Source organism: Thamnophis sirtalis, unplaced genomic scaffold (genome assembly GCF_051295495.1).
Source record: "Thamnophis sirtalis isolate CommonGarterSnake01/CBP01778 unplaced genomic scaffold, rThaSir2_p1.2 scaffold_7, whole genome shotgun sequence".
Taxonomy (NCBI): Eukaryota; Metazoa; Chordata; class Lepidosauria; order Squamata; family Natricidae; genus Thamnophis; species Thamnophis sirtalis.
In genome coordinates, this window is record NW_028261387.1 from 44,302,493 (window position 1) to 44,419,992 (window position 117,500).

At 40.7% G+C, this 117,500-nt stretch overlaps 3 protein-coding genes across 7 annotated transcripts; 1 reads left to right on the plus strand and 2 right to left on the minus strand.

Moving 5' to 3' along the window:
• Positions 1-34,354: 34,354 nt before the first annotated feature.
• AMIGO1 (adhesion molecule with Ig like domain 1) lies at positions 34,355-42,027 on the plus strand. Its single transcript, XM_014075997.2, has one exon. The coding sequence runs from the start codon at positions 35,599-35,601 to the stop codon at positions 37,243-37,245; it is 1,647 nt and encodes a 548-aa protein (XP_013931472.2). The 5' UTR covers positions 34,355-35,598; the 3' UTR covers positions 37,246-42,027.
• A 24,390-nt stretch (positions 42,028-66,417) lies between these two features.
• ATXN7L2 (ataxin 7 like 2) lies at positions 66,418-108,257 on the minus strand. 3 transcript variants are annotated; one of them, XM_087719871.1, is made up of 11 exons: positions 108,074-108,257; positions 103,276-103,344; positions 100,315-100,419; positions 97,947-98,151; positions 95,750-96,048; positions 94,185-94,267; positions 90,980-91,230; positions 90,680-90,872; positions 89,068-89,189; positions 86,669-87,533; positions 66,418-66,659 (listed from the first exon to the last, which is right to left on the minus strand). In XM_087719871.1, exons 1-11 carry the CDS (start codon positions 108,255-108,257, stop codon positions 66,528-66,530), a joined length of 2,508 nt encoding a protein of 835 aa, XP_087575997.1. In that variant the 3' UTR covers positions 66,418-66,527. The 3 variants fall into 3 exon arrangements, 2 of the variants coding, with proteins under 2 accessions (XP_087575997.1, XP_013931470.2); XM_014075995.2 differs by lacking the exon at positions 66,418-66,659 and adding an exon at positions 82,632-82,770; XR_015697293.1 differs by lacking the exon at positions 66,418-66,659 and adding an exon at positions 88,658-88,793 and having other exon boundaries at positions 87,398-87,533; positions 108,074-108,236.
• On the minus strand, positions 66,994-78,489 carry CYB561D1 (cytochrome b561 family member D1). Of its 3 annotated transcripts, XM_087719872.1 has the most exons (4): positions 78,312-78,489; positions 74,687-74,755; positions 70,349-70,386; positions 66,994-68,065 (listed from the first exon to the last, which is right to left on the minus strand). In XM_087719872.1, exons 1-4 carry the CDS (start codon positions 78,433-78,435, stop codon positions 67,565-67,567), a joined length of 732 nt encoding a protein of 243 aa, XP_087575998.1. In that variant the 5' UTR covers positions 78,436-78,489; the 3' UTR covers positions 66,994-67,564. The 3 variants fall into 3 exon arrangements, with proteins under 3 accessions (XP_087575998.1, XP_013931471.2, XP_087575999.1); XM_014075996.2 differs by lacking the exon at positions 74,687-74,755 and having other exon boundaries at positions 78,312-78,487; XM_087719873.1 differs by lacking the exons at positions 74,687-74,755; positions 78,312-78,489 and adding an exon at positions 77,737-77,760.
• Positions 108,258-117,500: the final 9,243 nt, after the last annotated feature.

The following is a 117,500-nucleotide window of genomic DNA, read 5'->3' on the forward strand; positions in this document are numbered from 1 at the left end:
CATCCACTACCAAAACAATGGTCTGTCCCATATTCAAAATCTCTCATTGCCCTTCACTCAGAAGAGCTGATTAAGAACCAAAACCAAAATTTTTGTTTATATTATTACTTACAATTTAAGAAAATAATATGCATATCCAAGTATGTAAAGAAATGCCATAACATAAAGCAAATGATATAGGAAAAATTTTACATATGTATAGAGAATTATGGAGGTAAGCTTGAAGAAAATAGAGAGCAGCCATTAAGAAAGCATAAACTTAACCAGGGAAGCCAGGAAGATATAAGACAGAAACTCAAGATTGCCCCATCTCTTGACACCCTTAAGTATAAATGGGAGGAATAGAGAAATGCTGTCAGATTTTCAGGGTTCTGTTATTATAACTTACACCGATAAAGTAGAGTTTCAGTATTTCTTCTGCCGTCTGTTTTCTAACTTGATCTGCCTTGAAGATCTGACATCAAGCCTTAGTAACATCACCACATATAACTTAAACATATTAATATATCTTGATGTTGTTGGCAATTCTTCTGTATACATGTATCTCACCATAGAAAGCATTTTTCTATTTTTTTCAACTCTTTTTCAGTATACTAATAGTGAAAAATCTGTTTCCCTCCTATAAAACTGTAAATAAAGGAGTAAAAAAGCCATGGCTGCTTTGCATATGGGCAAGGCAATCAGGTGGAATGATATCAGACTGATCCACAAGATTAAAAAGGTTTGTCTGGAAGAGAGAAGAAAACAAATACAAAATTAACAGTTGTGTGATATTTTGATTAGAATGCCATACATGAATGCAAGCTTTCAAGTGCTGCAGAATTCTTCATTAGTTTAGCTGGTGCAAAAAAGGAGGGTGATGGATAGAAAATCCCTCCAAATTAGCTCAGAATTATGACTGAGATCATTTTCAAGGTGGAATGTGCAGACTGGATGCATTATGATAAATTATGAATGCTGACATTTTAACTAGTGACCATGACCCCTTTAACTTTGTTTCTGATTATACCATCCCAGATTTCTCATTTAAATATCAGAACCTAAAGTATCGGAATGGCTTACTTATATACTGATGAAACATGAATATATGAAAATGGAGTAGATTTTCCCTCCTCACTGTATTTTCCGTCTTGGAAAAATTGGATGAATAGGAAAAGACAAATCTATCTAAAGACAAGGGCCAAATCTGTTCAAAATTGGTTACAATTGAATTTAAAATTTCAGTAATTCTATTTGGCAGGCTACTTTCTGCAGCTCACAGATAAAATCCACTATTTAAGCTAATATTGATAATCTTCCTATTCTTCCAGAATCCAAAGTTACATATGAGATCTGCAGACAGGCTTGGGTTAAGAGTTGATCTTTTCTTCTCTTGGGCTTCTTGGGAAATTATTTTGTGTGATGAACTTACAATATCCCATTATGACATTGAGCCCTGAAGAAGCAATCTGCATTTTGCTAAGTATGTCACCTAGCTGCAGTCTCTTACAATGCCCTAGCAACATCTTGTTTCTGCTATGTCCTTTTGACTTCATCTCTTTCCAGTTGAAGAGCAATATATCCTTATGTCAAATCCTAGCTGGGCCAGGATTAAAAGTAGCATGCTGTATTCTCTCTTATTCAGAGACCAGCTCAATGTCTATAAAATCTGCTAGGCTTTGTCATCAATTACCTTGGAAGGCAGATAAATAATTACAGTGATTTGAAACAAAGGCAATAGAACCAGAACAGAATCAGCACACCTAAAGCTTGTACAGTTTTTATGTCAGTCAGAAATGGATCAGGACTACGACTCAGAAGAAGAGAAAAGTCCATAGAAAGCACAAGATGATATTAGTTTTGGTATGGTTTATACTTTAGCACAATGTATAGACTAACTATAGTTTGTTTAAGAAACTACAATTAAAACCCATAAGTTTATGGGGGTTGGTTTGTTTTGGTTGTTGTTGTTTTATCTTGACTTCTGGCAACAGTCTGAACTAATCCCTGCAATTTTCTTGGCAGCATTTCAAGAGTGGCTTGTCTTTGCTTCATTCTAAGGCTGAGAGTATCACCAGGGGTGGTGTTCAGCAGGTTTTGATCAGTTCTGGAGAACCGGTAGCGGAAATTTTGAGTAATTCGGAGAACCGGTAAATACCACTTCTAATTGGCCCTGCCCCCATCTATTCTCTGCCTCCCGAGTCCCAGCTGATCAGGAGGGAATGGAGATTTTACAGTATCCTTCCCCTGCCACACCCATCAAGCCACGCCCACCAAGCCATATCACACCCACCAATCGCACCACTGACTATCACCCAGCTAGTTATGGCTTTAAGGCAGGATTCGAACCTACAAACTTCTGGTTTCTAGCCTAGTATCTTTAATCACTACACAAACTGACTCTTGGCCATGTTTTAGGGATAGTCACACAGGTATTCCTCAACTTATGACCACAATTGGGACCAGAAAATTCATTCTTAAGTGCTGCAATGAAGCATCACTTGACCCGCACACAATTTTACCAACTTTTGGCACTACCAATAAGCAAATCACAATGGCAGTTAAACAAGACATCACATGATCATGATTTGTGATCTTCCCTGCTGGCTTCCTCATTGACTTTGCTTGTTGGAAGCCAGTTGAGAAGGTCACAAATGGGGATCATTTGACCCTAAGGTGCTGCAACTATTGTAAATGCGAGCTGATTGCTGAGCACCTGGATCATTAATAATGCGACCACAGAGAAACTGCAGTGATTGTAAGTGCAGGTTACTGGTCCTTAGTAACTTTTTTTCAATGCCATCATAACTTTGACTAGTTGTTAAATGGTCATAATTCAAAGACTACCTGTATTTATTTATCATGCGAAGTATTTAAATTCTTTTCTTTGTTACATGTTGCACGTTAAATATTTTTTAATGACATTAAAAATATTTTTAGTATTTTTTGAGTATGAACAGCCATGACTGTGGATCGTCTAACTGCACAACCAGCCATAAAACACATCAGAAGCAGCTTTGCTCCTGAAATGTTTTGCCCTGTTTTATTTTTCTGAAGAAGAGAAGCACACACTGCCCTTTCCTCTCTGTTTCTCTCTTGTTTTGATCCCACAATCATGGCTGATCCTCAGCACGCCTGCCAGCATCAGTCTGTGCCATGAGCAGTCTCTTGCTGCATGCCAGGGCTGCAATTTGCTGGAGCAGCTGGTGTTTGATTAACACTCAGCAGAGCCAAAGAGACTTAGCTGGCAGTGCTATGGTGGAAAAGCAACCCCCCTCCTCAACCAGCTATTCCTCCCCACCTGCCCCCTCCTGCCTACCACTGCCTCTCTTCAGCTACTGTTGAAGCCCTGGAGCCAGTCTCTCTCAGCTACGGAACTGCTTAGCAAAGGCTAAAGATTCCCCATTTCTCCAGTGCTCTATCTGTGCACAGCCAAATACCATGAGACAACCAATGAACAAACATCTATCTCTTCATTTTAAACATTGCGACAAGCAAATATGAATTACATGAAGCCAGCATTATCATTAGAACCACAAGAGTGTTTCAGTATACAGTTCTACAGTTCTAAAATCATAAAAGATTTTTTCCCTTAGTCACTGTGCAACCAACACGAACAAAAAGAAAATAATGAGAAAATCAGAACAAGGGATGTACAAGGGAGCCAACCTATGAAGCTCTTGCATTTAAATTACTTTGGGAGCTATAATTTCTCTCCCCCCCTCCCTGTGTGTGTGTGTGTGTGTGTGTGTGTGTGTGTGTGTGTGTGTGTGTAATTTGACTGAATTTCAAAAACAAAAAAGAATCAAAGATAAGCAAAAAAAAGGAAAGTCAGGAGGAAAGTACGATAAAAATGCAAAAAATAAAAAATAGAGAATGACTTTTTTGATAGAGATATAGATTTTAAAAATCAGATTTCTATAATCTAATATTATCATCAAATCAAAACTTTGTTTCCTTCAGTTTCTCACAAGAAAGACAAGAGTGGTTATCAAGTAAAAATAAAATTGGTCATAATCTTTTCTTTGATCAAAGCTGTCAATTTCACCACCTCCACCAATTCTACCAGCTTCACCATCTATTCTTCCATGGCAGATAGTTGTAAGTTCAGCTACCTTTTCCATATAGAACTCTCACCATTTTTTCACCTACAAAGCAAAATTATATAAAATCTTTCAATCTGTTCATTAATTCCAAAAGTGAAATCTTTGATTTCAGTTGTATATTCACTTTTAAAATCTTCTGAATCGAGCACATATTTCTAGCTTTCTTACCTGTGTAGCACAGATGAAAAGATGTAGCATCAGCTTGATTACATTGATCCAGGATTTGAAATTCAATTATATATTTTTGATAATATATCTAGTGTCAAATAATAGTGATATGTTATTTTATAAAAAGTTTGCCTTAAGATTATAATTTAGAATAAATTTCAACCTTTTATTTCACATATTCTCCCATTGATTCAACTGTATTTAATATCCATTTTGCCCATTTTATCACAGCATCTTTAACTTGCTCAGTCTGTTTCCATTTTCAATAAAGATTTGTACATCTTAGCAATAATATGATCAATAGTGCACAATTTTATATCAAATTCAGTCTTATCATTTCCAAAGTCGTAATTCTTCTTATAATATTTAAATATTTCCATTAGCAGACATATATATGACATATATAATGACATATATAGCCTTCCAATTCCAGATCTTATCTTGGAATCCTAGTGGACAACAATTTAAATATGAGCCAGCAGTGTGCAGCAGCTGCCAAAAAAGCCAACACAGTTCTAGGCTGCATTAACAGAGGGATAGAATCAAGATCATGTGAAGTGTTAATACCACTTTATAATGCCTTGGAATTCTGCATTCAGTTTTGGTTGCTATGATGTAGAAAAGATGTGGAGACTCTAGAAAGAGCGCAGAGAAGAGCAACAAAGATGATTAGGGGACTGGAGGCTAAAACATATGAAGAACGGTTGCAGGAACTGGGTATGTCTAGTTTAATGAAAAGAAGGACTAGGGGAGATATGATAGCAGTGTTCCAATATCTCAGGGATTGCCACAAAGAAGAGGGAGTCAAGCTATTCTCCAAAGTACCTAAGGGTAGAAGAAGAAGCAATGGGTGGAAACTAATCAAGGAGAGAAGCAACTTAGAACTAAGGAGAAATTTCCTGACAGTTAGAACAATTAATCACTGGAACAACTTGCCTCCAGAAGTTGTGAATGCCCCAACACTGAAAGACTTTAAGAAGATGTTGGATAACCAATTGTCTGAAATGGTATAGGGTTTCCTGCCTAGGCAGGGGGTTGGAGACCTCCAAGGTCCCTTCCAACTCTGTTATTCTATACTATTCTATTTTTGTTTTTAACTTAAATTCAGTGAAATAGTCAGTGCATCAGAATAAATTAACCATTTTTGTTTATTCTCTTTTAAAACATAGTTTTTTGGGTGACAACTATAAAAGGATTTTAGGATACAGCCTTGCCTTAAACTTATTCAAAAATTTTCAATATGGCACATATAATGATTTTTAAACTCTACATTAGCCCTACTCAACTGCACCTCAAATAACCACACCAGCCAAATTTTGAATCCTTCCAAATCCAATGAAATTCTATTTCCAAAAGGCCCCACTCTTTCATCCAATAACAAGCTGGGAAATACAATTTCAAATCTGGTAGTTCTGTAACTTAGTATGTTATATGAGTGCGTCCAACTATGATTTATTCAATTAATCATGGTTAAGTAAACTCTGATTTAGTATGATGTGTGAGCAAGTTTTTAAGTGGATCTGAAAAAATGAACTGTAGGATGTTTCTTGAAAAACTGGACTGAATCCTGAATCGGCTGAATACACATATTGCTTTATTTTTGTTTAAGAATAGTTTGTTAAGTACATCATTATACTTCACACATTGTGCTATGCCAGTTTTTTCAAACTTGCCAACTTTAAGATATGTGGATTTAAACTCTCATAATTCCCCAGCCAGAATGCAAGTAGATGAATAGGTACCATATATAAACATGTGTGAAGGTTACAGTGTTTTGTGTTTTGCCATACGGTAGCAATGTGAATGCTCGTGCACTTGTGCGCACCACCTCCGCACATAAGCAGGACCATCCACGCATGCGCAGAGAATCAAAAGCGGATATGGTGCCATCTGGCCAGGTGGGCAGAACCTGCTACCAAGCGTACCTGCAAAGATAAGTGAACAGCAGGTGGGGGGAAATCCGCTGAGCCATGTGATTTAGATTAGCTAGAAAACAGGAAATCCTACTTTCTAGCTATATAAATCGCACGTCACAGCAGATCATCAGAAATACCAGTTCGCTAGAACCGGTAGCATTTTTTTTACTACTGGTTCAGGTGAACCGGTCGAAACTGGTAGCATTTCACCCCTGCTTCCATCTAAAGCTATTCCTTAATCTGGATCCCCAATAGAGAATGCATGCTTCAGGAAAGATCAAAATTACTCCATAAAATTCTTTGTTCTTATTTCTTCCAGACTTCTTTACAGCCAGTGTTGGGCTACTGTCCTATCTAACAGGCTCTGTCTGCATCTTTTCTTTCATCATTTCAACATTTTTGTCTGAAAAGGCAATTAAACTATCAGGGAGACTGAACCGTCCATTTTGTATCTTCCAGGAGGGAATGATGAAATATGAAGTCATAGCCATCCTTCTGAAATACTATGAAGATTATTGTTGCAAGCCAGAAATTATCTGTCATCAATTCTCAATAGAATGCTGGAAATGCAATTGCTTAGGGCAGAAACTGCATATATTTTCTGAAAGTCTTCTTATTGTAAAATAAACGACAAACTAAAGTTCCCAACACATCCTCCATTAATTTCTATGTTGAAATTGAATATCCTCCTCTCAATAGAGAGGGAGGAATGTGACATCATCTATCTCCAGTCTACAACACAGTCCTTTCACCAGTTCCAAGAAGGCTCCACACCCATTTGCACTACTCAGTTGAGTCCCCTTTGGGGAAAAGGGCGGCATATAAATGTAATAAATCAATCAAATCAATCAACATAGATAAACCTCCAGGTAATATCAACAACTCTCTAAAAGAATGCAAATAACCAGCTGTCTGCAAGGAGTATAAATCCACTCATTCCCCACCATCCAGTCAGAACTGAGGAAGCTTCTTGGATAAGAAGCAAAAGGTCTTCAAAGAAAAACCAGGAAGTCTGGTTGCTTCTTGAAAAAGCACCTTTGGGATAGCCAAGTTATGCAGCCTTGTGACCATATAGCCACTAGAGGTCGGTAATGCATCTCAATCACAGAATCTGATTGTTTTTCTGTTTACTTCAAATGCAATCCTTTATTTTAAAAGCAAAGTTTGAGTTTTGATGAAATGCAGCTGGTGAATTACCTAGAAATAGCTATAGTTTGAATCAAGAAGTCACCAAAATGAATGATATTGGAATCAACTAGATGGGATTCAGGAACACCATGATTTATTTTCACATCTACTGGATTTGTTGGTTGACAAATCAGTGCCTGTATGAAACCAGCCATTGTGCACTCTAGTAATCTATCTCCCTATATTAGCATATTCATAAAGGTTTTAGGATATTTATTTGTAAGTTTCATATCTGTTACAGTTTATCTGGGAGCTGGTCTGGTCTTTACTAAACTACCAAGAAAAATGGTAGGCAGAGCTTCCAAAAATTTTGACTTTTTAAATATTTTATTGGATTGGGGGTTAAGGCACTCATTTCAATTGCTACAACTCCCAACCACTTTTGGAATGCAACCCTCAACATTCCATATAAATCCAATATTGGTCTGGAAACCAGAGAAACTGCACATTCATAACAAGAGTCAACTCACCTGTTCTTTTCTTATGAAGGAAGAAGAGAATAACTTACAGTGCCAAAAGGGCATCCTGAATATAGAAACATTAGGTTATATTTTCTCTTTCTTCTAATCTCTAAGTAATTGTATTATATTCTGTTCCTTCCAGAAAAAAGATACAACAATAAATGATAAGAGAGAAGCAGAATCCTGGTGCTATACAGTGGAAGTCCCTATTTGCTGCCTGAGGAGTTACTCTTGCTAGAACTTCCACCACCACCCCACCCCCATTATGTTCCACTGGACAGAGTTGCACAGCCACCAACAGAACTGGTGCACGATCTGGGGCTCCTCCTGGATTCATATCTCCTACTAAAACAGTAGGTGGTAGCCATGGCCAGGATAGCCATTGGTTAGCTTAGAAAGGTCCTCCAGTTGTGCCCTTTCCTGGATGAGAAGCCAATGAAGACAGTGACATTTGCCTTTATTATCTCTGCTAAATTACTATAATTTGCTTTGCATGGCGTTGCCCTTGAAGATGAGTCAGAAGCTGCAGCTGGTACTGAAGGTAGCTACTGCCTGTTGACCCACATTTAATGGAATATTACCTATTCGCCAGTTCTACATTGGTTATCAATGGGTTCCAGATCTAAATCAAGTGCCATAATGACCTATGCTGTTGCTAAGAGGCTGTTTCTTTCAAACCAAAACTACCTGCCCCATAAGTTCTAACAGAGGTTGTTTTGGGTGTCCATCCTGCAAGAATGAAGAGGTTTGGAACTCAGAATATAAGCTTCTCAAGAGTAGTCACCTCTCTCTGAATAGCATGCATCTTGAAGTCATGTTATCCCTATTCTTTTGACATTTTGGAAACTGGAGAAGACGGTTTTCAGAGGGGAGGGTTTCAATCAGATAAAAAAATATTTTTATCTTATGTACTTTAATGTATATTTTTAACTTTTTCAAAACCATCTAGAGTTCTAGGTGAGCTAGAGAAAGCATAGACATATCAACCATATATAAATAAAAAAGGGATTCGTTTCTATTTAAAAGCATGTTTCCATAAGCATGCTCTCTCAACATCAGCAGTATGGGGAGAGATTAAATCTACTGGCAGCTCTCTATGTCACCAAGAGGACCTGGAGCTCTACAGAATGAATTGTGATGCAGGCTTCCTTCTTCATCTTTTTGGGTGACAGTTTCTGCTGAGTCTCGAGGCTTTTAGTTTTGGCTATTTAATCATCAATGTTGTATTCTGAGTTGCTTATAAACAGTAGGCAAATTTACTCCAGATACTGAATGATACCTACAGCAATATCGATGGGAAGAGAAGAATGACAATAATTTGGTTCCTTGATGTATTTAGCCTTTCAATACATTGAATATTAATTTTTAAAAGTCTCAAAGAAGGTGCAGAATTATGTGCAGCCGAGTGATTTCGTACCACATCACAAATCAAGATGAGGGGAGGCATGTATATCATTTTTGGGAGCTGATGTGTAAGAACCTGTGAAGAATTCAGTGCACGTCGCAAAATCTACACTGCCATGTGGATAGTTTCATCTATATTTTTACATTTTACATCAATGACACAGCACATAATCTAAGAAAAATGCTTAGCTTGTACAGTGTGTGAGCAACTTAAAAAAATACATTTTATGAAGTTAGAAAATCCTTATTAGATCTTGTATTACTTAATCCCTGTGGACAAGGAACCATGTGGAGTGATGATGATACAGCATCACAGATAAAACACATTCTGCTCATTCTGTTCTTTCAAGCAGAAGCCACAATGGGGCTGGCTCTGTTATCAAAATCTTGGTTTCAAGAACCCAAAATCTTATAGAAGTAACTACTAGCTTATTACTTCTGAGTTTTCCTCAAGATTTTCCTCTTTACTCCAGGTATTACACTAACTGACTTTCATAACAGCTTTCAAATTCAGATGCTCAGCAGGATGGAAATATTCCACAGAGCAAATATTGCTGTATGTGGCTGCATTGAGGATTCTGCCTGGCTGCTGATGGTGCTAATTGGTAAAGGTCATATTGGGAACACTCCAGCAGTGGGTTCCTACCGGTTTGGACCGGTTCGGCCAAACTGGTAGTAGCTTGATGGCCTGGATCACTGGAAACAGCAGTGACCCAGGCCTGCCATACCCCTGAATCAGTTCTCTTGTTTTTTTGCTTCTGCGCACGCGCAGATCAATTTTAGTTGTGCTGCGTATATGCACACAGTCCGCGGCACACCCCTGAGCTAACCAGCAGTAGTCTCTGCTGAAACCCACCCCTGGAACACTCTCTTTTGACAGTGGACCAAGGAAATTAAGGGTAACAGTGGAAGGATTGAATTTACATACTCTTGTTATAAAGTGGTTTCAGAGGCTTCCAAAATGGGATTTTTTTCAGCTCTAAGTTCAATTAGCAGGATAACAAGAGGAAGAGAAAGTGTTACAACCTAACAGCAGAGCCCAAACTTGCAGATATTTACACTGAATACACAATTAATTAGATCTTTCCTGGAATCTAATTTGCTTTCGCAACAAATTTCTTCATGGTTGAGATAATGGAGAGGGAAAGATGGAAGAGAGATCTATGTAGAAAAATATTTTATGCTGGTTGTAAAATTTTGTAAAATATTTTAGATTTTCTGTAAAGAGATAGTTTCAAAAAGTCTATCAGTTATAAACTAACGAAATAAAGCTTTTCATTAACACAAATGTTTTCATTGTACTGTTTAAATGTCTAGGTATTTTTTTATATTGTGTTGTTACTCGTGCATTGCATTTTGTGATCAATAGAGAAAGAATGGTAAACAATTGTTAAAAATAACAGAACTAAAGAAGGAGGAGGAAAGAAAAAAAGAAGCAAATTTAAATGTCAGTATTTTAAAAAAAATTGCTAAAGTTATACCTGATTATAGTTCTAGGAGTCGTGGAACCTAAACTTGAATATATTTCAGCTGATTGAGTATGGACTTTGCTGTTTTGTCACAAATGAATATAATTAGGATGAAATCTATACTGCAGAAATGGCCATGCAATCCATATTTCATTCGAATAGGTAGAAATGAAAATGGACACTGTGCAAATGGGAAGCCTCAAGATGTTTAAATTCAACCTGTCTTTTCTTTGGATGCTTCTGAAAATTAGGGTGGGTGTAGAGGTCAGTTACTAGAGAAAAATGTAGATGCACTTGAATAGCCATAGTATAATCAGCTACATTCTAGTTGTAAAGGGCAAAATATGGCTTATGCTGTTATTTTTTACCAGTGCTACGTAATATTTGGATAGTATACAATCCCATAACTTTCCTTTGGAGCTCTTTTGCATTCTTTTGTTTAGGAGCCCACTGATTACTGTAATTGTGCATGCAAATAAAAGATATTTTGTCTCATTTATCTCCAAACATTTTGGTTTTTTAAGTGGGCATTTTGAGGAGGGAGCGAGAGAAGGAAGCAAATCTCCTTGGAGTCAGACTTCACTACTGGGGACTTATGAAAAATGTGGCTTCTTGCCAATATTATGAAAATGCTTTTCCATATGTTCTTCCAGGATGTCTTTCTGTATCAGTCAAAACTGAACTTCTGTTACCCAATGACCCAGAAAAAATAGTCACTAAAAGAATAAAGGTGTGATACCTTGTTATTGAATGGATTTTGTGTGTGTGATTGTGTATGTGTATATTTGCCTATCTGCCTGTGACTTAGAATCATTGTGGGAATCATTGGAAATCCGTGGATTATTCCCTTCAGTTTTCTTGACAAGATCTATTGCTATTGCCTTAGCAATGAGCTGTGTGCAATGTTGTTTCATTTTAATATATGCTGATTAGTGTACATTCAAAGTGACAATAAAGTTATTCTAAGTCTATTCTAAGTCTCCTTCCTAGAGCTGAAAATGTGTGACTAATCCAAAATCACCTATGGCTTTGTGTCTAAGGTGGTACTAAAATTTACAATCTCCTGGTTTCTACCCAATGTTTTAGTTTGGCCAGTTTGTGGCTCTCTAAAATTGACTGAGTCATAACAATTCTGTAAAGGCATGATTTGGCTAATATGAAGGTAAAAACCTAGCATGCTAAGCCTTAATATAGTTTCTGGCTTAGTGCAGCCTCTATTTCAGCCACTTTGTTTTGTATGCCACTGCATAATTTGCCGTTACAACCAGAGTGTTTTAACAAGTCATCATTAATATTACAGCATTTCAAAATGCATGGATCCTGCCTACATAAGCTTCCGTAGACAGGGAAGAATGGATGAGATAGCTGGATTATTATTATTATTTAGTTCAGATAAGTGGTTAGCAAACCAGAATATCCAGGGAACAAAAATGCAAACTATAATGGGAAAGATGCACCTTTCAAGTTAAGGAAAGATGGTTGGAAGATGACTCTTCTTCCCAATTTAGCAACTCTAAAATGCATGGACTTCAACTCCCAGAATTCCCCAGCCAGCTCTGAAATTCACATATTGTAGAATTGCTAAGATTGAGAAAGACAGCTTTATGCAGTTTCTGACTACAAGCAGAAGGAAGAATAGACAGGTTTTTTTCATTTTTTTTAAATGGAATGACTGCATTATATCCTTGAGAAGGCAGCCAAATATTTATGACAGAGAAAACACTTTAAGGTAATGTTTCCCAACCTGGGCAGTTTCAAATTTAAGCTGTGGTAGTGATGGTTGTTTTTTTTTAAATTGAAATTCCAGAATGTTCTGGAAGAGATGTGTCTGCTCCTTCTCCAAAGCGTGTCTCGGTGGGGTCCAGCTCATATCTCCTGAGCCTGACAACCATGGCAAGGCCAGCAGATCAATTGCTGTCAAAGCTCTGATAAATACCCCAGAGCTGCTGCTGCCTCTCGCGGCTTCTGCAAACACACTGGAAATGGAAATGGACGGAACGAGCTTCCACGGGGAAGGCGGGGCGGGGGTCCAAGGCGGGTAAACCAGCCTGGGCTCTGCATTCTCAGCTGCCTATTTCCACCCCAAGCAGAGCTCTCCCCTTCACGCCAAATTTCACCCTCCTGGCGCTCCTCTCCCCCCCCCCCCCAGTCCGTTAGTCCCCGTCAGTCGCGGGGGAGGGAGAGAAATCGCAGAGAAGAGAAAGCGGCTCTTAGCCTCCCGCCCCGCCTCGGCCGCTCCGCGCAGCTGCCGGGAAATCCGTGTCAGAGGAGACCGTGCCGTCCTTCCCACAGCGGGGAGGCACTCACGGAGCTGTGAGGAAAGCTGTCAAAGAGAGGCGGGGGGGGGGGGGAAGCACGGCAGCCAGGCTCAGCGGAGGGGAGGGCGCTCGTTCTCTGCAGCTGCCGAGTCTCCAACCACCAATTACGCCCCGTCACTCCGGTCTCAGAAATGAATAAATAAATAAATAAATTGGTGCAAAGAACAAGGTTCAACGAGGCGGGACGCGGTGGGGGTGGGGAGCGGGTGGGAGGAGGTTTGGGGGAAAGCTGTCAAGATAGCCAAAAGGGGGAAGGCGATGTGAGCTGAGAGTTCCTGGTGTCGTTTTTCAAAGAGGCACCAGCGGGAAAGGTCACAATTACTGGGGGAAGGACTGAGGCAAAGGCAATCCTTTTCCAAGATTCGCCTCAGGAGAGGCATAAAAGTGGTCCCTTCCTCACTGGTGGGACCAAAACACTGGAACATTTTGGGGGGGGGAGGTTTTAAGGGCAAAACGGGTGGCTTGTTTTGTACCCACTAAAGCCTCATTTAAATCTAAGGACACATCCACATATTTTGTTTGCCCAGTGAAAAAGTACCCCCACTCAGGGACTGAAGGGTGATTGCAATCCATCCCCACCTATGTCCATCTTTCAGGGCATGGATCTTCAAACGTGGCAGCTTTAAGACTTGTGCACTTCAACTCCCAGAATTCCCCAGCCCATATTTTGTATTGGTTTTATACATTTTCTGTCTATTACATTTCTATATTGCCTGACTTCCAACTTTGGCCAACCTACACATAAATGCATTTAAAACAGGAAAAAAGAATACAATGAGAGACAAAATGGAAGAATACAAGATGGCATGGATGATAAAACCCAGATATGTCAAAAGACAAAATGCACATAATTGAAAGGCAGCTTAATCATGCTCATCAAGACCTGCGTGAACAGCCCATTCTTTAATCCCTCTTCACCACAAGCAAGAAGGGGCCCCTCTAGATCTTGGGAGAACCTCATTCCAAGAGGGAAGGATTGCCACAGAGAAGGTAAGGTCCCAATAGATGATATTGTTTAATTGAAGTAATCCAGAGCACTCCAACCCTCCTAGGTCAAATTGGTCAGACAGATAATATGAAAGATTCCCAGTCCTTCAAGTAACCAGGCCCTATGCCATGGTCAGTTTTATCAATAATGACTAGCACTCGGAATCATACTCAGAAACAAATAGGAGACCGGTGCAGCTCATAAAAGAGTAGCATTACATGGGCATACTGAGACTGGCCCATCACTGCCTGCTGCTGCATTATGGAACAGTTGAACTTCAAGAGAAGCCCCATGTAGAGTACATTATAGAGGTACCCTGAGATAACCAGAGTGTGACCTCTCAATCTAGAATCTCCTAAATTACAGTTAGGGAAGAGAAGCAAGTGAAAGCACCTAAATATCCAATTATCAATCCTTACAGCTTTGCCCCACTATTGTGGGGCAAAGTTTTAGGAACAATATGAAATCCAGAGGTTCCCTAGATAGTAATCACTTTTGTGAAAGCAGTTTCAGGAATGTTTAGAAGCACTCAAGGCTCTAGTATTTTCCCACTTTGTCAGCTAGACAGCAGCAATTAATATTACTTTCTTTGAAGAGCATTTGATAGAAGGCCTCAATTGCTCTCTCACATCTTGTCTTTTTAGGTTGCCCTCATTTCCTTGATCTCTATCTCACTTTCAGCATCTTCACTTCTTTGCTAAAAGAATAAAGCTTTGTAGTGAGCGTTCCTTGAAAAACAAAAAAATGTGCCCTTTTTATCAACACTGTTTTACCCAGCAGGATACTGGAGCAACTGACAGGCAACCAAATAAGGATGCAGTACTGCCATGGCAACCGACTTCATAGAAGAGTGGTGTCACAAAATTGTTGCTTGAGATGGGATTGAAAGCCAATTAAAAAAAGTGGGGCTGAGGCACAGACTGTTTTATTAAGGTATAGTAAACTATTAAATCATTTGTGTTGAATTTATATTTATCAACAAAGAAATAAAGGAATACTAGTACAGATCTATTTCAAGCTATTTAGCTCTCATCAGCTAGCCATACCCTTCTGGGGTACTTGCATATTAGATAGCAGTGACGTGCGGTGAGGATTATGGTTGGTGAGGCAAGAGTGCGGCAGCAGCAAGAAGCAACGTCCCTGCCACTGTGTCTGACAGGCCAGGCATCTCGCGTTTATAGCGGACATAAATGTGAGATGCCTGTCGGACACAGCGGCGAGAAGGTCCCTGCCACTGCCGCGCTCCGCCGCCTTGCCCCCCACCTCCTCCGCCCCGCTGTGTCCGACAGGCCAGGCGTCTCACGTTTATGGCAGACATAAACCCAAGACACCTGGTCTGTCAGACACAGCGGCGAGAACATCCCTGCCACTGCCGCGCTCCGCCGCCTTGCCCCCCGCCTCCTCCGACCCCCCCTGCTGTGTCCAACAGGCCAGGCGTCTCGTGTTTATGGTGGACATAAACACGAGATGCCTGGCCTGTCAGACACAGCGGGGAGAACGTCCCTGCCACTGCCGTGCTCAGCCACCTCACCCCCCCGCCTCCTCTGCCCCATTGTGTCTGACAGGCCAGGCATCTCACGTTTATGGCGGACATAAATGCGAGATGCCTGGCCTGTCAGACACAGCGGGGAGAACGTCCCTGCCACTGCCGTGCTCAGCCACCTCACCCCCCCGCCTCCTCCGCCCCATTGTGTCCGACAGGCCAGGCATCTCACATTTATGGCGGACATAAACGTGAGATGCCTGGTCTGTCAGACACAGCGAGGATAACGTCCCTGCCACTGCCATGCTCAGCCGCCTCGCCCCCTGCCTCCTCCGACCTCACCGCTGTGAAGAAAGAAACACACGCACACACACACACACACACACACAAATTCCTCACAATAAAAAATTACAAATTAAATTACAATAATTTTGAATCCCCCCCCCCTTCGTCCAATCCACATACCTTTTCCAGCTGTGGATTTCAACTCTCCTCTTGTCCGCCCGCCATGATGAAAATGTAAAAAATTAAATAAAAAGGCAACTTAGGCACGATTTGCTGCTGCCTGATCAGGAGGCAGAGAACCACGTGCCTCCTTTGCATAAGGAATTTTTCGCCTTTTAACCCTTGCTTAACTCTGAGCAAGGGTTAAAAGGCGAAAAATTCCTTATGCAAAGGAGGCCAGTAGTTCTCTCGCCTCCCCCTGCAGTTAGCATTAAGCAGACTCAGAGTCATCCACTGTGACTCTGGAGACTGGCAGCAACTACCTTAGTCTTTTTCCTTTTAATTATTCTTTTCTTTTCCTCATGACACTGATGAGGCCCCACCTCCCCTGCCTCCCCTGACTGCACGTCCCTGTTAGGTAGGTGTATTAACCTCTAAGCCATAAGCTCTCCTCACTTTGTTGGCTATATCAGGAGAGAGAATTATGGCTTAGACTCAGAGGTTAATACACCTACCTAATATAAAGATTTCCCCGATAGACCAGTTTCACCAGAAAAAACACCCATTAAGTGATTTGTTTAAAAAAGCATTTTTCTTTATGTTCTGCACAGGGAGCTTATCAAATTATATTCCCCCAAAACAAGTAACAGATGATGAGGTCATCCCAGCCCTGGCATAGCTACTGAACCTATTACTTGAAAACAAGGCAAATAAACAATCTCATATAAACTGCATTGCTGCAAGAAGTTCCAATGCTCTTCTAGTGGGATCATATGGAGGAACAACCACAAAAACAATCCTCTTGAGACAGAAATTCTGAGGTAGGTATAAGATGGAATAGGCTGATTTGAGCCTACAATAAAATGTTCTATGAAGGACTTTCTCTGATCTGGCATCGTAATATACATTAGGTGATAACAAATTCAAGTTCATCTTTATTATAACCAAAAGGTAATCATATTAACAAATGAGATTAAGACACTCCTGTTAATTAAAGTATCTTCTATGAGAAGTCAACTTGTTCCATCAGTTGTTAAGAATTTGGACAGATTGAACCCAACACATCTTTATGTGACAGTACAGGGTTGGAGGTGACTGCTCTGACCCAGGCCCCATTCTGCTCTGACCCAGGATTGGAGTTAAAAAGCAGGGGGGGGGGGAGGTCGAGGGGCATTGTTCCCTATAGTTTTTCTCTTCCATAATTTATTTTATTTATGCAAACAAACATTTGTCAAGCTTGCGGATACCTCCCTCGTGTTTCTCAGTAGTCTGATTTTGTCTACATAATTACAATATTCAAATTAGTATTGCAATTATGTCCAGCAACTTAAAACATGCATAGATATATATGGGACATTCCTTTCTTTTGTAGGAAAATTGCAATCTACCCTGCTGTTTCAAGAGTGAACTGGGAATGGTGAACAGCTTATACAACTAATAGAATTCGATACAGTTCAAATGGCATGTAAGTCTTAGAAATAAATCAGTAATGCTTCAATATGTTTTATGTTCCTTCTGTTTCCTTGGCCCTGAAAGCTGCAGCCAGGGTGGCTCTGATTTTTCAACCTCAGGACAGCTGTAGGATGTGTCTACTGGGCACAAGGAGCTATTGTTCAACATAAAAAGGAGAAATGGAAAACAAAAGATAGAAGTGAGATGCACAGACACAACTGACAGACATAAAGAAAATCTAATCAGAGCAGAAAGACAATAAGTAACAAGAGGTGAATACAGGTAGTCCTTGACTAACAACAGTTCATTTAATGACTGTTCAAAATTACAGTGGCACTGAAAAATATGGTTTATGACCGTTTTTAGAGTTACGACCTTTGCAGCATCCCCAGGGTCATGTAATCAAAATTCAGATGCTTGGAAACTGGTTCAACGTTGCTGTGTCATGTGAGGGTCATGTGATCATCTTTTGCAATCTTCTGACAATCAAAGTCATTTCATTGGGGAAGCCAATGGGTTACTAATTTGTCAACTGCAGTGATTCACTTAACAATTGTGGCAAGAAAGATCGTAAAACAGGGCAAAACTCACTTAACAAATGTTTCACTTAATGACAAAAATTTTGGGCTCAATTGTAGTCATAAGACAAGGACTACCTGTAACTGCTGGGTAGCATCAGGACACTGCCAATGGAAAAAGGAGCAGAATGAGCGGTAACAAAAATGAAATGTATAATGAAAGCAGTGGAAACAAGGATAAAAAACAGATGGATAATATCTTGGTTCATAACTAAGCTGAATCTGATACACCCAACTACACAACAAAGCTTCCTGGATATAAAAAACTGCCTTAGCAGGATATGATTGATAATGAAAAAGCAACTGTGCCTATATCTACAATTCCTCTGATCTGCAACATTTTCTCACATTGTGTATTTTCCCTTTTTGTTTTAAAATTAATGCTAGGACACATATTAACCCGCACTTACAACTAGAGTAGGTAATGTTTAAAGTGGAAAAATGTACAGGGGGAGTAAAAGACGCCCTTCTTTGTACATCTCTACTTTATCGTTTATGTCCTCTCAAAGCAATCCATAAAATGTATCAAGAGACTCAGATTTTCTCTTGGATCTTAAAAATGATGCAAGCATTGCATTTTTTTGTTTGTCATCAATTACAATGAACATCACCACATACTATACAGGACACTTATTTTTTTGTCAGAAAGGAATGGATTCCAGAGTCAGAAGATACCATAACTGAAACCAGCCTTTTCTCAATATCTCCCAGAACTGTTGCATTACAACAGTAATAAGCGATTTGGATCCCTAATATCATAGACAGCTTTCTTTTGTGAGAGAGAGGGTGGGTGGGGGTGGACTGGACTGGACTGGACTGGACTGGACTGGACTGGACTAGAATAGAATAGAATAGAATAGAATAGAATAGAATAGAATAGAATAGAATAGAATAGAATAGAATAGAATAGAATAGAATAGAATAGAATAGTGAAATTGGAAGGTCCAAAAAAGAAGAAAAAAGATTGTCACAAACCAAATCAAAATCTGGGTAACTTTTAATGCTTTTGGTTCTGTTCTTATCCACTGCTTGCTCAAAACTGCTTAGCTCTGCCTCTGCCCACTGCCAGCGTCCCACACCTCCCCATGATGATCTCCAAAGGAAGTAGCCCTTCAAACAAAAATATCTGCCTAATACCCAACCTATATAATTGATAGCCAGAAAAAAGCAGATTTTTAAAAGAAAAAGTCATCAGAAGGATAAGGGATACACAGATGGTGCTCTGTGAGAGATGCTTTCAACACATTTATGGAAACTAATAACAGAGTAGTTTTACCTGGTTGGGGAAGAAGACTGACTTAAACAGTTTTGTCTGCCTTCCTTTAGGCATCTTTTTCTTTTATTTCTTGAATGCTTCATGCAGCCATATACACTATATTGCCAAAACTATTCTCTCACAACTGCTTCTGACTATGTGGATGGGTGAGCGAATACTTTTGGCAATATAGTGTATTTCCAAAATTCAATATGTGGTTATATAATCCTTTGGCTTCACACATTCCAGACACTACGTAATTAAAACACATGTAGAGCCAAAGGGGAAGCAACTTGTTAGAATGCTGAAAACTACACATGTGGGAATGTTTTCTAAAATGACAGGCAAGATGCACATCATTTCCACCTATGGTATTTACCCACCATGCCTATAAAAAGATGCCTCTTCTGTATAAGGATGCAGAGTATGAAGAGACCGACTAGGAGGCAGCAGGAGCAATCAAAACCACATCTCTACTCTGTCCTTGAGACTTTAGCATAGCCTTCTGCATAAACTGATTCCTCTAGATGCCTTGATTTGCGACTCTCATAACATGCAACCTGGGAATGGGCTTGTTAACTGAAGCCTATAGAAACTGTGGTCCAACATAGTTGGAGAGAACCAGGTTACAGAAATTGCTTTAGCATGTCAAAATTATAGTGCACCCATCTTTAGAGATGCACAGCACTCTGTGTAGTATCCCAGCTCTGTGGCAGATCTTTCTCCAGCTGAGTGGTGATCAGGGAGATAATTATCTCACTGTTGTTTATTTTGTGCTCTAATCAGAAGCCTGCTGATAATATAACAGGATGAACAACACACCAAGTTAGAATCCCAAGAGATTTCTTTGGTACCCAAACAGTTTAGAAAGCAAAAAATAAAATAAAAAATAAGGAGCTGGAACCCTAACCTAACCCTGACCCTAATTTACTTGGACTTCAGTAAGGCATTTGATAAGGTAGACCATAACCTACTACTAGATAAAGTAGAAAAATGTGGATTAGACAGCATCACCACCAGATGGATTCGTAACTGGCTGACCAACTGCACTCAATGTGTAGTCCTCAATGGAACTGCATCTACATGGTGGGAAGTATGCAGTGGAGTATCCCAAGGCTCTGTTTTAGGCCCAGTATTCTTCAACATCTTCATCAATGATTTGGATAAGGGAATAAATGGGGAACTCATCAAATTTGCAAATGACAACCAGCTGGCAGGAATAGCCAACACTCCAGAAGATAGGCTTAAGATACAGAAGGATCTTGACAAACTTGAACAGTGGGCACTATCTAATAAAATGAAATTCAGTGGTGAAAAGAGTAAGGTTCTATATTTAGGCAAGAAAAACGAAATGCACAGGTACAGTATAGGTGGTACCTTGCTCAATAGTAGTAACTGTGAGAGGGATCTTGGAATCCTAGTGGACAACTATTTAAATATGAACCAGCAGTGTGCAGCAGCTTCCAGAAAAGCCAAAACAGTTCTAGGCTGCATAAACAGAGGGATAGAATCAAGATCACATGAAGTGTTAATACTACTTTATAATGCCTTGGTAAGGTCACACTTGGAATACTGCATTCAGTTTTGGTTGCCACGATGTAAAAAAGATATGGAGACTCTAGAAAGAGTGCAGAGAAGAGCAACAAAGATGATTAGGGCAGTGTTTTTCAACCACTGTGCCGCGGCACACTAGTGTGCCGTGACATAGTGTAAGGTGTGCCGTGGGAAAAACACCTGCCGGGTGTTTTTGCCTCGGGACGTGTCCCGAAAGTTGCTTTCGGGACACAGGGATGCCTCTATTAAGTCCCTGCGGCCCCGCGTTTACTTTAAAAACGCGGGGACCGCCGGGAGGTAGCGCACGCAGGGACGTCACTGACGTCCCATGCGTGCGCCCATAGCAACAATCGCGGAGGATTCAAGAGAATTACTTTATATATAGTCAATATAGGCACAGAGTTAAAATTTTTTAACATTTTCTAATGGTGGTGTGCCTCGTGATTTTTTTCATGAAAAAAGTGTGCCTTTGCACAAAAAAGGTTGAAAAACACTGGATTAGGGGACTGGAGACTAAAGCATATGAAGAACGGTTGCAGGAACTGGGTATGTCTAGTTTAATGAAAAGAAGGACTAGAGAAGACGTGATAGCAGTGTTCCAATATCTCAGGAATTGCCACAAAGAAGAAGGAGTCAAACTATTCTCCAAGGCACCTGAGGGTAGAAGAAGAAGCAATGGGTGGAAACTAATCAAGGAGAGAAGCAACTTAGAACTGAGGAGAAATTTCCTGGCAGTTAGAACAATTAATCACTGGAACAACTTGCCTCCAGAAGTTGTGAATGCCCCAACACTGGAAGTCTTTAAGAAGATGTTGGATAGCCATTTGTCTGAACGGTATAGGGTTTCCTGCCTAGGCAGGGGGTTGGACTAGAAGACCTCCAATGTCTCTTCCAACTCTGCTATTGTATTATTGTATTATTGAACTGAATCCCAAAACTGGTGAAGATGATAGATAAATCAGGCTTTGAAGCTCATATGACAGACCAGCCCTAAGCTTCCCAAATGACACCCCCATACACTACATTCATCCTCAGAGATGAATTTAGTCAATATAGATTAATGGCTTCATTCATCTCAGTTTGTTCTGCTTCACTGGAAGCAAATTGTCTCATTCAGGCAAGCTTTAAGGGCGGGGATGACACATTGAATCGTAGAAAGGATGACCTTGAGAGAGGAGGAGAGGTGGGAGAATGAGAAAGAATGGGAGATTTTAGATAAAAAGAAAAGGGAAATAGAAATAAGCATGCCCAGAAAATTAGAGATCTGAATGAAAGGAAAAGAAATCAAAATGGTGAAGGCAAGCAAAATGCATTGGGTGGGGGGAGACACAATCCAGTTGGAGAAGAGACAGGGAATAATGAAAAAGAAAAGAGGAAATTATTTGAAAAGATGAAAACAACAATAAGGAGAATGAATACAAAAGGAGTCGGAAGAAATCTGGGATAAGAACTGAAGACCAAAATAACAAAAAGAGGAAAGTATTTGCAGGAGAGAAAAGATGATGAGTCTTCAGAGATTAGATCAAAACTTCTCCATACAGGAAGTGTTTAAACAGAAGCATTTCTCAAATCCAAAAATCATTATCATCTCCCTACATCCCATGCATACCCACAAATATAACTTCATTGGGTTCACCTCTGGAAAAAGGCCTTATTGAGGTTTTATGTGCCCCCTGCCTTAATAGGATATTCTGCCTAACAGCTTTGACTGAATCCATTTGAAACACTATATACACAAATTACATTTTGCTGAGATTCTTATGAATTTTCTCAAATTCAAGAACTCCATAAGGACTTGCACATCTCAAGTCATTGACCAGATTCCATAGAATAAATGTAAATATAAATGTAAATGTGTATATATATACAAATCCTTATGAAGTATGTGTGTGTATATATGTATGTGTGTGTGTGTGTTTTCGTAGATTTTCACGGGTACAGGTATGTAGATCTTGGCATATTCGGGTCTTTTCCCATGTAAGATTGAGAGTATCTTGGCGAGGTTTCGAAATGCCACAGTGGTTATGAACACTTCTGACTACCAAACCAAATTAACCAACCTACTCCAAGACTCCACATACAAACCCGTAAGCATGAACGCCACCACCTACCTGGAAAAGACCACTAGATCCAAAATAAAAGCCTCCCCCATCAGCGAAGAGATCCAGCAAAGAATCATTCCCAGAGAGAAATCATCCAGATGCCCTAAACTCTATGGTCTCCCCAAGATACACAAAGAAGGAATTCCACTTAGACCCATAGTCAGCTCCATAGGCTCACCTCTACAAAATCTAGCCAAATTTCTTGCCAAACAACTACAGCCCTATGCAGATTCCATCACCTCACATGTAAAAAACTCTTTCCAGTTCATAGAGATCATAAAGAAACAAAACCTACAGCCCAGTGACCTACTCGTGAGCTTTGATGTCGTATCCCTCTTCACCCAAGTGAAAATCAAAGAAGCCTTGACAGCTATCCAAAACAAATATAAACCCCCCCCCCAAACACATCCTTGATCTGACCAACCACTGCCTATCCAACACATACTTTATTTATAATGGACACAAATACAAACAGATAGAAGGAGCACCCATGGGATCACCCCTCTCATCTATCATTGCCAACCTCTACATGGAAAACTTTGAAGCCCAAGCTCTAGAAAAATCTGATCACAAACCCAAACTCTGGCTCAGATATGTAGACAACACTTTCATAATCTGGCCACATGGGAAAGAACAACTGGACAACTCCTTACACACCTCAACAGCCTACACCCCAAAATACAGTTCACCATGGAAACAGAAGTAAACAACCAACTTCCCTTCCTGGATGTCTTAGTCTACCGGAAATCTAATGGCTCCCTAGGACACACCATCTACCAGAAGAAAACACACACTAACCGTTGACTGCACACACTTTCCCACCATCTGGGCATCCCAGATCTACTCCGTAGCCAAGGCACACATCTCCAGAACAAAACGCTTAGCTGATGAACAACACCTAAAAACCGAACTACACACTCTCACTAACGTACTGACATCCAATGGATTCCAAAGAAATAAGATTACCAACCTAATCCAAAAAGAAACCCCCACTAAAATCCAGGACAGAGAACAAGAAAACGGAAAAGCCCTCCTCCCATACATAAAAGGCACCACAGACAGAATCAGCAAAATCCTCCACAAACACAACATCAAGACAGCATTCTGCAAAACCGAAAAATATCCACCATCCTAAGAAACCCCAAAGACAAAATTGAGTTAGAAAATCAAGGAGTATATGAAATCCCATGCACCACCTGCCCCACCACATACATCGGACAAACCAACAGAAGAATAAGTGCACGCATTGAAGAACACAAGAACGCAATCAGAAAAGAGGAACCAACTTCTTCCCTGGTCCAACACCTTAAAGCCACAGGACATAAAATTGACTTTAAAAAGACCAGAACTATTGCCAAAGCTGAACATTTTAACAACAGAATAATCAGAGAAGCCATCGAGATAGAAAAATGCCCACACAGCATGAACAAACGAGATGATACCTCCCGCCTACCAGCCATTTGGAAACCCGCCCTTATTGACAAATGAGTCCCTAACATGAGGAATGACACCAGACCCACACTCACAAGAGCCACACAGGATGTCACCACCACACATCCACGCAGAAAGCAGACTAAAACCCACACTGATGATGAGGCACGACCAAGGACCAGAAGCCAGACCGCAATTGCGCCATTAGCCACTTTAAACCCCTCCAATCCTTACATGAAACACAAACCCCCAACCAATCAGAATACACCTCCACCCAATCAGAACACAGCCAAGCTCCCACCCAATCAGCTCAACCCCCCACTGGCAGTTAAAAGGAAGAAACAGCCAAGATCTCACATTGCTCCTGGAAGCACGAAGCCGAGCAAACAAGCCTGAAGATGACAAATGAGACTTCGTTGAAATGTCGCCAAGACACTTCCAATTTTACGCGGAAGAAAACCCGAATAACCAAAGGCCTACATACTAACACCTGCAAAAACCTCAGAATATATATATATATATATATATATATATATATATATATATATATATATATATATATATATATATATATATATATATATATATATATATATATATTATAAATAAATAAATTTAGAATTCACTTTTATTTATGCTGGCTGGGGAAATCTGGTCCACACAACTTAAAGTTACCAAAGTTGAAAAACAAAGTTGTTTTTTAATCAATTTAGATTTTTCCACTTGAAAAAAAGAGGGATTCTAACTTGCTAATGTGATATTAAAAACATTAGTCAACAGTGGCAACAACAACTGTCAAAACATTTGTTCAACCAATATCTCCTCAAGCTTTAAGGGGTAAAGCAATCTTGACTTGAGATACTGGGAATTATATCACTGTGTCTCTATATGTGACTGAACAAGATATCAACATGCACTGGGAACATATTTTTCCTGTCAAGTCCTTATCACATGATCTTCAACTTACTTTCTGCTCATGTGTGAAACAAGCTTAAAATCCCTTTTTGATAAGTTAGTTTCCAGCCCCACTCCTTGTTTTAACACAATGCATGGATAATCTGAAGACTGTAACATTTATTAGGCTTTGCCATCCATTACTTTGCTAGGAATTCAGAAAACTGGTTAAAGGCTTGCAAAGAAACACAAGAGAGACAAGAAAGGGATTGACAATGGAGACAATTTATTTCATGCTTGGCATAGATTTCCACCAATTCAAAAATTAGTGAAGAGCCCACCAGTGTGGAAAGGTGAGAGATATATGACTCAGCCCACCAACAAATATTCTTAGCTTCTCAGCTAAAGGTTTGTTTCAAAATATTCATTTCAATTTTCCCTGTTGCTTATTTGTCAAATATATCTGCCTTTCCATATGTTGGATTCTAACTCCCATTCTCACCAGTAGGTTGGCTGTTCTAGCTCAGTGTATCTGAATAATATCAAGTTGGAGAAAGCTAGCCTAATATTATCCTCCTTCTAATGTCATATTTACAGCTAAAAATAGGGGAAAGAGTCAAGGATAAAAGTTACATATAAGGGAAGCAGAAAAAGAGAGAGAAGAGCAAAGCGGCAAAAGAAAAACGCTACTGGTATTTAGCAGCAAAAGCACTTAGGGAAATCAATCCCTCAGCAGATTGGCAGCTAATGAAAAAATTCACATGAATCCTCAAAACTTTGCTCTTTATTATCCTCAAATTTCTCCCTTTTCTTTTTCTCCCAGCATCTTAGTTTGCATGGGTCATTCATAGTTGCATGTTAATTTCATATACTTTTGGTCAGAGAAATAGTACTTCTGCTGTGAAAGCTCATAGCGAACTAGCATGATTTAGTTACACACACTGCTCACTCCCTTGGTCTATACAATGTTGCTGGGACCATTATAGCATTAAAAACTGAGTAATGTTAAACATAGTTCTTCTGATTGCAAGAAAACTTCTAAAAATCTCATCCCCATCACTTTATAAACAAAAAATGCCCTTGATTTGATACCCAGTCTACGCATTCAATTAAGCAATCTGAGTTTTTTTGGTCCTGTTCATTTCAAAATGCAAATTATTTTCCTGGATATTCCTCATATTTTTAAAAAATCTCAAGCACAAAGATGACTGGAACTTCAGGGGAAAAGCTAATTAGAATCCTCTTAACATGCTATTTTAGCAGGGACAATGTGTTTAACATGCTGTCATAGGATTATAATTGTGAGAAAGTATCTGAAATTCCTACCTATGATTTCTTGAAATAAATATAGATAGTCCTCAACTTACAACCACAATTGAGCTGAAAAGTTAGCTTGTTAAGTGAAACATTTGTTAAGTGAATTTTGCCCCATTTTACTACCTTTCTTGCCACAGCTGTTAAGTGAATCACTGCAGTTAAGTTAATAACATGATTGTTAAGTGAATCTAACTTCCCCATTGACTTTGCTTGTCAGAAGGTCACAAAACGGGATCATGTGACCCCGGGACATAGCAACAGTCATAAATATGAACCGCTTGCGAAGCACCTGAATTTTGATCACAGGATCATGGGAAGGCTGCAAAGGTCATAAGTTTGAAAAACAGTCATAAGTCACATTTTTCAGTGCCGTTGTAACTTGTAACGTTGTAACAATCATTAAAAACACTGTTGTAAGTTGAGGACTACCTGTAGATGGCATTTGTTTTGAGAGCCAGCTCAAGCTGCCTCAGGATTTCTAAATTCATATTTCAGATGTACATAATGCTTTCCTCTTTTCTTTGTTACTTATTCTGGAAACATCACATTTTCTCCTGTACCACCTCCAGCCTGTGCTTTTGCCAGGACTTTCCTTTGGGCATTTCCCAAAAGATTATATTTATCTGTTGTTCTACAGTGTCTCATTAAGATTATGGTTCAATTTTCTGCCTGTAACTTTATCTTGTTGTTATTTAATAGTACCTCATTAATTTTTAATCTGTGGCTTTCAAACTGGCTTAGGAAAACATCAACAGCTAAAAAGAAAATCGGATCAAACATATCACAGCAGACCTAAAGCTCCATTCAATACAGGCAGACGATTCTCTTCTTGGCCAAATTAAATTATTCACCAACAGCACCTTTATTTTATGTGGATGGAGTTTTAGTTTTTTATTGCTTGTCCACTCCAGTCTTTAGTTTAGCATGTCAACATCTCATCTGTATTAGAAGAAAAGAATAGCTGTATCAGCAAAATGGTTACACCTCATGCCAAATGGGCTTAAGACCTAAACCAGTATACTAAAGGTTACAGGGTTTTGGGAATGACAACTACATTCAATCTTGAAAGTAGGAACTTGTGAACATATTCACAAATACCGGTATATGGAAGCAGCATACAAAAAAATAAATTTAAATCCATTTAAATCCATTAAATGACTCTTCAGTAAAACTGGTTTAATACAAGGAATATATTTAATCCCCTTGCATTTAATAAATCATCCTTTCTGTCACATTACAGTTTATAACTCATTGGTAATCTTCAACAGCAATAACATTTAAACCTCCAGTTGTTGATCTCCAATGTATATGTTAAATGTGTGGGCAAAAGAATGTCCTGAAGAATGCCACATACAGTGTAAATGTAATGGGCATTTAGGTGAATCAGCGCACAATTGAATAAAAATAAAACAATTTCATCAATAATTTCTACTAGGGACAGTTAAAAATTGGGTAATTTCACTGAATTCAAACAAACTGTTTCCTTCTTTCATAGGACAGTATCTGATCAAGATTTTGTTTTATGGAATGCTGGACATCAGAGCAAAAAGTCCAGTGAATTCATGTCAAGTGAATGTGTGATTCATCACGCAGAACTCATTTCTTCCATTTACTCAACTGATTATGAATACAGAGTTTCCGAGAAACATTTTGGGCTTTCCAATTATAATTCTCAAAAGATAGCAAACTTGCATAGGACAGGAGGACTTACCCGTTATTCTTAATGGGACTCAGTTTTCATCCCTCCACTGTAATGTAGCCTCTTTAACCATCCTTCCACTGGGTATTTGTTTCACTTAAGAATATTTCATGATCTCCATCAGGAGTTGAGGTCAATTTAAGGATGTCTTTATGTTTCATGCACAGCAGTGCCAGTAAATAGCACTTGCAAACACACACAGAGTTATCCATCCAGTAGGTTAATCTAGCCCTTGCTCAGCAGAGCTCCCCAACCTCCCCCCCCCAATCTGCCATACATTTAACTGTACAGGCGATTTTGATTTTTCAGACATTTGACTGTGAACATCTGCAAGGAAAGCAGAGATTAAAGGATTTTGTAGAGAGAACAGTCTTTGCCTCCTTGATAATAATACTTTGGAGATCACTGGGTGATTAAAATAATCACCATCTAGCATGAACCCACAATACTAAAATAACAATTTAATATCTATATTTTAAGAACCCAGAAGACAACAGTTCTTAATCTTGCATATTGTTCAATTTCCCCAGAGAGAACCTTAGATCAAATTGTGCTTAGAAATTTGGAGAAAGGATCACAAAGAAGCCTGATTCATTCTCCTGTTTAAAAATGAATTTCTATAGACACTAAAGCAATACTTAGTTTCACAATGCTCATTGAGGAAATTGTAAATCCTCAGCAGAATGTCCCAGGAGGAACTGTTATATTTATTATGCATTAGTCAGGATCATGACATCAAACACTGTACTAAAAATGGCAATGAGATGAGTTTTCTAAAAGGCTTGAAAGGAAAAAAACTGGAAGCAGGAAAACCTAAGAAATGTTTTTACTTTTACAGTATCTGGGATTCTCTCTGCCATGCTGATGCCTCCTCCTTATTTCTCACTGGAATTCTATGGCTAGAATTTTAATGGTATGCTTTATATGGATTTTTTTTTTGGTAGGAAGATGATGAAACATCAAGCAAGCTACACAGCAGGTAAATCTCCATCACAATTATATTTTTGATAAATGAAAAAAAACAGATACACAAAATAGATCTTGACAAAGGAAGGATTGGACATGGTCAGAGTAAATGATAAATTAGATATGAGAAACATTGGGCAGAATACAAAGCTTCCTTCTATCCAATGTCTCTAAGGTCCCTTCCAGCTGTGCTCATACAAATTCAAGCTGTATTCTGCATCCCTATAGAATGCCAGGATGCTTGAAACTTTTTTTTTTTGCAATCTGAACTTATTAACTTCAAGTTCAACTGCAGAATGGATCATTTTCTATTAGAAGAAGCTTATCTCTTTCTGCTTCCCATTTCCTCAGGGTTCATTTCCTGAAAGTCAAAGTGAAATTGTGCCTTGCCCTCCACCCCTACTTTGCTGCTCCTCTACACAGTGGCCAGATTTGTTTTTACTGCTTTTTTCCTTTGACACAAAATAAACATAATGGGGCAGGAGTGAGAGGTTAGCTAGAGCACCAAATTTGATAGTCTCCTGTAGGCCAGCTGGAAGGACAGCCAGTATGTTCAGGAAAATAATTCAACAGCATGGAATTGACTCTTGTAGGATGGTATTGTAATATTTTTGATTGAGTATAATTTTGGAGGTTTTGGAGAGATGAAAATTGGAACTGTGTGGCATTGCCTCGACAATCAATGAAAAGGAAGAATGAGGCCTAATACCATTAACTTTGCTTAGTGAAGTCTTGAATAAACACATGATTTAACTACAACAAGGTGACTCTGCATATGAACTGGAACTTAGTAAAATAGGATACACATTTGCAATCTATCTCTATAAATAATTAGATTTTAGTTCGTGGACAGTGTCCATTAGAATGAGCTATACCTATATCTAAATCCTTAATTGCCTCCACTATATACCCAAAGTGGATGATAGTTTTCCATCGAATAATAAAATAAGCACATTAATTAACAGGTTGAATCCAATAAATTACAAGGTAGTGACAATATTTAAAGAACTCTGGGGACTGCATCCAAGGGCAGCCTATGGCCCTGGGACTTAATTTGTGCACTTGTGGTATGGATGGTTAGTGATAGCAAACAGCTGTTTGCTAATACAGTGTTATTCACATGACTGGAGAACATAAGCAAAATAATTTGCTTCCTGTTCCAAGGATCTGACTATAGGAAATATGATGCAACAAATAGGGAATGGAAAGCCCAAGAGGGCAATTAATGGCTATGAGCCACCTCATATAAACCTTGAATGGGGTTCGAGGTAAGCCTTCATCTCACCAATGCAAACTTACAGGTGAATTAAAAAATGGAAAATCCAGTTTTAGCATCATTTGTGAAATACTATATATCCTCAATCCTTCTCTGTATCTAACCTGCATGCAAATCTTTTTTCCAACATAGTAAAGCCAAAAAGCTCTGTTTGGCTGAGTGACCTGTTCTAAAACAGCCTTTTTCATAACCCATTTCTCCTGTGTTGACTGAGAATTGTGAGAATCAAAATCCAAATCTACTGAAGGGAACCAAGCTGATGAATATTGACCTAGAAGTAGTTGATCAATAGTCTTGTTTCACAGAGTTTTATTCCTCCCTGAAAAGCAAACTGCTTTTGAACCCTGCCTCGCTCCCGAAAGGCAAAAGACTAGTGATAATGAAGAACATCTTTCAGGATCTTCAGCTTGAACCTAAACTAGCGAAAACCTATATGACACCAGTCCAGCTTTCCTCAATCCCCTCCAGAAGACCTGGGATTACAATTCCCAAAATGCAGAATCTTCAGCTAAGTCAAATAAGATTCCTGAACAATATGTAGGAATGGAAACAGCAGAACCTCAATTACTTCAAAATGCAGTGGCTGAAAATCTGATGGGATATGTAGGTGGGAGCATATTATCTGTATGCCACATCAGCTATATAATTTGCTTTTCAGTTGTATTACATCTCATTTCAGGATGTTAAGTTTGGCATTTGTGAGCTTAAAACAGTATAGCATCAGAACATAGGAGTCATATTTCCCTACATGAACTTGCCAGAACAATTCTAAATCAGGATCCCCATTTTCTAGAGTCATCTAACCAGCATTGCGCTGAAAGAACAGTAATGGGAAACTTTTTATCCACTTTTCATGATGGCTGGATGATGATAAAAGACACCAAGAGAAAAGATTAGTAGGGAAGCCCCCTACTAATGAACCATCTGCTTCATAGTACTTTGCTATTGTAAGTACAATAGATATGAAGCATCCTCCATGAATTCCATCAGATGGATGTACTTCCTGAGGCAGATAACATGATTTCATCACTAGTGATTTTATAATACCTGTCATTATTAACCATCACTGTGGCAATATAAAGCACATTGCCATTATAGTTGGTGGCGCAGTGGTTAGAATGCTACTTCTGCTGACTGCTAGCTGACTGCAGTTCAGTTCTCACTAGCTCAAGGTTGACTCAGCCTTCCATTCTTCCAAGGTGAGTAAAATGAGGACCCAGATTGTTGGGGGGCAATATGCTGACTCTGTAAACTGCTTAGAGGGCTATAAAGCACTGTGAAGCAATATATGGCAAGTCTAAGTGCTATTGTTATTGCTATAGTATCATCTTGGCAGCAGGTTAACAGAAGACTTAACTGCATTAAATTTGGATCATTTTGGATACGATAGCAACAAATGATACTATCTGTTCTTTGCCATTTCCCCAAGACATTGGCTTTATCTCATACCCAGCTCATGACTCAGAGAGCTTATGCCATCCTTAATCGTACCAATGTTTTTCCTCCTTAAGTCAACAGCATCCAAGGGCAGTTGCAAGATGTGTACAATTTGTTACACTTTGCTACTTCTTGCTCTTGGAGCAGAACACTGCTTCCTCGGCATTTTAGAGTGGGGTACATAAACCCCTTTCATCTGGGTCCTGGGCTGCTTGCTGGTTACAATTCTGCTGTTGTCTCCCTAACATGCTAGTTACGGTAGTGCCATGCTGGTGAGAGAAATCCAAAATGCAGTGTGAGAAGTCAGAAGTCTGATCTTTTATCCTTTGTTTAGTTTTATTCAACACAGGTTTTGATAGAATGGTTTTTTTTTGGAAAAGGGATACAGGAAGGATCCTAGAAATTATATAGAGAGCTGTTTGAGTGGGTTATATAGCACTAGCAATAGCACTTAGACTTATATACTGCTTCATAATGCTTTACAGCCCTCCCTAAGTGGTTTACAGAGTCAGCATATTTTCCCCCCAACAATCTGGGTCCTCATTTTACCAACCTCGGAAGGATGGAAGGCTGAGTTGACCTGGTAAGATTTGATCTGCCAAACTGCTGGCAGCCGGTGATCAGCAGAAGTAGCCTGCAGTACTGCACTCTACCCACTGTCCCACCACAGCTCATGCCATAATTTCACAGTTATGGCCACCATTTTGACTTTTTTGACTATGGCCCTTGGACACTGTAGTATGAGTGTATGAAGTGCTGCAACCAGGCATGTTCTTTTCCAAGATAGTTTTCCCAGCTGTTGATACATAAAGAGGAGGAGAGCAGTGACAACGGAATCCACCAATTGCTTCCCTTATCGTACTCCAAAAGTCAGCACCATCGAAGTGGTGAGTCAAAACTGAAACAGTATTGGAAAGAAAGGAGTCAGAAAGGAGCAGGTAGAGCTTTAGGTCATCTTAAGATGAACACAGAACAACTCAGCAGTGGGGAAACGCAGTAGCTAAAGGTGGGGGAAGGTTGGGTAGATTCTACTGTTTCATTTTGTATTGCCCATTTTTTTAAATGTTCAGATAGAAAGATGAGTAAAAATCCTCAGGATATACTGTACCAGATGAAACAACCATAATTCCCACCCTAGAAACCATACAACTATTCATCATTTTAGCCATCATCTATCCACAGCAGGATGAAAGCCTCTTCTGCATCTTTCCAACCCATACGGTCCTGAGCTTTCTTTGGCCAATTGGCCCCGCAATACTTGCTAATGTCGTGGATTCATCTTGTTTTAGGTCTCTTTCATCTTGTTTTAGGTCTCTTTTTATCAAGTGGGATCCATTCTATGAATGCCTTGCTCCACTTGCCATCAGTTCTTCTTGCTATGTGACCATCCCATTTCCATTTCAATTCTTTTACTATCTTGATGATATCGTATACTTTTGTTTGTTCTTTAATCCGTGCCCAGCTCTTTCTATCTTGCCTTGTAATGCTGAGCATATATTTTTCCAATATATTTTCCACTCTTAGCTTTTGTATCGATTGTGAGGTTAGTGTCCATGTTTCACATATGTTAGAGCAGGTAGTGCACAACTGATCAAAAACTTTTCTCTTCCGGCATAGGGAGAGGTCACTCTTGAAAATTAGCTTGCCAAATACCTGCCAACCACGTTTAACATGCCCGTTCAATTTCCTTCATTGTATCACCTTCCGTTGAGATCCGTTTGGCCAAGGTATATATAGTGGTCTACATAGAAGATATATGTAGTTGTCTACAAATACTACATAGTCATTAAGTCTATGTATTTATGCAATCGAAGCTTGATATTTGGCAGTTCAAATCCCACCAGACTCAAGGTTGACTCAGCCTTCCATCCTTCCGAGGTGGGTAAAATGAGGACCCAAAATTGTTGGGGACCATATGCTGACTCTGTAAAACCACTTAAGAGAGAGCTGTAAAGCACTGTAAAGCTGTAAAGTCTAAGCTGCTATTGCTATTTCAACTCTCGGCTAAGGGCAAGATTTTAAATGGCTTCATACTCCTGAAGTGGAGCAAAAGTTAGAATTAATGTTATTAGAGGTCAAACAGATCCCAAGCATCTTTTGAATGGCGTCACCTGTCCGACCGTTTAGATCCATCCTTTCGTTTTTCTCGATTCACCTCCACCTCCCGAGTTTCCCACCCGGAGTTTTTCCCGAGTAAGAGCGCTACTTGGGAGGAACTGCTGGGAAGCACCAAGGACTTTCCATTTCCCTCCCCAGCGACTCAGCGAGATCTGCCGATCGCAAGGAGACCGGGAAAGGACTAGTTAAAGACTTGCCTCCCTTCATTGGCTCGAGAGCGCCCATCGAACTCTACGAAACCCGAACGTTCTCGGAGACAGCGGCTGTTGACTGGTCGGCCCGCCCGCCCGTCCCGCCCTTAAGCCCCCGCCTCACCAATATCATTTTTTATCAAAACAACAACAAGAGACAATTGGCGCGAATGCAGCCAGGCTCTTTTTTCCCCCCGAAGGAGGCTCTTCCTGGCAGAGCAAGCCAGCCGAAGACCGCCCGCGGACCCGCTCCCTTCGGCCCTGACGAGAACACCCTTCAGAACGGAGGTCGGGACTTGGCGCCACTTGCCGGCTTCTAGCAGGGAGGAGAAGGGAGGGTCCAAGAACGCAGCCAGGGAGCCGTTTCGGCAGCCTTTCCCCCCCCGATTCCACCGGGAAGCCACCCTTTCGGACCGGAGTCCCTGGGCTGCAGTTTGGAGTAGCTTCCAGGTGCCAAAGTGCCGGCGGTGCGTCTGTGCGAGTGTGTGTGTGTGTGTGTATTGGGGCTCGCTCTCTAGGACTGTTGTGGCCATCCTCCTCCTCCTCCCTTGACAGGCTGTGGGTGGGTGTGAGCGTGAGCGTGCTAGGAGCTAGTGTGCAAGACCATCGCACTCCCAGGACGCGCGCACATGCGCGCGCAGCCCTCCTGCCCGCCTTTCCTGCTTCCAGTCAACCAGCCTGGATTAACCTTTCCGGCTCCCGCCGTGTCTTTGCTCTGCTGACCGCTCCGCAACCTCCGGAAGCCTGTTCTGCGCTGTCGAGCGTCTGTCTCCCCACCAGCCATCCCTCCAAAGCCCCGCCAGCCCTCTGGCCGCGCGGGAGACCACTCGGCAGCCTCCCGCTCTCATCCTCGCCGGAGAGAACTGGCAGCGGCTCCGGACTCCTCCTTCAGAATCCGGAGCTGCCCCCTTCGGCTTCCTCGGCAGCCCGGCCCGCTTCTTCCTTTCCGCGACGGCAGGAGGCCGCATGAGGAGCCAGCGCTGCGGGAACCGACCCGCCGGGATGGGCTGAGCGGCGGAAGGAGAGGAGCCTCGTTCGCCGGTGAGTGAATGAGCGGTTGGCGCTACCGCTTGGGGGACTATTGGTGCAATGCAACACCGCGTGGCAGGCTGCAGGGCTTGGCCGAGCACAGGCTGAGGAGGGGAGGAGCGGACGTCAAAGCGGTGAGCCGGGCTTGACTTGTCCATGAGAGGCACCTTTTCCCCAGCGGGGCTGGAGGAAGCGGGCGACGACGGCTTGGTCTTCGCCGTTCTCCGGATCGCACTTGGCAGCAGGTGGATCCTGCCGGTCCTGCTCGGGTGATGAGCACAGCGGGTCCTCTGCCTCGTTCCCGCCCTCGGCTTAGTGTTGCGGCAAACCCCGGACTTTGCCAGCGCCGGTCCCAGTGCCCTCGTTGCTACCTCCATGGTTCCTGCCCCTCCATCTTCTCTTCTCCAGAAACGGGACCCTGACTCTGCTTCCCTGCGTCTTACAATGTGGTTTCAGGATGCTCCGGTGTCCCGTCAATGTCTTGCTCTGAGCTTTAAAGCATCTTGGCTGCTGGTGCTATTGAGTTTGGGCACTGGACGGCAAGGGGGGTTGGCGCTGAATTGCCCCAAGAGCTGTGTCTGTGCCAGCAACATCATCAGCTGCTCCAAAGCGGACCTGAAAGTCTTCCCTCATCACCTTCCTCATTACTCCGTTGTCCTGGACTTTAGCCACAATCAGCTGACCCACCTGCGAGCAGAGTGGACTCCTTTCGAGCTCTCTCATCTCCATTCCTTGTTCCTCAGCCACAATGGCCTTTACTTCATCTCCACCGAGGCCTTCAGCAATGTCCCCCACCTGAAATACTTGGACCTCTCCTCCAACGCCATTGATACACTAGGAGAGAACATCTTCAGTAAACTGATTGAACTGGAGGTGCTTCTCCTATTTAGCAACAAGATCACCAAGATTGACCGCACAGCTTTTGATGATATGGCCAACCTCCAGAAACTGTACCTTAGCCATAATGAGATCTCCCGCTTTCCCTTGGAGCTGGTAAAAAATGGAGAGGCCAAGCTTCCTGAACTGGCACTGCTGGACCTTTCTTCCAACAAGATCAAGAACCTGCATGTGGATGAGGTCAAGGAGATCCCAGCCTGGATGAAGAACGGCCTCTATGTTCACAGCAATCCTCTCAGCTGCCAATGTGACCTTTACAACCTCTTCACCCACTGGCAGAAACGGCAACTAAGCTCCGCTGTGGACTTTGAGGAAGAGCTCCAATGCTTGGATCAGACCAAGAATAAAAACATCACGATTTCCAGCTTGTATGATCCAGAGGGCATGAACTGCAGTACCTTCAAGGAGGAAGTCCTAGAGTTCCACCGTGGGGACAAGGCAACCATCAATTGTGATACCAGGCAACGAGGAGTGACAGTTAAGGAATGGGTGACACCCCGATATGAGCATGTTCAACAGGAGGATGATAATGACACCATTACTCTGCTGCCAAATGGAAGCCTTCTGATAAGTAATATCAGCACAGATGATATGGGTCTGTATACCTGTTATGCAGTAAGCCAGGTGTTCAATGAGACCCTTTATGTACAAGTCATAGTCCATAACTATACCCTTCACGGAGCCCCAGACATGTTTAATACAGCCTACACCACACTAGTGGGCTGTATCCTGAGTGTCATTCTTGTGCTTATCTATCTTTACCTGACTCCATGCCGTTGCTGGTGCCGCAGCAATGAGAAGCAGGCTAACCAACAAGAGGACAGTATCAACTCTTCAGTGCTCAGCACCACTCCGAATCACAACGCTGAAGTGACTGGGGACAAGGAAGGATTAAATCGGAACACAGTACCAAGCAGAGCACAAGGCCAGAATGGCAAATGCAAACCCACCAACTCCCCCAAACATGCACCCAAAGGAGTCCAGAAGGTAGAGAGAAAATTGTCAGATCCAGAGTCAGTCAGCTCAGTCTTCTCTGACACTCCCATTGTGGGACCCTCACCAAATGAAGGCGGGAGAGGAAGTAGTAGGGACAAAGCAGGGACTGAATTAGTTGGACTGCTGTGATCATTCAGGCTATGAAAGGAAAGAACAGGAACAGATTCACATCTTTATCATCAAGTCAGGCACTATTCTATAATCTGTCACAGTCTGTAACAGCATTCCTGTTTGGTTCCCTTCTTCTTGTGTCCAGTATTGAAAATCTGATGTCTCAACTTACTCTTCAGCAGTTTCTGAGCCTTCTGTATTTTTTTGTTTGTTTGTTTGTTTTTGGAATGTGATCTTTTGGTTCCCCTGCATTGGAAGTTTGTAAACATCCCACTGAGAAAACAGACAAAACATGAATAGTCAAGAGTACTAACTAGGTTTTCTGCATCCTGCTACTGCATTTGTATTCCCCATTCTTAGGGGATTTTGCTCCCAATATCCATGACATTGATTTCATGAAAATGATTTCATGAAAATATGAAATTCAGATCAGGTTTATTCACCTATTGCAGCCAGAATGTTGTGTGTCATTTTATAATAGGGCCATAAGCCTTCAGAAGTATCTGCTCCTTCCTCAGAGGGATAAAATGAGCTTAGAAATCATATTTTAGCTATCTCTCATGCAAATTAAATTAAATCATATTATCCACCATAGTTCCAGCTATAGTGGTAGTCCCAAGTAGCAAAGACAGTGTGAAAAATAACTTTTTAAATGCCTACGTAGGTTTTTTGTTGTGATTAACTATTGCTAAAACATTTTTTAAAGCAGCAAATGAACATTTATACTATACCAGATTTCTCAGGATATAACTCAAAATATTTTCTAGCAAGCAAGCCTGTTTTGCATGTTGTGCAAATGAAAAAAGATGGGGGAAATGGATTTATCACAGTGAAAGTGAGTATGATGCTCTCTCTTCCTTTCTCCCATCAAGAGCTTAGTGAAAAGGAGTTAAATCCAAAGATTTTAGACTTCAGAGCATCAAACTACAAGAAAGAACCAACAGCCTTGGGAACTGGTAAGCTGGAATTCTGCACCCCTATCTTGCTTTCTCTAAAATGCAGCAACAACAAGAACACTATATGGCTGGATGGAGATCTGATGCCTTTCCCTTTCAGCTTGGCAGCTTAATAGTCAGATTCTAATTACAAATTATAGTCAAATTATAGTCAAACATCTCCACATCCTTTCAGAACTTCGGCAAGATAGGAGCCTATGGCAAGCTACATAGCTCCAGGACTATTTGATGCTTCATCATCTTCAACCAAGTTTTTCTCATGTTTCTTTAGGAGGCAGACATGTTCCAGATGTTCGGGGTAAAAGGGAATTTTATGAGCCATTCTATTTTAGCGGGAACCATGCAACACAGCCTTTGTAATGTGTCGATAGGATCAATTCTAGATGGAGAGGTTTTGCTGGAAGCTACTTATATGGACTTCAAACATCCTCCTAAAACTAACAGCATTGAGCCTGACATTTATCTAATTGTTCGATTATTTTTTTAAAATGTCTTTCCCCATATGTTTAAATTGGCTTTTCCTCCCAAAGGATGGTATATAGAAACAACAAATTGATTATTTTCACAATATTGTGATGCTTCAGTCCACATTCTCTTTATGGGGTGAAATCATCCAAAGCTAAGGATGAATCTTGCTCCTAATAAAAATTTTTATCAGGTTCCCCTCCCCCCAAAAACCCCTGAATGTTGCCTATCCTGGCCAGTTCAGAGTTCTCCCTTTACTATAGGTAGACTTGAGAAGCATATGGGGTCATAAGAAGGAATTCATTAAAGGAACATTCCTTGACATACTGCAAAGCTTTTCATTTACTCTGGATTCATAATCCATTGCTAGTTACAAATTATTGGTTGCTTCTGGATAGAGAAGGACAGAAGAATAGAATAGGTGTATATATGACACAATAAGCCATAGAGTGTTTTGCACAAAGCTGTGAACGGCTCCAGTTACCGCTCTTAACGACCGAACAGCCATAGCAAGTGTGATCATATCACCAAGGCTCTGCCATCAGTTTAATGAGAACTAATCTAAACTAATCTGTTGGAATTCAAAGTGATCTTTAAACCAGAGAAGCTAATCCCCTCACTTTATCTAGTTAGAAATATCTCTTAAGTCACACTTAGCTCCTGGTGATTCCATAGATATGTCCATTCATTTTTTGACAACAGTATAAAAATGGTTTCCGTTGTTTTTGCCACAATGTTTTTTTTTACTTCCCATCTAACTTAAGGATCCAGGAGTTCTTAGTAATCTGCCATCCAAGCACTAACTAGGTCCAGTTGTATTTTCAAGATAAATCAAGGTTTGCTAAGTGCTGACATCTGCTAAAACTTTCAACATTCTGGGACTGTCCAAATGTGTCTTTCTTAGTTTATTAGGAGGAATGAAGCCTCAAAATAGATAGGCCATCAGAAAAACATATCTGCAAACTCACAAAAGAGTTGGGTTAGGAAAGGATGATTACAAAAAAAAAAATAGAGCATGTGAATGAAAATAATTACATGGGTAATAGTGAGCAAAGAGAATATTTAGCAATAATGAATTAGAAATGACATTTTTTTTGTAAATCTGTTCATGTGGAATCTTGGCAATTTTCATGTTCAGGACTTCCTCTCCTCTAGACCTTGCAGTAGGCTAATTTCCTAGAAGATTAGAAGTTACTTAAAAGCAAGATAAGAACAGATTAAAGACGAGTGCTTTGGAAGGAAGGAAGAAGGAAGAAGAACCTTGCATTAGAATGTTATAGATTACATTTTTTTCATGTTATGACTTAATTTAATTTGTTGTAATGCATCTCATTCAGAAGGAATTCAGAAATAGGAGAACTTCCTGGTTACCTAATTGTCATATATATGGAGAAAGATATGTTAAGATAAAATTAAAATACAGAAATATATAATACAGGAGCACAACTTAATATCAGTGTAATAACCCTGGCACAAATATTTACACTGGATGCATCAGTACCAATTCTATCACATTCAAAATATGTGTTATCCTATTTGATGGAAGCTACCTGTCTGAAATTAGCCCCAGTTGGCTATTAAATATTCTCTACTTTGCCTGGCCTCTGGGATTTTTTTAAAATCACAAGACAAAGATTTTCTCAGTCCTGGTATCTCAGCTCCATAAACTAGAAATACCAGGGACTGGATTAGGGGCTTTATGTTCCTAAACAGCAGTTCAGCTTCCAATTTTGGTTGAATATTACAGAATGAAGGCAGAATGAAAGCTTGGATTAAAGTGAGAATGTAAACAGCCAATAGATATTTCATGATGCATATGTGTGCAAGTATGAATTTGCGGGTGGCCACACTTTTAATCCCAGCTCCAGCTTTCAATATTTGCTAGAAAAACTTAGTACTTAGGCTCGACTATCATTTATAACTATTTTTTAGGAAAATATAAATCAACTGATAGGGTTTTCTTGCATGAAAATTTTGATTTAGCAAAATTAAAATAGCCATATACACCCTTACTATTGTTGGAGTAAGCCCTCTTCATGTCTTCCTGGTAAGCTCGATCCACCAAAGAGATCACAAAAAGTACTTTAGGAAACAAAACATTCCTTTAATGTTCTCCTTAAGATGAGCACGATCCTCCCAGTGGTGAATTTTATCCTGCACAGAGAAATTCATCAGGCTGTGAGGCAGAAAGATTTAGACACAAACATATGTAATGTGGAAAGTATTTTAAGTAAAATGACCAGTAGAACGTGATCTTAAAAATTGGAGCTCATTACTGTACTTTCCTAGAGCCTCTTGGTTCAAGCATCACTTGTTATCACTAGCAGTAAATAAACAAAAGGAAGTAGGTCATCTTCACACCTCATAACCTTGGTTATGATAGCAGTATATAGAAAATGATACTTCCTCCTATCTCCCATGTGATTAATCTTGTTCTGATGTTCATTCCTATACCGTTAACTCTAACCTGGAGGTAATACTTAGTAATCCCTACCTAGTATTTGTAATCGTAATGTATCAAAGATACTGACTCCAAATAAAATTAGCTCTACATTATTTAAATTTTCTCACACTAACCAGAAAATGATTCAGAACCAAAGAGTGGAAACAGCTTTCCACTTATTATGTCCAACTCCTATTTTACCTCCTTGGTTACGACAATGAACATAGCTGGTTTAGAAGAGAAAGCTGACCCACAGATGGATAAAACATCACACTGATAATTACTAAGTAGCTTTTTACAGTACTCTGCCTGTATGGGTAGGAAAAGAAATCGCCTACAAGATTTTCCTGCGTAAACTATTGGGCTAAAGGAAGGGTTCACCCACATTTCAAGTAGTGTCAGAACTTTTTGTCTTATCAACTCTCCTGCTTTTACCTGTTGTCTATGTGCAATCTAAATGCAATTTGTCTCTATATTACAGTGACAGAAAAGGATACTCCCCTTCAGCACTTTGTTTGATACCCAAAGGAACATATATATTTATTGGAATTACAGATCTGTTATGGCTGGGGGCATCAGGGGTTACTTTTTAATAGCAGTAAATGTTTGGTGCTAACTGCAAAGATCCATTTCTCTCTTGGCTGAACTTTCTAGCCTGCTGAAGGAGAGAGTAGCTAGATTTGTACATCACGCTAAGCCAGTAATGTAGTTGCCCTTGTTTTGGTTTAGCATATTGTATAAATTCAGCCACTGCTTTATAAACCATGGGTTTGGGCTCAGAAAGCCAGCCACTATGGTTTATTTAGTAAGTGATGGTTAAACAAACCAAGATGTGTAGCATGATCTGTGAACTTATGTTAACACATTATCTCCAAATCCATAATCTGTCATATGCTCCTACAAGCAAACAAAAAATAAACAGTCTTTACCCATTTAGTTTGACCTTCTTGCTTGCTCAGTAGTGGTTATTATCTTTAAGAGTCTGCTAAATCATAGCAATGTTAAGCTTTTCCAGATTTATGTTATTTATACCTCCACTTCGAAATCCTTTGTTTTATTTGCTACTTGTTCTTTCATTTGTGCCATCAGAAAACAATATTTGATAAAAATTGAAGAATGAACTTCAAAGATAAATGTCTTTTTCTGAGGTTAATTGTGCATAGAACCTGCTCTGAATTGTTGATGAGGTCAAAGCAGGGATAACAAGTCAATTGATCTAACAGACTGCACAGAACTACTTAATTTTCATTTTAAAAGAAAACCAGTGGATGAACTTTCCCTTTTTGATATAAGTCAAGACTTCTCCATCACAAATGTTGAAGAGAGCTGCGAGCATGACTTAGCAAAATGAAGGGTGTGTTTGGGGCTCAGAATTTGAAAAAAAAACACCATTCCAAATGGAAATCTCTTAAAAATTGCACATCCTAAAACAAGTCTTAAGACAGAGATTCCCAGTCTTGACAAATTTAAGACGTGGACTTCAACTTCCAGAATTTCCCAGCCAACCATGTTGACTGGAGAGTTCTGGGACTTTAAGTCCACATATCTTAAAGTTGCTAATTTTGGGAAAGCCTGATTTAAGAGAAAGTGCAGATAAAATTTGTGCCAGTGTCTGAGAAAGGGGTATTGCCTCTATTGAACAATAGGATTAGATCATCACAGATAGCTAACAAAGCAAAATTACTAGTTGCTTATAGTCTTATCATGGTCTTATCTCCTATTTTGTGACTGGCAGGTCAAACAAAAGTGTTCTAAGTTTGCCAGGCAACAATAAAAATCCCATAAAGAAGATGGATTGGATTTCCCTGTTAGGTAGTTTGTACCTTCTAATGTAGAAATATGTGAAAATAAATCTTATTTTGCTAATAGGCACCCTGGGACCTTCTGCATTTTCATGCCCAACATGATTAGTTGCAAATTGAATATGTTCACTATTATATCAAAAGCCTAACTTAATAAGGGATGTAAGGCTTGGTCACCTATTTTCAGAGACATTTCACACCAATTCATAATGTAGTTTGTAATTGCAACCTATAATGTTTGATTTTTTTTTTAAAAAACAGACTATTAAAAAGATTGCAGATTTGGTTTGACTAATTTCCTAAATTGATGGTAAAATTATGTAAAGCAGTCAAAATTCACCACCTATTAGAACTAAAATGACATTTACTACAGTAGATATATACTTGGATACAATGGATTTAAATCTCGTGCAACAATACCAGGTGGATTACAATACTTAGTTTGGGTTTAGAATGTTGCATGAATCTGTTACGTGGAGCAAACCTTGCTCTGTGTGACAGAACACATATTCATTCAATATGCATGCTAATGGTTCAGTTCACAACTTCTCTAGATAGGAATTTCTGAACTTGGAATGACTTCTGCTTCAGGTCTGTGAGAACTACTACCAGTAGACCAGAAACGTAATTGGTAAAGCAACTCTATTACACTAACATTCCCCACATAAAGAGATATATGTTCAACCAGTGCTGATTACATGATTGGTATTGTGTTCTGCCATCTCATTTTTCTGGTAAAGATTCTATCGTACAAATTTTAATATGAATATCTAGCAACCACTAGATGTTAGGAGAGAGAGAGAGAGAGAGATGGCAAAACTCTTTGCTGCCATCTTATGGTCTTCTGGAATTGTCAGGCCCAGAGAAGAAAATAACCTATACATCATTTATGCCTGTTAAAGCAAACAGACTTACTTTCAATAGCAGTTTACTTCTCCCATCCTCCTTCCAGTGTTCCCCTTTAGAGCATTCATTAAATTTTCTTCCCGTCTTAAGTAGCCATTCGCTGTACCAAACTGTATACAAACATGGGAAGGTAATAGGTAGGCTTAAAGAAACAATGGTATGGGCTAAATAGAATATGGCAATTTGAGCTTGGATGCACATAAAATTGAATTGCAAAATAATTTGTTTTCATACAGAGCATATGATCCTGTAAGAGCAAAAATGCTCATGCAATGAACTGAACCTTCCCATACCACAAGCACTGTTTACCCAAGAGATAGCTGCCTATACTCATTCATGAAAGTTCAGGGCCCTGGTCTCAGGTTGCTGTTGCTAAATGCCAGGTCTGTTGTGAATAAGGCTCCCCTCATCTGGGACTTGATATTAGATGAGGGGGCAGACCTGGCATGTATAACTGAAACCTGGCTGGGCCAAGAGGGAGGAGTCCCCCTCTCAGAAATGTGCCCAGATGGGTTTCGGGTGCTTCTCCAACCACGACACCAGAGAAAGGGGTGAGGGAGTAGCAATGGTTGTCCGGGAGTCATTAGTTCCTCGCAGGATCCCTGCCCCGGAGATTGTGGGGTGTGAGTCCTTTCTCTTGAAGTTAGACCTAGGGGTTCAAGTGGGCTTGTTCTTGATGTACCTACCTCCCAGCTGCGTCACAACAGCCCTGCCTGCGCTGCTGGAGTCAGTAGCCGGGTTGGCGGTGGAGTTCCCCAGACTTTAACCTACCGTCTCTTGGCAAACACTCTGAAGGAGCGCAGGAGTTCATGGTCTCCATGACAACCATGGACTTGACCCAAATAGTTCAGGGCCCAACTCATAGAGCGGGACACACACTCGACCTCGTATTTCTCTCGGGGCAGTGGACACGTGATCTGGAATTAAGGGGAATAGAGATTTCGCCCTTGTCATGGTCAGATCACTCCTTGCTGAGGCTTGATTTCAGGACACTACTCCCCCACTGCAGGGAGGTGGAGCCAATTAAGTGGTTCCGCCCCAGGCGCCTGATGGACCCTATGGGATTTCAGAGGGAGCTTGGAGAGATACCTGAGTCCCTTGCCCGCAACCCGACCGAATCCTTAGTCGCTGCTTGGAATGCTATGGCGACTGAGGCACTAGATCGGATTGCGCCTTTGAGGCCTCTCCACGGCAGTGGATCCAGGAGGGCACCTTGGTTTACCGAGGAACTCCAGGAGATGAAATGCCAAAAGAGATGCATAGAGCGACGTTGGAGGTCTAGTAACTCTGAATCTGATCGAACACTACTAAGAGCCTTTATTAGGACTTATTTAGTGGCTATACGGGTAGCAAAATGCACTCATTTTTCCACTCTTATTGCGTCCACGGAATCTCGCCCAGCTGCCCTGTTCAGGGTGACCCGCTCCCTCCTGAAAGGCGGGGGGTGGGGGAATCCCTGCAGGGAAGAGCTGAGGAATTTGTTCAGTTTCTGTCGGACAAAATCACTCAGTTTCGGACAGACCTAGACTCTGCTTGAGCAATACCAGCCGAGGAGCAGGGAGGTGACATGCAGCTGGCTCCAGGCGATCACCAACGCTTCTTTGCATGAGGGGTCTTTCCTGCAACCATTAAAGGAAGAGGTGGTGAGGCCCCTCCTCAAGAAGCCTTCCCTGGATCCAGCCATCCTGAAAAACTACTGTCTGGTCTCCAACCTCCCTTTTTTGGGGAAGGTTGTTGAGAAAGTGGTGGCGCTTCAGCTCCGATGGACCTTGAATGAAGCGGATTATCTTGATTCTTTTCAGTCTGGTTTCAGGCCTGGGTACCGCATAGAAACCGCTTTGGTCGCTCTGACCGATGATCTCTGGTGGGCTAGGGATAGAGGGCACTCCTCTATCCTGGTGCTTCTTGACCTCTCAGCGGCTTTCGATACCATCAACCATGGTATCCTGCGACGTCAGGAGGAGGTGGGAATGAGAGGCACCGTTCTACGGTGGTTCTCCTCCTACGTCTCCGGTAGGTTGCAGTCGGTGTTGGTCGGGGGACAGAGGTCGACCCCTAGGCCCCTCAATTGTGGGGTGCTGCAGGGTTTGGTCCTGTCCCCCCTCCTATTCAACATCTAAATGAAACCGCTGGGTGAGATCATACGACGGCACAGGATAAAGTACTATCAATATGCAGATGATACACAACTGTATCTATCTGCCCCGTGCCAGCTCAGTGTAGCGGCGGACGTGATGTGCTGATGCCTGGAAGCTGTCAGGATCTGGATGGAGGTAAACAAACTCGTACTCAATCCTGACAAGACCGAGTGGCTGTGGATGCTGCCCCCGAAGGACAGTTCAGACAGTCCATCCCTGATCCTGGGGGGTGAAAACTTACACCCCTCAGAGAGGGCCCGCAATTTGGGGGTCCTCCTGGATCCACAGCTGACACTGGAACACCACTTGTTGGCTGTGACCAGGGGGGCCTTTGCCCAGGTTTGCCTGGTGCATCAATTGTGGCCCTACTTGGATCGGGGTGCACTTCAAACAGTCACTCACGCCCTTGTCACCTCAAGGCTGGATTATTGCAATGTGCTCTACATGGGGCTACCCCTGAAAAGTGTTCGGAGACTACAGCTAGTCCAGAATGCAGCCGCGCAAGCGATATTGGGTGTACCGAGATACACCCATATTACACCTATCCTCCGCGAGCTGCACTGGCTGCCAATTGGTCTCCGAACGCAATTCAAGGTGTTGGTCATTACCTTTAAAGCCCTACATGGCTCAGGACCAGTGTATTTGCGAGACCACCTACTGCCACATACCTCCCAACGGCCGATAAGGTCCCACAGGGTGGGCCTCCTTAGGATGCCATCAGCCGGGCAGTGTCCCGAAAATAAGCCCTCCCCGGATAATAAGCCCAATTGGGCTTTTGAGCGCATGTGCTAAAATAAGCCCTTTCTCCAAAATAAGCCCTCCCTGAAAATATTGCAACACAGCAATAGCCATGAGGTGACCATGCTTGCCGCCTCCTGCACTTCAAAAATAACAAGACTTCCCCGAAAATAAGGCCAAGTGCTTATTTCAAAAGAAAATAATACCCTGTCTTGTTTTCGGGAAAACACGGTAGCTTGTAACTTTTTTTATTTCAGCATTTGGTTTAGGAGGTGACTGATGATTATATGCTGCTTAGAGTCTACCAACCAAGTAGATAGATGTTTCTCCAGGATGGCCTGTCTCCAACCTGGTCTTTCAGTGGTGCACCCATTGCTGCTGTACTTGAGTCCATCCTTGCTGCTGGTAATCCTTTTCTTCTCTTCTACCTTTCTCAGCATTGTGGACTTTCCATGAGAGCAAACTCTTTGCACAATATATCCATAGTATGAACTTTTGAGATTACTTATTTGTGATTTAACTGAGAACTCTGGGTTGATTGTTCTAGAATTTACTGGTTTTCTTTGCTATCTGGGGACTCTCGGTCATTTTCTCCAATACCACAGTTCAAAAACATTAATACCCTCTATATCCTGCTTCTTCAAAGTCCAACTTGGGCTTTGTTATAGCGTCACAAGGAAAACTGTTGCCTAAGTGGTTCTAGTCTTTGTAGATCGAGACACATTGTAGCATCTGAATGTCTTTTCAAAAGCCTTCAGTGCTATTCTATCAACCACTACTCTAAGGGCAAATTTCCTGATGGTGAGTTTCTTTACTTCTGTGAGTAATCCCAAATAATAGAATTGATTTTTTAAAAGCCTTGATTAAAGCATTTTTTTAAAAAAGTATTGCAAGATGGCCAGTAATGTGAGTCCATTAAATTCCATTAAATTCTCAACAATTGAAGATACTTGGTATGCAGCATCATAGTTTGTACTTGCCTTATTCAGATTGATTCCACCACCACCTCCAAATTCCTAAAAGACAAGAATGCCTCTGTGTTGGGGGGAAGGCAGAAGCCCTTTCTCCCCCCTTTATTACTCAGAGATTGACAATAGTAACTTCCAGCCAGCAAAAGCATTCCAAAGGTCAGGCGGGCTGTCTTAACTGAGTCCAGTATGGAAATCCTCTCAGCACAGATGCAGGCATTAAGAAAAGCTTTAGAGCCATCTCTAAATGAATGGAATAACATATTTCAATTAATACATTAAAAACTCATTTATCCATTCTGTCTGAAGGCTGAATAGTAAAGCCTCCCAAAGATTAATACCCAAACCTTTTATCTCAACAATAAAATAAGAGCTTGCTTTTGGATAGTACACATCGGGATCATGTTGCTTCTAAAAAACCTGCTAGAGAAAATGGCTAACAGTAGGTTTATAATCTTGTAATTCAGAGAGATCCAGCTCAGTTGTCACAAAGCTATTACATTAGCAATAATCCTTTCCATTAGTGATAATTTTTTAATCTCATCAGTGGCTTTTGAATAATATGGACAGTCTTAACACCTCCAAGGTCAGGCTAATCCCTGAAATACTAAAATGTGGGTGGGGACATTTGGGCAAAACAGAAGAGATTTGCATCTGTACATCTTTTAGTTTTAACTTTGGTTGTTATTCCTCCAGAATACAAATACTGTATAGGTTGTCCAGAAATACAAGTATAGGTTGGGTTCACACTAGTGTTGGGTTAACAAAACATAATTCTTCGTTCATTTGGCATATGCCCAAATAAATTGTATCATGGCTTAACTAGAATGGCTAGTTCCCACAACTAAGAATTCTAAGGTACCCACCACATTTTAGCCCATATTGTATGAATCCAGCCTATATACGACATATACTCTGTTTCTCCATACAGTTTCAGGGAAGCAGCACAAATGCAGGATTAGATTTCTTTGAAAGGAGCCCATTGGAGCATTATTGGCAGTTTATACCATTTGCATTTATTTACAGGTATATGAGCTGAATGTAAAAGGTGAAACAACTTTAGCCATTGGTCAGATCACCAACATCCAGTGCCTCCAGAAGGACATTGTCTTTCCACACCCAAGGAACGTGTCAACCAGAGATGGTTGCAGCCTATCTATTTCCCATGAAATAGGCGTTTCCTTCCATTCTGGAAAGCCAAACCAAGTATCTCTGCAAACTGAATGAAACAAAACCCAGTGGCAATGCTTTTGCAGTGATTCCTTTGGCAATCTGGGGTGGGGCAGCATTCAGTTGACAGAAACTCCTGTTTCACCCTAGGTTCTGTTTCTGGGATCTCCCTACTTCCAGAAAATCAAAGTGTGTGACATTTTAGCTTCTTCCCTCCATCCTTTCTATCCATGATAGCTTATGCAATAAAAAATAGTAATTTAGGTATCACAGATATCTGCTGTTTTTACTGCAAAATACTAATATAGATAATCCATGAGAAATAAAATAATTTGTTTTGTCATGATGTTGCCTATTAAGGAGTTCTAGAGAGCTCAGAAGATCTTTTTGTGCATTTCTCGTGATCCTAATAAAAGTATTGCCTGTTCTGTCCCAAGGCTCTACAATATATATGGATGCAGACTTGACCGTCTGTCACAACTAAGGAGGAAGATAAGCAACCACTTGGCTGGGAGCCCAGAAAGCTATCTTTATGAAACAGGGCTTAAACTCACAAAATTCCCCCAATCTTTCTCTATAGCTGGATCAGTAAATTGTTGTTTCCTGCAAAATTCCCCTCCCATCGCCCCACCTATAAGCTCTCCAGGAGGGGCCAATCAGTAGCCACCTGTTCCTATTTCCTTCTGTGACCCTTTTTCCAAAGCTGCTCCCTCCTCCTCGCAGCCCTATGCATACGAATGTCAGGGACAGCCTCCCTCTGTTCTTCCTCATTGCTCCCTGACTCAGACGCCACCTGGTGGCCAATAGGCCTCTCTAGTCCCTGCTCTGACTCCGAACACCCCCCCAGAGTCTTCCTCAGCCTCCAGGGCAGTTCCATAGTGTGCATTGCTGTCATATTCCACCAACAGCTCAGCCGGCCGCTGTTGGGCCACAACATTGCACAAATATGATGTTGAATTTAGTTATCATCTCACTCAGAATCACAAAAACTACACATCACAAGCAAAAATCTGCCTGGTAACATATTGCAGAGATAAACTGAGGTAATCTACTGTAATAAAATAAAGCAAATGAATTTATCTCTTCCAGTCAGGCAAATTGGGTTAAATCACATGTGGCGGATATGCTGCTTTTAGTACTGATTCAGAGCTTGACACTAATTCTGTCTCCCCTTGGGTGGCACTTGTGCGTCAAAATCCCCACCTATAGCAATGTGGCTGTTGATCAGCTGGCCAAAAATGCTGAACAAGAAGTTCCTCTATGGTCTGTCAACCAAAACAACAACAGCAAAGTCTTAACTCCACTGAATTCTTTCAAATAAAACACATCAAGATGTAGATGATTAAAAAAAAACAAGTTCAAATCAAACTGCTTAGCATTTTCATCACATTTGTTCCCAAAGGAGCAGTAAGAAACAGTTACTTTGGAAGATTGCACATGGGGAAATCTAGAAAAATGCCACTTTAACAAGCAAAACATGTGAAGATTTTACAAGCATTTATCTGAAATTTATAATTATACAATTCACTCCTCTTCTTTTGGAGCAAACTGCCTTAAGGAAGCTTTGTCTTAAAAATATCATCATTGTTGTTATCATCATCATCATCTTTAGGCCAGAAAACAATTTCTTTAGTAATCCATAGAATTCCACTTCTATCATTTCAGTAATGCTTTTTGGGGAGAAATCAACTTTTTTTCCTTTGATTTTTATTGTTAAATATCCAAGCAAAGTATTGCAGTGGACAAGACCCAATTATTTTTTTCTCCTCAAAGAACATATAGAAACACTGATTAATTACATATTATTCATTTCCATGCATATTCTGCCTAGCCCGTGCTTAAGATATCTTGCATTAATATTGTAAATAGTAAATTATAACACAAAGAACAGAAGCTTTTTGCTATTCCTCATAAAGTCCCTTTGAGCAGAGGCTGACTTATTTAGGAGGAATACTTTTCATTAATAGACACAGTATTCTGACTTTTTAAAGATAACTGGACATTCACTTCCAAATAACAGAAATGTATGTTGCATACATAAGTTTATTCATTTGACAAGCATAAATGTTTGGCACATGAGTGCATGTGTCAACAATTTACTCCTATTTTAGGCAGACTATAAACTCTAGACCTAAAATGGGGTTTTTTGGGAATTCAATAAAATGGTAACTTTCCAAACATAAATGCAGAGCAGGGCAGTTATGTGCACAATCAAACTTTTCTGTTAATGCATGGTGTAAATTAGGACATGTGCATACTCAAAACGCCCTGCTTAGTTCCTCTCACAGTTTCAGATAGAACCATTGCCTTCCATAGGTGAAATAGGTGGCATTCAGCAGAAGCCATGTACAACTTAAGTTCAGACACCATGGCCATTTTTTAAATAAGTCGTGTTCACCTTGGCTTTTAAATACAGCTAAAATATCTCCTTCATCCAAGGCATTAGAGATGACATGACAGCAGTATTCCAGTATTTGAGGGGCTGTCACAAAGAAGAGAGGGTCAAGTTATTTTCCAAAGTACCAAAGCCAAGGCAAGAAACAATGGATGGAAAATAGTCAAGGAGAGAAGCAACCTGGAATTAAGGAGAAACTTTCTAACAGTGAGAACAATTAACCAGTGGAATAGCTTGTCTTCAGACATTCTAGGTGCTTCATCACTGGAGGTATTTAAGAAAAAAATGGACAGTCACCTGTCTGAAATGGGATAAGGTCTCCTGCTTGAGCAAGATGTTGAACTAGAAGACCTCCAAGGTACCTTCCAGCTCTATTCTGATTGATTGATTGATTGCACTCAAAATGTGCTTTATTTCCTATATTTTGTATTACACTGTACAGGTAACTTATTCCTACTAAAGGAACAATTGGCCAGAGGTCAAATTAATCCTAGGCATGAGTGGGACCCAACTGTTCTGACCGAGGCTTCCCGAGAGCATGAAGCAAACTCCTGGTCCCGACAAAATCCCTTTTATTAATTTACTGTGAATTCTGCTCATTCACATATAGCAAAGTCTTTCAAGAGAAAGGTTTACAGTCACGCCCCTTATCTGGGTTGGACAGCTGGCAGGCCAATATCTGCAAAACTTGACAAGGAGTCAATTAAGCGAACTAATTGTCTCCTGCAAACTCCACTCCCCTTTCTCTCCTCTTTTATTTCCTTGGGGGGGGGCATTCATTGTCCACCTGTGGCCTTACTCCTAAGCCGACCCCTGTTCTTTAGCTGTTCCCTTCATCTGGCAACTCTGTGCATACGCACAATGGAAACAGGCTTCAGCTGTTCGTCTGCCTCACTGATGTCTGACTCTGAAGGCAAATGATAACTGACATACGGCTCTGGCCGCCTCTCTGCCTCCAACACAGAGCCCTCATCAGAGCCTTCCTCAGACTTCAGGACTGGCCCATGTTACTCCACAACCTCCTCACTGTCCGAATCTGCTGCCAGCTCTGCTGACCGCTGGCAGGCCACAACACTAACACAAGTATTCCAAAGGTGTGGCGATTGGTTCTCTGAAATGTGACCCTGTATTTGGTCCCTCTGAAAGCCATCCCTTGAAGCTTTACGCAAGATAGAATAATGTAATATTGCAGAGAGAAGAGCGATCTGATTGGGACAGAAGGCAAGCCCAAAGGTCCCATTAGGAAACAGGGTGGCTGTGTCTGCAACTCTCTTTGAAAGAAGGGCAAAGTGACATGCAGGGCGAGTGCTGCTTTCCTCTCTGCCCCTCCTCCCACTTCTTTCCATCTGTGAAGGAATGAAAGCAAAACAAGACTTCTTTGCCATGTAAAAAAAAAAAGATCCTTCAAGTACTATTCAGGAGTCTCCCAGGCTGATGAAAGGCAGCCAGCTCAGACAAGCGGGAGTGAAAGATCAGAATCACGGAGGCCTCCAGGTCTCACAGCTTTAATACAAAGTTAAACGGCTGAAAGGAAGCTAATGGGCAAGCCCCACTCGTTGATGGGAAAGGCCCTTTTTACTGCCATTGTCTAGCCATCTGTCACTGCATCCACTCTGGATAACATGCCAGCCTACTCAGTTGAATTCCCAGCTGACATCTCGCTATGCAAAGCAGCTGCAAAGCAGTCTGATTCCATGGATACTGAGAGAGGGGGAAATAACAGCTTGTTCATTGTTTGGGAAGAAGAGGAGTGGCAGTGGGGATGCAGAGGAAGAGACCTTTCTGGGTGCTTGCGAAAGATGATTCTATAATAAGGCACTTAAGGCCGCAGCCTTATACATACAAATCTAGGAATAAGAGCTACTGAATTCAACTGGAGCATCTAGAAGCAGCATCCCTTTAGCAACTGGTACCCAATTTCTAAGTCTGTTAAAAAAATAAAGAGCTTCTGTTATTTAGAATAAATAACTTCAGGAAAAAATATAAATAGGTCAAAGAACCGAGTCTACAGAGCATTTTCACACCAGACTATTTGCTGGCTCTGCAGTGGGTTCTCTCTATGAGGCCATTCTCAAAAACCTAATTTTGTGAAGCTTCTTCTCCGGTAATATTGTATTGCTAACTAGGGAATATAAACCCTTTGCTAGACCAATTCTCGAATACAGCTTATCTGCCTGGAATCCACACTGTATATCGGACATTAATAAAATTGAGCAGGTCCAGAGATATTTCACGAGAAGAGTACTCCTCTCCTCTGCTCACAATAGAATTTCCTATGCCACCAGACTTGAAATTTTGGGCTTGGACAATGTGGAATTGCCTGCGTTATGATCTAAGCATAGTACACAAAATTGTGTGCTACAACGTCCTACCTGTCAACGACTTCTTCAGCTTTAACCTCAATAATACACTGGCAAACAATTGATACAAATTCAAGGTAAACTGCTCCAAACTCGATTGCAGAAAATACCACTTCAGCAACAGAGTGATCAACGCCTGGAATGATCTACCTGACTCCATTGTTACATCCTCAAACCCCTATAACTTTAACCTCAAACTGTCTACCGTGGACCACATCCTATTCCTAAGAGGTCTGTAAAGGGGGCGTGCATAAGTGCACCAGCATGCCTACCATCCCTGTCCTACTGTCCCCATTTATTTGTATTCATTTCTTTCATTCATGTCTATGTTTATATTTATACCTACTATCTTGTACACGTTTGACAAACTAATAAATACAAATACAAATAGAGGCAAATACAAATAGAGGAATAGATTGTAGTTCCACACAATCACCAGCTTTGCCTCTTTGCTGGATTTTCATACTACTGAATCGATATCTTCTTAGATGTTCTCTGGTCCTTCAATGTTGCAGGAAGATTGAGGAAGAATGGCCATCAAAGTGGCTGAGGGAGATACAGGAAAACTGATGCTCTAACCAGTGTCCTGCTCCTGTCCTCCTTGCAGCTTTTTCTTTTGTAATGAAGAAAACAGTGACCAAAACCGGAAGAGTTTCAAAGCCATCCCAAGCAGTTCTGAAGACTAAGTGGGAAGAAGAAAGTAAACTAGATAGAGATATGAGATAAGCCTGGGATTCCCACCAATAAAAAGCCACCCATTCTTTTCTCCACACTAAACTCTTTAAAATAACATTGTGGGGGCATTTTCTTTGGAGGGTCTGAACCTAAAGGTAGCATGACTGTTTCTCAAGGCCTAAATAGAAAGACTAGAGATGGGGAAGGGCCCTGGAAAAGTGATTTCCTTTGCAATAAAGTCTGTCTTCTGGCAGGTCTAACAGCATCTGGAATATGTCATGAAAGTGCATTTTAATTGCACTTCAGGGACAAAGAAAGGGGAATAGGACTCACCTTCTGTTAACCTTATTAACCACTAAAAAAATCGGAAGTATGTTTTGAAATTCTCTGTATTTTGTCTGTGGTTGGTAAAACTTCAGTGGATTGTTAGATAATGGATCCTGTCATTAAGATGACTAATCTTTATTAGAGAAGTGTGCATTTTACTTAGTGATAGTAACTGGATTTTGTGATAAACATTTTATGTAGCATTTCCTCCCCATAAGATCTCCTCTGGGTCATCTGTATCAATGCAAGATCTTTAATCAACAAACAAAATGCTGTTTTAATAGTCTTAAAACAGTGACTGACAGGAAATTCAGAGTAACCTTTTAAATGAATACATAGTAAGAGAAAAGCACATGGAATTTTCTTTCCAGTTTTCAACTGATTAAACTACATAGCTTTATGATATACTCTTAACATGTAAAAAAGAGTCCAATTAAAGAAATCATACCATATCCTCTGCAAACAGGAGTTCCTAACTGATTTTGAAGTCTAAATGAAGTCAGACCTGGTGAGTATTTGGATAGATGACCCCTAAAAAAAATATCTCAGGACTGTAGGTTACTCTGGAAAATCATCCTGGGAGAACAAAGGAGCAAACCATATTCATGTTGTTTCCAAACAATCAGCATGGATATGTCCATGTAGACTCCAAGAATTGTGCTGTGCTCAGGAAGAATTTGTGCCTTATCACCAGAAGAAAAAACCCATCACCCTAGAGAATAATTCTTCCATCCACCACATAGTAATAAAATAATTATCTGCCGCAATCCTTCTTTCTCATATTCACATACTTCACTGCTTTCCTGCTGCTTTGGGCAATCTTTGCAACTGAATTTTACTCTGCATAAATTATGATTTAAAATGTGTTTGATTCACTATTCACCAAATTACATTGCTATCAAAGAATTCTGCTTAACAGCTTTGACAGCTCAAACTTTTCCTTGTGTAAGCCAAATTAAAGATACAACAATCAATTCCTGATGTCTTAATGTTTGTAGAAACAGACAGGTTGATGGAAATTTTAACAAGCCCTAGCATTCTGGAATCTAAATTACCTTTCACAATATTATAGTGATTGGAAATTTGGAATTTATAAACATTATTCTTTGCAACTAGAATACATCTAGGATTTTAAGGAGTCCTACCAGAGAAGACCATAGCAAAATCATTTTATGTATGGAAACTGAATAGACTGGGGGGGGGGGGAGAGTATTGGCTTGGAGAAATGAATCAGTTCTACCTTGGATTCATGTTGCATTCTTTTGTTAAAAGATCAATGGAGCATGAAGCTTCTCCATGTAATTAAATGCTTAATTGGGTTTTGGAGGATATCTGAGAAGACATTTTAAAGAGCCTACTTCTGGCTTGTAAGTATAAACAGTGGTATACATTGCTGTGTACTGTAACTACTCTTTTCCATTCATCTGGAGTAAATGGTCCATAACAGTGAACTATAGTACAGAGTTGGTGTATAAATCTATGTTAGTCAAGCTGAAATGTAGGGATAATAACAAGATGGCAAGATTTCTGTAAGCTACTTTCTTACTTTCAATCCAACCTGAAGGAAGGGTCTAAAGCTTCTAGATTGAGCATAATTTTCTGGGAAATAGTTCTGAACATATACCTTGTTTTCCCGAAAATAAGACCTCCTCAGATAATAAGCCCAATTGGGCTTTTGAGTGCATAAGCCCTCCACTGAAAATAAGCCGTTCCTGAAAATATTGCAACACAGCAGCAGCCATGAGGTGACCACGCTCACTGCCTCCCGTACCTCAAAAATAATAAGACCTCCCCAAAAATAAGGCCAAGCGCTTATTTCAGGGGTCAAAAGAAAATAAGACCCTGTCTTATTTTCGGGGAAACACAGTACTACTGAATATGAGTTAGGCTGAAGGATTCTTTTACTTTGCTAAACATTATATCTCCAACTATCATTTTGAAAATAAGCCACATTGTCACATAAAATGTTTGACTCCAATAAAGCTACAGTTAGTTTTTCTCTCTTTGCTATTTTTGTTCTTTGGTAAGTAGAGGATATATGGATTCATTATCTATCTTCAAGTTATTTTTGAGTCCAGCAACTGCTTAGATTTTCTCTAGGATGATCTGTCCCTCAGCTGGCCTTTCAGGTCTTCCAATGGTACATTCATTGCAACTGTAATTGAGTCTATTCACCTTGTTGGTGGTTGTCTTGCTCTTCCCTTTCCTCCCACTTTTTCCAGCATTAGAGCCTTTCCCAGAGGTATCCATGAGTGATGAAAATTGTGCTCCTGGTTTCTAGGTTTAATTAATTGATGTATAGCTTCATGATGTTGCCTGATTTAGAAAAGGGTAACATTAAATTGATTTCCCCTTTTAGCCTCCAAGTAAAGAAATGGAAGACAGGAACCGACACAGAAATGCTCGAACAGCAGCATTTTCACCACTATCAAGTTTTTCTCTTAACCTTACTAAGTATGTGGAGGTTAGGTTGAAATAATTGGAACGAGTCTTAATCTTCCCCAACTGGGTACATTTGCCTTCAGCCTGATTGGGCCACCATTTAAAACAGGGCTGTCAAACTCACGGGCAGGATGCGTCATATGCTGGCCACGCCCAGTTTAACAAAAGGGGGGGAAAGACTTGATATATCACGTGACACCGATGTGATGCCGTAAGTTTGACATCCATTATTTAAAATCAAAGGTAGGTAGGGGTGGTGTATGAGTGTACCTGATATTGGTTAATGTTAACATCAGCCATTATCCCAGCCAACCACCTTAAACTGACTTGTTGAGATAACAAGCCTAAATGGAACCAGCCACAGTTTATCTTGTTCTCTTGCTGAGACTTTCATGAGACTCGTGTACTGTATTATAATGAACATGCTGATAGTGAGCACTGCGGGGACAAGTTCATTAGTCAAAATAAAAATCATTTACAAGAACAGTGATTGGAACTAGCCACCTTGAATTTATAATCAGCTACTTTTTTCCAAACTTGAACCTTTTAGATGTGTTGCAACAAGTCTTCCACTCCTGTTTCAATGAGAATTATATTCCAAGGTATCTGAACAGTGCTAGGTTCAGGAAGTTTGTTGTAAATTATAAATTAAACAGAATACACTGTTTGTAATATCAACACATCTGATATACTCAAGACGAAAGAAGATTTCACACCAGTTAAGAAGTATCTCACTGTAATTGCATTAGGATGGGTAGTGCAAATGGAATAGCTACTTTCTGTACCCTGAATTATTTTTACCTGGTCCTCCCCAGTAATAAAGAATATTACTGTCTTTAGAGGAAGACTTGCACATGGCTCCCCCTTGTGGATTATTACTCCACAAATAAAACGCTAGTTGGTACTGCTGATCTCTTGAATTGAGAAGACCAAAAGACGAATGCGTTTAGTGACCTGAGTATCCCTTATGAAAACATTTGTATCACAGAATCAGTGCTGTATTTTTGGCTGACAATTTTAGTGAAGTGGAGAAACTGCCATATACTTCGAATTCCTTGGATAAGCATAGCGTGTCATTGGTGGGAGAAAATGCTGCTTCCCCCAAAGCTGCTTCAGTAAAACTGATTGGAGAACATTTCACATGCAGGCAGCTTTTACTAGCAATTTTTAAAGTATGAGCCTGCCATGTTAAGAGGCGCAGCATAACTTAATGCAAAGGGCAACACTCACAGAGTCTCTCAATCAAAAAAGCAAGAGAACAGTTCGGTGCTTTTATAGTGTTTATTCCAGAATTGCAAAAGAGAGTACGTTATTTTTTTGTAATATGTTTTAAGAAACTAATGTATCTAGTCCAGTGGTTCCCAACATGGGGCCCATGCCCCACAGGGTGTCAATTAGATTTTTAATGGGGGCAATTTGAACCTTGTTTAAATCAAGTTAATGGTCTTTTAGGCTTCCTCCATGTGAGTAGAGTTCACTTTTTGAGTAAAGTAAGAATTATATGTCACGCCGAGGGGGGGGGCATCAGGATTTTAGAAATGCTTAGGTGGGGCATGGCCAAAAAAAGGTTGGGAACCACTGATCTAGTCACATTAATAGCAGTTATACCGATCTACTAACATCAAACTGTCTTTACTTTCAGTTCTCCCCTACTCATTTATAACATTGGTATTCTTATGTTCTGTAACAATGAAGTAAACAATCATTCACAAGGAAGTAATCAATAATGCATTTCACTAGGTCAACTCAGGAAGAACAACATATAAAGAAACTGAATCATTGCTTTCTGGGGGGAAACCCTTATCTATTAAAGATTCATAACTGCTTCATCAAGCTGATTCCTCTACTCAGAATCAGCATTGTTATATGATTTTTAAATGAGAAAATACGCAGGTAGATTATACAGGCAAATAAGATCTAATGGCAAAATCATAAAGCTGTAAGGAACCATCTAGTGCCAAATGCAACACTTAACCCATATTGGAATTCAGATTAAGGTGCTGTCTAGTCTCTACTGGAACCCATTGAATGAACAGGAGGCTTCCTCTGCTCCAAGGAGTAGGTTCCATTGTCGAATTGCTCCTTCTGCAATTCACAATGGTCTTTTATTGTTTTCCTATAACTTAAACCCATTATGTCGCAGCCATCACTCTGAGATCTTGGCCTTTTTGCCTATGGTGTCTCTTTAAGAATTTGAAGAACTTTAGCTACATATTAAAGGTGGGAAACAAATAAACAAACAAATAATAGGTGGGTAAAAATGCCAAATCCAGTCTAAACATCTGGCTGACTGTGCAAATGACCACTAGAAAAGAAAGCAGAGAGAGTACCAATAGTAATGGACCCCTTGGATACCGTTCCAAAGTATCTGGAGCACCACTTGAACACAGAGGTGAGCATCACATAATGTAACAACCTGTTCACCCAGCACCGAAAATGTGAGCATGCGCATGGCTTCAAAAACAGCAATTATATAGGACGTGATAGCGCCGGGATGGGTTGATGGGCCCAGCTGCTGGTCAGAACTACCGGTTCACCTAAACCGATCTGAACCGGCAGCAGCCCACCTCTGCTTGAACACCATCAGACTGACAAAATCACCATCAGTCAATTGCAAAAAGTAGTTTTATTTGGAATAGCTTACATTCTGCAACAATACTATTTATACAATCAAACAAACTCTGTCTAGCCCAAAGGATTCAATAGGTGGATATATACCATGTACCATATATAACAGAGGTATCATCTGTTATGAAAATATGTGCTCCCTTCCACACACCATTCATTAATAGCATTAATCAACAGTTTTATAGCAATAATCAAGCTGAATCTATACAGATATATAGTTTTATTTTCTGGGAAAGGTAAACATAAGAGCAGCGGTGGGGCAGTGGTTAGAGTGCAGTACTGCAGGCTACTTCTGCTGACTTCCAGCTGCCTGCAATTGGGCAGATAGAATCTCATCAGGCTCAAAGTTGACTCAGCCTTCCATCCTTCTGAAGAGGGTAAAATGAGGACACAGATTGTTGGGGGGGGGCATATGCTGACTCTGTAAACTGCTTAGAGAGGGCTGTAAAGCACTGTGAAGCAGCATATAAGTGTAAGTGCTAAGTGCTACAAAGCAGGTGGGAAGTGCAGCTAAACAGATCAAGAGATTTGTTACTGTAAATGCAAATTTTTTATAGGGGAATTGCAATTCTATAAAAAGTTTTCTATGAAATGGTTGTACAATTATAGGTTCAGGCAAAGTTGAAGTTTAGCCTTTGGTAAGATTGAATGTATCTAAAACTAGCAAACATTTTAATGTTTACACGAAGCTTTTGTTGTTGGGAGTCTGTTGTAGAGAAGGAATCCAGGAACTGCCTTCCTACTGAGGTCTTATGTTTTCCTAACGTTATCTTTGTCATTTTTCCAATCAACCAAAATGTATCAAGAAGGAAATTATAGAGTGTTTATTTAATCTATTTATATAGCCACCTATTGTGGCCTGGCAGGAGTTGTTAGAGCTGTCGCCAGACTCCGACAGCAAGCGGTCTTAAGAGTCGGTCTTGGAGGAGGTGGAAGACCCTGGACAGGGTGTCGACTCCGAGCAGGGCGAGGAGAGACTGGTTGGCCATCAGGTGGCGGCAGAGCATTGGATCAAAGGGAATGTTCATGAAAGCATTTGGGAGTTGTATCAGGATGCATGCAGGCGTAGGTCTACTCAGCGTAAAGGACAACGGAGTAACCACAGGAGGTGATTACTAACAGCTGATGCTGATCAAGATCCCCTCCTGCTGATAAAAGAGACCGCTGGTGCCACGCCCTGTTTGCAGAAGTCAACGTTCTCGTGATTGTTCTTGTTCACGTTCACAAACCGAGAAGCCAACTTGGATAAGTGGTTTGAGATAAGAGAAGCCGGGTTTGCATTTTGGTGTGAGTTATAGGACTGTCTGCTGGAGCTATTATCTTTGTTTATTTGGGCTTGCAGCCAGCAAGAGCTTGAACTGATTAAAAGAAACCTTTTTTAGTTACATGGCTTTTGGCTTTCATTCCTGGACGGAGAAGGGAGGTCAGAACAGCCACCCAATTACATGCAGCCCAGAAGGGTGTATCAGAATAGCTCTAGAGTATTTGGTGATAAATAGCAGTGGGGATTCTCTGCATTCCAGACCAATGGGCTTGACATGCGCAGAAACAAGATTTATTGTGCATGGGTTTGGCACATGAAATTCTAGGCTTCCGTCCCACCGAGGAAATCATTCAATTACATTTGTTTACACACATGCACTCCCACCCACATACCATCTGTGTGCCCAGCAAGTAAACAGGACAACAGAGTTGGTGCTATATACACTATCAGTATATGAAGACTTAGTTTCAGAGAAGTTTCCTTTCACTTGTTAAATGAATCACTGTAGTTGTTAAGTTAGTAACATGGTTAAGTGAATGTGATTCCCTCACTGATTTTGCTTGTCAGAAGGTTGCAAAAGGGCATCATATGGCCATGGCACCATCATAAATAGCCAGGTGCCAAGCATCTAAAATTTGATGGCCATGGGAATGCATCAATGTTTGCAAGTGTGAAAAAGTGTTATAAATTATGTCAGGTGCCATTGTAACTTTGAATGGTCACTGAACAAACTGTTATAAGTCAAGGACTACCTGTACCATAACCTAAACTTCCAGACTTTTTTTCTAGCTACTTTTCATTTTCTATTTCAGAGTCCTGCCAGGCCAAGAGCATAGCAAATCAGAAATGTGCTGCTGCAATTTCAGCAATCTAACTCAGAACAAACTATGTTGCCAGATACAAGCAAGGACAATAGAATAAACTTCCTCTAATTCAGTGGTTCCCAATGTGGGGCTCACACCCCACAGGGGGTGGATTTGATTTTTAATGGGGGAAATGTGAACCTTGTTTAAAACAAGCCTTTTAGGCTTCCTCTGGGTCAGTAGAGTTCACTTTTTGAGTAAAATAAGAATTATATGTCACGGGGGGGATCAGGATTTTAGGGGTGCTTAGGAGGGGCCTGGCCAAAAAAAGGTTGGGAACCACTGCTCTAATTGGTGCCTTCCAAATATTCATATCATACTATCATAATTCTATAGTATACTATAGAATTATCACAATACTATAGTATACTATAATTCTGAGTGTTACAGTATTCTAGCATATCTGGAAGACAAGCAGTTTGGGAAGGCTGCAGTAGAGATAAACAGTATGCTATACGTACAAGAACCAAACATAAAATTAGATGATTTCCTCAATCACAAAATAACCTGAGAAAATGGAAGACATGGAACATCAAAGCAAAAAAAATCTGTATTACATTCAACAAAATTTTACTTGCTGTCAAAATATTGCTAACATTACATGAAAAATATGAGAACACAAAAACATATTTTGCATAACTTTGAATTTTCTTCAGATCTTCTGATTCACCACTCTCTAAACTGCTTTTAAAAAATTTGCATGACAATCACAACTGTAAGTAGTGAGGGGGGATACAAGATGCAAGACCAGAGTTGCAAAATTTACTCTTTAAGACTTATCTATAAGTATTGTAGGCACCTATTTAACAGAGACATGTTCAGAGAAATGCACTCTGTTGGGATCACACTTTACATTCCAAAAGGTGGAAATGTGATAACTTATCTTAGCCTGCTACTGTAATGAAATCAAAATACAAGGAAATGAAGGTAGTTGGAGCAGAGAATAGGAAAACATCTGGCAATATAAAACAATGAAAAAGGTACAGGAGCCATAGTACTGAGGCAGCACCACTCCCAGGACAGTTGTATACTTAATTCAGGGATGCACTGGTCACACTTGTAGATTACTTGTGGCAGAGATGGGGAGCACAAGAAGAATGGGTTTTCTCCTTTGTATGGGCAGGAAAGAAGCCGAGGGTTAAGATGAAAATAATGCAAGATGTACGTGAAAGAGGAGGATTGAAATTACCAAATTTAAAATTATATTATGATGCAGTGGCTTTATCTGCAATTAGTGATTGGATCCATTTAACCAATGACAGAATATTGAATATTGAGGGACATGATTTGGTATATGGTTGGCATGCTTACTTGTTATTCAACAAAAAACTGGATAAGAATTTCAAAAATCATATTTTAAGAAATGCCTTATTGCGGGTTTGGAAAAAATATCAACATAAACTAAATGACAAGTTGCCCATGTGGGCAATTCCTAGACATGCAATTGAAAATATAAATATAGAACAAAAACACGATAGAACCACTTATAGACAACTTCTTAATACAGAAAGAGGGGTGCTGCAATTAAAATCTTTAGAGGTACTTAAAAAAGAGAAGGTAGTTCAAACGTGGTTTCAGTATGGCCAATTACAGGCCAGGTGGAAAATAGACCAAAAAATAGGTTTTGTAATAGCTGAGGATAACTTGTTTAAACAAATAAGAGATCAAAGTTTAATGCACATAAAGAGGATATATAATGTATTAGTACAGATGGACTCAGAAACCGAAATGGTTAAAGATTGTATGATAAAATGGGCTCAGAATATTGAAGAACCTATAATGCTGGACACATGGGAAAAAATATGGGTAAGAAATGTAAAATTTACACAAGCACAAAATTTGAGAGAAAATTTTTATAAGATGTTTTATAGATGGCACTTAGATCCCAAAAAGCTTGCTTCTATGTATTCAAATGTTCAGCCTAAATGTTGGAGATGTGGTTCTTTCGATGCTACATATTTTCATATATGGTGGACATGTCGTAATGTTAAGGCATTTTGGATAAAAATTTGGTGGATCCTGCAAAATATCTTCAAAAAAAGGATAAAATTCACTCCCAAACTGTTTTTACTAGGTATATGTACTGACTTCGTAGCAGTAGAGATTAATTTGGTTCTGTACTTAATAACGGCAGCAAGACTCTTGGTGGCGCAATACTGGAAGAAGAAAGACCTGCCTACAATTCAAGAATGGACTTTAAAGGTTACAAACTTAGCCGAAATGGCAAAAATTTCAGCATATCTTAAAGAACATTCAAATGAGAAGTATAAACGAGACTGGAAAAAATGGATTGATTATATACAAAGCAAATATGGGACTAGGAAATTCCAGATAGCTTATGCTTAAAATTAGTAATAATGTAAATTGTTAAAAATTTGGGTAACAGCAAGAAGCTGAGTTCAATGTAGAGATATTTTAGACTGTGATTGTCAAAAAGTTATACCATGTATGGGCTCTGGGAAGTCGGGGGGAGGGAAGGGAGGTGGGGATCTAGGGGGAGGGGGGGAGGGGGGAAATATAATATGTGTTAAATTCTAAAGCATGATTGCACTTGTATACTGTGGTTTTTATTAATGTTAGTGTTAAAACAGAACAAACTGAATATATCGGAAAGTAAGAGATACCGAAGGGAGGAGCTGAATGAAAGAAGAAGGAGAGCAGAGAGAGTGAGAGAGAGGAGGAGGAGAAGGAAGGGAGGGAATGGATTAAGAGAGGGAGTGATAGGGTTAGGGTTAGATAGAGGGGGAGGGGAAGTAGGTGTAGAGGGGTATGAGAGAAGGAAGAATGAAAGTTGGAGGGGGATGAAAGAGGGTGTATGGTGGGCTAAGGCGGTATATTGGGTTTGTATTGTAGGGGGCATTCTCTATAAAAGCGAGGGCTGTGTTTATTACTCAATGTTATATGTCTCGGTTGCACAGTAAACATGTGATTGTATAGAATGAAATGGAAATAAAAAGATTTGTAAAAAAAAAAAAAAAAGAAGAATGGGTTTTCTCAATCTCTTAGCAGTTTTTGATACTTTGGTCTTGGTATCCTTCTGGACTATGGGGAACAGGAGAGGGAGACATGGTATTAAGGTGCAGTAATTCTCCTTTCTCTATGCTTGGTTTCAGTTGATGTTGGTAAGAAGTATAGGGAGCCATGGAAATTACCTTGGAAAAGTCATCCAGAATGCCATTAACGCAACAAAAGAGAAACATTTGTTTCTATTTGCTATGAACAGGAAAGTATTAGAAACAGACTCAGACTGGACTCCGTGGGGTATAAGAGGGAAAACAAACCAGACATGCAAGATTCTGTTATTCTAATCTAATCTGTGTCAATAAAGTATAATTCCATTATTCCTGTGAAATCAGTTTTGTATCTATATACTTCATACAGCTGCCAGGAAGAGGCAGGTCAAACCCAATGACCCGATGGTGAGGTATCACAATGTTGTTGCTCTGACCCTTATTATTTTATATCCACATGAAGTTGCTGAGTGAGGATATCCATCCATTTGGAGTTAGGTATCATCATCAGTATGCTAATGATACTCACCTATCTGATCTCCAATGTTGAAGTCATGTTTCAGTGCCTAGAAGTTGTGAAGTTCTAGATGTGGAAGAACAAGCTCAGATGGGTTTCTGCTACCTGTACTGCCCTGTTTGGGTCTAATATGCAAGCTAGACATCTCCTGGGCTCACAGCTCCTATATGAAGAACAAATGGTAATTTGGTCAGGAGGCCTTTTGCACAGATTCCCCTTGTATGCCAATTGCACATTTTCTTGAACCGAGAGGCTTTTCTAATTGTCATTAACGCCTCAGTCACATTTTGAACAACTGCAGGGCTGTCTATCTGGGGAAACCTTGAAAAACCATTCAAAAGCTAAAGTTTTTACAGAAGAAGCAGTGATTGGTGAGCGATCCCACATGTCATCCAGGTTCTAAGAGCTTTATTGGCTACTAGATGGCTTCTGGCTGCAATTCAGTGTGCTATTTTTTTATGTTTAAAGCCCTAAATGACATAGGACTTTGTTATTTAAGGAAGCATCTGTCCTTGGTTTCTGCCTGTCCTGCAAGGCTTGGGTCTCTTCCTATCCCTGTTGATTAAGTAATGTCATCTAGCCCAGGAGATATGCCTTCTCGGTTGTAGAACATACCTCTGAAATACTATTTCCCCATTTCCAAGATTCACATGGAAAGGACCTTGGGTTAGGTGATTGTGTTTTTATCTCTACAGATAGGAGAATTTGCAGTTTGTTCTCCAGATGGTGCAATGTTTTGGATTTTTTTTTTTTTTTACTGTTTTAAATTCTGAGCCATATAGTTGTTGGACTGAGCACCTTAGAAATATAAAATATAAATATACCAAAAACATTTCCAGCTTGAGGGTGGATACTAAATATATTGTATATTGAAGCCCTCTTTGCTTCTGAAGCAATGCTGTGCTGGGACTCCCCCGCCCCCTATGAAATTATTGCCCTGCAGTTACTTATTAATATTGTAATTGCTAAATGAATTTAAAAGGCCATAAACACTTTGTGTGCGTCACATGAGAAAGTGGTACAAGCAGTTCTATAACTGAACAGGCAGAAGATTGTGAGCCATTTCAGTTTCTCTTTCTCTTTTATTTTTAAATTAACCAGATGTGGTCATGCTTTTTTAAAAAAAAACCTCAAAAGTATTGGATTATGGGTCTCCACAGTTGGAAATTGGGCTAAGATGTATCTTCCCAATCTTCTAAAAGAAGAAACCTGCTATTTCTTGACTAAATATTTTAACTTTTATATGGAAAGGCATTGTAGGTGGTGAAAAATGTTGCACAACATATTCTGAAGCCATTCCCAGTAATATACGGTAATTTCATTAGATCAGAAGTATTCAATGTAAGTGGGTAGAATACAGAATCCTGGAAGAAATTTGGAAAAAAATAGCATACTTTCAGGATAATAGACTGGGATGTGTCATTCGATACATAAATAAGCCTACAGTGGGCTGAAGGGAATAATAGCTACTGCAGATTGGACCCTGGTCCACGTACTGAAGGGCCTGTAGGACTGAGAGTAATAGATACTGCGGTAAGCTCCAGTACTTCTGTACAAGAAGAAAGCAAATGAGCAACTGTGGCCACCCTGTGCTTCTCAACAGAACAGCATTGTGGATTCAAGGTAGAGCACCAGTTAAATATCCATGTTGACTTGGGTCAGTGAGCTAGAAAGAAAACTGGCATGATGTGATCAACAGAAATAGCAAAATTGACTGTTTTATTTAGAGAAGACCCTATCTAGATTTGTTTCCATTTGGAAACCACTATTGGACCTTTTGCTCAAAATAAAAAAACCAAACCTTTGATTTTAGGTTTTGATAATTAGAATGACTTTGTTATAGAAATGGCTTGAGCCATTTAGAAATGCAAAGCAAAAATTGAAGTAATTTTTTTTTGTATTCTACACTGAACAAATCCCAAAGTCACTTTCCCCTTCTCTTTCTTCTTCCTTCTTTTATCTTTCTAACTTTTGTTTCTTTTTGTATTTTTATCTTGCAATAAACTTTAATAAAACATTTTTAAAAATAATGTTAACATTTCCGGTATAATTAGATACACACATTGCTGTATGTTAAGAAAATAATCCCTTGCCTGAGTGAATTCTAACTTGTAATTTCCTCTAGTAATTTCCCAACCAACCTATAGAATAAAAGAAGCAGAATGCATAGAAAATCAAAGGGGAATGTAATAAAGATCATGATAAAAAGAGAACATACAAATAATAGTGTTGAAATGTTGATTCCTGGGCGTCCTACTGAGATCAGTTCTCAAATATACTGTCTCTTCTTCGACAAACAAGTTCTAGAAGTCTGGTTCACAATGACCAGGGCTGGATAGAAGATCAATCCCAGGCATAAATACCAAGCCACGCCTTTGATCTGGGCCTGAAACCAGTCAGAGCAAATGCCCAGGACTATAGTAAAAGTGGACAGCAAGTAAACTATCAGTCCATACACGGTGTGGCATCTCCGGAGCTGAGCCACTAATGAAATCCTTAGTAGCTGTGGAAACAGCAGACCCAACCCACACAGGACTTGCCCACATGTGGCCAATATGGTCAGAAGACCCAGGGTGCTGTGCCAGGAGATAAAGTGTGGGAGTTCACTCCGGTTCTTGCTGGAGATAATGAAGACCAATCCCAAGGTGGCAGCCACGAGGGCCAACATCTGTGTAATCCAATGCAGCTGCACTTTTACTTTGTGGGAGCAGAAGAAAAGAGTGCCCTCTGGAGAGAAGATCAGGATGGCTTCCGTGAGGCAGAGGCAGAACTGAGAACATAGGAACCCATTAGTAACAAGGCTACTTCTACTTGACAACTGAGTAACAACTGAGGTTAAAAAAAATATTTATTTTGCCCTTAAGTGATTTTTAAAAAAATACCCTACACCTTTATTCCATTTGCAATCTTTGGGGCAGGTAATAGTTGTCCCCAATGGTCCAGCTCCTAGTATACTCTCCCCACACAGATAATGGAAATGTCAGGTTCAGCCTAACCTTTCCTGGTGCAGGTTTTCAATATGCAGTAAATGATAAGGTGGTCTATAATAGAAAAGCAGTTAAAAAGCAGTTAAAAAGCAGTTAACTGATCTGGAGTGGCAGGAGAGGGGGGAAAATACTTTTCACATGAAGAATAAGAAGTGAGTTTCCTTCAAGTCAAGCTCAACTCTTGGTAATTTCATAGACATGCCTATTCAGTTTTCTGGCCACTTATATCCAATGGTTTGCTTTTTCAAAGACTATTTTTTAAACCTTGCTTTTATTGAATTTATAAATAACTAGCTGAATATCCGTACTTTGCTACAAAACTATGTGATTGGGCTTCGTTAATATAAAGCAACTGGCAGTTGGAAAAGAGTTCTTTTCAGGTGGGGAGGGGGAGTAGAATGTCTAACTCCTTAGCATCAGAGCGGGTTAATATAATACTGTATAAGAAATACTAATGATCGGATGGCATTTCGAAAAATCCTTTCTTAGCAAGCACCTAGAAGCCAAGAGGAACCTATGTGCCAAATTTCAAGTTTGTAGGATTTACGTTTCTGGAGATTTCATGATGAGTGAGTGGTATTTGGCTTATATATAACAAAAAAATTCCTAACCTAATTTACAGTGCTGGGATTTCCTGGTCATCTCCTATCCCAGGACTAATCAGATCTGTCTTTGCTTGTTGTGAGACAAGGACTGGGCACTGACTGTTTACAATGTGGATGGTACTCAGTAAACTCACTTAGGTTTTGTTAATGAGCATCTGCAAAAACTGGAGAGGATGGAATAAAGGCTGATCTTGAAATCTTCCTCCTCTGTTGTTCTATGCTGTCATTGCCACTCAGGCAGCCCTCCTAGCATGCAAGCAGAAACAAGAGAAAGTAGAACATCACCCTTCCCCTTCTCTTTCTCCCCCCCCCCTGCCCAACCCAGGTGATCTGCAGTTTACACCTTAACCAGACATGCACTGTACAGGTCGTCCTCAAATTACAACATTCTGTTTAGTGACCATTAGAAGATACCACAACAGCAATGAAAAACGCGACTTATTACTATTTTTCACACTTAAGACCACTGCAGCATCCCCATGGTCACATGATCAAAATTTGGATGCTTGGCAACTGACTCATATTTGGGACGATTGCAGTGTCTTGGGGGGGTCATATGATCACTTTTTGAGACCTTCTAAGTCAGTGCTTCTCAACCTTGGCCCACCTGAAGATGTGTGGACTTCAACTCCCAGAATTCCCTCCCAGATTCTGGGAGTTGAAGTCCACGCATCTTCAGGTGACCAAGGTTGAGAAACATTGTTCTAATTAGAAATGTCAATGGGGAAGCCAGATTCACTTAACAACTATGTTACTAACTCAACAACTGCAGTGATTCACTTAACAACTGTGGCAAGAAAGATCATAAAAGGGCAAGACTCACTTAACAAATGTGTCATTTAGCAACAGAAATGTTGGGCTCAATTGTGGTCGTACGTAAAGGGCTACCTGTATTTTTGGCTTCAAAGGTAACATTTGGACTTTGAAAAGTGTGCTGGGCAAAAGCGAGGCAGAGCCAAAACAACTATATTTGATTTAATTTTAACTACTAATATTCTCCATACGTTTAACCGGGAATGGGGGTGTAATCTAGGGGGAGGACATACGTAATTTAAAATGTTGAATTTTAAAGAGAAAGGATTTGAAGTGATAAAAAGAAACTTCAAAGCTTTCTTTAAAAAAAAAATCACTATTCTGCTTCAACAGCTAAATGCTGAGTCTTTGTAACACAGAAAACGTTTTAAGATTCAAGCAAACCACACCCTTTATTTACTGGATGGCTCAAATATTATTCAACAGGTGCCTAGGATACAGTTTTTGCCTGAATGAAAACACACATATCTAGAGAGGTTTGGGTGTTGAATGAGTACTGTCATCTGCAAAAGAAGGGCAAAAGGACTTTCTGCCTCTCTAAAAGGCAACCTGTATGCAGCCTTAGCATTTATGCTCATTTTCTCATAAATAAAACCTAGGAAAAATGAACAATTCTGGGATATACCGAATAAGAAGAGAACAACTTACTGCAATTGACATGAACACCGGGTGCCAGGAAAATAAACCTGGAAGGAAGAGGGGGAAAAAGGAAGACTATTCAGCTTTGGCAAAACAATCTAAAAATAAGCCTGACTTCACCAGCCAATTTGATGCCAGGAGACCGTAACAGAGGAAGTCTGATCTTATGCGTTTCTATGTTGCTGTTTCTGATGTTTTTATACTTGGTTTTGTTTTTAGGATTTACTGATGTTTGCTTCTCTCAATCATGTGCTAAGTGGGAGAGAGATAATAAAATCAAATATACATTTATTATAAAGTTGTGACTGCAGTCAAACAAGTGAGGGACATCTTTGTATCTTAGCTATGGTAGGTTCTGGATAACAGCCTATGCATATGCAATCAACAGCTTCCAGTGCTAAAATGATGCAAGGAAAACATGCTATGGTTTAATTACAAATTCTCAGTCTGACTTCTCTGTCTTTCTCAAAATGCTCTGTATGTAAACTCCATATATGCATTCTGGTTTCAGGAAGTATGATTTGTTATGATTTGTCATTATAACATTTACAACATTGTCTTTCAGTGTTTCAAAGATTTTAGCAAGGACAGAGAGGATGGTAGGTTACCCTGCAATATCTAAGACAGCTTGGTAAGAATCAAAGGCTCCAAGCATAATGCAGCATTTCCACTCTCTAAAAAGATAACCCATTCCACTCTAAATACTCCTTTTTAGCAAACCCCTGTCTTAAAGCATTTTCAAGATTTGTTCCACAAATATTATATATATATTTATTTTTAATAAAGGGAACAGAATTTGGAGCACTAGAGAGCTGAAAAATGAAAGCGTTCTTCGCAAAGCATGGAGCTGTTAGCTCTCAAATCCTTATGTTTTTTCTTTCCTACAAATCTCTTTAGATGCAGCAGCCTTTAATATATACATCCTCATATTCAATGTCTGCACACAGAGTATTTGACACTGTTCCTCTGAAACAAGAGAAAAAAAGATGATCCATTTATATTTTTAGGTTTCCACTTTATTGCAGTTTTAATGTTTTCCCACAATTTCTTCAAGTTCTCTAAATTTATTAGGTCTTTCCCCAGACCCTTTTCCTACTGCTAAGTTAAAGTGCTATTCACCCATTATTTAGGCAATAGAAAACCAGCAAGAAATGTTCCACCCACATTGCCAATCCCTATTCCTGCCTCTATTGTGTCTCCCAAATGGGCTCTCCTGATTTTGCATGCACAGTGCATGGTATGCAAAGCAATTACTTCAATCTTCCAGCTTTGCTATCCTCCCTCTTTTGCACGTCAATAGCTGAGGGCAAAAACATCTGCCAATCAAGCCACTGCATTAGTAATAGGACACATTGAGCTGTAGGATTATGTATGTCAACTCTATACTGCTTCTTGACCATACCATCCTACCCCCACTTACACCCAATTCTGTCGTAGCCAGGAGAGTTATCTAATTTAGGCAACAATTGGTTCCGCCAATAATTTGCAAATCCAACTATTATTTTGTGCATGTTGTTGTACAAGTGGCACACCTGGTAGATTTTTCCCAATATAGATACCTGAAAGTACTATTGGCTATCACAATTCCCAGGCCTCATATTTTGCTAAAGCGGTAAGCAGCTTTAAGGTGCAGGGGCATTTTAATATGTCTAGCATTAGTTACATGTTATGTACTATTTTTATATTTGGGGGAGAAAGTACTGGATGTACTTGGTACCCGGACAATCCCCCTTTCCTGAATTTCCACCACTGCCTATGGTGGAATGTGGACAAAACACAGCACAAGAAAAGAGCAAAAAGCAGCCAAGGCCTTTTCCATTTAACAAGGGGGCATCCTTATTCTAGTATTTCAGCCTCATACTAAATTACCATGTTTCCCCGAAATTACGACATGTCCTGATACTAAGGCCATGCCATATTTTTCTGGTGGGCAAAAATATAAGCCCTCCCCTGCAAATAAGACCCCCTGGACAACCCCCCACCTCCAGCCAGGCAGAGTGCCGCTTACCAACCTAGCGGTATCCCGAAGGTGCCAAGCCGCGGGAACTGGGGAGAGGGGGCAAAGGTGATCACGTTGCTTGGCGCCTTCGGGATACCACTAGGTTGGTGAGCGGATCTATGCCCAGCTGAAAAGGGGGGTTGCCTGGCGGCTGCTCTCTTGTGAGCAGGCTCCCAAAGAGCCAGGCACAGCCTCATGGGCGAATGCCTGTGTTGCGCTGTCACAGCAGCACAACACAGCAGCCATGAAGTGACCATGCTCACAAGCAGCCACCCAGCAAACCCCCTTTCCAGCCGGGCACAGTGCCATACACTAACCTAGGGGTATCGCCAAGCTGTGTGAGTGCCTGTTCGCTGCTGCCCGGCTCCCGAGGCTTGGCACCTTCGAAATGCCAGTGAATGGCGCTCTGCACGGCTGGAGAGGGGGGTTACATGAGTGGCTGTTCCGCTCTCGCTCGCACGCCTCCCAGCCTCATGATGCCCTGGCCCAGCTCTCTCTGCAGAGCAAGGGCACCTCTGCTGCCACCATTATTCTTTATGCCAGGGAATAAGCAAACAAAAATGTGCAGACCTCAAAGTCCCCTCTCCTTGTCAAGTTGGTTTCAGTCATCTTCATCCATTATTTGGATGTATGCACACAATTACACTTCAAGTCAGTTCAGTACTGACTCCTGGCTCCTGTCTGGACAAGTCCCTGCAGGTTTCTTGGCAAGATTTTAGAAGCCATTGCCTATTCCCTAAGGCTAAGAGAGAATGACTAGTGCAAGGTCAGAAAGATAGCTTTGTGCCTAGGAGGAGACTAAACCAAGTCTCCAGGTTCCTAGCCTGTTGCCTTAATCACTACACCAAACTCACTTTTAGTCTTTTTGAGTCAATCTACCTCTCATCATCTAGGATCCACTATCTTGGATCAGATCACAAAAGATACAGCTAGAGGGTTTAGGGATTTTTCTTTTAGTAGGGCTAAGAATTTGAAAATGTTACCTCGGGTGTTACCTTTACCAAAATCCCCCTTTCATAACAGCATATTTTTTTCCAATTTGTGCAGGGAATTACAGGGTGGGGAAGGGAAGGAAGGGAAGGAACTACAGCTGTGTGCCAAATCTTCTACCAACTGAAAAGGCAGCACTTTTCAGACAAAACACTAAATTGGAAGGCAAATAGACTGCCTAGGTTCAAGACTGAAGGTGTTTCACTGAACACCTGTCCTGGTTTCCAATGAATACATCCCAGAGACACTGGACACATTTAATCTTAATGGGTTTTCTATGAAGAAGTGATTCTTCAAGTGTTGTTTTTTCTAAGTAGTAGACTTCTAAATCTACTAAAATGTCTTGGCTATACACACAAATGCTCAGCAATTTTTGATTCCAATGGTTGAAGAAGGAGGGATTAGAACAGCGGCCACCAACTTGTGGTTTGTGGCCCACTGGTGGTCTGTGAGAAAATGTTGGTGTTCCGCAGAAAAATTATTTGTATTTTTTATATTACACTAAATTAGAGGTCCTCAAATTATGCCCCCTGGGACGGATATGTGCAATGAATGCTTGTGTTGCTGCAGTGTGTCTCCCCCTTTGGGGTTTTTTTCTGTGGGTCGGAGGGGTGCAGAAATTCCAACTTGGGGTCTGCTTCAGCCTCCTGGTGTGGGGCTTTGGGCGAAGGCTGGAGGGAAGTGCCACTGGTGGCGAAGAGCCAGAGGACTTTGTTCCAATGGGACTGCATCATGGCCTGGAACTCACTAACTGTCTTGCTGAGCCTCCAGGCGCCTTGCACTCCTGCAGGTCTTTCCTTTACTTGGAAAGCCTATGCTCAGTCCTCACTGAGGTGCTTCGGTCAGATCCAATTTGAACTGAGCTGTTTTGCCAACTCCTTCTTAGCTCCAATAACTGCTTCCTATTGGGCCCTAAGGAGCCCGGGCAGGGAGGCAAAGAATGGCTGGGAGGGGAGGAGAGAGTAGAGGCTGTCAATGCACCCCTCGATGTGAGTGATATCGAGTTGGCCATGCCCACCCAGTCACGTGACCACCTAGCCATGCCCACCCAGCCAGTCATTAGGTAGATCATATTAGTGGTCCGGAGAATTTAAAATTATGAATTTAGTGATTCCTGAGGTCCGAAAGGCTGGTGACCCCTGGAATAGAACATTGCAAGAGGTGGAACAATGAATCGAAGGAATCTGGTTATTTCACACATCTCATTCAGTCCTGGATTGTCTTTCTTCTTTTGTATTGGAGAGAGAGAAGCCTGTGTGAGCCTTGAACTTAATAAAGTAGAAAAGTACTCCATTAAATACATTACAAAGCTCACGCCACTGTGTTTCCACTCTTAAAATGGTAGTGTAATGTCATACCCATTTTTGGCAGTGAAATTGTAGACATTAATTTGCAACAACCATTGCAGAGGGTCATAAATCTGTCACCTGGAAAAAGAGATTTTGGATTATGTAACATTGTAATATGGACATCTCTCCATAGCAACAAAAAAAAATCTAGTGATCAGTTTAACAAAAATCAGATTTAGGAGAACTGAATTGGCCTAGAATAGCAATGGCAAACCTTTTTTGGCTCGCATGCCATAAAGGGGGAGTGCAGAGGGGTCATGTGTGGGCATGCCACACCCATAATGCAATGTGCGACCCCTCAGTGTGCATGTGCACACGAGGGGCACTTCTCCCCCCATTTTTTGCATGCATTTTTCGCCCTCCCCAGGCTCCAGAGGCTTTATAGGAGCCTGTGGTGGGCGAAAAAAGCCTCACCCCGGAGGCCCCCCAGAGGATTCAGGGACCTTCAGGAGGGTTCCCTGAAGCCTCCGGAGGGCTTAAACCGACCCTACGAGCAAACCGGTAGTGTGGTTCCAGTTTGCCCATAGGGCCGTTTTTTTGCACTCCAGAGGCTTTAGGGAAGCTCCTGAAGCCTCCAGATGGCCTCTGTGGGGCGGGAGGCTCTTTTCACCCTCCCCAGGCTCCTATAAAGCCTCTGGAGCCTGGGGAGGGTGAAAAATGCCTTTTAAAAAGGCTGAACTCAGCCGGCCAGCCCACACATGCATGCTGGCCAGCTGACAGGGCAACACCTCACGTGCCCTGACACGCATGCCATAGGTCCGCCATCCCAGGTTTAGAAGGAAGATACAGCAATTCAGAAGTATAGGGGAGAATTCTGCATATTGAAATACTGTATCATTTGCTCCTCAACAAATACAATGTACTAACTCAACCATTAGCCAAATCTCCAGAGTAAGTTTTAGTTCTTTTGAATGGGTATATTGAAATATACAGAGGAATACTCCATGAGAAACTTAGAAATTAAACTTAATAGAAATTCATAGACTGGCTCTTAGAGCTATGTACAGAGGCACGGAAACAACTGAGCTTTGCCATAATACATTTCTGTATTTGAAATAATCAAATGAATTAATATTTTTCATTCAAAAAATTAGATTTGCAAAATCCTATGATAGTATTCTGAGATTTCCCATGCCTTTTCCTTTACTGGGCTGCTGACTTTAATGGGATTTCACAAAAAGAAACACTTCGCTGTGTTACTTCTAATTGTCTCTCCCCATCTACCAAATCTTAAACAGGCTCTGAAAATACACAGAGCATACCAGCCCTGTTGTTTTCAACAGAAATACATTAAGCAGGTTAAATCTAATGGAAATCTGTTCCACTTTAAAGTGCTCAACTCTGGTTGAATCATGTCTACCCATAGTTATTGCAAATGTAAGAAAGCTTTCATACACAAGTGGCTTTTTTCTACATATAAAAGAAACAGAAACAATCCAGCAACATAGAACTATAGTGTCTTTACTGATGCTATTGGATTCCACAATAAGAAACTTCTGTTATATACCGGAGAGCTGTCAAGTTTTAAAAGAAAACGTTTTTTCTGGCAGTTGTTTCAAAAGATGAACACCATTCTAAACTGAAAGAACCTAAGAATACCTCATAAAAGCAATTCTAATTTCTAAGGATCTGCAGGTAATGAAATAGATTTAAAGTGCATATTCTATAAAATTATGAGCACAGCCTGTGCCTGGCACACTTGAAAACAAATATGAAACCTGTTTCCTGCTTATCTAATTTTAGAGAGAAACAAAATAGAATTGATAGATATGTGCTTAAACCAAGGTCATTTATTAGATATCAAAGTTCAATTTTATAATGTCATAAAAACATTATAAACAGAAATCAAATGTTGCTCGTCTCCTCCTGTATAAAATCTATCCTAGTTTGCTCCTGAAATAAGAATACACATTAAAAATGTGTATTGTCATGGGCTCACGTGTGCATTGTCACGGGTGCATGCGTGCATTGTCACGGGTGCATGTGTGCATTGTCATGAGTGCATGCGTGCATTGTTGCGGCACATGCATGCATTGTTGTGGGCACATGCGTACATTGTTGCAGGCACATGCATGCATTGTTGTGGGTGCATGTGTGCATGTTGCAGGGACATGCGTGCATTGTTGCGGGCACATGTTTAGCACCCGACCACAAAAAGGTTAGCTACCACTGATTTATACCTTTAGTTCTGGGTACAATTAAATTGTTACAAATGAGAATTGCAGCCACACAAGATACTAAATTACAAACCAGTAACTTGTTTGTTCTTTATCGTTCTTGCTTTGGAAGAACTTCTTAAATGATTCCCTTTGCATGTGCCAGCTCTCACTCTCTTGGAACAGTAAGTTATCTAAATGGTCAACCATCCATTAAATTCAACCTGATTCTATCTTGCCTTTCAACTCTCATAACTCCCAAACATAATCTAGCCATCACCATATGATTCCATTACTATGAGACAAGTAGCCAATCAAAATCATTTAATGTGGAACAGTTGTCCTGTAATACCTACCTTCCATGTAAATACTTAGCTAATTCTAACATTACCTACCACTCATAGGAAGAGCCTCACACCCCCATTTCCCTAGTTTAGAGTCCACTTCAAAGCATCAGTGTTGACCTATAGTTGAAAAAATGCTGTACAGTACTGTAATTCTAGGTAATTAATGTGAGAGAAAATGAAAGTTTATTTAATCAGCATTTCCCCTTAAATAATGTATACTATGGAACTGTAATCAGATATCTTTTTACCTCCTCTGCAGATGCCCAAGATTGTTTTATTACCATTTCTCTTACCTTTATATTAAAATGGCAACATCCTACAAATGTTTAAAAAGGCTTCCTTCTCCATCTCCATGTACATTGGGGCAAGAGAAGCCAAATTTCATAAACTAAGCTATATAAAGAATTCTCTCTCTCTCTCTCTCTCTCTCTCTCTCTCTCTCTCTCTCTCTCTCTCTCTCTCTCTCCCTCCCTCCCTCCCTCCCTCCCTCTCTCTCTCTCTCTCCTCATCAGCTATTTTTATATCCTGCAGTTTAATACAGTCTACTCTTTCTCACCAAAAGCGCAAAACAAAAATAGATGAACTAGAACCCCAACTCCAGCACCTGGAGAAGAAGAAAAAAAATCTCGAACATGCATTGATGTTCACAAAAAAAGCTTCTTGCTTCGGTGATGGTGTAGATAGATTTTCACAGGTTTTCTCCGTCGTTGAAAGCTTCCTAGCTCACCCACCATCCTTTGTAACTCTCTCGCTTGCCCTGTGTAATTCTTCCCCCGCTGCTTTGGGAATATATTTCCCCCCCTGATTTCTGGCTCGTCCCACCGATGTGACGCGATCGGTCAGCCTGATATTTCCTGCTTAATTCTTAAACTCATGTGTCAATAAATAAAAGTTGAGGGCAAGACTAGTCACTCGGCCGAGATTATTAGGCGGGCTCTCCCGCTGTCCTGTCTTTAAGGTTCTGAACCGATGGCCCCGGGAGCGACCCAAGTACGGAGAGGCGACCCAGGACAACCCAGAAAAGAAGAGCCTTTGGTGGGGTAGGGAAAGGGACGATCTGCCGCTTTCAAGGAAAGCGTCCCTAGCGGGATCAGCCTGTGCTGGGAGTAACCGGAAGCGGGATTCACTCACTAGTGCCAGGCCTGGAGAGCAGCAGCAGAAAAACGGTCATCCCCCAAGCCGCCAGGTGGGCCAGGGCCCCGCAGCCGCGCCGCAGCCAAACAAACGCCCGACAGCCGGCGGGGGCGTCCGACATGGCGAAGCCTTCCCCTCCCCTCCCCTGCCGCCTTCCCCTCCGGCGTTTTACTCTAAGGCAGTGGAAGGACTCGGTGTGGTTTGCAGCCTCCTGCGACGCACAAGCACCTGTTGGGCGGGCCAGCGCCCGGGAGAAAAGGCTAGGAGAGCTTCCCGGGCGTGGCAACCTGAGAGGCGCTCCTTGGGCGCCTCGTTCGTTCCATTCCGCTTCCAGTAGTCTCTTCTTACGGGACGGCCCACAAGGCTTCTTCCCGTCTTTTTTTTAAGGATTCGTGTGGTTTGTTTGGAAATCACCAGGCCCTAATAATCTTTCGGCCACAACGTTTGGGGAAATGATTGAGAAGGAGGGAAGGAGTTATACAAGATGAAGCATATACAAGATTATGATTACATGAAATGGATACAAATAAATGGAGTTGTTAGGACAGGGAAGGTGGGTACTTTGCTGCGCTTATGTACCACCCTTACAGACCTCTTAGGAATAGGGTGAGGTCAGCAGTAGACAGTCTAAGGCAGTGGTTCCCAACCATTTTTTGACCATGCCCCACCTAAGCATCTCTAAAATCCTGATGTCCGTCCCCCCCCCTGTGACATATAATTCTTACTTTACTCAAAAAGTGAACTCTACTCACATGGAGGAAGCCTAAAAGGCCATTAACTTGGTTTAAACAAGGTTCAAATTGCCCCCATTAAAAATCAAATTGCCCCCCTGTGGTGCGTGGATCCCATGTTGGGAACCATTGATCTAAGGTTAAAGTTGTGGGGATTTGGGGAAGAAACCACTGAGTCAGGTAACACATTCCAGGCATTGACCACTCTGTCACTGAAGTTGTATTTCTGCAATCAAGTTTGGTATGGTTTACCTTGTTTGTATCTATTGTGTATTGTTGTGTATTGCTGTGGTTGAAGATGAAGTAGTCATTGACAGATAGGACATTGTAGTAGATAATTGTATGTACTACACTTAGGTCAGACTGAAGGCGGTGTAGTAGTAAATTGTCTAAGCCCCAAATTTCAAGTCTGGTGGCATAAGGTATTCTGTTGTGAGCAGTGGAATGGAGGACTCTTCTCGTGAAATATCTCTGGATTCGCTCAATTCAGAGGTAGGTTCCTATCAGTTCAGACTGGTTTGGCCAAACCAGTAGTGGTTTGGCGGCCTGGGTGGCTGGAACCAGCAGCAACTCAGGCCTGCCATGCCCCTGAACTGGTTTTCTGGGTGCCACCGTAGGCGCTGCCATCTTGTTTTGCATCAACAGAACAATTTTAATTGCATTGCACAACATGCAAACAAGCAAACCGGCAATAGTGCCTGCCAGAACCCACCCCTGGCTCAATTGCGTTAATATCCAATATGTAGTTGATATGAGTTGGAAAGCAATGTCCGCTACCGTCTCATCCAGGCTAGGTTCTCAGGACTCACTTGCCCAAGTAAGCCTACTTATCAGTATTCTCACATGTTGGGCAAAAATAGGATGAGTTGGTTTGGGATGCACCCAAAATTTAAACTACATGGAAGAGGGCAATATGTCAATCAGATGACTTGTAAATCATCATCTATTTGTAGTCCACTTACAACAGTTCATTTAAGTGATTGTTTCAAGTCACAATGGCACTGAAAAAGATGCCTTATGACCACTTTCCACACTTATGACCATTGTAGCATTCCTGTGGTCATGTGAACTGACTCATATTTACGATGATTGCAGTGTCCTGGGATCATGTGATCACCTTGTGCAACCTTCTGACAAGCAACGTTAATGGGGAAACCAGATTTACTTAACAGCCGTGTTGCTAACTTAACAATTGCATTGATTCACTTAACTGTGGCAAGAAAGGTTATAAAATGGGGTATTACTCACTTAACAAATGTCTCACTTAGACACAGAAATTTTCGGCTCAATTTAAGTCAGGGACTACCTGAACCCAACCTACCCTGCCTTGGAGTTAGCCTAAGCATCATTTCCGCTTTAATATCATTCTAACATCTCCTCTCTTCAAGCTACACTTTTTAAGGAAGATGTTGCAGATTCCAAGAATTGGGATTATTCTGGAGTTTCTTACTTGATATTTCTAAATGTCAGTTTCATAATTTTCCAGGTGAACATCTCTAAGTGTGTTTCTATAGTTTCTTACACACCAGCGGGGAGCATATGTATCTTTTCTTTTTTTCTCTTCCCTCAACTTCATAATATGGATAAAGCTACACGGAAAGCATCCATCTGTATTCTTCCTGCTGTTTTGAAAACTCTAGGTCACTTCTCTGTGCCTGAGAAACAGTGAAGCAGTGGGGTGTAGATTTGCCTGAAAAGATCAGTTCTACCATTACAAATGGCCAAGTGAGATTTATCTAACTTTTTACTCCAAAATTGAGTGAAACAAAGTAGAAGCCACATTATCAGTTAAATGGCCGTTTGTATATACTATTGCACTGTAAGTTATGTATATTCAGCGTTTCTGGGTTCTACTCCTTCAAGTCACACTTCCAACACTATCTGGTATCTTCCACGACTTCTGAAAACTGAGGTATTACTTGCTTCTGGAATTTAGCATCTTTGTTCACTCATATTTCTCTATTAATGGCAATTCCCTCATCTCTTAATCAGCGATATTTGCTGACATTTAAGCTATCTTCAGTATCTAGAACTTTAAGCAGTAAAGGAATGCTCCATTACTGGGTTTCTCTGGCGCAAACCCCAATTAATTAAGGCTCAATAAGATATTCCTCAAATTCTTACAACTTTTCTGCAGCTCAAGAATTGGACGTATTGTAGAGTGAAAAATCTCTCGTTGTTAGGTTAAGCCATTGTCACTGTAATGTTTTGGCCCAGCCGTATTGTTGCTAAGAAAAAGGTATGTATAAAAAATAGAAGTTTTGGTATTCCTTTGGCAAATAATGTACATTACTCTACAGCTTTACATTACTCTTTTGAGTTTCATCTTTGAGTTTAAATCCTGAAGATGAAACTCAAATATATTGGCTACCTAATGAGAAGGAAGGACTCACTGGAGAAGAGCCTAATGCTGGGAAAGATTGAGGGCAAAAGAAGAAAGGGACGAGAATGAGGTGGCAGGATGGTGTCACCGAAGCAGTAGGCATGAACTTAAATGGGCTGCAGAGGATAGTAGAGGACAGGAAGGCCTGGAGGAACGTTGTCCATGGGGTCATGATGGGTCGGACATGACTTCACAACTAACAACACTCTCTAGCAGTGGCCCCCAACCTTTTGGGCACCAGAGACCGGTTCCGTGGAGAGAGGTTTGCTGTGGACTGGAGGGAGCGTGGTTTCATGTGCTGCCTGCATCCCAAAGATGGGGCTTTGCTTGTTTGTGAGGTCCAGTTTCTGTCATGCCACGGACCAGTGCCAGTCCATGGACCGGGGGTTGAGGACCCTTACTCTAGAGCAGAGTGTGTCAAACTCAATTTCATTGGCCACATCTGGGTTGTGTTTGACCTAGGAGGTGTGGCCAGCTCAACATCACTCTTGTCATGGCGCCTGTGGTGGCCCAAGAGCTCTGCCAGTGAAAATAGGCTCCCAAGTTCCATTTTTGGCTGCCATGGCCTCCTGCAACTCTCTGCCAGTGAAAATGGAGCTCAGGAGCCCATTTTGCTGGCAGAAGCACCACGGGCTGGTCCTTCACTGTTTCCAGGGCAGCCCCATGGGCCAGATCTAAGTACCCCACAGGGCAGATCCAGCCCTTGGGTCTTGAATTTGACACCCATACTGTAGAGGCATCCAGAGCCACTGAATCCTCTATTTTTTTCAAACCAGCCTCCTTCCAGATGTGCTGAACCACAACTTCTATGGTGCTGTTTAAATTTATTGCTAAAGTTTGACAAGGGGACCTAGATGGGGAAATCTGGAGTACAAAGGTGGACTGATTAACAGGCTTGTAAGTTAAGTGCCATGACACATGCAGGAAGATGGCAAAATATTAATATCTCCTGTAATCCTAATTTTTTTATGGGATCCCTGCTTCTGTACCTCTCCGGTCATTATATAGTTGGGAAGGGGATTCTGCATTTTTTTTCAGGGTCCTTTGATTCAGTTTTTGTCTTTCTTTCTTTCCTTACTTATTTACTTACTTACTTATTTATTTGCTTGCTTGCTTATTTATTTACTTGCTTATTTATTTATTTCTCTAGGGAAAACCACCATAACACCCCCTCAAAAAAACAAAACAATCACAGTCTTTGGGTATTTTAGAGCATTTTTTTTCTTTAAAAAATACTATAAAGTTATAAAAAGCAAAGAGGCTTCAAATTGGATCCATGGACAGAGTTCTCAGACTGCTGGCTTCTGCAGAACGCAGGCACTTGCTGTTAATGTGCTTTTGACTGTCAAGACAAGAAAGAAGAGAGAGTCAATGCAGAATATGGCAGCTCATGTCATCCCAACCACAGAAAAATGTATCTCCTATGGCTTAGTGTATAGCCAGTGCTGTTTTGAAATGACCAAAAGACATGCAGCTATGCCTATTAATAACCTTTTATGAAACTTAAATGGACTTGATGTATGTTGTCATAGCACCATGTAAACGAGGGTATTTAGCTGAAAAAAATTGGATCAGGCTTCAAATAAACATGTTCCCCATTCTACTCTCTGCAACAAGTGCATAAATTGGACTATAATATAGCAAGGAATTGCTCCCTTACTGACCATAATTAGAGGTTCATAGTAATCCAGAGACGCACACACACACAAAAACACCTCACATCGTACTCCAGCAAGCAATCAGTTATTTCCACATAGTTCTTCCATGTGACTGCAAAAACATTTGAAAGATTTTTCCAGTCCACTTTGCTTAACCAAGGGGACTTAAACTGAATGGGAAGAACATGCTGAACATACAGTATACGAAATTCTGAGTGTAGGGAGATGTGTTCAATTGAAATGTAGTAAGGAGTGAGCCTGGGGAGCTGGGAAGATGTTCTTCTGACATATATACTGAACCTCCAAGTCACTAGTGGCTGGAATCCCACTCAGAGAACATCAGGAGCAACTGCAGCTTAATTTTTCAGGAGCAACCAAGTTTTAAAATAAAATCCCTACTGGATTTAGTTTATATTGCCATGACAAATGAAATAAACTAACTCAAAGCAGAAAGAATCCCTATCTCTTCCTGAGTTGGCAATTGGGAACCGTTTTAGCTTAACACAATATAACGACAGTTGGTGGCATAATATATTTAATAAATATATAATTCAGCTTTTGGGAACTCTGGTTGGTGGTACCAAACAGAGGGTTGGATTCTATGATCCTTAAATCGACAATAAGGAATGTGCAGGTCTGTTAAAATATTCATGACTGGGAGAGACATGGGAACAAGGTCAACCAATCAATAGGCATAGCAACTAAGTCAACCAATGGGAGTTTAAACAGATTTGAGTCTGTGCAGAGAATTGAAACAGAAACTTAAGCAATCTATCTGCGCTTGTCTGCTGAAATGAAACTAGCTGCTTGTGTTTGCCTGTAACTCTCCTGCCTTGTGTTTACTTGGAAGAACCACCTGTTGGTATTGTATATTTATTCATCTGTCCTTATGTATATAAAGAAGTTAATGAATCCTGCTGCATCAGTTATCTGTATGTGCTTCTGGATTTGAATTTATGCAACAAACTCTGACAAGAGCCTTCTTACTTTAAAACTGAATACGATACCAGCATTTCCTCAAATCAGTTATCTGAAGGTAAGCTTAATTTAAGTATCATTTCAAAATACCTGTATCTGTTTGGCCTTTCATAAAAAGCTTTAGAAGTGGGTTTTTTCGTTCTTAGCAGGAGAACCAAGCATACTGTATTTTTCGGAGTATAAGACACACCGGAGTATAAGACGCACCAAGGTTTTGAAGAAGCAAATTAAAAAAAAAAGTTTTGCACTCTGCAAATCTCCCCAAAATGGCCCTTTTTATGTGAAAACTGGCCCATTTTCCCCCCCAAATAAGAGGGCACGAATAGCCATTACGAGGCTTGTAGAGTGTTCCGGGGGGGGGGGGGAATGAGCAAAAAATGGCCCGTTTTTCATGAAAACGGACACGTCTTTTGTAAAAAAAAAAGGCATTAGGAAACTTATAGAGTGCTCTTGGACGCTGGGGGGGGGGGAATTGAGCAAAAAAACAGCCCTTTTTTGGTCATTTCTGCCCTCCCCAGCCCTCAGGAACTCTCTGAAAGCTTCCTACAAGCTATGCACGGCCATTTTGGTGAAGGGGTTGGGGATTCAGGAGGCAAAAAAAAATGCAGTATTCAGTGTATAAGATGCACCCAGATTTTCAGCCTCTTTTTTGAGGGAAAAAGGTGCGTCTTATACTCCGAAAAATATGGTAATTTTGCTCACACCCTGCCATAAAACCACCAATATTAGCTATGCTCAGATGTCTTTCTCCCAAAAGGAAACCTAACAGCTCTTTGAGTTGCAGAAAACAGAGGTGTGCCTGGCAGAAACAGAAACATCAAAAGGGCTGCTGATCATTAGCTAGGGTTTCATTCCCCATTCCATTCATTTTAAGATAAATTTAACTAATTTGCAACATTGCACTAACATCTATCAATGTATCCGGAGGCTTGATTTCAGCAAGTTGTTATGTGATATGAATTATACCAGAGACAAAAATGTAGTATTTAAATTAAAGGTTCATTTCTAATGTTTTGTGCGGTCTCTTTTCTTCAGTTGTGTTTCCAGGAAAATGTATAATCTGGTCTCCTTGATCAAAACCTGACTATCCCAATATATTTGACTAAATATATTCCTGTCCCCTTCCTACAGCTCTTAGCTGCCATTTTGCTGCCACTCATTCCTCAGGATGATAGCAACCCTAACAGAAGAACATTCAGCAGACAAAGCTGCTTTTCTATTTCATATGATGAAAAAACTGCATTTGTGACCTGCTGCTTCTTGTACAGCTCTTATGCTCAAGCAATCCTGTTAGGAAACAGAACTGGATCTTTAGCACATGCTAAAGTCTGCATAAAACTCAAGAGCAGAATAAGAAAGGCGGTAATGCTTCTTTTATACACATCACAGCCCAGGTTTGTTTTAACCATGGTTATTGAACACACAATGCCAAGCCATAAACTGTTTTAGAAATAATTCAGGATGACCCAGAACTGAAGCACACTAAAACTTGGTATGATTTGTGATTTTAGCCATTATGGCTCTGTATTCTGTTCTACAAAGTTGTGCAGAAGTAAAACCCTTTATATGGCTTGAAAGCTAGTATTCCACATAATAGCCACAGATTTCCTCTGTATTTATTATTTAAAATAAACAACCCTCCTGAGAATTTAATAAGACATAGATTTTCCCCAGCAATAAAATTAGTTATTAAAATTTAAAAAGAGCCGAGGTGGCGCAGTGGTTAGGGTGCAGTACTGCAGGCCACTTCAGCTGACTGTTATCTGCAGTTCAGTGGTTCTAATCTCACTGGCTCAAGGTTGACTCAGCCTTCCATCCTTCCGAGGTGGGTGAAATGAGGACCCAGACTGTGGGGGCGATATGCTGACTCTGTAAACCGCTTAGAGAGGGCTGAAAGCCCTATGAAGCGGTATATAAATCTAACTGCTATTGCTATAGTTTCCATATCATTTGACTTTTCAGTAAACTGACTTACTCTACCAATGTTGCTGATTTTTAAAAAATTTTAAAAAACACAACTATTCAAAATATTTGTTATTGAGTGGTACAGAAATTCCAAAAATAGTTCAACAATAACCAAAATAATAAAATAGCTTTAAAATCCTATTCTTACTACGTGAAAATAAAAATACACACTTATCTGCTCCGTGTCCTTATTTCTCATGGTTCAGTTGGGTAATTTACTAAATAAAGCTTACGATACTAATAAAAAATACAGACTTGAAATGGTTACCATTCATTGGTGTCCAGTGTTGCTGCATTGTTTTTCAAATATGTAACAATGCAGGGATCATTCTATCAAGAAGATAGGTGGCATATAAATTTAATAAATAAATATATGCAAACACACCTAAGAAAATACCACATCTGAATACTTTAAATATCACTACAGCAGAAACTAAATGGTATGTAGTACTATCCCCTTCAATACTGATTTTATTTGTTTTGGAGTGTTATACCTGTTTACCTGTTGATGAAGAAGTCAGCTTTGTAATGGCAGAAAGCTGATGAAGGCAAAGAATGCCAATACAGCTCTTCCAAGGTGGAGGAAAATGCAGCTATAGACTTACATGTGCAGGAAGTAAGTCCAAGGCATGAGCTTACCTTCATTGTGTTCTGCTTTTCCTCAAAGGAGACAACTGGCTTCTTCCTTCTGATTGTGCCGCCCAAATCAGATGAGGAACAAGAAGGCATGGATGAGGGCAAATGTTTGGTCTTCACTGGCCTACAATAGGTGGCTGAATTCTTGCGTCTCTTGGCCTCTTCATCTGAGATGCAATTGGTCAGCAGTGTTTTTGGACCATTCAATGAGCAGCCCTGGTTCTCCAGTGATGAGGCTTTGACTGGCATGTGGCTAGATGCCCTGCAATCCAGATGGTTGACTCTCTTGACCCTGGCCCCTGAAGAGACTGTCCCATTCAGGGAAAGGTTGGAGGAAGCCACCACAGATGTCTTGGCCTTGGGAGATGGATGGGACACCTGGCAGCCAACTGCTTTGTTCTTGCCCAGATCAAGGAAACAAGATTGTTTATAAGGTGGGCTAGCAGGGACACTGGGAGATTGTTTGCGCTTCCGAGCTAAGGCTTCTGGCTCCACATTACCAGCCATCTCCTTGGCTTTGGAGGACTTGCTGGCCTTGTTCGAAGGCAACTTGCTGAATGATGGTGATGGGGTATTAGCTGGGAGTGGGGAAGTGATGGATTGGCTTCCACCCATGCAGTCTGACTGGCTACAGGCAGCTGCAGCATGGGGTGAACCAACTGCATAGTTCACACTATGGTGGTTACGGCTGTCCCTGGATGCCATGGTCACTGAAGTTGCCCAGGATACAGAGGTCCTGCTTGGGGTACTGTGGGGAAGGCTGCAAACCAGGGAGGAATTGTAATTTGGGGATGTATTGGATGTAGAGAAGCCCAAAAGCATTGGAGATGATGTGGAAATTGGATGATCAGCAGCTGGAGGAATCCTTCTGGGTGGGTCGAAGCAAGAAAACAAGAGTTAAGAAACAAAGCTTGTTTAACATACCAACTTTCAATTACTCTACCCAGATATCAGTACTGAATCATAGAATGTTAGGGCTGGAAGGGACCTTGGTGGCCTTCTACTCCAATCATCTGCTCAGGGAAGGTGTATTTATTCTATCCTGGACAAACAAAATGTCTTTATTATTTTCCTTGTTGCCTTTTTCTTTCTACTTTTTTTCTTTTTCATTATGCTTTAGTTTTTTTCATATAGTATTTCCAAATTATAAAGGATCTCTGTTCTCCTTCAGATTCAAAACTTTTCTTTCTTTTCTTTTGCCTCTATTTGCTGTCAAATTCAAAGGTCTTTACAAGAACAGATGCTTGGAAATACATGTATCTTCTCCATCGTCTCGCAACCTCTTCCTCTGCGAGGCTCACTCATTGTTTAGATAGGTTTTCTGTCTGCAAAGGATATACCATCAAACTTGGTAATCCAGTGCCACCTACTGGAGAATCCCCCCCCCCCCCCCGCAGCAGCAGAGACTCAACAAATGTTTCTACAGGCACTGACTTAAAAGGGACTGATGACGAAGCAGAGGAAAACAAGCTAAAAACACATGACTGCCTCCTATCAAACACGTGTATGACATGTAAAGGTCAGCCTACCTATTGGAACACAAGAAATATTTAACTGATCCTTATTTGTTTCCAAGGATCCAGATATCCTTTTATATTCTCAGATGCCATTTCTGTTAAAGAGATACAAAACTGTACAATACAACAATTCCAGTCTTGCTTGGGATGAAAATGAAAAACTCTCTTCCAAAATGACACCTCTCTCAAGTTTTCACAATGATAACAGAGAGTGTAAAACTATCGTTCTGTACGAATGATGAATGGCTTGTGGAACAATATTCTATATGAAAATCCACCAATGTTCTGTTGTTGCGTGGGCTTTTTTTGATAGCACTAGGTAAAGACAATTTCTCAATTTTCCAACAATTGTTTTGGGTGCCTTTTAATCTGTGCACCATTTTACCAGTGCTGTTTTTCATTGTAACTGTTATATGTCTTTAAGCCATAACTGGACAGAAAAAAATAGTAGTTTTAAAAAGAAATGAACAAATACCGGTAGATATAATTGAATTTTCAGGAATAAGGAGGGTCTGTGATGTTTTTGCAATTTTCCCTTTTTTCTTCTTCTCATGCCTTACAGGCCCAACCTCTAAACATTTCTAGTGTTTGTTTGATAGGTGCTGCTAAATCTTGTTTAAAGAGTACAAATTTAGTAATACAATTTTATGTCAGCCCTCAGAGTTTGTTAGGTGAGATACAAATTATGTAAATAAATAAATCAGGATTGGTTTTAAGAAATATGCAAGATTATACCGTGACTTAGAACTGACTTCTTATATAGAAAAACATTATAATTCTCTTTCACCGCATGCCATGCCCAAATTCATGCATACGACTGTGCAAAGGCAGAAGCACTTTCCAATTATTTTCCCAATTTGTTGCTGTTGTCCTAGGGTAACTTACTTCCACATGTGCGAGCTAAGATGTCTCTCCAGCATGGAACTGAGCGCAGAGCAGAACCGATCCAGTCGTCGACTGAACACATAACAACCTGGGCTCATCAATCTGCTTCCAAAAGTGCAGAACTGTTGCGGTGGGGGAAGATTAATGGAAGGATCAAAGTGTTAGAAACTCACAATCATGCAAAGAGGACACTCTCAAATTCTACAGTGATGAACAGGAGACACAGTTTATATCAAGGAAGTTATTCATTCTAGCCCCCATTTCTTCAGCTAGTGAGAGAGAGAAATTAAGTCACCTCTATCATCTTAATTTCTAAGAACAATTAATTTTGTGTGGATTCAACCCACGTTTCATTAGTATAAGTAGTCCTCAATTTATTACCACAACTGAGCTCAAAATTTCAGTTGTTAAATGAGACATTTGTTAAGTGAATTTTACAACCTTTCATATCTCAGTTGTTAAGCGAATCCCTGCACTTGGTAAGTTAGTAACTCGGTTGTTAAAGTGAATCTTGCTTTGCTTCTCAGAAGGTCGCAAAAGGTGATCACATTATCTTGGGACACAACAACGGTCATAAATATGAACCAAGTGCCAAGAATCTGAATTTTGATCACATGACCATGGGGGATGCTGAAAAAGTCATAAGGGTGAAAAACAGTCATAAGTCACTTGTAACTTTGAACAGTCACTAAACCAACTGTTCTAAGTCCAGGACTACCAATTGCAGGGATTCGCTTAACAACTGAGACAAGAAAGGTTGTAAAATTCACTTAACAAATGTCTAATTTAACAACTGAAATTTTGAGCTCAGTTGTGGTCATAAATTGAGGACTACCTGTACTAATGAAACATGGGTTGAAGCCACACAAAATTAATTGTTCTTAGAAATTAAGATGATAGAGGTGACTTAATTATAGCAGAGAAGCTTTTTATTTGTTAATCCCAATATTCAAGATCTGGTTGACTGAATTAAAAGAACTGTTAATCTCAAAGCCAAGAGGAGTTCCTTTTCTTTGGAGAGTTACTTCCTGCCCTTCAAAACACCAGCCTAGGTAGACTAAGGGGTTGACATATTGATTTAATTTACACATCGGGCTAAGCATTATTGAACAAGCATAATGTCTGGATTTAGAGATCATGTTAAGCCAAAAACAAACAAATCACAGCAGGAGTGGGTTCCAGCTGTTGTCACTGCCAGTTCACTCAGGGATGCGCCACACACATGCGTGCTTGATGCACGCTTTCCACCCATGCACATACTAAAGAAATGCTTATGTGTATGCGTAGAAGCCAAAAACAAGATGGTGCCACCCATGGCGCCGCGAGATAACCAATTCGGGGGCGTGACAGGCCTGGGTCACTGTCAGTTCCAGTGACCCAGGCAGCCAAATTACTACCTGTTCGGACAAACCGGTCCGAACCAGTAGGAACCCACCTCTACATCACAGGATGACTTAAGAGTGACATGTGAACCCAGGCATCAGAAGACCATCTCACAAGTACAACTCTCCATTCTCCTATAGCTCCACTTTTAACATCTGCCAAGAATCTCCCGTCAAAGGCCCAAAACAACAAAGAAAAAGAGCAGGGCGGGTCTCGGCCTGTCACTTACTGCCTGGGGATGGGGTCGTCGTGTTGCATAACGGCAATCTAACTTGCGGGAATCATCTGTGGCATCCTCTTCACTCTCCTCGCTTGTCACCCGGCCTGTGCTCTTCGATGCTGGGGAACGGTAGAGACGGTTGTCAATTTCACTAGAAGATATAGGCACGTCATCAGGGTCACTCTCGGAGGAAACCCCAGACCTGAAAGCAGCAGAAAGAGAGTAAGAGCTGAGCTTTCTGAGAATTGAATTTCCAGAAGGTATGGTGGACACCACCCTATCTGCTCCCTCATCCCAAATGTGTGTTACCTGGAAAGTGCACAGTGGGAATACGGTTGTTTCGCGTGACTAGAAGCAGCAGAAACATTGGCCAGAACCAAGGAAGTCTGTGACATGGAAGATGAGTCCTGCAACAGCCGTTCGCTAGCTATGTCTTTCCTCACTGGACTCTTGTCTTTGGGAGACTCGCCTTTCTTGGTGCTGGCCTTCAGTTCGGCTACTAAGACATCAAAGTCCTTTGTGCGGCCTTGCACCTCTCGACGCTGATGCACAGAATGGATCTGGAGTACAGGCAAGAGAGACAGGTTAGGTTTATTAGCTGGCGGGTGGAAGAGCAAGCTCAGAGAGAGGATGTGATGACAGGCCAATTTCAAATAAAGAACATCCCACATAAAACCCCATGAGTGGTACAATCTTATGAAAAGTATGTGTGACATTTCTCTAGTGAATATTTTAACAAGTCTCCGAGAGACTGGCACCGAAGCAGACATTATGGTTAGAAAAGCATTATTGCTATGGGAGTAGACAAATCTTTTCTTGGGGTGAAGACCACATCTGATCCTTTAATGGGCTCCCAGGAGGTCATACTCCAGGGATTGCTTGAAACTAGAATCAAAATGAAGACAAAGCCAAATTTAATGTCATTCAATTCAAACATTAACCGCACCCTACGTTTAATAATTTTCCATTTCTGTCACATTAGACATGACAGTTCAGTAGCATATTTTGGAAGAGTTTTTAACCTGAATCCAAGACTTGCTGGGAATGCATGTAGCTTCTGACAGATACTAAATTAAATAAGAATTGCTAAAGGTTTGGCTGGAAACAAACCCCTCTGGTTTATTGTTACAAAGCAGAGAAAAATTTATTACATACAGTTGCATATTAACATATTATTATTACAGGGCCTGAGAACTTATCCAAAGCTATGTTAAGGAGATATATTCATTGTACCTGTAACATGTTTATGTTTATGTTATGTTGTATTGTGTTGTGTTTTGTTATGTTGTCTTAGGAATAAGCAACAGTAAGACAAAGAAGGTATGAATTAAGAAAAATATAACTAAGCATACACATATCTACCATGTTTTCCCAAAAATATGACATGTCCTGAAAATAAGGCCATGCCAGATTTTTGGGGTGGACAAAAATATAAGCCCTCCCCTGAAGAGCTTGGCACAGTCTCAGGGGCGAACCACTGTCACAGCAGCGCAACAGAGCAGCCATGAAGTGACCATGCTTACAAGCAGCCACCTGGCAACCCTCCTCTCCAGCCGGGTAGAGCGCCACTCACTGACCTAGCAGCATCCTAAAGGCGCCAAGCCACGGGAGCCGGGGGGGGGGGGCAGCTGCTCGCAAAAGAGAAGCCACCCAGCAATCCCAAAACAATAAGCCCCCAAATAATAAGGCCAAGGACATATTTTGGGGGTCAAAAAAAAGACCCTGTCTTATTTTCGGGGAAACGTGTTAATAAAGGAGAATATTTTCTAGCTCGGGGTTGACATGAGGGGTCCTTGGTGCTCTCTGAGCTGGCTTGTTTTCTTGCATACGTTTCATTACCCAAACTAGGTAACTTCATCAATGCTAGCAAGAAGTGCAATTTGCTATCAGTTTATATTCTGGTGACTTGTCCTGTCAGTGTTGGTGTAGGTAGTCTTAGAAATTCTTTGGTTGGGCTGTTTGCTGTTGGCTTCTTTGCCAGTTTCTTGAATGGGGTCTTGTTTACTTGATAGTTGATCTGATGTTAACGATGGGAGTTAATCTATGGTGACCTGGGTGCTGATGGCTGGTGGAGAGATGCTTTTTGTTCCTTTTTTGGCTGGGTGATTGTCTCTTTTGCATAGTCTATAGAAGTTGTTAATGTCTATATATCTATTGATGACTGATTTGTCAGAGTGCTAGAACTTTCTTAATTTTTCCCTTTGTCTTAATCTATTTGCTCTTCCTTCATGTATTACTTGCAAGTCAATCCTCCTTCATTCTAAGCGATCAAGCCACCACAGTGCCTATGTTATGGACCGGCTACTGACTTTCATATTTATTCCAAACTCAGCATGCATTCATTTTCAACTCTGTTGTGTTCTTGTTTCACCCTATGCCCTTCTTAACCCCCCCATTCAACTTCCTTATATTTTTCTCCTGAAATATCTAACACTCATTTTCATATAACCATTCAAGTAGAAGCATGCTTTTATTCCTAGCCATCTTCATTCTTTCAACAAGTATTCATTTCTCATACAGAATACACAGTATGCACCATGTTTCTAACAGTATTTACACATCTTAAAATTTCTCAAGCCATTTCCCCATCTTTAATAATCATCCTACCAAGGTCACAAATCCATCTACTTCCTCTAGTTTCCCCCCTCCCCATGTATGTATAACTTAAAATCATTCACTCCATCTCCTTGTCAAACATAATTGCCACATTCACACTGCTCCCTGCATCATACACTCTAACATTCACTGCAAATTATTCTGTTCTCAGTTAACACAGCATCATCTGCATACAAAAGTACATGTATATTCATGTGCCCAAAGCAACACTCCTCTAATATCACTGCAAGCATTCCTTATACATTTATCCATAAATACATTAAGCAACCTAGAGAAGTCCTGTATCCTTGTCTTACCTCGTTATTGTTGAATCATTCTCCAAGCATATTTATTTTAACACGTTTTGTTTACATCATATACCTCTCTTATCACCATCAGTAAATAATCTTCTACTCCATATTTTCACAAAAAATATTGAATGAATATCCACATTCATTCAAGCAGATTCACTTTATATTTTGTCTAAATCAGTAATTGCCGTCTGAATACCACAACTCCCCCACACAATCAAAGGACGTCTGCATCAAAACTGCATGCACACACAGAGTGGAAGGGCTTTGATCTCATGGTTGAAACCATTGTTTTGATTTTTTTGATTTCCCATATGAACATTCCTGCTGGCAGTCCAATATGATATCCCAAGGAAGACACAATAGCACCTATCCAAAGGGACCTCTCCACTCTTTCAATGTGCAGACAAAGCAGTTATTTGCATGGAGATACAAGATCACCTGCTAGAGATCCCCAGGCCAGATTGCCATTAAAAACAAAGGAGAGCAGCCTCTTGAAAAGAGGGAACCTATCCCACCAGAAAGTATGAGAGTGGCAGTCATAAAGGCAACTCGCTGCACTGCATTTCCCATCTCTCCAATCACTGCAGAAAGCAGGCTTACATTACCTTGCAGGTGAGTAACCGAGTGCAAACTTTCTTGGTTTCAGGGTTCACCACGCCACATTGGCGGTTTAAGTCACATTCTTTCCCTGTGGGAACAAAATACAGAATCAGATGCCAAAGAGTCAAATTTCTGCAGGTCCAATGACCTGCCCCCCCCCCCAATAACCCTTTGATTTCCTTTCATTTATGAAGGCAGCCCCCTTATTGAAAATGAAGTACAGGTAGTCCTCAACTTATGACCACAACTGAGCCCAACATTTCTGTTGCCAAGTGAGGAATTTGTTAACTGCAAGTTTTTGTCTCATTTTGCCACAGTTGTTAAGTGAATCCCTGCAGCTGTTAAGTTAGTAACACACTTGTTAAGTGAATTTGGCCTCTCTGTTGACTTGGCTTGGCAGAAGGTCGCAAAAAGGGATCACGTGACCCTGGGACATTGCAACTGTCATACATATGAATCAGTTGCCAAGTGTCTGGATTTTGATCACATGACATGGAGAGGCTGCAATAGTTGTGTGAAAAACAGTCATAAGTCGCCATTGCAATTGTGAATTGTAACTAAATGAACTGTTGTAAGTCGAGGACTACCTGTATTTCAAAAACAAAAGAACCATTATTCACTTTTTGTTGTTAGAGGTGCATTAAATACAATTCTTTATGTAAATGAATGGCATGTCTCATTTTGTATTTGTATCTTTATTTTCTTGCAGATCTTTGCTTTATTTTAAGGGTTAGCCTATATCAGTGGTTCCCAAACTTGGCAATTTTAAGTCTTATGGACTTCAACTCCCAGAATTCTCCAGCCAGCTCTGCCCACAAGACTTAAAAGTTGCCAAGTTTGGGAACCACTGGCCTACATGGAATCATATCTTTTTGGGTAGACATTGAGGTGACATGCTTTTTCTCTTTGCCCAGAATTGTAATCATATGGCTTTAACTGAAAAGAGAAATCCTTTGGGGGCTTGGAGAAGACCATATTCTTTCCCCCAAACTCACTTCCTCTAGCTGTTAAGTAGCTTACATCACATATCCTCCACAAAATCCTATAATCCCAGGGCCTAAAAGTGAGCCGATACATGCACTTTTTCCCTTCCCATCCACTCAGGTGCTTTTGGGACAAATGTTCAACCTCATGGAATTAAACTGGATAAACTGGTTTTGCATAGTAGATACACTGGTTTTGCAAAAATTCCAAAGTGGTTATGACCCACACCCTTTTTTTTTTGACAAAGGATGAAGTGAGAGAGGTGATAAATATACATGGGAGGAGGGATCTAAGCTGGCATCGGTTCTCTCCCTTCAGGATTACTGGATGGAAGCCAAAAGTTGCAAAGAACTTTCTTTCAACTTTGCCCTGTGACATAGGTAGCAACCCATCCTTCCTTACCGATGAAATGAGGGTTGGATTTATGGGAAATGTTTTGCTTAGGAAATACGGCTACCAAACCAACTTTCATTTTTACAATACCCCCCACTAAAAAGACGCTATTATGTAATCATTCCTGATGGTTTAACTATTTATTACGTTGCCTCCAACCAGAAGATAACACAATTAGAAAGGCAAGACTCACGAGATAATTTCTTCAGAGATTTTACAACACCCAATTCTTTCTCACTCAGGCTAGAAACATTCTCCAGTTTCCTGTTCAAGGTGTCAGCCATTATTATGGAGGTGCTGCCAGCTTTGGCTGATGTCATAAGTTCTTTTGGTGACGCCAGTAAGGAAGGTTTGCCTAGAACCTCTTTTGAATTGACCGGAGACTGTTTGGGAATGGCAGTGTCAGAAAGCAGAGCAGGAGTTTTGATTCCATCTCCATCGGACTTTGGAAGGCTGGAGATCTTCTCTAGGTTCACTACAGGCACAAACAAGCTGGAGGACAAAATAGCACACGTGTTTTGGTGTTGATGTCACATGCAATCTTCTGAAATTTTGCTTCATATAAATTCCCAAAGAAAATAACTTGGAGGCCTTGTAAGGACCCTCATGATGGTTGGAGTTCTCTACCGGCAAACTCTTGCAGCAGCTTCATTCACAGAGCTGCCTTCCTCATTTATTAGCATTATATTTGGGGATTAAAAAGAAGCAGCAGCATGTAATCATTGCATGAGAAGGCTGCCCAAATAGAAGGGATGCAGGAGAAAGTAGAAGTAAAGATGTGAAAATAAAGCTCAGCTTCCAACAGATGGTAAAACCAAGAGTCTGTGAAAAGTGGGGAGTACCAACATTGATTATTTCACAAATGATCCCAGCACCTAGCAACACAGTCTTCTGGATCACTTTCAGCCATCAAAAGACCAAGCCAAAAAGAAAATTTGCCATCATGTGTTACCTTTTAGTAAATACACTCTGTTTTAAATGCATTAGATAAATATCACAGCTCACCTTGTTAGTAAATATGCTCCATTTCAGTATAAATACACTCTGAAACCAAAAAATGGGGTCATCTGAACCCAAGGGAGCAATTGTATTTTCTCACTACACTTCAAAAAAATTCCAGACACTGTTATCTCGCTAATGGAATTCAACCTTAATCATTAAATAAATGAACAAGCTTCCATCTATAATGCAGAAAACGGATTATTGTTTTGACTGTACATTTTTTAACTGCTGCATGCTAGCTTTTCCATGCTAAATTTCCATTAGCACTTGTAATTAAATAAATAAAATTAATTAGTTAATAGAAAGTTACAGAAGTATCAAAATGGCATGAAGGAAATACATAGTATTCAGTGGTGAGTTGTAGGTGGTATGCTCCGGTAGGCGCATACCGGAGCCAGCCCGGAGCACCGGATACCATTCCGGTACGGTACTCCGGAGCGCCCACCCACCCGCCTGAGCTCCTTACTGGTGTTTAAAGGCGTCAGTGCTTCTGCGCAGGCGCATGGCATGTACAGCGCCTGCGTGACACACTGCGGAGCAGCTGGACCATCGTGGAGGCTATTAAGATGCATGTGCATGCTGTGCGCATGTGCGCGCACACTGTGCATGTCTATGAGAACGCCACCGGCCCCGTTCCAACCGTACCGGTTGGAATAGGATTTGAAACCCACCACTGATAGTATTTCTTTTTTGCATCATTAATACAGTACGTGGGTTTATTCATTGCTCTGATTTCTTCTGGAGTTGCAATCCACTATAAAAGAAGGAGGTTAAAAAATAAAGTCCATGTTTCAAAAATCATCTTTTCGGGAACTATCTATAGCAAATGGTTCCATAAATGTGAATCAAACTAAGAGTGTGCAAAACCTTTTTATCTAACCATTTCAATCTCAGAATGTCCTAATCAGGTGTGAAACAGCTGTTTCAAGTACAAAATGCGCTGTTTTAAGCACTTCAGAAGAGTTTCACACTCAAATCAGTGTTTGTTCTAAGCATCAAGAGTTCACAATCACTAGAATAGAAATCTTCAAAGAAAAAAAATCTTATATTTGCATAAAATATAAACCTTACAGAACAAGAATATAAATGAACCATAGAAGTACTGGCAGATTCCCTATGTCACCTCAAAATGTATTGTAAGTTTTATTCTATATTCATTCATTCATTCATTCATTCATTCATTCATTCATTCATTCATTCATTCATTCACTATAGCTGTGTGACTCAATTTTTATAGCTACCCTGAAGGAGATTGTTTTACTCTTTCTTACCACACTTCAACCAACAAACACATAATTAGGATTGCTTTCTCTAAAGTATGAATAAGCTGAGATCTTCTCAAAGAGAAAGGTTGGACTCATCTCACGAAGAACCCCAGACCCTCTTACCATAGGTTGTCCTTCGGCATCTTGTCTGTCTTCTCTGGCACATGTTGGGTTTGATTAAAGAAGCTCTGGGATTTTTCCCTCCATGATTTGGTGGATCCATGACTGCCACCGACAATAGGTCGCCCATTGACTGCATGACACTTCTGCAAATTGGATGAAGGCTGCACCTGACCACAGAGTTTGCCGAGAGGTCCATGGCGTCTCTCTGTGTAGGAATAACAATGCTGTTAGCCAAAAAGCTTGGCTAGAGAGTGAAGGAGCGTGTGAGGAATCAGCAATCAGATTGCAAATTGCAGGTCTGCCTTGGCTATGAAGTGGGATAGGCACAACAATAAGCCAGGGCCTAAAAGCATATTTTCCATAATTAGCTGCTGTTATTCTACTACAAATATGTTATGATTCCCAATCTCTTTCATCAGCCATTAACAAAAGATTGTTCTCTTCTCAAAGCTACTCAGGGATAAAAATAATGCAAACAATGTAAAAAATTTTTATAATAGGTACTTTAGTCTGTTCACTCACCTCCCAGTCAAAACTGAATCCATGAATCACAACAGGCCAACTAAGTCAAAGGGAGCTTATGCAATTCTGTATTTTATTCTAGTCAAAAATCATTGTTTTCACTGCAAAATTCTGGATCTTTCCTTTTCTTATCGACTCACAGCCCCCACCCAACAACCTTGATTTTATATATACAATTCTGCCCTAGGAAAGGCCTGTTGTCACTAAATTTGAGCTTTCACCCAGAACCTTAGAGCCAAAGCATCTAGAACTGAGTCTAGAGTGCCCAAAATTCAGAAGCCGATTTGTTCAGCTATCCGGTTTACTAAATCACATTTAAAGTCTCTTCCTGTTCCTCAGCCTAACTCTTTACTACTAGTAGTACAAGTCACTTTCTAATCTTGATTTCTGATTATTACATAGTTAAATCCACATAGTTTTCCTGACATTTTTTTTCCAGAAGACAGTTATCATTGCTTCTTTCTACAGTGCTGAAAGAGAATGATAGCTCCAAGGTTACCCAGCTGGCTTCAGCCTAAGGGAGGAGTACTAGAATTTATGGTCTCCCAGTTTTTAGTCCGGTGCTTTTAACAACTGCACCAAGTTGGCTCTTTTTTGCTGGCAACCCTCAAAGTGCAACTTTTCAAATTTGTCCCAGATAGCTGTGAGACAGAAGAGAGGTTACTCTCTCTCTCTTTCCTGTTTGTTAAGGAGTAGTACTCATTAACTGTACATAGCCAACCACCAAGATACAACCATAAGGCCCAAAAGACAAACCTCATATAGTTTTCTTTGTGTGACTGCCATTAGCAACATATACAGGATTATTCTGTCCCTCTAGGCATGACTCATAAAGCCTAGGGTACAAATACATAACAGAAATGAAAATGGTATTTCTTCCATCATATAATTTGAAGTGATATATGTGGTTGTCCACTGAAACCCTGAGCAGATCCAACCTACCTTGCTTCAGCAAGGATACTGTGTCATGTGACTTCTGCTCACATGCTGGATACTTCTGTCATTCTATTCACCCATTTACCTCTTATTTGCCCACAGGCTAAATTACAACTTTCCAAGTTGCCAAAGGGCTTCAAATTTAGACCCTTTGCTTGGCTTGCTCCAACTGAGAACATATTTTGGTAGCGAGCAAAGAGATTTTGATAATCCTTATGAAATGACTACTTCCCCTCATCTCCCTCCTGGCAACAGTCCAGCTCTGGATAAAGGTAGAAATTCGAGATGAAGGTAAATAATTAACAGATGTTTGCTAAAGGAAATTTCTTACATTTAATTTCCTTAGCTGAATTTTGAGATCACAAAAGGAAAAACAGCTTTAAAAAATGGCCAAACATAATTTTATCTCTAAAAGTTAGAATTTGGTAGGAGGCAGCTATACCAGCTGGGGAGGAGAGGAGCTGTAATGCCACTTGCAAAGTATTGGATGGAAAGGGATCAATCAGATGTACAATTCAAGCAAAGCACTATTCTAGAAAATAGTGCATTTTACTATTAAAAGGATGGCTGTGTTAGATGCACATAATTATTCATATGTCTTTCATACATATATTGCAGAAGTTATGCAGACATGCAGTTTTGGCCATTTTCTAGCTGCCTCCCAAACTTGTGTTAGTAGCAAAATATCCTCTTGGGAATACTACTACTATTATCTTGCCAGCAGTCTCCTTGCTCACTGAGAAACAATCCTAGGGAAGAGGAGCTTCCTTAATTTTCAGGATAGAAACCAAAAAGAGGGCCTTTTAGGCACCGCTATCATCCCCTTTGCCCCCAGGCAGAAGCACTACTCCCAAGTAAACTTCCTGAGAGACTACAGACACTCAACTGGCATGTTGACTGCCTAGCTTACCGCAGTGCTTCTGAAAGGCTTGAGGTTTGACCACTTGGCCACAGTGGTTACACACGACCAGGTAGAACTCATCATGAGCCGGGCAATGTCCAAAGATAGACATGTCTGAAAGGACAAGAGATGCGAGTGATGAGAGCACACTCAAGGAAGAGGCCCATGTCAACCTGTTAATTTTGCAGTCTAAGAAACACGTAAGCAAACCTATGAGCAAAATGAGATGCCCAGTCTATCTCGGGAGCACAGATTAAGTCAGAACCTCTGTGTGCAGCTGAGCTACAACTATTAACACCCCACACCACTGAGCTCGCTGATAAAAACTGTAAGAAGTGGCAATTCAGTAACACCTGGAGAACCACAGAATCTCTCTCTCTCTCTCTCTTGACTTAAAATAATAGAGAGAGAGACATGGAGCGGAGAAGAAAAAGATGTATTTTTGTCACAATTATTTCACACACTAGCATTTCTTGGATTCTTTGTATGGGTGCAAGATGGAACAGCCAATGCTTCTAAGGTACATTGTTTGGTTATAATCAGTGGTTGTTTATATCAAGTCAGGCCATGGTCCAACCAGCCAAATGCTCTTTGCTGTAACTGGCTAGTCATCTCACAACGGCAGTGGTTGTCAGAGCTGAACAGCAGTGCCTATACTCTGATACTTAGCAAAAGAAGTGCCAGTTCTTAGTTGAAAGGCTACATGATCAGTACCTTAAAGCAACATTGCCCAACTCATCACCCCCTCAGTTTTGACTACGATTCTTATGATATCCTGATAATACCAGCCAATGATAATGGGACTTGAAAGCAAATGTATGTGGAGGGCCTTAGGTTGAAAAAAGACAGATCTAATGCTGGACCACCAAACTAGGCATTCCAATCTGTATGCAATTATTTTATATGTTATTCACATTTAGGCTGATATCTTCACAAGCAGCTATTCGATTTAGAAAAGTGCCACTTAGTGATGTGGCCTCCAGATCTAGTCTGGATATTGCCTTTTCCTGCTCATATGTTCGCACACGTTAAAAAAAACAAACCCAAAAGGTGACAGAACAAATGGCTATCATCTGGCAAAGGGGGTTCTCACATGCTGTCCTATGCTCTGTAACATTGGCAGCAAGCAGCCCCACCTCCTAACACAGCTGGGGTAGCAGAAATGGAAAACAAAGAGTCACAGACAGGCTAGAAAGCAATGAAAAGACGCAGGGCAGCAGGGCAGGAAAGAGAGGAAAGCTGCCAAAAAGGAGGGAGGGACAAGGCCCAACTAATTGCAGACTCTCCAAGGGCTTGGTTCAAAGTGATTGCAAAAGTCAGACAAAAGCACAGCAGAAGTTCATCTGAACATTCTGGCTTGGGTGTCCAGTGTAATTCACATTTTGAAAGTTCTGTTAAAGAAGCAGAAGGACCTGCAGGAAGAGTTTGGGGTATGATCAATCTAATCTGGAAAAAATAGCAAAAAAAAAATAGCAATAGCTATAGTACTTAGACTTACATACCACTTAACAGTGCTTCACAGCCCTCCCTAAGCAGTTTATAGGGTCAGCATATTGCCCCCAACAATTCAAAAATGGTTTCCGTTCCTGATGTAATTGCTGATGTCAACATTCTTACCTTCTAGTAGGACTTTAATCTGCATCTATAGCCTTCTCTAATAAAGAACAGGACTTCTTTAGAAACACATGTACACACACACACACACAAAATAGAGGAAGCCGTCTGATTTCTTGGCAGAGAGTAGTGACTCAGGACATATTTTTCTAACTATTAGTATTAACAGAGACTGGACTTAGATAAGTTGGATTTGATTTTATCTCTTTTAGCATGGATTCTAGCATAGTTTTCACTTAATAACATTTCTTTGGAATGCCCTGGTTAAAATACTGAACTGATGTACAGAGTATGATTGATATTTGAGGTCAGAAAAGAACAGTCTGAGAACATATTGGGCCCCTCCCTGCAGCCTTGACTCATTTGCATGAGTCATCTGGAGTCTCTATAAAAGTCTATTTAACTCCGTTTTAAGAAATGCTCGAGATCGTATAATATGAATATAAGGGAAACTATGGACAAATGATCTTTAGGCATAATATGGTGGGAAGTCAGTGGCTTTTGCTTGGGGCTCATGCAATTTCATTTTATTAGAAATCATAGAAATGAAACCATAAAAAAAGAGGCTTTGAAACTAGTTTAGGTTATCTCAAATCTATGGAAAGGTCATATTAACTATTTGGTCAATAAAAGAGTTACAGAGGCAAGATGGGAAGATTCAAGACAAAAATCTACAAACCGATTGAGATATCAAGGAAGATATACTGTACCTTCAAGACTATATTGATTCTCTAATCAATTTATAAATTGATGATAATATAAATTATAATTGTAATAAATTGTACGTATGAGCATTTCTCCTTTTTATTGTATGATATGGCAAGTTTCATGCCATAATTAGGAAAAATCCATCACTTTTTAAATGGACAAAACATCAGCCCTCCCTGAAATACAAGAATAAAATCATGGAATAGACACCGCAGCCATCCATGATGTAGCAAGGCAGAAAATGCCAGTATCAAAGCATTTGCCCACAATTTGTTCCATGAATTCCAGCTTCTCCCTTCCCCACAAATCTTGTGTCATGGAGAAATTAGAGTTGGTTGTTATAATGCAGCAAACCCTATTGTGGATGTCACTCAAAGTTATGGACATGTTACTGCTCCATGGGCAAGCAAAACCACAGTCTTCTGTTTGCAGAATTGAGAAGTCTGTATAGGCTAAGTTAAGGATTATCTGCTGTGTGAAAATGTAGTAATTACCATTCCAGACAGTGGGATATACAATACTTATAGTGATATTCATCTTTTTTTTTTTTTGCAGGGCATTTACAAATCCGGAAGATTTGATTTTGATATTTGTAGAGCAAAGGTCTCTACAGTGCATGTTTCACCGGAGTGTTTGATGTTTTCTTACCATCTTTAATGAGGGTCATTGCATCAATCTTCTTTCTCCCATTCCTACTGTTTTCTTCCAGATCGGACACTAGGCAAATTTAAAAAAGAAATTGTTTCCGTCAGCCAAAATTAAAGCTACTTAAGATATATTCTCTCTCTCAATGCTAACAAGAATGGCATCTAGATACGTTAAAATGGATACTTTCTACCTCTTAAACTCAACTCAAAGCACACTCAGTTAGCATTAGTTCATACTATATAATAAGGCTTACTAGGGCAGTGATGGATAACCTTTTTGTTACACAGTGCCAAAACGGTGTGTGTGCATCCTATGGCGCATGCACATGTGCCCACCCAGCTGTGCATGCACCAGCGACCCCTGCGTGGGGGGGGGGGGATTTGCACCCTCTCCAGGCTCTGGAGGCTTTCCTGAAGCCTGGGGAGGACGAAAATGGCCTTCCCCGCCCCTCCGAAAGGCTGAAAATCAGCTGGACAGCACACGCACATGCATATCGGAGCTGAGGGCTGCTGAGAGCTGCTATGCCAGTGATGGCGAACCTATGACACGTGTGTCAGTGCTGACACGCATAGCCATTTGGGGTGACACGCACAGGATTTCATGTGATTCATCCCCCCAGTTCTGCGCATGCGCAGATGACCTCGGACCAGGCCTATTCGTTGGAAGTGCTGGTGAGTATGCCTGGAGGAAACAAACCCCCGGAGAGTCCCGGCGGCCGAACTTCGCCCCCTAGAGCGCACGGTGGTCACGTCGGAAGGCTCTCGCGGCTGTCAGGCGGCGGAAAAGAGCTGGCAGGGCAGCGCGGAGGTCAGGCGGGGGGAAAGAGCTAGCAGAGGCGGCGGAAAAGAGCTGGCAGGGGAGCGTGGAGGCCGCGGCGGCATGAAATGGAGAGACAAACGGCGTATATGGTCAGGACGGCCGGGAGTGGAGCGCGGCCTGGACTAGGCTCTCTGTGTCATCGTCCGAGTCCAGCCCGCACGGTCGTGAGGGAAGGGCTCTCCTCGTCGGGAGGTCCAGGTAAGCATGGGGCGGCCCAGCCTTGCAAGCCAGGAGCTGAGTGAGAGGCTCAGGCTCTTCTAACTGTAACAGGGCCCGGTGGACAGAGTGTCAGTGAGTCTGCTTGCAGGGAAAAGGCCCATAGAAAAGTTCAGGCGGCCCATAAACTTCGGAAGCCTGCGGGGTCATTGTGGCAGGCGGCGGGTAGATGCAGACAGCGTCGGGAGCAAGGCATCGAAGGCGGCCTTCCCGGGCTCCTCGGGCTGCACTTGAAACAGGCAGAAACGCAGGTAGCAGCCGGCGGAGGCCGCGGCGGGCGGCCTTCCCGGGCTCCTCGGGCTTCTAGTTGGGAGGCAGGCAGGCTTCGCAGAAGGCAGGCAGCGGCGGCAGACAGCTCTTCGGGAGGCAGCGAGGCTTTGCAGGCTGGCTGGCAGGCAGTCCAGCCAATCAGGGCGCAGCATAGACTGTTTTTGGCCTTTACGATAGATTATAATATTCTTGATATTTAACAGGTAAGGCGTGCGTGCCTTATATAATACATATTATATAATACAATTATATTGCAATTATATATTTTTGTAGTTTAAACTATAAATTGCGCAAAATTATGTTTTTGTCGAAGTGACACACAATGCGAGTTATGCTCGATTTTTTGCCGATTTTTGACACACCACGCCAAAAAGGTTGCCCATCACTGTGCTATGCCAACAAATATGGCTCCGCGTGCCACCTGTGGCACATATGCCATAGGTTCACCACCACAGTACTAGGGTATGTATGGTTATGCCGGTAGGTTGAATAGACTTACAACATATTTCAAGACAAGTAAGTAGCAAGAGGAACTTCGGTCTCATTTACATATCACACCTTCTCAAACTTGCCATGTAGCACTCTACAATTACATTATGTCCTAGTACTGTACTGAAGAGGTCCATCTGCAAGCAGATAACACAATGTCTCCAGTACATTTGCGGTTCAATAGAGGTTTTTTTAAAATTAATCCTCTCCCCTTCAAAAGCATATCAAATTGATTTCTTGATGAAAATTATTACATTTGTATACCACCTTGCCTACAAATGAGCTTGAGCAAAGAACTGCGCAAGAGTTATCTTATTTTTACCTTCGTAACAACCTTTTGCAAAAGGTAAGGCTGGTTTGCCCAAGGTCACCCTGAGCTTTACCGAAGATAAGGAGTTAATTTAATAAAAAGCAATAATCATAACAGTTCTTAAAGTTGCCAAGGAAATAAGGATCCCAAGAATCACCTCTGCTAATACAGCAGATGTTCTTCAGCTTCTACAAGCTTATAATAGTGGACTTGCTGAATCTCAGACTTCACTGCCTGCTGTTTCAGCAGAATTGCTCTGCCAATCTATATAAATCAAGAGGTGCGTGGAAGATAGTGACAAGCGTACCGTTCCACCCATGGAGGCTTTGCAAATTATAACAATGTGGCCATAGAATAAGAACATGATTTGATCAACTCCTAGGGTAAAACTTCATTTGAAAATTCTTTTCTTTTTCACTTAGTTTTCAAATAGCCATCATCCACCAGGATTCAACAAGCACATATGTCAAATGAATATGAATATGAAAGAGATATGCTTGCATCACGTGAAACAATAATATGTGTATCTGATCTATGCACTTTTTAGGATCAGCATCTCTATTCTCCTAGCAGTCAAACCAAGTTTCAAAAAAATAATAATAGATGCCTTAAGATGCACTTCAAAATGGAATCCCCAAATTTCAAGGTAAATAAATGCTGCTGGATTTTAGCTCATGAAATCAAAATTTTGCTGATGCTAAAATACAGTGGTGAACCAGAATATTCTGGATTCATTACAGTGGACATTTTCTTACACCGCTGTGCATGTGAGTTACCCTAATATTGTGTTCTCACATCCGGTCTCCACATGTACACGAGGAATCAAATAAATGAATTTAAAACTAATATTTCTTCTACTACTTTCCACCTGGGAATCTCTTTGCACTATAGAGACATTCATGAAAGGCCCACAAGTGTCTAGCAATGAGGTCAAAATCAAAGATGTGACTTCAAATTAACAATGTGAATGTGTCACAGAGATGGTCATCAGGACCAGACTCCTGACTTTAACCAACATCTAATGCTCTGTATCTAATAGATTTCACTCCACCTGGTGCATTCACAAAGACAAGGTGTACCTGTTAAAAATGCATCAATTGCTTCAGCATCAAAACAGAAGAAGGAGATTCAAAATAGTTAGTTATTTTTTTAAAAAAACATCATAGGATTAAGGCAAAAGGTGGATGCTAAATAAGTATTAACACTTCGGTAGAGAGCTGTGAGCAAGGGAATTTTATAACTTGCTTCTAAATCCCTGAAAATACAGGAGCCATTGTACCAACTCTCTGCTGGATCTGGAAGTAGATCAGGAATTATACGAAGGGACTAACTCTTATCAAGATAATGGTGGGGGAAGGGAGAAGCTCAACAATATAAAAAGCATCACCAGGGACAGCTCCGCAGACTCTCACCGCCCCTTCTGGAGTCTGCTATCAGGTTGCACTTGAGAAAGTCAAAGAGACTAAAGGCAATGCTCCCAAGGATAAAAATCACCAGAGGCTGAGACATCCACCCACCATGTTAATATACTTTCAACCTGCCCCTTTGACAAGGGAGGGCAAGCAGAGCAAAGGATACAACAGATTGAAGGAGGAGGAGCATGGAGACACTGAATCAGGACATCAGGGATCAGGTTGGTAAGAGAGGAAAGACAGAGGAAAGGAAATTCTAGTGGGTGATAATTTAGTGACCAAGTCAACAAGCAAAAGAAGCTTGCTATAGAAGATAGAAGGAAGGTGGGATGAATGTGAAACAGATGGATGGGCGGGGACCAGTTTCAGTGGCCAAGGCAAAGATCTGAATAAAATGGAATAACTTGAAGAGGAGGAAATCCAGAGAAGCAGCACAGCTGGAGGTAAAGCCAACACAGATTTCTGAAAACACTTTAGAAGAACTGGTTGAGAAGCAGCTATAGGGGGATTTAAAGAATAAAATCAATGTAAAATATTAGTTGGCTGAATTTTAAGGGCAAATGTGAACATTTAGAGAAAAAACCAAGCAGCAAGTCTAGAGTGACCCAGGTGAGAATTCAAGAACAGCAAGGTATTTTGTGGCTTGCCAGCACCACAGGAGCATATCAAAGCACAAGAGGCTATTTTGGAGAAAGTAGAAAAAGTGACTGTAAAAGAATCAGAGGAAAGAATTCTCAAACGAACCGGGGGAAATTAAAGCAGGGCTCAAAGATCCTGGTGGGAATTTACACAGACTGTTTCATACATAACTGTGGACTCAAAAAACTAAAGATCAAAAGTCGGGGAGAATCCTGTGAATAAGAGTATAACTAGCTACAGTACACGCATGTCAAGCTGGATCAAAGCAAAGGACAGAACCACCTAACACTGTGGTGTTAGTGGAAACTATGGGGAACAAAGATTCTGGTCGACACCAAGATGATCACAGTATGTCCTCCAATTACATCAGGCTCGACAGAGGAATCAATTCTAGGAATTCGGGAGATCTGGGGAAACCTGATTTTGCGAAAAGAAGCATTCATCAAGCGAGAAGCTCCGCGGCGCTAGGACCCGGCGGCTCCTTTGTTTAGGGCGGGCGAAGGGAGGGAGGGAGAGAGGGAGGGAGGAAGCTCGTCGTCGACGGCGGCGGCAGCAGCAGAAACGGCGACTGAGAAGTGTCCCCCTGCTTCCCCCCGCCGCTCCTCGCTGCCTAAAGGTTAATGAGCGGGATAGGCGCGCTCACCTGTCTCGGTAGTAGGCGGCCCAACTCTCTCCACCCAAGCACTCCAGCTCTGCCCCGCGAAGTCATCGAGATTCGGCAGCCGCCGATCCACAGCAGCCATTGCTACTGCTGCTACTACCGCCGCGCGTCCACGCACCGCCATCACCGCACGAGAACGCGCAGCCCTCCCCGTCGCCGCCGGCATCTTGCGCATGTGCGTCCTGCTCCTTGCACCACGGGAAATGTAGTTCACAAGGTCATGGCGCCTTTCCTCTGCGCATGCCAAGAAAAGCGATAAAAAAACCGAGAGGGACATGTTCGCTCTCTCCCCCCCCCCCACAGTTTTTCGTCCATCCACCCCACGATTCCACAACCGTGCCTATAATTTAAGGAATTCCCATCTTTGGGGAAGAAAAGATCCTAAATTTATGACTTTTCCATCAGCGCAGTAGGAATCCTATTCTAAGAAATAACCACATGACTAGACTCGATCTATGACAGCTAGGTTCTGGAGATAGTAACCTCATCTCCAGGGTGAAAATAAATACGTTTCGCCCATTCGTCCGTCCCGACTGGAGCTGCTGCAAACCAGATTGCAGCAATATGAAGGAGAGAAAACTCCCCTCCGTTCTCTTTCCCCACCTTTTGTATAATTTTTTTTTATCAATGCAATCTTTTTCCAGCAAGGTCAGAATATGATACATTTTTTTCCTCCAGATGCAGCGTGAGAATCTACTGGTCACTTTTATTGTTCTGTATGACACCTTTTCTAGCACAAATGAATCCTTTTTGAGATGGAGCAACTGTTTCTCGCATTCCAAGATAGGATATGATACTGTACTGTCAAAAATCCGTTCTGAATCTCTTTTACAATCTTATTACCTATTTCCCCAGACTGGAGAGAATGTTTAGAAATATTTTAAGGTCCAGTTGGGTATGCCTTTTTTATTCTCCCAAACTATGCACCAAGTGTTTTGCTGTTCATCTCTGTTCGGGATCCTTTAGGAACAAATTAAACCATACAAATAATCCTTGACATACAACAGTTAATATAGTGACTGTTTGAAGCACTGAAAAAAGTGATTTATGACTCCTTTTCACACTTTTAACTGTTGCAGCATCCCCATGATCATGTGATCAAAATTCAGACTTTGGCAGCTGATTCATATTTATGATGGATGCAGTGTCCTGGGGTTGTGTGATCCCCTTTTGCGACCTTCTGACAAGAAAGTCAATGGGGAAGCCAGATTCACTTAACAACCATGTTGCTAACTTAACAACTGCAGTGATTCACGTAACTATGGCAAGAAAGGACTACCTGAAGTAGTCTTCTGATAAGAACCAGTTGGATGTGGTGGTTAAAACAACGGCTAGAAACTGAGAGCCTGAATTCTAGTCCTGTCTTAGGCACAAATCCAGCTGGATGACTTTAAGCCAGTCACTCTTTCTCTACCTAGAAAGCAGGCAATAGTAAGCTAAATTCCAAAATTTTGCCAAGAAAACTGCAGAGATTTTTCCAGGCAGCTACTGGGAATCAAAACTAAGCTGACTTGAAGTTATCAAAAAAAGGAAAAGATAGTTTGACAGAGGGGTAGATAAAATTGTTATATGTAAAGAAAGAAGAGACATTCCATAAAAACGTAACATTTTATGTGCTAAACTAGCCAATCCTAAATTCATGTAACAAAATATATGCATATTTGTTATACTATATAGTAATATTAACAGTTAAATTCAGTACTGATTTCTAAATAGTCCTTTGCAGTAGAGTAGTTGTTCAAATATAGAAGCACTTAAGATTTATGCAACTAAGTAATCTTTTAAAACAAAATAAAATATGTGAAACCCTCCTACCCAAAAGAGAACTGCTATAGTACATGGAGGACAACTTGAGGAATAAATTGAATTTTGAAGATAACAATTGAATTATTATCTGACCCCCTCCTTTTTTAAAACAATTGCTTCCTTTTTGCCACTATGAGAAAGTTACATTCAATGGTATCTAGAACATATTCTTGAATATAGCTTTCCAAAGCGATAATTCTACACCCATTCATCTTACAGTAAGAATAATGAGTAATATAAAGGGATGTTGAACAAGCAAGCATAAACTAAGCTGCAAGAAAGGTTTATTCATATAAGAAGTCCATGTATTTCTTTATGCTTGGAGACTGCAGGTATCTACAGGGTGTATGTACAGTAATTTTGCACACATGCAATGTTTCCATTGCAGCAAGTCACTCACTGCACCCAGCAAGCTAAATCAAAATAGGACAGCCAATTATGTTGAAAGAACTTGAGAGAGGTGGGGAGGACCGAGAAGCAGTGAAGATGACCCTTCAAGGCCCTCATTAGCACTTCCAACCCTATAATATGTTTGCTTTGAAGTAGGTAAGAGTTGGGCATTTAAATGGAACTTATTTTCGTCTCAATTACGTGGGATTACAGCCTGAGTGTCTTCCAAGTAAGGCTCGCAAGTGCTGAAATTACGGTTCTCCTTCATCCTGTGCATGGAAGAGTCTGCTCTTCAGAGAAACAGCCCAACTGGTCTATTCTTGAGAGCGCTGGGGCTCAGCTGGTCTGCATCTTCTGTCACGATGACAAAAGGCTCCCTTGGGCTTGAGAAGAATTGCAAGCTAGGAAGCCCTTGAATCCTTAGAAGCTTTTCTGTTGCTATACAAATGCCCTCCCTCCATTTGTAGATCAATATCCTGTGTGCCAGCCAGCATCCTCCTGTCCAGCCTGTACAGTAAATTCATCCATCACTTTGCTCTTTTCCTAATGAATATTTTCTCCCTTTAAGAGCTGTTGCTAAAGTCTCCAAACAGCAATATTTCTCCTTCAGGATGTCACTCTGCTTGTGGTGAGCTTTAATAACAGGGTTTGCTTCTACCTTGGATCAAAAGAAATCTCCCTTTCTGAAACCCACCCTTGCACCATCTTTATTGCAATTGTTGGAGACATATTAACACCAACACATTTCTCCTAAGCTATTTTGCACTGTTATGAAACTACAGTCTGAAATAGCATCATTACTTTATGAGGCTTTACAAGGATTTCTGGCTTCCTTGAGAAAGGGACCATTTTGGAGCTTCACCATCTTGTCTAATTTTTAAAAATGATAGATTTATATTTTGTGTTGTTCTGTTAAATTAGAATTAGAATTCTATTCTATTAACAGAATCTGTTAAAAATACAGGAATTGCTACAATATTGATTTCATTTACCTGCAGTGATGACTGCACTAAAGCTGCAGGCAGTACTGGGAGTATCATCCCTTGAGGGAGCAATCCACAATCTTTTTGCTACAAGGGATCACTTTTGGAAGAAAAATTGTCCTCTGTGGACTGTGGTGGGATTTTGGGCGCAACCTAGATCTCACCCATGTGCAAATGAAGCTTTGCTGGCTTGCCTGCAGCTTGCGTGGCTTGGTTTCTAACAGGCCATGGACTGGTACCGGTACCGGGTACAGGCCCAGAGGTTGGGGATCCCTGCCTTAAGAGATGCTTTCCAAGTGTTCATCAAACATTAGGAAATAACCAACTGTTGAAAGCCACATTTATAAGCAAATCTACATTAGCATCTATAAGCTGGTATACAACTTCTGTTACTGACGATGAACTGAAAACTCAGAAAGATTAAACATTGGGGTTTGTTAATTCGGGAAGAAAAATATCATTCAGGGATTTGATAGCAGTTTATAAAATGATGATTATTACAGTATGTGGGTATAAGTCATTTTTCTCCACCCTTAATATTAAAATTAATGGTTAGTGAAATTGGGAACTCATTTTGAACTATAGAAAGTACTTTTTGAGACAGAACATAGCAATTTCTAAGATTTTTTCCTAGAAAAGGTGGAATTAACAGATTTAAAGGGGGATTAGGCAAAATAATGAAATATATTGAGCAGAATTATATTTAATAGTAACAGCATCTGGTACTGTGAATAAACTGTCATTTTATGCACTGATCATAAGGTTCATTGAAGCCTCTAAACAACCACTTTTGGAAAGGAGCAATTGGAGCAATTAGATCCCTAGCTTATCTAGCACACCCTTCTGTTTTCATAGGATGAGATGGGATAGGGGAGGGGAATAGAGGAGAGGAGACTTCATTTGGCCAAGTGTGATTAGATACACAATTTGTCTCCAGTGCAGAAGCTGTCAATGTACATGAAATGCAACAGAGTAACAATCATAATAATGTCCCAAAGGTGCTTTTTCACAAGGCAGCCGGACTTTTTGATGTTTTTTTTGAAGATATTTCACTTCTCATCCAATTCATCCAATTTTCAGCTCTGAAAGTTTCACTTCTTGGATGAGAAGCGGAACGTCTTCAAAGAAAAACCAGAAAGTCTAGTTGCGTCTTCAAAAAGCACCTTTAGAACAACCATGACCTGAATGACCAAGACTCTCCATAGACAGTAGTAGTAGTAGTAGTAGTAGTAGTAGTAGTAGTAGTAGTAGTAGTAGTAATAGTAGTAGTAGTAGTAGTAGTAGTAGTAGTAGTTGTTGTTATTATTATTATTATTATTATTATTATTATACAATTGTATCACAGCGGCCAGTTGTTTCGCCGGATTTGGCATTGGTTACTAGTTGGGCCCCACCCAGGGGCCTAGGACGTCGTAATGTATTTTCGTAATATGCGTGCAGATCCAAGCAGTGCGGCTTTTTGCATTTGACTGATGGTGATTTTGTCAATTTTTAACTGTTTTAAATGTAATTCCAGTGCTTTTGGAATAGCACCCAGTGTGGCAATTACCACTGGAATTACTACTGCTGGTTTGTGCCATACTCGTTGAATTTCAATTTTTAAATCCTGGTATTTTGCTATTTTTTCATGTTCCTTCTCGGCGACCCTGCTATCACCTGGTATTGCGATGTCTACGATTGTGACCTTATTTTTCTCAATCACTGTGATGTCTGGTGCATTATGCGCCAGTATTTTGTCCGTTTGTATACGGAAATCCCACAAGATCTTGACCATCTGATTTTTGGTGACTTTTTCAGGCTGATGTTCCCACCAGTTTGTTGCTGTTTTAATATTATAATTGTTGCACAAATTCCAATGGATCATTTGTGCTACTGAATTGTGCCGCAATTTATAAGTCTGCGTGATTTTTTTATAGCAGCTGAGTATGTGATCAACAGTTTCATCAGCTTCTTTGCAAAGTCTGCATTTGGCATCATCAGGGGGATTTTTCAATTTTGGCCTTAATGGCATTTGTGTGGATAGCTTGTTCTTGCGCAGCCAGGATTAGTGACTCTGTTTCTTTCTTTAATGTACCTGTTGTTAACCATAACCAAGTTTGTTCACTATCCACTTTATCTTTTATTTTTTCCAGAAATTGGCCATGCAGTGCTTTGTTCTGTCAACTCTCCATTCTTGATTTTATCACATCTTTTCTGTATTCTTGTTTCGTCTGTTGGGCCTTCAGTAGATTTTTGTTCTTTACTTCGATTAATAGATGTTCTTGACTTTCTTTTAAATAATAATCTCTTCTTCAACTGTTTGCTTCACTTGTAATAATACTCTGCCACCTGATTTTCGGGGCAGGTATCAGTATCACCACGTGGATGTAAACTGTAGTGCATTGTCATTAGTTTCCTGGTTTTTCGGTCCAAAAGGTCCAAATCAGCTTGTGTCCAGTTAACTATACCAGCTGTGTATCTTATAACTGGTATTGCCCAGGTATTTATGGCCTTGATTGTATTTCCACCATTCAATTTAGATTTCAAAATTTTCCTAACTCTGTTGGTGTACTCTCGCCTGACAATAGTTTTTACTTCCCCATGCTTGATGTTATCCAACTGCAGAATGCCTAAGTATTTGTAGGCTTCATTTTTGTTGCATTTAATTAGTTGGCCATTGGGCATTTCAATTCCCTCACATGCAGTGATTTTGCCCCTTTTTATGGATACAGTGGCGCATTTTTCCATGCCAAACTGCATTGAAATATCGGTGCTGAATACTCGGACTGTGTTTGTCAATGATTGGATTTCTATTTCTGACTTTCCATAGAGTTTCAAATCATCCATATATAGTAAATGCGAAATTTTTTCAGCTTCTTTGGCTGTTTGGTAGCCTAATTTCATTTTTTTAAAGATTACTGATAGTGGGATCATTGCGATGATGAAGAGAAGAGGTGAAAGTGAATCACCCTGGAAAATTCCTCGCTTGATATTGACCATTTCGTAGATCTCATCCCCTACTGCCAACTCAGTTCTCCATTGTTTCATCGCCTTTTCAGTAAAGGATGTAATATTTTTGCTAATGCCAGTTGTTTCTAAGCATTTTATGATCCAACTATGTGGCAGTGAGTCAAATGCCTTTTTGTAATCAATCCAGACCATATTCAAGTTCATTTTTCTGTTCTTACAATTTTCTAATATCATTTTATCAATTAGAAGCTGACCTTTTGTGCCCCTGCTCCTTCTTTTGTTGCCTTTTTGCTCTACTGGCAAGATGTTGTTTGTTTCCAAATAATCCATCATGTTATCTGCAATAATGCCTGTGAGTAATTTGAGGGTTGTTGGCAAGCATGTTATTGGTCTGTAGTTTTCAGGTGTTGTTCCTTTAGTTGCATCTTTCTGAATCAAGTATGTTTTTCCAGTTGTCAACCATTCGTCAATTTGGCCCTTTTGTAAAATTTCATTCAGTTGCCTGGCCAATATTGCATGTAAACTGGTCAGATATTTGAGCCAGAAACCATGTAATTGTTATAATTGTAATAATTATATTAAAACAGCAACAAACTGGTGGGAACATTAGCCTGAAAAAGTCACCGAAAATCAGATGGTCAAGATCTTGTGGGATTTTTGCATACAAACAGACAAAATACTGGCGCATAATACACCAGACATCACACTGGTTGAGAAAAACAAGGTTACAATCATAGACATTGCAATACCAGGTGATAGCGGGGTCGATGAGAAGGAATATGAAAAAATAGCAAAATACCAGAACTTAAAAATCGAAATTCAACGATTGTGGCACAAACCAGCAGTGGTAATTCCAGTGGTAGTTGGCACACTGGCTGCTATTCCAAAAGCACTGGAATTACATTTGAAACAGTTAAAAATTGACAAAATCACCATCAGTCAAATGCAAAAAGCCGCACTGCTTGGATCTGCACGCATATTACGAAAATACGTTACGACGTCCTAGGCCCCTGGGTGGGGCCCGACTAGTAACCAATGCCAAATCCGGCGAAACAACTGGCCGCTGTGACACAATTGTATAATAATAATAATAATAATAACAACAACAACAACAACAACAACAACTCCGCCATTGCCGGTCCCAAGCCCGGATGAGAAAGGAGCAGGGTTGGGGTCAGGTTGGCATCTGGTCCCGTAAAAACAACAACAGCCAACACATACAATATGGTGAAAAAAACAAATAGGAATTCCATACCACATCGGTCGTCGCACGGGTTAACAAGGGCCGCGGCGGATGTTGGGGTCTCTGGACATCCGTCGACAAGTGGGCTATAAGTGGACCAGCCAACAAAACGACAAAAATATAGTGCAGATGAAAACCGTGCCATAATGGCCTGTTACTACAACTCAGAGCCAGAAACAAGACGCTATTTAAAGCGAATGTATGAATTATGGAAACAACAATATCCAGATTCAAATGTTAGTGAACAACGACTAGCAGATCAAAGGCGATTTATTATACGGAATAAAGTGTTTAGTGAAGTTGAACATGAGGAAATTCAGGCAAATTGCAAAACCCCCAAAAAAATATCACAAGCGGAAATAACTGATATTCAAGACACAACTAAAGACATTATAGTAGAACTCCCAGAAGAAGCTCTCGGGGAGGAAATAACATCACCACCACTAGAACCAGTTATCACTGAACCAACTGATGAACTAACTCAAAAACAAAAAGAATTGAAGGATAAGATCATGGAGCATTTACTGCTTAATGAGGAAAGGCAATGTTTACCATCACTAAAAACTGTGCCTAAGAAAATTTTGGCCCCTATCATGAAAATGGTTAATGCAGTGTTTTCAACAATTGAACAGGGATCCCTCTTGGAAACAAACCAGTTAATGTACAGCACAGCTGTAATAGTCACTAATGAACTAGGCATTAAAATTAAAGTACCTAGTCACACAACAGAAAAAGCATCAAAGCCAAAGTGGAAAATTCATTTAGAACAAAAAATCAAAAAATTAAGGGCAGATGCTAGTAACTTAAAGAACATGCATGAGCAACGTCTTAAAAACAACAAAATCATAGATCGGCTAATCAGAAGATATAGATTGGATACAAGAAACATCAATGAAGCTGTAGAGATTGTAAAACAGCAGATAACAGCAACAGCTAGAAAAATTGAAAGATATGAGGCACGAATCATCCAATATAAACAAAATCAGCAATTTCGATCAGACCAACGGCGTTTTTATCAAAGTCTTAATGTGAATGGTGACACCAAAAGTGAAAAACCAGTAAAACAGACCACAGTTGATTTCTGGAAAGAATTGTGGGAAAATGCAAAGGACTACAACAAGGAAGCAAAGTGGATACATGACTTTGAGAAAAGCATTGGCAACAAACAAATGCAAGTATTAGAAATAACAACTGAGATGGTCAAAAATCGAGTAAAAAAGGTAAAGATTTGGACATCACCTGGAAAGGACCAATTACATGGTTTCTGGCTCAAATATCTGACCAGTTTACATGCAATATTGGCCAGGCAACTGAATGAAATTTTACAAAAGGGCCAAATTGATGAATGGTTGACAACTGGAAAAACATACTTGATTCAGAAAGATGCAACTAAAGGAACAACACCTGAAAACTACAGACCAATAACATGCTTGCCAACAACCCTCAAATTACTCACAGGCATTATTGCAGATAACATGATGGATTATTTGGAAACAAACAACATCTTGCCAGTAGAGCAAAAAGGCAACAAAAGAAGGAGCAGGGGCACAAAAGGTCAGCTTCTAATTGATAAAATGATATTAGAAAATTGTAAGAACAGAAAAATGAACTTGAATATGGTCTGGATTGATTACAAAAAGGCATTTGACTCACTGCCACATAGTTGGATCATAAAATGCTTAGAAACAACTGGCATTAGCAAAAATATTACATCCTTTACTGAAAAGGCGAAGAAACAATGGAGAACTGAGTTGGCAGTAGGGAATGAGATCTACGGAATGGTCAATATCAAGCGAGGAATTTTCCAGGGTGATTCACTTTCACCTCTTCTCTTCATCATCGCAATGATCCCACTATCAGTAATCTTTAAAAAAATGAAATTAGGCTACCAAACAGCCAAAGAAGCTGAAAAAAATTCGCATTTACTATATATGGATGATTTGAAACTCTATGGAAAGTCAGAAATAGAAATCCAATCATTGACAAACACAGTCCGAGTATTCAGCACTGATATTGCAGTGCAGTTTGGCATGGAAAA

Excerpts from the sequence above, each read along its gene's own strand:
- AMIGO1 (XM_014075997.2), top strand. The coding sequence starts at position 35,599 with ATGGTTCCTGCCCCTCCATCTTCTCTTCTCCAGAAACGGGACCCTGAC.
- CYB561D1 (XM_087719872.1), bottom strand. The coding sequence starts at position 78,435 with ATGTCGGACGCCCCCGCCGGCTGTCGGGCGTTTGTTTGGCTGCGGCGC. Across the intron at positions 70,387-74,686 it reads AATTTCACTGCCAAAAATGG|GTTTATTTTCCTGGCACCCG; the intron begins GTATGACATTAC and ends TCTTCCTTCCAG. Across the intron at positions 68,066-70,348 it reads CGGTGTTCATGTCAATTGCA|TTCTGCCTCTGCCTCACGGA; the intron begins GTAAGTTGTTCT and ends CTATGTTCTCAG.
- ATXN7L2 (XM_087719871.1), bottom strand. The coding sequence starts at position 108,257 with ATGCCGGCGGCGACGGGGAGGGCTGCGCGTTCTCGTGCGGTGATGGCG. Across the intron at positions 98,152-100,314 it reads AGCCTTTCAGAAGCACTGCG|AGAGACGCCATGGACCTCTC; the intron begins GTAAGCTAGGCA and ends ATTCCTACACAG. Across the intron at positions 94,268-95,749 it reads ATCTCTGAAGAAATTATCTC|GGAAAGAATGTGACTTAAAC; the intron begins GTGAGTCTTGCC and ends TTGTTCCCACAG.